This window comes from Puma concolor, chromosome B4 (genome assembly GCF_028749965.1).
Source record: "Puma concolor isolate L17-30 chromosome B4, mPumCon1.1.hap2, whole genome shotgun sequence".
In the NCBI taxonomy this organism is placed as follows: Eukaryota; Metazoa; Chordata; class Mammalia; order Carnivora; family Felidae; genus Puma; species Puma concolor.
The window spans coordinates 94,285,808-94,429,986 of record NC_141673.1 but is presented as its reverse complement, the minus strand read 5'-3'; the positions used below and the strand labels follow the sequence as shown (position 1 = coordinate 94,429,986).

Sequence of the window (144,179 nt, the reverse complement as noted above, 5' to 3'; positions counted from 1 at the left end):
TGAGTGTTTCGTATTTTGTTTTACTTTGAGCTTTAGAATTTGAAGAAGACTGTGTTTCACATCAAGAACAAAAGATTAAGGCACCAGAAGACAGATGTGGCCACAAGAACAATTTGCCTTAATCTTTGGAAAGAGCTTTCTTTAGACCTCCAAAGGCTATAGTAGTTCCAAAGCATTTTACCTGGATCTGATGGCAGAAAGGATCTCAGTTACTTACTAGATAACGGTAGCATTTACCTAGCACCACTTCCAAAGTATTGCTAAGTGCAGTTTCTTATTTTCTTGGTATATTTGAGCTCCTGAAGGATAGAATCATCCCTGAAACATTCTTTGTTTCTTCTGCCATCTCAAAAATAGACAAGAGGCTTATAGGATGAAGTTTACAGTTGGTCAGTTCGAATGAAAGAAATGAATAAATTAAACAACTTAAGCTATTTTCTCACCTTTTTTGGACACATGAATGATCAGGTTTACCTTGATTTCATAGTATTTTTTTAGAAATTAAGGACAGGGAGGAAATCTTCTAAACGTGTTGCCAATCATATAGACTCTGGTAAACAACTAGATCAGTAGTTCTCAGATTTTAGCAGGCTTCAGAATGAGCTGGAGGGTTTGTGAAAACATTTTGGGAGCTCCACCCAGTTTCTGACTCAGGAGATCTGGGGCGGGGCCCAAGACATTTGCAAATCTAACAAGTTCCCAGGAGATGCTAACGAGGCTGATCTGGAGACCTTACTTTGTGAACCACTGATGGAGATGATATATTAAAATAGAGGACTCTTCACAGATGACATTACAGGAACACTTTGTTCTTGAAATGCCTAAAATATCTTTCACTGCCCTGTAACATAACAAAGTAGAAGGTTCTAGGACTGTACATCCTCAGCTCTGCCACCCGCTCAAGGTGACCTTAGGTAAACCATTTCTATTTGTACCTAAACTTCTTATGAAGGGGTGAGTGGTAAATTTCCTATTTTTCAAGCTCTTTCCAGTTTTTTTAGAATGAAAACTCTACAGAATTGAAAGTACATAAGCCTTCTATCAAGAGCATTAACTAAGTCCTAGTGATTCAGTGACAGTTTTTCCCCAGGAGCTTTTGTTACAATATTCTATCATCAGCCAGACTCTGGAGAAGTGACACACTAAAAATAAGAATAAAACCAGAACTTGACCTTGATCGATCTGTTATACTTTTCACAGTACAAAGATATTAAATGTGCCTGATTGAGATTGGGATCTAGGCTCTCTCCTTCCACATCACACGAGGACAGGCTACACAGGAAAATGGATCAGTTGTCTTCTCTGTCTGAAACAAGGAGCACCTTAGCTCTTGGTGTCTGTGCACATCGATTTGGATGGGACAGTCACCCCAAATGAATGAAATAACTACCTCCTTCTCCAAGTTCTCAAAGCAAAAGCATTGCAAATTCAGTTATCTTTTTTTCTGTTATAAAACGAGATTCATGTTTGAAAGTCAGCCATATGAGAGAAAGATATTTTTATTTTATTCCTTTTCCAAAAAGATTCAAATTTTCTACAATCAGAATGCCTTTCTGGGGCTCTTCATATGGAGAAGTTGGTTTAAGGATGTATAACAGACACATAATTTGAAGGCATAAACAAGGCCTAAACCATTAGCTTTGAGCTTCTCCATATGATGACACGTATGCAGTTTAGTTAACCGAGAGCACTGCAAGTTTATTTTCTTGCTATTAATCGCCGTGCTTCTTCTTTTTCAATGGTTGACATTGATTGATATTGTCTAGACAGACTTGATTATATTTCTCACTCAGTTGTTTGGTATAGGATAGATAGAGCTTTGAAAGGAATGGAGTTGCAAGCTTGGCAGCCTTTATCTGTGAACTACCACGCGCCTTGCAGAAGGGACTCGTGCAGCGTCCAGGAGTCACATCTGATCTGAGCTCTAATTTTGAGTTTTCTTCTCTGCATCCCTGTAAGTTCTATAGATCGAACTGATATTTGGATTCCGGCAGGAAGAAGAAAATGATGCAGACAGCAATAGACTGCAAAATTTTAATGAAAATCATGATATTCGTAGAGCAATAATATACTTTTAGATACAAAGTACCTTTCCTTGATATTATGGCAAAAGCGTATTTACGAGTAGGATGATCATAGATGACATTTTTGCCTGGACAGTCTTGGTTTACGCCTATTTCCTTGGCACGCTTATTCATCATGCTTTTTTGATCTAAAGTGCTTCAGTTTGGATGGTAAATGTGGCCATCTTATTCACTGGCAAGTGTAAATCAGACTCAAAAAATGACTTTTTTGTGTGTCTATTAAAGAAATAAGTTGTAAACATTTTTTGATTCCTTGTATGCTTATTATTTCTACAACATTGGGCCCACAACAGGCATTACTTCAGCAAATAATTAGCCTCTGATTCAAAGAGAGTCCCCAGGGGACACACCGCAGGTATAATGGACATGAAACACAAGATGTGGCAACTTGGTTACACCAGTTCTTTCATTGGTGATGACTGGAAATTATATTGCTTATGTATCTGGAAAAACATGACTTAACATCATACCAAATATATTTTGAATTATTATTATTGCTGTCTATGGTGCATAGAAATCCTAGCAAATGTTTTTGAATTATTCAGGAAAAAGGAAGGAATTGTAATGGGTGATCTTTATAGGTAAGAGGGTCCATTATGTATGGAAGAGCAGAAAGTTTCCTCATAGGAGGAGTCTTGCTGTTCATTATCTATTTATGTTTATTATTATCTACTTATGTTCATTATCTACTTACATCATAGATACTACCTCCCAGTATCAATGAACATCATAAATTTGTCATAAAATTGTATTCTGACAAACGTGTTTCTAGTTTCAAGCAAATGAAATATTTAGCACCAACTTTGTTCTTAGCACTGCCTTAGCCCCTAGAATATATAAAAGAATGATTTAAAATTCAGTAAAGACGCACAAAGCAATTATATAAATGTAGGTCTACAATAAATAGGAAATATGGTTATGCTGTGGAATGCATGACATATAAAATTTTAAAGGCATTTAAGAGGCAGCAACTGGAATCTGCCTGCCATTCGGGCCTTCGAATGATGCACGAAAGGCCTGTGCTCGGTGCTTATGTGCCAGATGTCAACCCTTTAGCAGCACTTATGCCAAGAGCTTGAACAGACTGCTGCCAAATCTGCAGTGCAATTAAACAAATGGCACAATAAAGAACCTCCTTTTTATTTACCAAGCTGTTGTACAGGCTTAGGGGCCATTTCACTCCACATGAAATAAAGGTACTCTCTTTAGAGAAATTCTGGGCATGGCAACAAAGGGAAGAAGAGACCGAAATAACGAATTCTCTGAGAACATTAGAAGAAGTTGTGATTGATATGACTGGCTTCATTCATTCATTCATTCATTTATTTTAATGTTTATTTTTTGAGAGAGAGAGAGTGTGCATGTGAGTGGGGGAGGGGTGTAGAGTGAGGGAGAGAGAGAACTCCAAATGCAGCGTTTGATCTCACAACCATGAGATCATGACCTGAGCTGAAATCAAGAGTCTCACGTTTAACCAACTGAGACACCCAGGCGCCCCAAATGTGACTGGCTTTAAATAACGCCATTCTGGAAAATCCAAATAGCTATCAATGTTAGAATGTTTTTCTTAAAGTTAAATATTCAATTGAAGAGCGAGTAAATACATGTTGGGAATTTTTATTTTTATTTATTTTATTTATTTTTAAGAGAGAGAGAGAGACAGAGAGAGAGCAGGGGGAGAAGGGCAGCGGGAGAGAAAGAGAGAATCTTAAGCAATCTCCGAGCTCAGTGCAGAGCCCAGAGCTTGACACGGTGCTTGATTCTATGACCCTGGGATCATCACCCAAGCTGAAGTCAAGAGTCTGTCCCTCAGTCGACTGAGCCACCCAGGCACCCCTTTGCAGGGAACGTTGTAAATCCCCTTTCCCCTCAGGAAGATATTAAAACAGAGAGGGAGTGGACCTGTTGGAATCTTTGCCCTCCGTTTGCCTGGCAGGCTAAGGCAGCTAGCTAGCTAACTTTAACCATGCGAATAACTTGGCATCATCAGGATAGCGGCTTCTAGTTTTCTTATCCTCTCTCCCTAGACGGAGTAGTTTTTCTATTTCCATTTACCCAGGCCAGAACAGAAAGTAGCACTTTTCATATGTGCAACTGTCATTAAATTTACTAAAATAATGAGTTTTCTTAATGCATTTGGGATATACTGAAAAAGGGCTTCCTACATGTAGAATTTTAGGCAAGCAAGAGAAATACAACGTTTCCTTATTGAAGGAAGCAGTGTTTCTTGATGTCACAAAATAGGAAATTTAGAGGTTGTGTCCAGTGATTTAGGATAGTTGTAGAAGTCTATCACTAAAGTCCTTTTTATCAGAACTTTCAAGAAAAGGTGAAGGGTATAACATTGAAGGGAATGGAGAGCCAGAAAAGTTAGGTGGACTGAAAGCTCACGCAGATGGGAGCAGAGTCAGAACGCAAACTGTTCTCTCAACATCTCAACTAACAAAACTTCCTTATGTAAGTGCCTTCTATAGTTCAGATACAATAAAAATGCCCAGTAGAAACACTAGCATGGAAAGTAGGTAAAGCAATTTTCTGACTATTAAAAAAGCTAATTCAAATGAACATTTTATGAATACAACTGAATGATTGGAAATTATTCTCTGTCTGCTAAAATCTTATTTATCTGTAAAAGACCAGCTGTGTATTCTCCACAAACAGAAATGATCTTAATTAAAACAAACAAATAGAGAAAAACCTGGTGCATAAGCCTCACCCAGGCCAACTAAATCCATGTCTGGAGGATGGGGATGAGGCTTTGTTACTGGGAGAGCATGTATATGGGCTTGTTAGGGCTGTCATAGCAAAATACCACAGACTGGAAGCCTTAAGCAACAGAAATTTATTCTCTCACAGTTCTGGAGGTTAGAAGTCCAAGGTCAAGGTGTGTTCAGGTTCGATTTCCTCTGAGGCTTCTGTCCTTGGCTTGCAGATGATCACTTCTTGCTGTGTCCTCAGATGGTCATCTTTCTGTCTTGTTGTCCGTGTCCTAATCTCCTCTTCTTCTAGGGACACTAGTCCAATTTGAGTAGAGCCCACTCTAACGACCTCATTTTACCTTAATTACCTCTTTAAAGGGTGCACTTTAAAGGTCACATTCCGAGGTACTGAGGTTAAGACTTTAACACATGAATTTTGGAGGGGACACAATTCATCCCATAACAGCATCCATGGGTTAGAAGTCCTACTTCAGAGGATCTCTCAGCTGCTTAAGGGCACTGCACACCTGGGGATGTTTGGAACAAACTTAATATAGCTCATATTAGCTTAATACAGCTAATAACAGGCTGAGCCTTGAAGTCAGCTTGTGTTAAAGGTAAAGAGCCCTGAGCTGCAAAGGCAGTATGGGATGCTGGAAACATACAGGAATTGTTAATGGCGAAGGCAGCTCTGTTGACTGGTAATTACATAGGTGCATAATTTAGCCATTCCAAGTCTTACTTTTCTTATCTGAAAAATAGGAATGATACCTCAGAGATTATTTTATAGAATAACTGTAATAGTATTCGAAGTGATAACATAGTGACTGAAGGGCAGTAGTACTCAAATACTAGCAAAAATAGGATTCTAGTCCTCACTCTGCCACTTATTATCTGAATTTATTTTTTACCTCTTATAACAAATTCCTACAAGCTTAGTGGTTTGAAACATTAATTTATTATCTTATAGTTCTGGAGGTCAGAAGTCTGACATGGGTCTCATTGGGCTAAAATCAAGGAGTCAGCAAGGCTGTGTTCCTTTCTGGAGGCTCGAGGGGAGAATACATTTCTTTGTCTTTTCCAGTTTCTAGAGGCTGCCTGTACTTCTTGGCTCATGATTTCCTTCCTCACCCTGAAAGCCAAAATCTCTCTGATCCTGCTTCTGGTCATTGTCACATCTCTTTCTCTGACTCTAGCCAGGGAAGATTCTCTGCTCTTAAGGACACATGTGATTAGATTGGGCTCATCCAGGATGATTTTCCCATCTCAAACTCCTCTACTTAATCACATCTTCCGAGTCCCCTTGGCCAAATAAGGTGACATATTCACTGGTTCACAGTAATGGAGGCCATTATTCTACCTACTACAGTATCCCTGGACACATTTTCTCTAAGTCAGTTCTTTCACAATAAAATGAAGGTGTTATTGTCACTGACATTAACTCGAGAGGTTTGTTATAAAAACTTGATACACGATTTCCTATTTGAGAGTAACAGTACTACAATGAATAAGCTTAATCTTTATTCTGTAGCCATATGAGAAACAAAGACTGATTATCAAAATCATAAACAGAAATTCTATCAATTTTCCTTACATTGTGGTAAATTCTTACATTTTCTTTTCTTTTCTTTTCTTTTCTTTTCTTTTCTTTTCTTTTCTTTTCTTTTCTTTTCTTTCTTTTCTTTTTTCTTTCCTCCGTCCTCTATCTGACCCCTATCTCAGTGATTCCCTTTTACTTTAATGATAGCTCTCTCTTACCGTCCAGGTCCAAAGTTCTGTCCTTACTTTGGAAGTGTACCACAATTGCTACCACATCTGTTAACTAATCAAGATACCACTTTCTCTGAGAGTTCTAGAAAAAAAAAAAAATTGAAACTTGGACATGGTCCTTATCTATTAGATACTAAACTTGATACCGAGATCAATGCCATATTCTAAGATTCCTGAAAGTCAGAATTTATTGCGCTAGTCCTAAAATAAACTAATGATATAATTTGGGAGTACACATGACTAATTGTTTCATTTGTTACTCTTCTCCAATAAGCTTGTAGAAGCTGGGCCTGCTTGACACAGGTGGAATAAAGGGGTAACCCATACATATCATCCTTTGATCTGTTATAGTCACACAATAAAAAACAGTGCTTCGGAATTGGGTCTCATGGTCAAAGATATCAGCTGATAGCTGAGAGCTGATAGTTTAACCCTTGGTCTGCTATTATTCACTAGCTGAGTGACCTTGGGAAAGTTTTCCCTTATATAAAACTTCCTCATCTGTTAAATGGTGATGATATCTAACTTATAGGTTTGATTTGGATAACAAATACTGCATGGAATACATTTATCACAACATCTACAATAAAGGAAACACTCATTGTTTGACTTTTGTTATTATATTTTGTCTTCAGCTTTCCAAATGGCTGATATGAAGAAAATGGGCAAGAGGAATAATTTAGATTGATAATAATTCATAAAAATTAGTTTCTTTCCTATGTGAAGACCCACAGACACAGGAAGCAAACATGTTGAGCAAATTCAGAAATGTAAGTATTTTCCCGGTGTCTTCCTTTTCCTCCCTACCAAAGATGGTCAGCTTTCCTCTATCAGTTTCTTCTTGATTGCCCACCAAAAGAAAGGTCTTTCACTTTGAGATTTGTCCTTTGAATTTCTGTAATGCAGAATCTGAAGAAATGGGTGAATAGGAGGAGGAAGGGGGGTAGCTTTTTTTTTTTGCTTTTGGAATGTGCCAGAGGAGCTATTGTAGGAGTAAAAAGAAGAAAAGAGATTAAGAAAAAAAAATTTTTTTTAATGTTTGTTTATTTTTGAGACAGAGAGAGACAGAGCATGAGCAGGGCAGGGGCAGAGAGCGAGGGAGACAGAATCTGAAGCAGGCTCCAGGGTCCGAGCTGTCAGCACAGAGCCCCATGCGGGGCTCAAACTCCCCAACTACGAGATCATGGCCTGAGCAGAAGTCAGAGGCTCAACTGACTCAGCCACCCAGGTGCCCCCCAAAAAAGGGATTTAAAAACGTATTACTGTTTCACTTTTGAATTATTTTGGATTATGTATTTACTTTAAGATGTTAAGAAATACATTAAGAGGTTAGTTTTTTGAAATTAGGTTTTAGTGATGAAGCTATTCATTTGCTATACAGCAAATTGTGATAAGCTAGGATCGGAAAACAGCAAATACTGAGAGAGAAAGAGAGGAAGAGGGAGAGCCTGGAAGGAGTGGCCTGTGAAGAGGGAAAGAGGAGACCAGACAAACTGCTCATTTCAGAATTCTGGCTGGGGTCAGACCTGCGATAGGAGTTGGATGTATCCATATTCAGCTACTTGGAGTTCACATTTCAGGTCATATTTTAGGCAAGGCAAGCCCACAGATCAATTTGCTAACCTCAGATTTTGAAAAGCCTTAACAACTGGTTTACTTTGGGTCTCATGGAAACAAATAACTGGCTTTGCTAACGGGACATTTTTCAGCTGGTGGTTTTGGCTCCATCATCACAGACAGAATCAGGGATCAAAATCAAGCCTTGACTGTGACTGAGCGGATGCAGACATGTCAAATAAAAAGTGACATTTTCTTCTTGGACAAAGATCACAGATTATATGCTCCGGCGTTTTAAATTTTGGCTTTGTCTTTGGGCTATATTTTAATTCTGGTATATCGTCCTTTATTTCCCCCACTCTTTCCTGGAAACAATGGCAGTTTTCATCCAGAGACTGATCTTGTGTCCAGGTAGCTGATAGCTGATGTCTTTTATTTGTGGACCAGATGCTGGTTTAATTTTTTTTTAAGTCCCTAGCCACAACCTTAGAAGCTCATTAATATAGAAGGTAGAAGCTGTAGTAAAATCAGGAAAACTGCAGTTTTTATGCTTTTTGGTTTAATCCAACATACTGCAAACAAGCACCCAGGTTTTAAAAGACTTGTTCTCAGAGCTATGGAAGCCCACACCAAAACAAGGTGTGACTCCTACAATTAAATGAATGATGATCTGGTTCATGAAACTTACAAAAACATACATCACCACAATGAAAGTTAAAAAGGGATCATTATGAGGCACCTAATCTGTGAATACAGAGAAGGAAAAGGAGAAAGGTCAGTGAAAAGTTCCACTGGAAAGATATTTAAGCCGATGATATTTAAGATTAATCTTTAAGATTAAGTAGCATCTATTTTTAATACTGCCTATAACTTCTTTTTCTTATCCTAAAAGTTATACATGTGCAGGTTATTTGACAAACACCAAAACATCATAATCCAGTATAAGACAAGCACATTAGCAATTTATTTTATTCTTTCTTTTTAGGCAATTTATTTTAGTCTTTCTTTTTAGGCATAGTTTTTACATAGTTAAAGTTTATCTGTATAATTTAAATCCCATTTATCTTTTCAAAAAAATGTCAGGAGCACTTCTTCATGTTTTTTACTTTGCCAATAAATGCACTGTCCGCATAAAATGTATTTGCCCATACTGTAATTTTAATTTTTTTTACTTTTGTTTTTTTAACATTTATTTATTATTGAGAGACAGAGAGTGAGCAGGGGAGGGGCAGAGAGAGAGGGAGACATAGCATCTGAAGCAGGTTCCAGGCTCCTAGCCACCAGCACAGAGCCCAACGTGGGGCTCAAACCCACAAACCGGGAGATCGTGACCTGAGCCAAGTCAGATGCTCAACCGACTGAGCCACCCAGGCTCTCCTTCCCACACTGTAATTTTAAACAAACCTTTTATTGGATATGTAAGTGACTTCGTTTTAAAACATTTATTTGCTTGCTTGTTTGTTTTTTGTCATTATGAGGCTTAACAATGTGACTTGTACTTTTGGTATTGTTTGCTGCTTTTTAAAATTTCCTTAAAATATTTTTCTGGAAATTGCCTCTTGAGTGTGAACACCTGAAGGTATAAAGGGGCTGATACAGGAATAATGTTTCAGATACAACATCATCATAGCAGGGCTATTTCCCCAGTTGTGAAAGTAACTGTGAAAAAATAAACTTGATCTGGAAGGATGACTGTGGCTGTAGAGATGATTTTCCACATAGGTCTTATGTTAATATGTGAACATAGAACCCTATATATACAAAAACAAAAATAAAGCAGAAGTCTGCGAGCATGTTTTATTGTGAATCCTTGAATATATAGCATTTTATAGAGATAAGATGTTTCTGAATGGGAGACAGAAGAAATTTACAGTTTGCCTGGGTGGGCAGAGTGTGGTGAATTACAAGTAAAAAGTAACTTTAAGATAGAATGAGGGAAGCTGCTAATTGTGTAACTGTGCTTATAGAATCCAGATAGCTAAACACAGAGTACCTGAGGCTCTGATTCAAAAATTATATAATGGAAGAGCTAATGATGAAGCACCAGGCAAATAAAGCTCACAAAGAGAATCTAAAAAAGATCTTATTTTTCTAGGGATGAAATAGTGGCTAAAGAAGAGGCAATATGGACTGGACCAATCCAGGAATGGGACCTTAAGGCAGTTTCTTTTGGTTAGGGAGATCACAGAAGCATCTTAGGAAGATTTTCTGGACTAAACAGGGAGTTGATCTTGGCTGTTGAGTAGCATGAAACCACCTCAAATCTAACAAGGGTATCTCTTCTCAGGTAAGGAAATACCAGTGTGCCCCAACTCATCCACAGAGAATGGAGAGCTGACCGTTCTCACCTACCACCCGGTAATGGCCACAATAAGAGGAAAACACCAAGCCAGCCTATGTGCTTTAGCCAGAAATGATCCCGTTTTACCTCTGAGTGATAGAGGCAAAGAGAAATACATCCACCAGCTCTCTAGCAGTTTCACACGGAGCTCTATTTTGTTTGCTTTAATGTTTTAGAAATAAAACAAAAACAAAAACCCAGTGCTAGATCCCCATTCTCCTAGAACTAGAACTCTTTCTTACAGGGAAATCACTGCATGTTATCTAAGCGGAGTTGGTCTTTTCTCCTGCTAGAGGAGTCAGAAACAAACATGGTCTTGAGCAATTAGAGTACCCAACCTACTGACCACCATGAATGGTTTAAGGGTGGGTTTAATATATACCTCAGGACAATCAAGGTCTGTGCAGTTTTTACCAGCCCTCTTTCCTCTGGGCTGACCAATACCTGGTTTTGTTTTTCTTGACAGAGAATGAAGGGAGACAGTATCTTATTGTGTTTTAATTCCCTGGACCCATCCATGCCTAAAGCCCTTATCCATGACCTTCTTTATCATGCCTAAGCCAGATTGCAAAATTTCTGTCAGCTATGACAAAAAATGTACTGACTAATACAGGTCATGTATTCCTTACATGCCACTGAAATGACTTTGTTAAAGAAAAGGCAGTATTTATTTGGAAAACTCTGAAGTGAAGGAAGAAAGAAAATATATTGTATTTCCTTCTTGAGCCATTAGGCTCAAGTTCCTGAGGATCCTCATGACCTAACTCACCCTGGAAAAGTTCAGAGACTTTGTATAACAACAACAAGACTAGATGGTCAAATGCACTTACAAGTATTTATTAAGTTCACAGGAATAAAACAAATTTAACATTGAATAAATATAATGGAATTGATTATTATTTTTTTAAGTTTATTCATTTTGAGACAGAGAGAGAGCTTGCACATGTGCACACACACAAGCAAGTGAGGAAGGGGAATAGAGAGGCGGGTAGAGAGAATCCCAGGAAGGTTCCATGCTATCAGTGCAGAGCCTGACTCAGGGCTTGAACCATGAGATCATGACCTGGGCCAAAATCAAGAATCAGATGCTTAACCAACTGAGCCACCCAGTTGCCCCATGTTACTTATTTTTAAAGTAAGCTTTAGTATCATAGATATCAATTAATTTCTATATACTATTCTTTGATTGCTAAAAATTTTTTTTGAGTATTTTAAAGAAATTTCTCCTCCACGTTCCTAGTAAAGTCATTGTAAATTTCTTTTGCTTTATTTCATACTAAGAAGTATTAAGTATAAGCCTCCTTCCAAATGGTCAATACTTTCTAGATTTTATGACTTTGAGTCATTTGTGCCTAAATATTCAATCTTTACAATGATGCAGAATAATCTGAATGCTTGAGATAGAAAAAGCTTCATGTATCATTTGCAATTATTTCCCTATGTCTTTCCCACCACCTGGACTAAATAATTTTCACTCTTCCCTTGACAAGTTTAGACTATGGTACAAATCACCATCCTGTCTAGGCAGGATTCAGCCTGAACACCTCCTCACAAGCTCTGGAGTGCTTCTTTTCCCTCTCCACAGAGTAAATTACAGAAGCCTTTATCCTTGTTCTGACGTCACTAAGGTTGTTTAGCAGTTTAATTATTCACAGGGCTCCTGGGAGGAGCTGACCTCCTGGGATGCTCCCTTGTAGGCATCAGAAATTAATATATTTATCTTCTTATCCCCATTATTTTGATATATTCCTGCTCAATTTAAGTGAGGACTGCCCATTACAGAAAACTGATAAATTGATTTCAAGGCTATTTCAAGACAATGTCTATTCTTGGATACAAAATAAGATGATTATAGAGATTTTGGTACTCAGGTACATGATGTTGGCCTGAATTCTCTTTACCATTTTAATTAAACATTTAATTACGATTTATTATGGTAAAGTTGGAGGTGAGAAGCTTCATTAGAAACTCAGCATCATTCCATCTCCAGGAACTACACAAATTACCCACGTACTTTTGTTAAAGCTGTTATAATTCTAAGAACATTGGAAAACCTTGGCTCCTGCGCAGTAATAAGAAAATCTGACATATCCCTTTATGAGGTAGGAGAAAACTGTAACAATTTAAATACTCCCCTACCCCACAAAATTCACAGATTCTTCCTTTACTATATTTGATGTTGGTTTGTTGTACCTTGGCCCAGCGGAAGAGGTTGTCACATTTTGATGTATACAATCATTATTTAGGAAGCTTGCTAAAATGCAGATTTCTGGGCTCTACTCCCATATATTCTGGTTCAGTAGACCTAGAGAGGGTCTAAGGTATAAATTTTCAACAAGCTTCCCAGATGCCTCGATTGAAAGTGTTCCATGGGCTATATTTTGAGGAACATTGCCATAGGGGATAGAGTATTCAGCTGTTTTAAGGGTACCCCAGGGATTCCTACAGCCTCTCCAAGCTGTGTAGAAATGGGATCAAGATGCTTTACTATTAACGCTCCCAATAAGTTTTGACCAAGATGGAGAAAGATAGAGGAGAAATGGCTATTTACTTATGGGTTCAGATTTTTTTCACCATGATATTACCCTTGATTCTGACAAGGACATGATTTGCAACCCGGAAGAACATCTGGTGGGTCGGCAGTCCAGAGTGTAGCTTAGTGTTAGGCCAAGCAGAATTCAGATAGACCAGCATGTTTGTGGGCTGGTGCCCAGTAATTACAGTTGGTGAGAAGAGTTCCAATATGCTTTAACTGCTCGTGATGTTTTATGGTCATGGTCAGATCATTTATCAGCATCCTACATTTGTCCAGCATAATTTCTGTTCCCCACTCTGAGCTGTGATTTTAACAGATTGTTTCTAGCCAAGGTCATAGCTGGAGGTAGAATGTTAGTTCACGTTAACTAATTTCAGCTGGGAACAGAACCACAGCGGTGTGTCTTGTTTGTTTTTTTGTCATGGTTCCTAAGAAACTTGGATGGATACTGCTTTGCCCACTTTGTTCTCACCTATCCTTTGCACTCCTTTTCTCCCAGAAAGGGTTTCCTTTAGTACTCGGGTTGACCTGAGTGCATAACATTTACTATTAACTAGAATTCCAGGAGTAAAGTGAAGCAAGCAAGCAACCTGGAGACCCGCTTTTTGTGAGTCAATGTGGATGTGAAATGTCTCAATTTTCCATAGAAGAATAGTTTTGTAAATGTTGTGTAGATAATTAAATCTCAAATGAAATGTGTTAGTTTTTGCATATTTCTATTTTTTCCCAAGTTCCAGTAGAATGAATTGGCTAGCAAAACTAGCAAAATGACTTTTAAGATTCAAATTGTATGTGATATGATTTGGTTTAGAGACAAAAGCTGAGCAAATAAATGAGAGCTGCATGCCCCTTTTCGTCAGAGAAATGGAAAGCTAGCATATTACTAATTTGGCTATAGAAGCTGAGTTTATTATATGTTTGTACTGACTTAAGTGCTTCATACAATGAAAATGTCGCAACAGACAAGAAGAGTTGCTCTATAATCCACAAAATATGCTCTGTTTTTGGCTTGGCACTAAAAATGAGCAGGTGGCATCACTTTATGCAGTAGATAAAGCCTGGGAAATGTGTTTGCAAATTGAATTTTTATTTTAGGGAATCACATATTAAATTTTCTGGAGATGGACAACTTTATAAGGGACTTCTATAGTGATTGTTTTTTAAGGTAGGGCTAGCAATTCTTTTTATAAATTCACTCCTAATATTTCCATTTTAAAATGCTATAGCATATGAAGGGCCAGGAGAATGGCACCTAGCCATCCAGAGACCCATGGTCCAATCTCACCACTAGTCACTACTTTACTATAGACTTGAGAGGACTGTATCAGATGATTTCTAAGAACACATTCATGTCTAAAATGTCAGGATTCGAAGTGCAACTTTTTAGTGAGCCAATCTGTTCAAAATAAAGGAGGATTAAGACTTGACAGTTGGTAAAATATTTTAAAGCTGCACTATCCAGTACAGTAGCCACTAACCACATGTGGCTATTGAGCTCTTGAAATATGGTTGGTCCAAATTGAGATGCACTATAAATGTAAAGTACATATTGGACTTCAAAGACGTAGTGAAATATCTCATGAATTAATAATGTTGATTATTTTATGTTGATTATATGTTGCAGTGATAACATCTTGGAAGACTGTATTAAATACAACATACTAGAATGAATTCCACGTATTTCTTTTTTAATTTTAAACACGAACCTTCTTAAATTTTAATAGTTTAAATTTAGGCAATTAATAATGATCTAACACATTTAAAATAAAAATTTTAACTGCCATATATGGCTCACGTTATATTTTCATTGGGCAGCACCACTCTAAAGGGATAGCATATCCTACTAAAGAGCCCTCCTGAAGATCAGAGGACTTCCCCCATTCCTGATGGAAAGCCTTGGTGATATAGAAGAGATTGTTTGAAGATAAGATGAAAACATTATTTTCTAGAAGTGTAGTTCACAGAACACTAGTCCTGTGAGGTGTATCGCCGTAGCTGAGTGAGTTTAGGCAACACTGTGTCCCTCTCACTGAGCCACTGGCATAATGAAAGCCTAACTAAAGTCACGGGCAGTTAATGAAACTTGCTTCTCTCATGTTAATGCACAAATTCATTTGAAACTGGATCCTTTTATTTTTAAGTGGTAACTGGTAGCAGTCTATAGACTCAAGAAAGTTACTTTGGGACATGCTGTTGGAGTAGATAATCACCATGTCCCTTTTGGCTGCTGTTGGTTTATAGGCAGCTTATAGAAGCTCAGCTCTTACAAAATTGTACTTGCTTCTGTGTATGCATGCCTCTTTTCTAAAAAAAAATCCTCCCTCTACTCTATAAGATTCTTTCTTTCACTTTTCTACGTGGTTTGAAATATTACCAGTTAACTGTGTTTGTGTTATCAATCCTATTTTTTTAATCCTAATTTGCCCATCCCTCAAAGAAGGTATATATAGTTAAGGGTTCAAGGAGGTTGGGAGTGAGGGAGAACCACAATGTGTAAGAGAGAGGCAGGAGAGTTGGGAGATTCTGAAAAGGTATTCGTCCTTCTGGAAATATTATGTTGAATGTATTTCTCACCGAGAATCGTGCTGCTATGGATTAAACAGGCTGCTGTGGACTAGCCGGGGAACCTAAGTAAGATTTATAACTTGACTTTCCAGGGAAATTGCATTCAGCATTCCAAAAAGCCAATTTATAAGCAAATGTTAGGAATGTAAATTGCAAGTTGGACACTACCAGGGTATAGATTGACTCAAAAGCTCAGGGGATAAAAGCAATCAATATCCTGTATTTGTTTCAATGCCGTACCTTGCTTTTCATAGTAAGCCCCCGCTTTCCCAAACAGCGGGGAGATGGAGAGAATGACAGAACAAACATGTTTATGACAATGTTTATAGGCTCTCATAAATCATAAAGGAATGTCGAGAAGTAATGTCAAGCACTTACTTCCCTGGGTTACTAAATAGTGAGGTTTTTATTCTTAAAACTACTCCTTCATAGAATAAACCAAATAATTTTCTTCTCTCATAAAACATGTAAAGAGTAGACAGACACATGCACATACACACACTCCCAGACTCAGGAAATCCAGACACTCCTTCAGAGTTCCTAAGGAAAAATAAAATGCAGTGTTTGGATTCAGTAGAATAGAATGGAACATTCCCTGGTGATGAGTCTCTATTGACTGGAGGTACTCCAACCGGGGAGCCTGAAATGGTATAGGAGCATGGGGAATTTAAATGAAAGTATTATTTTAAAATAAAATACTGACAGTTTATCAAGAGTGAAAAAGATGCATATCAAAAACCTATTCTCAGATGTTGAACACTTGTTTTAAATAGATTTCAGGAAGACTTTCTTTGACTTGACCTCCTTGTTGAATTCCCAAATGAAAGATATGTTTCTTTTTCTAATCTGCATTTTTTAGATACCATTTATATTTAATAAATAAACCAATTTCACATTTATGTGTTGATGCATTTTAGAAAGTATATACAATCCTATAACTACTGCTACATTTATAATAAAGCATAATTCCATCACCCTAGAAAGTTCCCTTGAGTCCCTCAGTATGCTCTATTCCAGGTTGTTACCTTCAGATTCTGGTGACCACAGATCTGCTTTTACTGTCATTTTCCTTTTCTCGATTTTGTATAGTATAGGTGGAATCTTAATCATATGTGGTATCTTGTGTCTGGCTTCTTTTACGTAGCATAATGCTTTGAGAATCACGTAGCCGTTTGCCACTTTCAGCGTGTAGTGGTTTTTCACAGCACAGGTACACCATAATTTGTTTATTCATTGACTCATTGATAGAAAGTTGAGTTGTTGCCAAGTCTGTGGGGGGACTTTTTGGGCAATTATGAATAAAGCTGCTGTAAATGTTGGCAGACAGCTCTTTATGTGGACATAGATCTTCATTTGCCTTAGGGCATAAGAAAGGATTGCTGAATCATATGTTAAGTATATGTTGAACTTTATAATACCTGCTATCTTGTTTTCCAGGTTGGCTGTACCATCTTGCATCCCCACTGGTGACATTCCAGGAGGTAGTCACCTTTACCCATATATGTATCGTCAATCTTTCTTTGAATTTTAGCCATTCTAGCGGGTGTGTATAAGTAATGCATTATACTTTTCATTTGTATTTCCCTAATGTCTGAGGGTGTTCAGCATCTTTTCATGCAATAGTTTTCCATTTGTATATCTTCTTTGGTGAATTATCTATTCAAAACATTTGCAGAATATTTGCCTTATTATTGAGTTCTAAGAGTTTGTATGTTCTGGATATACTTTCTTGGTGAGATATGTATTTTCTGCACATTTTTCTATCTGGCTTGCTGTTGCATTTTCTGAAAGCCTTTTATAAAATAATAACCTTTTAATTTTCATTTTATTTGTGCTTTTCGTGTTCTAAGAGATCCTTGCCTAACTCAAGGTCACAGAAATTTTCTTCTGTTTTCTACTGAAAGTTTTATAGTGTTAGCTCTTTTATATAGCTCAAGATACATTTAGAATTTAAATTTTGTATATAATATGAAGTATGAGTTGATATTTATTTATTTATTTTGCTGACAGATATGCAATTGTTGTAGCGTTGTTTGTTGAAAACAGTATTTTTTTTTAACTGAATTATCTTGCTACCTTTGTCAAAAATCAATCAGTCTTACAGGGTGGTTCTACTTTTGCTTGATCTATTATTTGCTTGATAAGTTATTTTGACTATTCTAGGTCCTTTGCAGTTCAATATCAGCTTTACAATCAGCTTGTCCTCCTTAGAAAATAGACTTAAAATTTTGATTGGCATTTTGTTGAATCTATAAATCAAGTTAGAAAAAAGTTAACATCTTAACAATATTGAGTCTACCAACCCATGGACATGCATATGTCTGCAATTATTTGTAGATTCCTTAGGATTTTCTATACAAATGATCATTTCATCTGCAAATAAAAACCATTCACTTCTCCATTCCCTTATCTTATTGCACTGTCTAGAACCTACAGTATAATGTTGAATATATCTGATGAGAGCATGCTTACTTGTCTTGTTCCCTCTCTTGGGGAAAAGTTTTCAGTCTTTCAACATTGAGCATGATGTTAACTTTGAAAATTTTGAAGATAGGCTTTTTCAGAGTGAGGAAGTTTTCTTCTGGTCCTAGTTTCCTGGGAAATATCTTGGTTTTTGTTTTTTTACATCATGATTTGGTACTGGAGTTTATAAAAATACTTTTGAGATTGTGACTCCTTTGAGATTTTTATAAAATTGTATCTTAATTTGTTAAAATTGTGAATTACATTAATTGACTTTTGAATATTAAGCCAACTTCACAATTACTAAATTTTGGTAAGGATTTTTGTTTCTATGTTCCTGAGGACTATAGGTCTGTAGTTTAACAAGTTGTTCCAACATTTACAATATACTCATTCAACTCATCACTGCCTACCTTCGAATAATATAGTTACATTTTATCACTCTTCTCTCTTACCCACTGTACACATGTGTTTCCATCTTCCCACCCCACCCTTGGCTACTTGAAAATTTTTCTGTTCGTCATTGCTTTTAAGAAATTTGATTTTGATGTTCCTTAGTGCTGCTTCCTCCACTTTTTATTCCTGAGGGCCCCTTATCCCTCTCCTTTGTTTCCAGGAATCCAATTATATGGGTGTGAGATTGATTTTGGCTCACAGACCATTGGTCTTTTCTTCATTATTGACTTTTTAGTCTTTTTGCCTTCTTTGCTTCATTTTGGGTTGTTTCTAGTGTCATCAAGTTCACTGGTCATTTCTTTAGGGTCTAATCTAATGTTAATCCAACTTGGTATTTCATTATTTTAGATATTATATTTTCCACTCCAAAAATTATATTTAGGCCTTGTTTATATCTTTCATTTCTGTCCTTATTATGCTCATGTCTTTCCATACCCTGAACACATAAAGCATATTTATAATACCTGTCCTGAATTCTCTGTCATTTCTTGTTCTGTTCCTATTTATGGGTCATATTTTCCTGTTTCTTAGCATTCCTGGTACTTTTCAACTGGGTGCCAACATTGTAACTTTTGTCAGTTGGGTGCAGGACTTTATTTTAACATATCTTTTTATAGTGTATTGGGTATTTTTCTATCACAAATCAAGTTACTTTGACTCAGTTTGAAAATTTTCAGACTTGCTTTTGAGCTTTGTTGGGCAAATACTTAGCAGCCTGGTCTATGACTAGTTTAGATTCATAACTAATGTGATATCTTTTTAAGGTCTTGTGTATTATCTGATGCCCTAAGTATTACAAGGTCTTTCCACTCTGGTCAGTGGAAATACAAACTATTCTCAACTTTACGTATGCCCCCCAAGATTTGACCTATTGCTTTTTGGTATTTTTTCCCACCACCCTTGAATAAGTTTTTCTCACCATACAAAGATCTATACTCAGCTAAAGACTAAAGAGAACCCTTCTAAAGATCTCTAGAGGTTTTGCTCTATAGCTCCTTTCTTTCCAAAAATTCTATCCTGCAGATCCTTATCAGCTTGGCCTCCTCAAACTGATTTTTGTCTCCTCAACTCAGTAAGACTGCCAGGGTGTGTTTGGGAACGTGCTACTTCCTGCAACCTGCCTTTTGGCAGTAAGCTGACACGATTATAGTTACCTCATTTTTTCCCCTTCTGTCAGGGATCACTGTAATGCTTTTTCAAATCTGAAAGCCATTGCTTCATATATTTCGTCTGATTGTTTCTAGTTGTTAATACGTAAGGGTAAATTTGGTAGCTGTTACTCCATCATGGCCAGATGAATTATATACTTTTAACACTGAAAATAAAAATCCAGCCCTACTGAAGCTAAGTAAATCTTTCTTCATTCACATTCATGAAAACGAAGCTCAGCTTCCAAGTAACTAGTAGTCTCAACTTGTTTAGGATTGGCCAATCAAGATGGCTGCATAAGACCTCCCTCACACGTATCCTCCCCTCAACAACAATAATTTGGCATTTATCCATGGACAAAAGTACTTGTGGGAAATTTGAGACCTAGGTAGGAGATTCTGAAACCATAGTGCAATCCAAGGCTGAGAAGAGCCATTTTGAGAAGGCAGGCTCACAACCAGGTGGCTGAATTGCCAACTGTGGTCCCAGCTACAGATAAAGCAACAGGCTTCATACCTGTGAGAACTCAGCTACGGCCCCATTTGCATTTGGGTTTTTCACCAGCACCATGCACTAAGGGACCCAGGAGGAGTCCCACTAACTCATGTTTTGGGTATGTCTATACAGACCTCAGTTTTAGCTGTGGACACTGATAAGCCTGTGAACTAGCTCTAGCCCCTGGCAGCTGTGGTCCAGGAGTCCCTGGAGGTAAAGCCCACCACATCTGGTTAGACTAGATTCTGAAAAGGCCCTGTAACTGGTCTCCAGCCCATCCAGTTTTGCTGCCACGGGGACCCTGCAAGAGACACTCCCATCTGTACTCCTGGAGTCCTGAAAGGGCCCTATACTAGGCATCAACTCCTTCCTACTTGTATCACAAGGAGCTGTGAACAAGGCAGGATAAATTCTAATCTGGGCCCCCAGAGATCCTAAAAGGGCCCTAAATGCAGTAGTCTTTTTAATAAATAGTGTTGAAAGAAGCAGATATTCACATGTAAAAGAATGAAATTGGGGGGTGCCTGGATGGCGCAGTTGGTTAAGCATCTGACTCTTGATTTCAGCTCAGGTCATGATCTTGCGGTTTGTGATACAGCCCTGCATTGGGCTCTAGGCCAGATGCAGTGGACAGTGCAGAGCCTGGTTGGAATTCTCTCTCTCCTTCCCTCTCATACCCTCCCATTTTCTCTCTCTCTCTCTCTCTCTCTCTCAAAATAAATAAAGTTAAAAAAAAAAAAAAGAATGAAATTGGACCCCTGTTTTACACCACTTATAAAAATAGCTTCAAATGGATTAAAAACTTAAGGGCAAGACATGAAACCATTCAAGTCCTAGATGAAAACACAGAGAAAACTCCTTGACAATGATCTTGGCAATGAAATTTTGGATATGACACAAAAAGCACAAGCAACAAAAGCAAAAATAAAGTGGGTGTACATGAAACTAAAGTCTCTATACAGCAAAAGAAACAATCAACAAAAAGAAGAAGCAACCTATGGAATGGGAAAAATATTTGCAAACCATATATCAGATAAAGGGTTAACATCCAACATATATAAGAAACTCATACAGCTCAATAGCAAAAATAATTCAAATCAAAAATGGGTAAAGGGCCTGAATAGACATTTTTTCCAAAAAACCTGCAGATGGCCAACAGGCATATGAAAAGATGCTCATCATCACTCATCATCAGGGAAATGGAAATGAAAGCCACAATGAGGTATCACTTCACACTTGTTAGAATGGTATTATCCAAAAGACAAGGGACAACAAGTATTGATGAAGATGTGGAGAAGAATCCCCTAGTACACTGTTGGTGAGAATGCAAATTTGTACAATCAATATGGAAAACAGTATGGAATCTCCTTAGTAAATTTCAAATAGAGCTATCATATGATCCAGTAATCCCACTTCTGGGTACATATCAAAAGGCAATGAAATCACCATCTCAGGAAGATAGCTACACCCCCATGTTCATTGCAGCATTATTTACAATAACCAAGATGTGGCAACAACTTAAGTGTTCATCAGTGGATAAACAGATTTTTAAAAAAGTGAGATAGATACATACACACACACACTTGAATATTATTCAGTCAGGAAAAAAGAAAGAAATCCAGTCCTTTCTGACAACATGGGAAGACTTTGAGAGCATCAGGGTAAATGAAATAAATCAGTTAGAGAAAGGTATATTCCATATGATCTCACTTGTCTGTAGAAACTAAAAGAAAGTCATAGAAACAGATTATAGAATGATGGTTCCCAGGTATGGGGTTGGGGAAATGGGGAGATGTTGGTCAAAGTCTCCAACTTCCAGTTATAAGATGAGTAAGATCTGATATTCAGCATGGTGACTACAGTTAACAATACTGTATTATATACTTGAAAGTTGTTAAGAGTAAATCTTGAATACTCTCACAATGGAAAAATAAAGGCAATTTTGTGAGGTGATCAATATGTTAATGAACCTTATTGTGGTAATCATTTCACAACATGCACATATATCAAATCGCCGTGTTGTATACCTTAAACTTACACAATGTTATATGTCAATTATATCTCAATAAAGCTGAAAAAAATGGGCATTGGGTTCCAAGCTTAAACAGCAAAATTTCCTTCAAATTCCATTTTAGAACAAACAGTTGTATAGTAATATCCAAACCAAAAAATTCATTCTTAATTTTGATCACCCAATCAGAGCTACTTTAACATATTATCAGGCTCAATTTTAAAATATCATGGCTCTAGAGCATGAATAGACAGACCAGTGAAACAGAATGGACAGTCTGAAAATAGACAGGTATGTATGCTAAACATAGCATTTCAAATCTATGGGTAAAATTGATTTATGACATTTTTTTTTTTTTTTTTTGCCCTCAGAATCTCCCAATAAGTTGTTAGCTCAGGACAACTTTACTCTGATTAAATTTGGCCCAATGAACTGACCGCTTTCTTACCATCTTCAAGGTGGGCACAGGCCGGCTTTAATAAGAATTCTTGGTTGGTACTATATTTGGAACCCAAAATGTTGTGTTTGTCTATGTATAAGTATTACACATGTTATTTAAAAGGAAGATCCTGAATTATTGGTTCCTTCCCTTAGTGCTGTGAGGCATGTGACACAAACACAGTATTTAGAAATAAAGTTTTTTGAATTTTGAAAGAAAAGAAAAACAACTACAAACAGCAAATGTTGGTAGTGGTAGCGTGGTGATAACAACCCATTATTATTCAAGAACACACAGGTTTCCATCATTAAAATATCCTGTTAAAAAGCCCAACTTATTTATAACCTTCATTTGTGAAGAAGCCTGAGGCAGGAAAGGAATAACTAATTTATATTTGTGCAATCTCATGTTCTTCTAGAATTACCAGTTGGGATGTATGCCAGTGGTTCTTTGAATTTTCAACAGGTCCGGATTTGTATGTGTATGTCTAGGGAAGTTGCTGGTGTTGCTGACTATGAATTTCACTTCCTCAGCGTCTGACCCAAAATGGCACCCAGGTATTTCACTACATCTCCTTAGGAGCTTGCTCCTTATAAGAACTGACTGAGGTCCATCTACAAGCATAGGTATGAGAGAGTGAAAGAGTTGTGATCCTAGAAGATGACAACATTTAGAAAATAATTTTACTCTCCTTTCCTTTTCCATATCCTGTCTAGATGGACATTACCCCAAACGAATCACAGCTAGTCTACCTACTTGGTCCTTTCACGTGTAGTTACCTAATCTTGCAGTTTTATGAATTTTTGACATTTTTTCTTACTTCCAAATGCCTTATTTTTTTCTTTCTTTTAATTCCTTCCCTCTGCTCTCCCTTCCCTTTTGTTCCTGAAGAATGATATATGTGGGTCTCTCAACTGTTTTTAATGACTACACTCACTATCACCTTTCATATCTTCGTATTTTTGGTTCCATTCTATTCCTTCTGGCTAGAATATTTTCACCATCTCTTTCCTGGATTGCTTGTACGTATTCTTCAGTGTTCAGCTAAGACACTACCAAATGGACTAAATTGTGCCAAGTTATATGCCCAGCTTCTATATAAATATTTCCTAATGAATGAATGAAATCATAAATGAAGCAAGTCTTCCCTACATTTTCTCCTTCCTGTGTCTTAATTCCCACAGCTCCAGAATAAGAGCTATATGTCATTTTACTAATATTGCATAGTGGAGAATAGTATGGGCTCTACAGTGTCACTGCCTCTCTGGGTTCAAATCCTGACTCTACCCACTAAATAGCTGTGCCGTCATTTTTTCTCAGGGCTCAGTGTCTTCATCCCTGCAATTGTGATCATCGTAATATCTCTTGCATAAGGTATTTGAGGAGTTGATAATACATAAAGTGTGTAAAATAACACCTAAGCATTCTAAAACAATAGCTACTATTATGAACAAGAGCTTGTTTTGTATATCACATTCACTGCTGCATCGACCCTGCAATTCGATTGTCTTTTCAAGCCTTTCCTAAAATTACAAACTTTTCATGTTATCACAAGAAAGACTGCTTGGATGTGACAGAATGTGAAAATTATGCTTTTTATTATATCACATAAAATAGTTACACCAAATTGTCCAAATGCATTGGTGAATTAAAGCCTTCAACTCTTACAAATTTTTATACATATACTTATGCATTTATAAATACACACATATGTAAAAGATATATATTTTCTTCTAAAATAAAGTGCCCAAATTTTGATATATGGGGGCATAATAGGGAAAAAAGAGTCATAAAGTTTTATCAGTTATAGACCTTACCTTCACAATATAAGAATCTGTTTTATACACATTTATTCAGATATAGTGAATTTCAATCACTCATTCTTTTCTGAATTCTAAGTGAATCAACTTATCCTAAAAATTAGAAGAAGTCATGTAGCCAATTTAATGAATCAGAGGCTAATTTTTCTTACTGGCATTAGAGCATTGGCTCCCCCAATGGAAGGTTGGTTCAGCTTCATTCTTACTTTTCCTGTTTTTTGCACTGTTGTCTTTCTGCTAAGATGACAAGCAAAGAGACAAATGAATGGGACATCTCTAATCTAAATCCTTTGGTAGCATTCAATAAAGTCAGGGTTTGGTGAAAAGACTCCTAAAGTCTTCACATTGCCCTGGGCTTTGTGAGAAATGGCCCAGCAGGCTCTGAAGATCAATTCTGCCTCTCTTATGCTGAAATCTTACTGAAGCCACACAAGAAGAATCAGAGTACGATGATCAATGGCCCATTGAGAGAGCCCGCTCAAACTGAAATGGAACTCTACTATGGTGGAAAACTGTGAGAACACGTTTGGGTTTAAGGACAAAATAAGGGTTAAAGGAAAACTAGACAATTGGAGATCATTCAGAAAATCCTCTTTTCAAAAAGGAACCAGGGCTCTATTCCCTGCTCCACTACCTCAGCTACTCTTCCTGGGTTTTTACTGGATCTTCCATTACCTTAGACGTTTAAGATGATCATTTGCAGTCTTTGACAAAGAATGGAATTTAAAAATGCCTTTGAAAGCTTCCAACCTATTGAAGCAAGGTGAAGATGCCTAAAAATAGTGTAATATGAGCCCAGCCATTTCAGAATCTCTGGTGATTACAGGTTCAAACTGCAATAGAGTGTATCTTATTCAAGCAGGAAAGGGAGACATTATCAGCACTAAAATTGCATAAAACACCCTATGACTTCTCAACATCCAGGAAGCCCGGGAACAATGGGAAGCCCAGGCATTTCCCAGAGTCAGCACAAGGAATGGAGTATTTTCTTTTATTTTTTGGGAAAACGGGTTGGGGGGAAGAGGGCAAGAAAGTGTTTCCAATAACCTGACTCACCTCCGTAGGGGCTTTGCAAGAACAGTGCTGCCTTAACTACTGATTTTGGTGAGCATCTTGTTAATGGCTTGCTTGACATGCGTGGTGGAGCTGCGTCGCCTCGTCTTGCCCTGGACCATCCTCCTGCGACGCACCTCTCGACACAGCTCATAGAATATCTCGGTGATGTTCCCTTCTCCAGTGCAGGCAGAACACTCATAAAAAGCACATGCCAGTTCGGTGGCCAGCTTCTCCCCTTCTTCTGTACTAACCTGTCTGGAGTGGTCCAAGTCAGCTTTGTTTCCAACCAAGATGAGAGTCACATTCTTGGGCTTCTTGACCTCATCCAGGATGTTCTTAAGTGGCAGCACTTCCTCAAAACTTCCTCGGTCAGTAATGTCATAAACCAGCACAAAGCCTTCTCCCCAACGCATGTGTCCTTCCCTCTGAATCGTGTCTTCCTGTTAACAAGAAAACAATGGCAGTTGGGAGAATTAGAAGTAATCACCATGTATCGATGCGGCTAATGCCAATGGTGATTCCTTAATTACTACTCCATATCATTAAAATTTCTTGATAGTCTGCCTGTACAAGCTTACCTTCTACTCCAATCACTTTGGAATAGAAGCATTACTTACTCATAGCAAGATATGTTGGGGAACTAAAAACGTTCTTAACTGCATAGACCTTTAACTTTCTGCTTCTAATTTTCTTCTTGCCATATCATTAAATCCATAATTACAAGAACTATAAAGAAATTATCTTAGTTGAACACACTGCCTCTAATGCTTTTCATCACAAAGAATTGGCAAATAGGTAACAGACAAGTAGACATTACCCCACCCTATAGAGATCAGATTTAGAGGCACAGCTTAGTGAATGGTTTTGATTTTGTTTTTTGCTTTAATCTCTTTGTCTTTGGCTTATAGACAATTAGGCACCAGGGACAGAAAAACAGTGAACAAATGGATAGAAAGTCAAACTCAAAGCTAGGGGCTTTGGGCTTTTTTTTTTCTTTCTATCTTAACACCACAGAAATATTATAAAGTCCCAATAATGATAGAAATTCATTTCAAGTGGTTTTCTAAGGGGATGATCACTCCTTCTTAGGAAAGTAGCACGTATGATTTGAAAATGCATTGCCCTCATGGGCTCAAATAACCTTTGCAAACATGTAATTCCCTGTCACCTCTTTCTAGAATCAGGGCTGGGTGGAAAGGAAAAGATAAAAAGGAGGTGATGGTGAGAAAGAAAAGTGTATAGCTAGTTACAAGAACATTTCTTGGATTAAACAGTTTAATTCAAGTCTTCTTTGGGTCATAGGTCACTGATGAAGCACCATGGAATGCGTCAGCTTCCTAATTTTCATTCTTAGTGGTCATTCTTATTCTTGGGAACGAAACCTATCCTATGAACCCATTTGTAATCTCAGAACATATGGACATCAGAGCAAATTTATATTAGCTTCCTTTTTAATGGATTATTATTGTTCAATTATGTGGCTCAAATTTTCAATAGGATATGGTGAGGTCTGGAAAGAATATTACAGGAGAGATTCCCAAAATAAAGTATTCTGAAAAAATATTCGGAGGTTATATAAGTTTGGAACAGAATAGCTACCAAAACTCTTAAGGATTCATCATACGTTAAGGCATACTAAAGGCTCTGAGAACTACTCCAGTAAAAATATCTGCTTCACTCTATCAGAGCATTTCAAACACTTAACCATGAATCTATTAATATCTTGCCATCCCCCAAAAATATATGTTGGTAATTCTATTCTGGATGACGTCATGTGAATGTTATTTTCAACCTCCCCCAACCCCTGAAGTACTGGGCAATTTATATAAGGATGCATACACAAGCTGTTGCAAATATGTTAATATACAAGTAACTAGATAATTAAAGAAAAAAGTCTTTAGGCATTATTAGTTAATTGTAGGAAAATATCTTAATTTTGTTTATAGAATACACATACATGTATCATTTTTATTTAATACAGAAAACATTTTAGCTGAACCCTTTATTCACCTGACCAGCAGTATCTAGTATCTCCATGGTGACAACTTCATCATCAATGTTTGCTTGGTGTCGGTAGGTTGATTCTGAGGGAATGAGCAGAAAAAAAAAAGAAGATAAAAAAGTAAATAAGTGCATGATTTAATTCGACCTTTAGTCACAGAAGTATGTCTGTTTATTTGGCATAAGGAAATGTGCATCCTGGAAGGAGAGGATGGATGTCTAAGAATGTGACACTTCTGTACTCTTTAAGATCCTAGAAGTACAGGGTCTCATCAGGGAGCCACAAACTTTCAGGGTATAGCATGGGAAAATCTCTTTGTCTCTTCACTCACTCTATTCTCCTATCAGCTCAGCTTTCTGATGATCTCTTCCTCCTAAAATAAGGCTTCCACATCCTAGACTGAGAAGGTGATTCCCACAAAACACATTCTGTCTTGATACTCCTAAAATCCAGTTTCTGGAAATCACTTTTAATTACTGTTCCTGACAAGATGACATAAAAGCAGGAGCTGTTCATTTCTTTCAAGACCTCAACCCTGACAATGCAATAGACATTAGAGGATGTGGATAGCCATCCATGTAAAAAAATACCATTTAAAGCTATGAAAAACCCTGTTGCAGTAGAAGGAGATTGGACCCCACATTTGGGGGTTGTGAGGAAAGCAGAGGAAGGCTGGGCCACAGGGATGGAGACACAAGAAAGCAGAGTTCTCTTGCTCTTATTACCTCTTCAAGGTAGAAAAATAACAGCTCAGTACCAGCTGAAGGCTGGTAGGTTAATATCAGAGTGGTCGGTCCCCAAGCTCTACTGGGGTGAGGAGAAGTTAGAAGAAGTGAGAACTTTGGGTGGTCTGAGTGTGCCTTTCACCACATGAAATTTAAACCAGAGATTAAAATAAATATCACCTGGTGCTGCTCTGTATGAAAACTAGAACAGTTAAAATAATGAAGTCAACAAATGTTTGACCGAGCTGAAGGCCAGGTTGGGAAACTCTTCCAGAAGATATCAGTAAATGATAAGAAGAAGAAAAATGTAAAGTTAAAATATAAGAGTGGTGGATAATAGATCTAGACATGTTATTATCTCTTATAAAATGAGCCTCAAAGAGAATAAAACATATGGGGGGTGGGGGATGGGGGTAAACATATATGAGGCTGTAATATCTGAGAATTTCTAAGATAAAAGACATTGAACAATTCAGTTCAAAAGGACAAAAAAGGCACACAAGAGGAAAAGCCCCATATATAAAACAATTTTAGAAAAATTTAGGGATATCAATGATACAGAAAAATTTTAAAGGATCTAGAGAAAAAAGCCACATCACTTACAAAAGGACTTGACTCAGATTGATATTAGACTTCTCACCAGTAAAACTGAATTCAAGGTCCCAATGGAGTAAAACAAAGGAATAAAACCACATTGAAAGTAATTGAGAACTACTATTCTAGATGCCACCAATATATCAGGGTGTGAGGGCTGGGGAGAGACAAGAGGCATATTTGAATGAGCTAATGTAGTTGTCTTACTCCCGAAGATGACATCAATAAATAAGAATAGGAAAAAAGTGAGTTAAGTAGTCAACTCAACATATCAGAAGAGGAACATAGAATAAATCCAAGAAAATAGGAGGAAAGAAATAAAAGAGAAAAAAGTGCAGAAGAAAAAATTAGACAAGGTTAACAAACCAAAGCATGAGGCTTGAAAGGATTAAAAAAAGAGGGGGGGGGGGAGTAGAGATAAAAAAAAAATGTGGCAACACTGACTAGTAAATTGAAAGAGAAGGAGTAATCAAACAAAATTTGGCATAAAAGAAGAAATAACTACATATTCTGATGAAATGAAAATACAATAATATTATGAACTGTATACCAACACATTTCAAACCCTGATAAATTCTTGGATTAAAAGATGCACTGATGGGTGCACTGAGAACTACAGCACTTAAGTTGATCAATAACCAGTAAATAATTTAGACGTTAATTGTAGATCTCTTCTAATCATGAAAAGCAACTGCATCCAATTGGTTTTAAAGGAGATTTCTAGAAACATTAAACAAGTTGTTCTAGAAAATAGAAAAGGATATCTATCCAATTCCTTTTATGGGGCATATGCTGACTCTAATAAGTATTACAAGAGTAATAAGAGAAAAAATAAAATAAAATCATAGGTTCATTTCATTCTTGAACATTGATTCATAAATTTTTTTAAGTTTTTTTTTAAGTTTATTTTTTGAGAGAAAGACAGAGACAGAGATAAAGACAGAGAGCAAGAACAGGGTAGGGGCACAGAGAGAGAGAGAGAGAGAGAGAATCCCAAGCAGGCTCCATGCTATCAGCGCAGAGCCTGATGCAGGGCTCAATCCCACAAACCATGAGATCATGACCCAAGCCGAGATCAAGAGTTTGATGAGCCACCCAGACACCCTAGAGTCATGAATTCTAAATAAAATATTATCCAATGGAATCTAACAGTGTAATAAGAAAAGTATATCACTGATCAGTTAATTTCAAAAATGCAGGGTGTTTAAAATCTATCAGTGCAATTTTTTTCAGTTTTTATTTAACCAGTTAGGTATACACCTGATGCTCATCATAAGTGGACTCCTTAGTCCTCGTCACCTATTTCACCCATCCCTCCACCCACCGCCCCCCCCCACTAACCATCAGTTTGTTCTCTATAGTTAAGAGTCTATTTCTTGCTTTGCCTCTCTACCCCTCCCGCCCCCATCATCATTTGTTTTGTTGCTAAAATTCCACATATGAGTGAGATCATATGGTATCTGTCTTTCCCTGATTGACTTTTTTCGCTTAGCATGATACTCTCTAGCTCCATCCACGTTGTGGCAAATGGTAAGATTCCATTCTTTTTTATGTCTGAGTAATATTTCATTGTATATACATACAACCTCTTCTTTATCCATTCATCAGTTGATGGAAATTTGGGCTCTTTCCATAATTTGGAGAGGTTTTTTTAATTTTTTTAATGTTTATTTATTTTTGAGAGAGAGAAAGAGACAGAGCGTGAGCAGAGGAGGGGCAGAGAGAGAGGGAGACATAGAATCTGAAGTAGGATCCAGGTTCTGAGATGTCAGCACAGAGCCTGATGCGGGGCTCGAACTCACAGACTGTGAGATCATGACCTGAGCCAAAGTCGGATGCTTAACCGACTGAGCCACCCAGGTGCCCCAAAATTTGGGTATTGTTTCTATACATGCAATGTAATACATTGAAGCACTAAAGGGGAAAAAAAAAAGCACTAGAATAAAGAACCACATGATTACCATTATAGGAAGATCTATAGCACAATGAAGTTTATATAAATTTAAAGTATATGGATACACACAAAAATACCTTTTTCAAAAAATATGTAATACTTAGTACATACTGCTTGCCATTTGAACATGAATTATTCTAATGCTTTACTCATATTAATTCATTTAATCTTCACAAATATCTCTGTGGTAGGTATTACTGTTACCTCCATTTTACACAAGGATACTGAGGCACAACAACATTTAATAACTTGTCAAAGGTCACACAGGGATAAGTGGTAAGTAAGTGGTAGCATTGGCCTTGAAACTCAGGAAGACTGCCTTTGGAATTCGGCTTCTACCACTATGTAAAGTGTCAAACATATTAGATTATACACCTATGGGAAGGGAGGAGGGCAATGGTGTCAAATGGGAATGCCAGAAAAAGAAAGTGAAAGAATATAAACAATATAGATAATAATAGAAATATAATAATACCTAATATATACGATATAATTATGTAAACATAATATAAATAATATAAAGGCTTCACAAGCACATGGATACAGCAGTATGATTAAGTTAATTCTTTACACCTCAACTATCCAATTCACCAACCAATCGACCAACCAACCAAATAAACCTGCAGGTTTCTCTCTCAACAGGGTAACCAGTGAGCCATTCCTTTTATTTATTTGTTCTTATCTCATTTTTCTGACTTTCATTTCTTTATCTCATCAACTATTTTACAGTTCTTTTGGGACCACAGTTTTTTGCTACTTTGCTACAAATATATCGTCCTACCTAAAAATACAAACTGCAGAAAGGAGGCTTAACTAAGTGGCATAACCTAACCTTCTACCTGCCATCAGCCTGTGTCATGATCATTGCCATAGGCATGGCACATAACTGAAGTCTTTTCTGAACAGTAAAATGCAAATTTTTAAAAATATTTATTTATTTTTGAAAGAGAGACAGAGTGTGAGCAAGGGAAGGGCAGAGACAGAGGGAGACACAGAATCTGAAGCAGGTTCCAGGCTCTGAGCTGTCAGCACAGAGCCTTTTGCGGGGCTCAAACTCATGAACCGTGAGATCATGAGCTGAGCCGAAGTCGGATGCTTAACAGACTGAGCCACCCAGGCGCCCCTGAATAGTAAAATTTTAAAGTGAGGTTATGTTTGGGGTGCCTGGGTGTCTGTTGAGCATCAGAGTCTTGATTTCAGCTCAGGTCATAATCCCATGGTTGTGAGATCGAGCCCTGAGTGCTGAGTGTGGAGCCTGTTTAAGATTCTCTCTCTCTGCCCCTCCCCTGCTCAAGTGCGTGCGCTCTCTCCCTCTCTCTCTCAAAAAAGTGAGGTTATACTTAATATATTTTAATAAGCATATTTTGCAGCATTATTATTCTCTTGGAATAGGTAATCCATACGTGGTATGGATAATGGTTCTCAATTCTAGAACATTTCATCCCCCTACTCTTTATGTTAAATGGGAGGTTATTCTTTTGTATAATTTACTGCTCTAAAATACCATTTACAGGAGCATGTGGGTGGCTCAGTGGGTTAAGCGGCAGTCTTTGGCTCAGGTCACAATCTCGAGGTTTGCAAGTCAAGCTTCCGGTGGGCTCTGTGGTGACAGCTCAGTCTGGAGCTTGCTTTGAATTCTGTATCTCCCTCTTTCCCTGCCCCTCCCCTGCTTTCTTTGTCCGTCTCTCTCTCTCAAATAAATAAACAGTAAAAAATTTAAAAAACACCATTTACAGCAACTACTCATGTATGAATCTTCTCTCAATGATTTCCTTTTGCATCTTCAGTGCTCCAGCTTGAGGAAGAGAGGCCCAGACAGCAGCATGCATGCTAGGATCTATGTCCTTTCTGTCTCTCCTGTTACCGTTCAGTGGTGGCCTTTGTGCTACCTTCCTTTTTAAAAGGGCTGGCATCCACCCTGGGGCCTGGAAAACAGAGTTCTGGGCCCTCTTCCATCTCCTTACACCATAAGTTGCCTGACAGACAGGGACATTTTTCTCTGTTGCTTCCATGATAAATAGGATATGTGTTTCAACCACAGAAGGCCACAGTAGGGGGGAAATAAAATATAATGAAAATTGTATGGAGCTGTGCGATTCTTTGGCTGTTTGTTAGCTAAAACGAAAGTGATGAAATGCAGGAAATGAGGGAATGTCTGTCACAGACACAGCAGCGGGGAGCGACAGTGATTTCATCTAAGCTGAATACTGGTTTTATGCCATTTTGAGCCTTCTCTCTTTAAGCCTCTTCTCTCATTAGAAACACATATCTTCACGTAAACAGCGGAAGTATAGCCCACACAAGCGAAATGTACATCTGTGTGCTAACTGTAATGAAGATATAATTCTAAAAAATGTACTGAACACTTTTTGGAATTAAACTCCACTATGCATTTTAAAACGTAAGAGACAATGTGTATCTGTGTGGAGGTTGGACACACTTTTCATTTTGTTCATATTAACTTAAAATGTAATTTTGAGTCTTTTTTTCTTTTCTTCCTTTTTCTTTTTTCTTTGAGAGAGAGAGTGTGTGTGTGTGTGTGTGCACACAGAGAGCAGGGGGGCAGAGGGAAAGGGACAGAGAGAATCTTAAACAGGCCTCACACCTCGTGTGGAGTCTCACTTGGGGCTTGATCCTATGACTCTGGGAGCATGACCTGAACCTAAATCAAGAGTCAGAAGCTCAACCAACTGAGCCACCCAGGCACCCCAAGTCTTTTTTTCCCTTTTAAAGGGAAGGGGGGGGTGATTATTTTTTTTTTAATTTTTTTTTAACGTTTATTTATTTTTGAGACAGAGAGAGACAGAGCATGAACGGGGGAGGGTCAGAGAGAGAGGGAGACACAGAATCCGAAACAGGCTCCAGGCTCTGAGCAGTCAACACAGAGCCCGACGCGGGGCTCGAACTCATATACCACGAGATCGTGACCTGAGCCGAAGTCGGACGCTTAACCGACTGAGCCAACCAGGCGCCCCAAGGGGGGTGATTATTTAAGGCATATATCTAAATGAACCAAAATATCATATACTATAACACCAATTATTAGTTTCAAGATGAAATTAGGCATATTAAAAATTATATCTGAGTTTCATTGTATATGAACTGCATTCAGCAACATTTTTATAAATCGAAGTATATTTTGTATATTCTAAGAGAAATTGATGCTCAGAGGGACGTCGTATATGGTTAATCCTTTTACCAATTTAGCTTTTTGCACATTTCAACCTATTAAGATGGACATGTAGCCAGCACAGTAACAACAGCAGTTAGTAATGTTTTGATTTATGCTACAATGGAAATTGTACTGACTTGAGTTCCATTATTTGACTTGAGTTCTATTACTGGTCTAACCACAAACTAGCCACATAATCTTGGATAAATTTACTTCACTGGCCTTGTTTCCTTATTTGTCAAACGATGATCTTCAAGTTCCTTGCTGAGCCGATATTAAATAGTTCCATGAGTCGGCTAAGCACCTCTGCCTTAGTATCCAGTTGAGTAAATTTGTTCCGGGTGTGCCTCTCTCTTGGATAAGCCTTTCCAAACAGAGGGTAGTGCAGTGCAGGAAGGAAGAACCAATCACAAAATCAAAGTGCCAATGGATCTGTCTGCCAATTCCTACCCTCATTCCCGTCTGAGCCTTTACTAATGACACAGAGAGCCCTGTAATCCATTCAAATGGAGTAGGGTGCCTCCAATACAGTAGTCGTAGCGGTAAGTGCTGACGAATAGTTTCTCTTCCTCTCCAAACACCCCCAACACACACACACACACACACACACACACACACACACACACCCCTACCTATACACACCATCTCAGCCTTTACCGTATTCTCTGGCACGATCAACACTCTCAGAGGGTAATACGACTCTCAGAAGTAGGGATTCAGTTCTTGCTGGGGAATTAATCAGAACATGGACTGTGTTGTTCTACAACTAGAATATTACAGTCACCACCATCAGGGTTTTTCCTGGTCAGATGATGCAAGTCCCAAATCTCACAGGCTGCAGTGCTGGTTTTCAAATGCTATTCCTAGGCCAGCTCTGGTCTCTGACAAAGAGTTCACTGATCCCACAGTGAAATAAAAAAAAATTAAGGAAAACTAATTTCTTAGGTTATATCCTCCAAAAAAAATTGGATGTTAAAGGTATTCGCTGCTTCTATGAAATGCAAGTGCAAATAGAATCTGGGTTTAGTTCTCTCTCACCCTCTGAGCCTTGCTTACATCCCTAATTGGAGTTCCTATGAAAATCCTTCTCCTTAAAAAAACAAAAAGTGGGGTGCCTGGGTGGCTCAATCGGTTAAGCATCCGCCTTCGGCGCAGGTCATGATCTGGCGGTTCATGGGTTCAAGCCCGTGTCGGGTTCTGTGCTGCCAGCTCAGAGCTTGGAGTCTGCTTCGGATTCTGTCTCTCTCTCTTTCTCTCTCTCTCTGCCCCTCTTCCACTCACACTCTGTCTCTTTCTCCTTCAAAAATAAATAAATATTAAAAACAATTAAAAAAACAAAAAGCAAAACCTACTGAAATCTAAAAGTCTGGGACTCATTTGCTAGTGTACTAGCAAATCTATTCTTCATAGATTTACTTCAGAGCAGTAGATATTATTCCAACTGGGTTAATATGTGGAATGGTGTTCATAGTCTTCAGCTTCTCATGGGGCAATAATTCTGTTACAGGTGGAAAAAATTGCACTATTAAACATTTTTTCCCTTTCTTTCTCTTATTGAAATATAATTAACATACAGTGTTATACCCCATGGTTTTGAGGAAGGCTCTGAATTCAGAATTCAAGACTGGTTTTTACAGATATGCCACTTTGCTTTTTAATGGTAGCTTTCCCTTTTTGGTGGTGGTTTTGAAACTCTATGACAAAATGTAGTGAAGTCCAGGACGTGCTTGATTCATCTTGAATCAAATAGATGGGGGGCTCCTGTTAGCTAGAACACTGGGGACTTCTAGCACACAAATACACACACATGCACACACACACACACATCAGTTTCCAGGGTGAGTTTGTAAAACTCTCACCTGGGAGTGAGTCATATGCCTGGTACTCCCGAAGTCTGATCAACGCTTTGTTGCTTAGCAGCTGAAATCCTTTCTGAACAGTACAGTACAAGGTCACTCAATAAAGTTTCATTGTTCTTAGTGAAGGAGGTCTGCATTATAAATAACTGATACAGGCATATTTCTATTAACAGCAGTTGTTTTTCAGAATGAATAAAAGAAAAGGGAAAATGGTTCACCTAAGACTAATGTAAAATAGTAACATTAGTTACTGGAACATATTCAGAGAGGTAAAAAAATTTATGAGATCATTTTTCATAAGTTTCATCTTTTGTTGAGATACACTGGGATTGGTAAATAAGATTAGTATTTTTCTACTGAACGCCCATAGCCATTAAGAGTCTCCGAACTACAATCTTTGTAGAAATTATGTAAGTAATAAAAATGTAAGAGTAAGCATTTACTTACGTGGGACAAACAATACACAATTGTTTGATATTTTAAAACCAAGTGTGTTCTTGATCCAAATACATCCTCTTAAGATTAGATTGTGGCTATATCCAAAACATTTTTAAAATTATTGATGTTTAAAAACTATTTCATAGCAAAAACAGAGAAATAAAGATTAATAAATGTAGAGGCATACTATTAGATTAAAAAAAAAACAAAACAAAACCCTGAATCCCATAAGGATGTGACTCTTCTCAAAGTAATTTATAGTTTTAATGCAATTCTTTTTTTTTTTTAATTTTTTTTTCAACGTTTTTATTTATTTATGGGACAGACAGAGACAGAGCATGAACGGGGGAGGGGCAGAGAGAGAGAGAGACACAGAATTGGAAACAGGCTCCAGGCTCCGAGCCATCAGCCCAGAGCCTGACGCGGGGCTCGAACTCACGGACCGTGAGATCGTGACCTGGCTGAAGTTGGACGCTTAACCGACTGCGCCACCCAGGCGCCCCTTAAAGTAATTTATAGTTTTAATGCAATTCTAATCAAAATCATGTCATGTTATGACAGAGTTTTTAAAATTGTCCTGGAAGAATAAACTAGAAATACTGGCCAAGATAATTTTGTAGAAAGTTAAAGAGAGAAGATTTTCCCTCCTGTGTGTCACAATGTGCTAAAAAGCATACAGTTATCAAGAGTGCGGTACTGGGGATAGACATGAAAAGCAAATCTAGAACTGCAGCCTAGTGTAAATAATCCAGTGTATTAAAAAACAAAAACAAAAACAGCTTTGAAAGTAGTGGGGAAAGGTGGGGACCATTTAGTAAACAATAGTAGGAAAGTTTGTCAACTATTTGGAAAGATTGTTTGATCTTCAGTGTGTACTTCTCACTAAAATAAGTTCCAGATAGATTAAGAAGTTAAAAAATAAGTAAACTATAAGATCACTCTGTATTCCTTCTCAATCCAGTCTTCCTTCATAGTACTTATCACTATTCATTGCTTATTTGTTTATTGACTCTTCTGTCTTTACTAGACTGTTAGCTCAGAAAAAGCCACAGGCTTAGAAAAAGCCACAGGCTTTCTCTTTCTGCCTATTGGTTTATCTTCACCACCTAGAATAATATATATGGCATTATATATATATATATATATATATATATATATGTCGTATATAATATATATGACATAGGAGGCATTTAATACTTATTTGTTGAATGAATGAATAAAATCAATGAAAGGAGGCACAAAGGGAAGCCCAATGTGGGGCTCAAACCCACAACCCTGAGATCAAGAGTTGGATGCCCTACCAACTGAACCACCCAAGTGCCCCAAGAAGGCTGCCTTTTAACTTGAACATATGTATGTAGGGGCGCCTGGGTGGCTCAGTTGGCTACGTGGCCGACTTCCGCTCAGGTCATGATCTTAATGGTTCGTGGGTTCGAGCCCCACATCGGGCTCTGTGCTGACAACTCAGAGCCTGGAGCCTGCTTCGGATTCTGTTTCCCTCTCTCTGCCCCTCCCCCACTTGTGCTCTTTCTCTGTCTCTCATAAATAAATGAACATTAAAAAATTAAATTGAACATATGTCAGCTTGGAGTGATAACCAAAACAAAACAAAATGAAACTTTCAAAAGAGGAATATTCTTTGCCCGTTTCACTATTCTGAGTGAGGCCAGCTCAACCTGGACACCATGCCTGGTAATCAAACAATGGATGTACGTCTCTCCTGTCTCTGGATCAAAGTAACAACTTTTACAATACCAGCTGGGCTCCTTGAAGCATCAGAAACAAAACTCAAAGGATTCACGCAGAATAAAATCTGAAGCTTAAATTAGAACCCATGGATTGTCAGCATTATTTTGAAGATGGTAACTGAATAGGTATCTGATATGTTTTGGACAATTTAAAAAACACCATGAATGGTTCATACATCAATATTATGGCTACTTTCAACATCCACAGATACCAGTTTTGCTACCACTTTTTTCTTTTTTAAATAGGCTTTGATCAGATTCACTGGAGAGAAATATGGTTTATTTTTATGTTTTCCCCAAATCAGCATTCAGAAGGCTTCTTTTATTGTAATACTCTCCTCAGCATGCCATTCTCTTCCACACCAGATTAGCCTGTGCACTGTGGCATCCTTCTCCCATTAAAACGATGCTACATTTCCAACAGATGGACATCATGTTGTACCCACTCCCTTCTTGTCCCCAGTTTGACCTGATTTCTTCATGTAGGCATGAAAATCCGGCATGGTTCTAAGCACGGAGAGCAGGAGACACATGGCTAGCTTCTTTAAAGACTTCTTTGCATGATTTGATAAGGCACTTCCCAAACACCTGGTAGGTGCTTCAAAAGGTTGCAACAGAAAATGTTATTGTCTCTTTTGGGTCATAAACTTTGAGTGGAAAGGAAGAGGAAACAAAATTTGACTTACCAAGAGTGGGATCATATTCCCAGATGAAGCGCTTGGTCAGGAATCTCACTACAAGAGCTGTGGAAGAAAAGAGCAACATTTCAAACAAATTTGTTAATTTCCTTATAGTTCTTATCCTTGTATGGAAAGAGAAATCACCCAGACAGCTATATGTGCTTTATAGTTCTTGGCATATAAACCCAATCCATTCATTTATGTTTATTCAGATGCTTTTTCTATTTCATATTGTGGCCTAAAAACTGGTATAATGTTTTAATGGCGCATTAACCAACAGGCTAGATTTGTTCTCTTAGTTATAGGATAAAAACAAACAAACAAAGAAAAGACATCACAATTTGAACATGCCCATATATAAAATTTTTAGCAGAACAATGAATTTGGACGTAAAGTGTCACAATACAGGCATCTGAAGTTTTGAATATTGCTAACAATTGAGAAAGGTGAGTTGAAATCATGATTTTTAACTGCAATGAAAGATCATTAGCTGGTAACTGGTATTATTAAAAAAACAGATTTTCAAAATTAAGGATTTTATTAGTACTCATTAAAGCTCATCAAAGGTAACACTGATGAAATAACACAGTCAGAGTTAGGGTATGGAACTGGGCTAACACTTCACTTACATGATCTTCTCAACCCTTACCTCCTCCCTATGAGTCAGATACTGTGATTATTCCCATTTTTCAAATAAGGAAACTGAGGCTCTGAAAACTTAACAAATTTAACTGAGCTCACTGAGCTAGTTAGTGGCCAAGTCAGGATTTGAGTCTAAGCAGTCAACTTCCAAAGCCTGTGATTTATCTATTGTTCTAAACTAAATATGAGGCCTGGGCCATTTAGATAATACTTGACTGGAAGCCCATGACAGAAGGAGAGGTGGAATAATTGGAGGAGGCTCTATTGTCCTTAAAACCTGATGGGACACATGCTCAACATTTTCCTATAGGTGTAGCGAAAGCAGCGGCTTTTAATCTTCTTAAAAACATTTTTTTTTTTTTTTGGAAAGGGGTATCACAGACACTTTGAAAATGGAACGAAAGCTTGGAATCTTTTCCCCGGCAAAATGTATATACACACATTTTGTCAGATAATTTCAGCAGCCTCGTGAGCCCTCTGAAGACCTTTAGTGGTCTTCCTGGGAATCTCACTGATCCTAACAAAAGAATCAATGTCTATCATATTTTATAGTCAAAAAAATATCTATTATGAGGATATTTTTATTTTTACTGAAATGCCCTGTATGTAGTAACCCAAAGCTACTCCTTGAAGAAATACAACTAGTCAGCTGGTATTGCCATCAGTCTGTCCTTTGTCTGTTGCCACTGTTAGGATCAACAGAAGTCTGTCATCCCTACCATAGTGCCTTATGTGAAAGATCACAGTGCAATTTACAATGAGAACCTCAAAACAGAACACAAACATATGTGGCTTGGCTGGAGCCTGAAAGTACAATGTTTTTTCTAATTACAGAGTGTGAGTCTGAATTTAAGCCAAAATATTTGCCGTGCCTAAAGTAGCAAGGCCACTGACCCTATAATACTTCCCACAGTAAGTGTACTTGTGGGTTCATCTGCAATTTTCAGAGTCTGTCACTGTTCACTCTCTTGAGGATGCATTTTTTTGCATGTAAGAAGCAGTAAGCAGTAGCCAATTATTTTTCTGTTTTTAAATTAGCACATTAGTAAACATAACTGCCTGTACTATTGAGTTTTACCATTTGTTAGAGTTATGTAGTTTTAACTCGAAAGGTTTGGACCAGAAAAATTCATTCATCTGACATCCTGAAGCAATGAGGTATTAAAATTAATCAAGTTTCACATAGCTGAAGTTTGAACTTCCCTGATTCTGAGGCCATTTAAACTTTATTTCTCAACGAAATCTTTCTACAATGCATTAGGCTTTCCATTGCCTTTCAAAACCGAGTATATTGAACATAACTGAATCATTTGAAAATGTCTGGATCTTAGTTAACAACCTGGATTAGTGCCCTGTGCAGTTACACAGCAATACTTTGAGAAGCCGAAGAATGGTCAAGGCAGCACAGCTCAAGAGTGCTAGGGCTTAAATGGTTTTAGCTTTTGAATATATGTATTCATACACACATACACACACCTTTTTTCCTCCTTCGAAAACAATGGCTTTCTCTTTTTGCCATGGTCACTGAGACCACCTCCCATAACCAACCCATCTGTATGTCTCCTTTGTGACTTTTATCATTCCAAAGACTGATGAGCCACATGAATTAGCCTGTTAGAATTTTTTCTCATATTAGAATAAATTAGCTCTGGGGTTGGATCCTAAGGAAGCTGTTCTATGAATACAAAGAGGATTCTGGTGACCTTTGAGATGTCATGTTTGTTTTTGAGAAGCTGCTCCTGCTGGCTGCTGGGTTATTGGCTCCGTTTCAGGAAGGTACTTTCCAATGGGGCAGTGTTGCTAGGCTTAATCACTGATATCAATCTAAATATTTCTAATATTCTTTTTAAGAGATGAACATTATTATTTGATGGCTATTTTGACAATAGGATCATATGTTTTTTTAAACAAAATTTAGTCTATTTCAAATACAGCAAAAAACCCCAGCAAAACCATACTGAAAAACTGACGTGCCTTATGTTTATTGTTGGAAGACGTGTTTTTATCTCTCTTACACAGATTATTCATGGAAAAGACAAATGCACTGTCTGTATTTTTAAGTTTTAAAAAATATTTTAATTTCAAATTGTCAGTCTAAAGAATGAAAATAATGTTGTATACGTGGAAGTGATAGCTGTTAAAGTCTTGATTACTTACTTTGTTGTTTGAGGTGCTTAAATAACATTCACCACCTACTGATGTAACCATCAATCTTCAGTATTATTTACCCACAAATTTGATTAGAATTTTATTAGGGAATATAACTTTTACGTGGGACATACTTTGCAGGTCTCACCTCCTCCATCACTACCACTCTCTCATCACATGCTTTCACCTGTTAACGATAATGCAATTGTTTCCTTGGGGTGTCCCTCCTTCAGCCATATCCCTAGAATTCCTTTAAACTACTCTCTATGCAGCAGCCAATGTTTCTGCTAAAACTTAAGCCATCTCACGCCACATTTTTTCCTCAAATTCTTCTTGACCTCATCTCACTGAATAAATACTTACTGAGGGCCTACTCTGTATCAGGTTCTGTTTCAGGTGTTTGGAATAATCCAATAAGCAATTCAAAGATCTCTGACTTTACAGAGCTTATACTCTACCAGGAGGAGACAGATAAAAAATAAAAATAATAAATACGTTACATAATACATTAGAGGTAGTAAGTGCTATGGGAAAGGAAGTAGAACAAGGTAAGGGTATTGGCATTGGGGTAGGAAGATGTAAGAGTTATTATTTAAGATAGGGTGACCAAGATAATCCTCATTGAGGAGGTGGTGTAAGAAACAGATGAGAGAAGATTTCTGGGGGTAGAGTGTTTGAAGGAGAGGGAGAAGCCAGTGCAAAGGCCCTAAAGCAGGAAGGCATGCTTGATATGGTCAGGGAACAACAAGCTGACCCACTGGTGTGGCTAAATCAGAATGGCAACAGTGAGTGGAATAGGAGATGAGGTCATTTCTTGCCACTGTCCCAGTCAGACATTCCATAAATCTACTATTACTATTGTTAATATCCCCACCACTACTACTAATAATAGTGATGATAAAAACAACTGAAATGCTATTTTACTATTATCATTATTTTATTATTATTATCATTATTATTATTATTTTACTTGATTCCTTCTTTAGAATGTATATTCATAAGGGCATTACATTTGTTTGATTTATCACTGTTCTCTAGTATCTGGAACAGTGTCTGGCACACAGTAGACTATAAAATACTTCTTAAATAGATGAGAAAGATTGATCACTTCAGGTCACAGCTCACTCTTCTTAACAGTTAAACAATAACCAGGCATTGAGAGAATAAGCAGAAAAAACAATCCAAGAGAATTCACAACAGAACCATGCCATCTTTCTACGACTTTTTCTTGAAAGGTGATATTAACATATAATCTGAATGCCTTCTAATGGCTATTCCATGATCCTTCTACAAATTATACTTCTGGAGTTTACTCAAATGGTTAATACAAAATTTATTTACTTTTCTTTTGAATACCTGGTCCTCTTTATCCCAAGTATCCTGAGCAAAGGTTTTCTTTTGATGCAAAAGGGTGGTTTTGCTAAACTTTATTTCCACTGGCAATCTGATATAAGATCTTGTTTTCCCTGAAGTTTTAAGATTGGTTGCAGTTAAGTTTCTGCATTCTGAAATATTTGATTTTCTTCCCATTGCCTTGAAAACCTACCTTTCCACTGAATAGGTGAACATGTCTCAAAGTCGATCTAGAGAAGAACATTTTGCCTAATTTATAACCAACATGAATAATTCTTCATTTTATGTGGTTTATTTTTTATATTACTGGAATTGCATTTCATGATTACCTATGAAAGCTGGTTTTAACAAAATGGAAAATTCACGAAGTAGAATTTAATCCAACGATAATATTTCATTTATAAGCAAATGCTAAAAGGCATTATTTCTACATTAAAATAGTTATGTCATTTCAAAATAGATTAACAACTCTGGGCTAGTTATTCAAAATAATTTCTGATGTCATCATCAAGATGAGGAGGACATTGAAAGTACCAACTTTCGTGATCAGAATAATATTTTAAAATGAAAATTCAATGGATATGATCCATACAGTAGATCAACTTTTGGAAATGAACTTTTTTTTTTAGCATTTATTTATTTATTTTTGACAGAGCGTGAGCAGGGGAGGGGCAAAGAGAGAGGGAGACACAGAATCAGCAGCAGGCTCCAGGCTCTGACCTGTTAGCACAGAGCCCTATGTGGGGCTCCAACCCACGAACTGTAATGGTGAACAGTGTGATCATGAGATCATGACCTGAGCCAAAGTCGGATACTTATCAGACTAAGCCATGTAGGCGTCCCAGAAATGAACTTTTGAGGTAAATGAAAACTAACACACACGATATTCTTTTGCTCTTAAAGACATTTAAAAATATACTCTAGAGATTCCAATAGAGCTTTCAATTGTTACTTTTTACTTACATTTACTTTTTTTAATGTTTATTTTCATTTTTGAGAGAGAGAGAAAGAGCATGAGCCAGGGAGGGGAAGAGAGACATGGGGACAGAGGATCTAAAGTGGGCTCTGTGCTGACAGCAGAGAACCTCAGGCGGGGCTTGAACTCACAAACTGAGAGATCATGACCTGAGCTGAAGTTGGACATTCAACCCACTGAGCCACCTAGGTGCCCCTAGGCCCAAATTCTTAAACAAAATTCTTGTTACATCATTATTTTTCACTTATATCGTTTATGAAATAACCTGAAATAACCTGATTAACAATGTATATAATACAATTGTTCCGTGGCTACTTAAGCATATATGACCGCCTAAATATTTGTGATTATTGTTCTTCTCTATAGGTCCTTTAAAGAAGCATCCTTACTGTAAAAATCTAGTCCTTTTGTCTGAAGGGAACATCCATGTCTTTTCACTGATGTGTACTGAATGCTCTATCAGTTAAAGTAGTTTCCAGTTACCTGTCCTCTCCAAACTTCGGCTTTCTCATCTGTAACAGATGGCTAGCCACCTTGTGGGTCAGAGTTGATTCCTTTCCTTCCTCTGATCCCCACAGACCTGTGCAACCTGAATTTCAATTACTTTCAGTAGCACTCCTTATGCTTACGTCAGCCCGGCAGACTGACTGTACTACTTAATATCATGCACATTCAACTCCTAACGCATCTATTCATGTTGTTACCTCTGCCTCGAAGGTCCCTATCCAACTAATAAAATCCTAATCATTCTTCAAAATCTAATTCAAATATAACCTCCTTTGTGAAACCTTTCCTTTCTTTCTATTAGTTATTGCTGCTGAACAAATCTATCTCAAAACTCAGCAGCACGCAACAATAAGCATTTATCATGGGAAAATTATAATAGGCTTATGGAATTGTGGTCGACTGATTGTTCTGGAAAAAGCCTGCTACACATGTTTCAAATGGCCAGTTCAGATATTTTTTTAAGACAGGTAAAGAATCTGTGGTTCAATTAAGTACTTCAAAGAACTTCATCACCTGAATTCCTTTTGGATTTTATCTATAATCCTGATAACACACCCAGTGAAAACCATTGATTTAATGCAGATTCAAAGATTGTGCTTGTTATCTACTACATTCATATCATAATGAAAAGTTATTCTGAATATATATTAAGTGATGTGTATGGTTTTCATTCTGTAACCTGCAGAACCTTCATAAAAAATACACAGTTACTTTTTTTTAAGTTTATTTATTTTCAGAAAGAGAGAGAGAGAGAGACAGAGAGAGAAAGAGAGAGAGAGAGAGAGAGAGAGAGAGAGAGAGAGAGAGAGAGAATAAGTGGGGAAGGGGCAGAGAGAGGCAGAGGGAGAGAGAAAATCCCAAGCAGGCTGCAGCTTTCAGCACAGAGCCTGATGTGGGGCTTGATCCCACGACCCTGGGATCATGACCTGAGCCAAAATCAAGAGTCTGATGGATGCTTAACTGACTGAGCCACCCGGGTACCCCATATATAGTTATTTTTAAGTTGTAAGGTAATGAACTAGTCTTTAATGACCTTCCATAAGAGTATGCTAAATTCAGAACAATTATGTCGCAGTGTCAATTATTCTGTGAAAATATTTTTGTTACAGGAAAAGAAGGCAAATGTGGACAATACAGTCATAGTCCACTATCGGTTGTAAGTATGTTCACAACTTGTTTTTCAAATTTTTTCTCTTTTTTTACAACAAAATTTTTCAATGTTTCATAGAATTCTTAAAGCTTGAAAACTACATAGAAACATTATAATAAACTTACACAGCATCCTAAACGTGAAACTTCTCAAAATTATGCTGCAGCTGGGAGATAGAGTAGCTCTCTCCCCGTCTTCTCCCCCTTTCTACTTCAGTACAGAATTTACAGAATCTTTACTTGGCCAGCAGAAAACAAGAGGCAATGGTGTGTATTCCTAAGCCAACACGGGTGGCCAAATCAACAGTAAATTGCTTTCAGTTTGAATTTTATGAATGTCACAATCAATAATGTATTTGAAAAATAATGAACAATACAAGGGTGAGAGAGTTTAATACAACTTGGGAATTGTTTTTCTCACTTCATTAAACACTGATGTGCTTAAGCAATATCATAAACATTATGATGGGAAAGCATTTAAAAATAATGCAGTATTGTTAGTATCACTATCCACGTTCATCTATTGAGAATGCACTATTAGGTCGGGTGTTATGCCATATCTTTACATACATAGTTGACCCTTGAACAACACAGGTTTGAACTGTGTGGGTCCACTTACGTGCACAGTTTTTCAATAAATACAGTACAGTACCATACATTTATTTTCTTTGCCTCATGATTTTTCCAATAACATTTTTTCTTTAGTTACTTTATTGTAAGAATACAATACATGATATATAACATACAAAATATGTGTTAATTGACTATTAATGGTATTGGTAAGGCTTCTGCTCAACAGTAGACTATTAGTAGTTAAGTTTTGGGGGAGTCAAAAGTGATATACAGACTCTCAACTGCACGGGGGGGGGTTAATGTCACTAACCCCTGCGTTATTCAAGGGACAAATGTGTGTCTTTACCCTTCATTGTCCTATAGCACCGAATATATGTATATGTATATACTTAGGCCTATGTATATGTATCTGTGTGCAATAACAAAGAAAATGAAGCTCAGATTATTTACATTTCTTCCTCAAATATGTGTGCACCCTGGTCTGATCCCAGGAACCACATTCTTTCCTTTTTTTTTTTTTAATGTCTATTTATTTCTGAGACAGAGAGAGACAGAGCATGAGTCGGGGAGGGGCAGAGAGAGAGGGAGACACAGAATCCGAAGCAGGTTCCAGGCTCCGAGCTGTCAGCACAGAGCCAGACGTGGGGCTCGAACTCACAAACTGTGAGATCGTGACCTGAGCTGAAGTCGGTCGCTCAACCGACTGAGCCACCTAGGCGCCCCATCCACATTCTTTCAGTGACTCACCCTGACTCATTTAATAGAATCTTCTTTTTTTACAGGTGAGAAATTTGTCATCAAACGGCCTACAATTCCTGGTTATATAATCCTCTCCTGTTATTAAGCTCTTAATTTGAAAAATTTGGGAGTGAAAATTGCATATACTTTACATATAGGGTACTTCTTAAAAATGCTTATTTAGAGAGAGAGAGAGGGCATGTGAGCTGGGAAGGGGCAGTGACAGAGAGGGAGAGGGAGAGAGAGAAAATCCCAAGCAGGCTCCACACTGCCAGCTCAGAGCCGGAGGCAGGGCTCAATCCCACCACCTGTAAGATCATGGCTAGAGCTGAAATCAAGAGTCCGGATGCTTAGCCAACTGAGGCACCCAGGAGCCTCGATATAGGGTCCTTTGATTACGCTACTTCATTACAAAAGATTAAAATCAAATCTCTGGCAAAAATAAAGCCTGAAGTGTCTCTAGGAAAAAAATGACTTTCTAGACATAAGCTTCTGAACATTCATGAGCTTCTTTTATTGCCTCCATGTGGAGCACTAAACACTATTCATTCTGTAATCCATGGTGGATAAAACCGTACATAAGACATTGTAATCATCCTCATGATGCAGTTTTGCTTCATCATTTCAATGTAGTTGACTTTATGTTTCTTTAAGGTGTCTTTTAGGATCTATTGCTACTATTTTAAATACAAGGCAAGACCATAGCTTCTTTTGGGTGCTCCATAAATACTGTCAGGATCATTTCCTTTTTAACTTGGCACCCCTGAAAGTCCAAATATGCTAAAAACGAGTCAGCATATTAAGTAGGAGATAGAACTACTTTGGTAGATCAAAGAAAGGGGCAAAGACAGATGAATTTAGAAAGCTGCAGACACACAGATAGTGTTACTATTCACCGCATTTCGGTCTGTGGTAACTAGTGAAGGACCACCTCCTTTAAAGTCTTCTCTGGCCTTCCCCAACCATTAATCACTCCTTGTATGACATGAAATTGTCATTTGTTTCTTCTCTATTATAGGACAACTATAGAACAACTTAGGCAGCGTGCAACTGCCTTATAAATATGAAGTTATATTCCTGTATGTCTTACAGATTCTGAGATTATAGCCTTATTCATCTTCATCTCTGGTGGCTGGCACACTGCCTGATATGTGACATGTGCTCAATAAATATTTGAGATATAAACGAGAAAACAATTAAAACCTGGATAAATTATTTGACTCCCATATTACCATTGTACTTAGGTCTGTACTCTAGGGTGTCTTTATTATTTATTTATTTTTTTTTAATTTTTTTTTTCCAACGTTTATTTATTTTTAGGACAGAGAGAGACAGAGCATGAACGGGGGAGGGGCAGAGAGAGGGAGACACAGAATCGGAAACAGGCTCCAGGCTCTGAGCCATCAGCCCAGGGCCTGACGCGGGGCTCGAACTCCCGGACCACGAGATCGTGACCTGGCTGAAGTCGGACGCTTAACCGACTGCGCCACCCAGGCGCCCCAAGGGTGTCTTTATTATTTAAAAACCATGTCCCTTGAAGGAACTTCCATTGACTATCTACCACCATTTCACTGGTCCAATGTCTAGTTCAGGTGTCCACTGCAAACTTGATGGACTGAAAAGGGCAAGATCCACCAAATTTGTGGAACCAAGAATCCATATACAGTAAAACCTTGGTTTGCAAACACAATTTGCTCCAGAAACATGCTTGTAATCCAAAGCGCTTGCATATCAAAGCGAATTTCCCCATAAGAAGTAATGGAAACTCAGGTGATTTGTTCCACAACCCAAAAGTATTCATATAAAAATGATTACAGGGGCGCCTGGGTGGCGCAGTCGGTTAAGCGTCCGACTTCAGCCAGGTCACGATCTCGCGGTCCGTGAGTTCGAGCCCCGCATCGGGCTCTGGGCTGATGGCTCAGAGCCTGGAGCCTGTTTCCGATTCTGTGTCTCCCTCTCTCTCTGCCCCTCCCCCGTTCATGCTCTGTCTCTCTCTGTCCCAAAAATAAATAAACGTTGAAAAAAAAAAATTTAAAAAAAAAAAAAAAAAATGATTACAATACTATGCTATAATACAAAATAATAAAGAAAATACAAAATATAAAGTAAGCAAATTAACCTACACTTACCTTTGAAAACCTTCGTGGCTGGTATGAGGGAGACCAGAGAGAGGAGGGTTATTGTGTAGGATTACCTTCACTATCACTAACAGATGTTGACTACAGTACAGTATGAATGAACTCTTGTCATATACTGTATTTAATGTAACTGGCAATAAGGCCACAGAGGAAAAGGTCTATATCTGTAGGCAGCCCGGCCTACAATGAAGCGAAGCATTCCTAAGGTTACTCTTGCATGGAAAAGTAACGGACTGTCCAAAGGTGTTTTTTTTTTTTTTTTTTCCAACGTTTACTTATTTTTGGGACAGACAGAGACAGAGCATGAACGGGGGAGGGGCAGAGAGAGAGGGAGACACAGAATCGGAAACAGGCTCCAGGCTCTGAGCCATCAGCCCAGAGCCTGACGCGGGGCTCGAACTCACGGACCGTGAGATCGTGACCTGGCTGAAGTCGGACGCTTAACCGACTGCGCCACCCAGGCGCCCCCATAGGCGCTTTGAAGTGACAAAAAATACACTAGTGCCAGTTGTGGGTACCTTCCAATGTTCTGAAAAATTACTGATTTCTGCCAAACACCGCGGCCTGAGACAGAGCGTCCAAACATGGGAGATGATCACCCACCATCCCATAGCGAAAGACAGAGAAAAGAACCATGGCTCACTTGTGATCATGTGATGTTTGGTGTCACATACGACTCAAGGCATCGCTCCTTTATCAAGTTGAAACTTAACAGAAATGCTTGCTCATCTTTCATAACACTCGCAAAACAAGTTACTCTCAATCCAAGGTTCTACTGTATTAGTAATATTAGCTCTTGGATTAAAAATGTATATACTCTTCAAAAATAACTTTAGGCTTGGGGTGCCTGGGTGGCTCAGTTGGTTAAGCATCCAACTTCAGCTCAGGTCATGATCTCACAGGTTGTGGGTTCGAGCCCCATGTCGGGCTCTGTGCTGACAGCCCAGAGCCTCGGAGCCTACTTCAGATTCTGTGTCTCCCTCACTCTGCCCCTCCCCCACTCATGTTCTGTCTCTCCTGTCTCTCCCTCTCTCTCTCAAAAATAAATAAACATGAAAACAGTTTAAAAAATATCTTTAGGCTTTAGTTATGTTCTAAAATCAAACATGAATGGGAATTCTGGAATGCTAAATATCAGAAGGGGAGTTTGTACTGAAGTTTGTATTGAATACTGACTACGAGCTTATTTATTTCTCAAAACACTCTTAAAAGTAGGAATTAATAGTCATATTTTACATATAAGAAATCTGAACTGAAAAGTAAATAAACTTGTCTATTTTACAAAGCAGTGAATTGACAGATCTGAGGTTGAGCCCAGGTTTGTATACTTTAAAACTAATTTTCCCCCAATATTCAATACACACCACTATATTTTAATATTTCAATGGATATGATATAATTCTGAATGGCTGATAATATTTTCCAGACGAGCATACTTTTTATGAAGAGGCATGCTTTGAAAAGCACATTTTTTGCTCATGACTAGATTTCTTCATCCTTAGTGGAGGGAACATCCATGACCAGAAACCATGGCAACACAGAAAGAGAATATGAATTTCAAGAAGGAAACTCTTATATAAATAAGATTTTTGTTTTTCTCTTGAGAAGGTCTTTAAGGATGCAGCAAAGGAGGAAAACAAGTAGATAATGATATAGACATAAAGTGGAATGTGATAAGCAACTGTTTCCTCACTAGTTTCCTCAGTCATTAGCAAGTTCATTCTTTCAGCAACAAAAAACAGAATGTCAGGAACCATTTTAGGCAAAACGGCAAAAAAAAAAGATACAGTTTCTATTCTTTAGGAGATGAGAGTTTGGGTCTTTGCATCTTTCAGGAAAAATAAAAAAGATCTGGGGGGGGCGGGAAACACTTGTGTTTTGTGGAAGAGAAAATGTAATAGACAACATCAGGGTGGTATGTATAAAGCATCAATCCTATAACTACATCTGTTCCATCTTAGAGACAGCCAACCAGAAGGTTTACCTAAAATATAAGAGGAAGTTCAGTTTCACTTTCTTTGCTCTGTCACCTAGACCTCTATTAGCCTCCTGTCAATCAAAACTCTGAATCAAATTTCCCTATTCCCCCACCTCCTGGGTCCAACACTTCTGTTCCTTCATACTTTATTCCTGGGTCTTTCCTAAACCACCAACCCCCAAGTTCATGTTCTTACTTTTAACAGTCCTCTCTTTTCTGTGATTATTCTAACCTCTTCTAAGAAACATGGGCCATTTTGCCTGAAATCAAAGTGAACTATGGAGATCTTGGCACTGAGGCCTGGTCTAGTAGGTCACGGCAGGTGAGGGACTAACAACTGTCAGTGGCAGCTGAGACCAAGAATGTGCCAGTTTTGAATCTCTGGGCCTGTCGTGGGAAGGCATACTTTGAAACTGAGGAGCTTGGGGTGCTTGGGTGGCTTGGTCGGTTAAGCATCCAACTTTGGCTCAGGTCATTGTCTCACAGTTCGTGGGTCCGAGCCCCACGTTGGGCTCTGTGCTTATAACTCAGAGCTTGGAGCCTTCTTCAGATTCTGTGTCTCCTTCTCTCTCTACCCCTCCCTTGCTCATGCTCTGTCTCTCTAAATAAATAAATAAATAAATAAATAAATAAATAAATAAATATTTAAAAAAAATTTTTAAATGAAACTGAGGAGCTGAACTAGAAAGGAGTTATCAATAAACTCCAGCAAACTGTGACTTAAAATGTCAGATCTTAAGGAGAGGGGCTCAGAGCAAAGTTGTACACACAGCATTCGGAACAGAAATATTGATACCTAAATTTAATAATTTTCAAGTGCTCTCTCATTGGCTCTCTCATTAAATGTTTCTGTTCTCCCTACTCCCCTATGGGTTCTACACACATCCATTTGATCAATATTCATTGAGCGCTGTGCTAGCCACCAAAGAAAGCAAGACAAAGAAGATTCCCTAAGCAAGATATTAGAAATGACTCTATACTAGAGCTAAATTTTGAGCTGGGTCTTGGATGAGTTGAAGCTCACTAATTTAGGCAGAGCATTCCAAGCAAAGAGCATCATCTTCACAGGCTTGTTTCATGGGACAGCCTGGTTTAGTTAGGAATCACATGTGGTTCAGGGTAGGTTGAGTGGTGTTGAGGGTGGAGCTATGTGGAAGGTACTTGTGAGCTTTTGCAGAAACCAGACTAGGAAGATGCTTATATGTCAGCTTGAGGAGTTTAGATTTCACTCTGAAGTCTATGAACACACAGCAATTTGAATAGGGGTATGGCTCAGTATGAACTGGTTACCTATAGAAATTGTTCATTGATTAGCTATAGAGAGTGAGGTAGAGAAGTCAGTCCATATGAGATAAAAGTCTGGGGTAGCATTATTCTTTGAGACAGAAGATAATGAGGAAATGATGTAAGAGCAAGTGAGGTTAGGCTTAAACATGTTGAACATGAGACACAATGAGAACTTCCAGATAGAAATGTTCCATCCATCCATCCATCCATCCATGCATCCATCCATCTATCCTCTATCCTTCCATTCATCTATCATACATTCAACATATGTTTGTCAAATATCTATCACGTCCCAAGTACTGCCTGACGCTATCACACAGAAAATCGTCTTCATACTCCTGAAGCTGGAGGGAGTGATCATTGCCATAGTGACACTTTCTAGTGATTAGTAAATGCAATGGGCATGGTTAAGATGTCCCATATAGGTAGTTTAAAGTAGGAAAAGAGGACTTAGCACAAAACTCTATGTTTAGCTTAATCTCATGATGTCCTTTTTTGCTTCCTATGTTCTCCCCACTTCAACTCCTCAACATTTCTAGCTAACCTATAAAATAGTTAACAGATTAAGCCAAGGGACAAAAATTTGTCCATATAGCTGTAGTTTCTGAAGCAGTCTGTCTCCTACCCCATCCCCTCCCCGCCCTGCCCCCACCTGCCTTGCTCTACTCCCTGTGAAGGTCAAAATCATTGGACATAAAAAACCCTTAAGCCACATAAAAACATAGGAATTGAGTAATTTAATGGAAATTTAAAATTAACGCAATATAAAAGTGAATGCTTTATAATACCACAAATTAAAATGAGACATAAATTAGTTCCAGATGGGGGTCTAGAAATTGCTTTTAAATTATTATGGTTAAGCCTGAAATTTTGACCTGTCCTGCATTCTGACAAAATTATCACTCTGAGAAAGAGTTAGAGAATAGATGTCAGTTCTTCTAATGAGGAATTTCTTAAGGATAAATGGTATAGTCTCTAAGAATTATGAGGCAAACACTCGTCTCTGAAAACCTAGCCTGGGAGTCTGGCTTCAGTGCATCCCAAGTCCTAAAAAGTAAGAAGGTAAAGGTTAATTTGATACTGATAACTGGGTTTAGGATGACAAATGAGAATGGGAAAATGGCAGAATCATGACTTATAATTCCTAGCATGTTTGATAGGGAGTAGAGTTTAGGGAATGCTTATAAAGGATGTAAAACAACAACAAAAAAGATGTTCGAAATTAAAAAAATAACTTGTATGATTCAATAACAATAAACTCTTCCTGAATTTAAACTGAAAACAGAAATAAGAGGAATTAAGTTTGGAATATATAATCAGCTTATTTGGCTTTGTCTTTTGGCTTGTATCTTGAGGGTTAATAAACCGAAAGCTATGGATTCTGTGCCCAAGAATTGAAACCAGTTTTGTTTAAGTTGAAAATTATTATTCATTTTAATTATGAGTGATTCTTAGGCATTAAATTACTAAATTTTCCAAACTAGAATTTTTAACTTAATAATTTATAATTTATTATGTTTTTTATTAAAAATAATATTTTATCTCAAAGCATTACATTTAAATAGAATTATCTGTACTATATTGAGTATTTTTCTAAGTTTTCAAGGAATTTGGATATAAAGGGATTTGGGTATAAAATTTGTATTTTTTTTATTTTAAAAAGACAGAATGTACACGTATGCAATAATAGAAAGGACAGAGGCAGAGAGAGAGAGAGAGAGAGAGAGAGAGAATCTTAAGCAGGCTCCATGCTCAGCATGGAGCCCAATGTGGGGCTCAATCCCATGACCCTGAGATCATGAGTTGAGTTGAAATCAAGAGTTAGATGCTCAACTGACTGAGCCACCTAGGCTCCCTAAAATTTGTATTTTTAACTTACATTTTTTATGAAAGAGGACATACATATGGTGTTAATGTCTTAATTTTTTCTATGCTTCGTTTTTACTAAAGCACATGAGAAACTGGCAACTGAAAACATTTGGACTTTGTTGGGACATAAAAGTGATTCAGAATGACTAAGTATCCCAGAGAAGCAAAGGAATATCTCATATAATCTCCCTCTTTTGTAAAGAAACAGGGAGCTTACAAGTTACTCTGTTCATGTATGCCCTGTACCCCAGACTCCATTTGCTTCACACAGAGATTTAATAGGCTGTTGCTATGACTGTAGCCCAGACATCTACCTATAGATGTCTCATTTGCAGCACGAACCACCAATCCTACTCCTATCTTTTTAGCTTCATTAAACAAAAACAAAAACAAAAAAATGGAAACTTAAAAATTCATAGTATGTATGGAGAACTAGAGTCCGGCAAAATAAGAGTGGAAGTGAGAGGAATTGGGAGAGATGGGCCGGAAAAGTACTCACATTCTCAAAAGCTGATAACCCAAACTAAGAAATTTCAAATTAGGCTTAACATGATGAGAAGCCATTAAAGTACTATAAACACAAAGATGTCATGATCATCTTTTTTGTTTCATAAAGGTCACTGCTGTTTCAGTACCAAGATGAACAAGGGGGAATGTAGGTAAGACTGGAGACAGGAGGACCGACAAGGGAACAATTCCAGTACTACAGAAAGGAAAAAACGTGAAGCCAGATGGCTTCTCCTTCACGCCTATCCACTAGTCAATATGCCAAGTCATAATTAGAATTATACAGTTCAGTCTGACTTCTTCTACTTAGCACTATGCATTTAAGGTTTTTCTGTGTCATGTCCTGGCTCAAGAGTTTATTTCTGTTTATGGTTGAGTAGTCCGTTGTATGGATATACCACAGTTAGTTTATCCAGTCACCAGCAGAAGAACATCTTGGATGCTTCCAATTTGGAGCAATAATGTTTTGGCTATAAACATTCGCATGAGGGTATTTATGTAGCCAGAAGTTATCAGATAGTTGGGTAAATATGTAGGAGCACGATTCCTGGATTATGGTAAGATTATGTTTAGCTTTGTAAGAAACTGCAAAACTGTTTTCCAAAGTGGCTGTACCATTCTGCATTCCCACGAGTAATGAATGACAGTTTCTGTTGCTATTTTTGTCAGCATTTGGTATTGTCACTTGTCAAGCACGTAGCCTGCTTAAGATTCTGTCTCTCCGCCTCCTCATACCCCTCCCCTGCTTGCATGCACACACTCTCTAAGTAAAATAAAGTACTAACATAAAATAGAATAAAATAAAACTATACTGTTTCGCAAGTAATGCAAGTTACTTTATAACAGGATATTCCCAATACCTCTCTTTCATCTCTTATGGCATCACTGTGACTCATTTCACTTGCCCATATGCTATAATTATTCAGTACATTATTACCACTATTACTTTGAACAATAGTTATCTATGAAGTCAATTAAGAATAAGAAACATACAAGATTTTATTTTGTTTGCGTTTATTCTTTCTACAATGCTTTTCTTTTTTTCTGTAAACCTGAGCTTCTGACCTGCATCATTTTCTTCTTCATGAAGAACTTCTGTGTACATTTCTTGCACAGTAGCTCTGCTAGTGATGAATTCTGTCAGTTTCTGTTTGAGGAAATCTTTACATCTTCACTTATAAAGGATAATTTCTATGTTTACATCCTTTCTAATATAAAATTCTAGGTTGTTGGGGTTTCTTTTTTCTTTCAACACTTTAAAATATGTTATTACACTCTCTTCTTACTTGGTTCCTGATGAAAAGTTGACTGTAGAATTCTTACACTTATTCTTCTATAGGTAAGATGACCCCACTCAATTCCAGTTTCTTTCAAGGTATTTTCTTTGTCTTTGGTTTTTTGCGGTTTGAGTATGATGTGCTTTCATGTAGATTTTTTGGTATTCACCCTTCTTGGTGTTCTCTGAGACTTTTGGAACTATAGTTTTGGTGTCTATTACTCGTTTTGGAACATTTTTAGTCATCATTATCTCAAATATATCTTCTGCCCCATTCTCTTTATTTTCCTTATGGAATTCCAACTGTGTGCATTTTATACTTTTTGGGGGGATTATCCTATGGTTCTTAGATAGTCTGTATTTGTCTCTTTACGTTTTAGCTTTGGAAATTTCTATTGACATATGTTAAAGCTTACTGAATCTCTCCTCAGCTGCGTCCAGCCTACTGGTGAATCCATCAAAGGCATTCTTCATTTCTTTTACAAAGTTCTTCCTTTTCAGCATAACCTCCTGATTCTTTCATAAAGTTTCTATCTTTCTGCTTACATTACCCATCCATTCTTGCATGTTGTCTACAATCCACAGAGAACGGTTCACAGTTCCATTAGTTTCTGCCCAGATAAGCTAATCTTGGCTATGATTTTCAATATTTGCTCCTCTCCAGATTTCAGGATATGGTAGATTGCTCAGCAACTTCATTTTTTTGACTGTTCCAAGAAAAGTAATTGATTTTGTTTGTTCAGCTCTTCTCTTGCTGTAAAGATAGAAGTGATGATTTAGAAGCTCTTTACATTTCAGGGCTGAAATTGACAGGTTGTCCAACTTTTTTACATGGTAAGTAGGCTTCAGAGCTTCTTCACCCTGTTGTTCTTTTCTGCCTCTTTAATATTCTCACTCTTCTTCTAGCTCAGCCATGAGTTACCTTTATTCCAGAATTTTTTTTTTTTTCAACGTTTTTTTTATTTTTATTTTTGGGACAGAGAGAGACAGAGCATGAACGGGGGAGGGGCAGAGAGAGAGGGAGACACAGAATCGGAAACAGGCTCCAGGCTCTGAGCCATCAGCCCAGAGCCCGACGCGGGGCTCGAACCCACGGACCGCGAGATCGTGACCTGGCTGAAGTCGGACGCTTAACCGACTGCGCCACCCAGGCGCCCCTATTCCAGAATTTTTAAATAATGCATTATTCACATATTTTTGCGTATGCAATGTAAAGATGAATTTCGCTGATCTACATCAACACCGTATGGTTGGAAACAGAATTCAGTTGATAATATTTACTATTCTACCATTAGTCTTATTTAGTTTATTTTTAACTTTTTCAAATTACTCATATTACTTCACTTTACATATTTTACAAGAATATCTAGTTGATGTATTATATATATGTGTTATATATGTACATACATAATCACAAACTGTTGATTATCCTCTATTAATAAAGTGTGTTCACATTTTTTTCATAGAGTCATAACCTTACATGTGTTATATTTTACCCATCGATTTATTCAAATTGAGAAGTTATACTCCAGATTCACTTTCCTAATCTTATTTTCTTTTCAACACAAATTACACAAACATATTCTCTTGCTAGCAATTTCTCTAAGAGTAAGTTGTCAAGAAAAACCAAATTGTAACAGCTAGAAATTTATGGACATGACATGAAGTTTCTATGTCACTCACTAGAGTATTTTATGAAAAGATTCCACTTTATTCTTTATCTGTTTTGTTCCTTTTGTTCTGAAATAAATTCATCTTAAAAGCTCACCAAATCATTGTCATGTTCATTTATTATATACATGATCCTAAGATGAATATACGGTTGATAAGACTCACATGGTGTGATTTAAGTGTCAATTATGGACTATTTGGTGGTGATTTATCAATTAGTCTTTTTTTGTTTTGATTTTTCAAGCAGTTTTTCTGGATAACAATAATATTTTGGATCCCAGGAGAATATTTTGGATGGGATAAAAGAAAAAAAAATGTAATACTAGCTCTTCTAATTAGATAAGTTAAGCCATCTAAAAAATTCACTGGCATGTCTTTATATACACTTTCTAAAACTATATTGTCATCTGTTATGTTTTCATTTTGAAATAATTGGCCCAAATTTGATGCATATATTGGCAGAAGCACACAACTTAACCAACTCTTTTCTAGCTGTTCCAAACCCATTTTTCATAGTGTGGGATAGAAAAGCAATCTGTACCATAGCAGGGAATACATTTGGATGCAGAATAGAGTGACAGAACCCTAATTTCAAATCCAAAGGATTTGGCTCAATGATCTCCTTTAGTACATGTTTTCTAAAACTCTGCTGGGCACTAATGGTCAGAATAGTATATTAAAGTGGTAGCTCATGTTAGTAGCTATTAACAAAGGCCTTTATCCAGTATATGTTACCAGGCTTGTACTTAAGCTCACTAAAGGATAATTCAATAATAATTAATGGTTCCTTCCACAGAAAATCTCAGAACAAAGACACAAGCTATAGAAAAAATAAAGTGTATATTTTTTCTGTGTTTCAGAGTTCAAGACAAATTCTCATAGGTTTAACCCATTTCATTACATCAATGCAACATATTTTTAGTAATAACTGTTATGTGTTGTCACTGAGCTGGTTGCTGAGTAACAGTACTGGCCCAAGGTTGTTTGTTCATTAATTCACTCAATATTTATTGAGCAACTACAATGTGCCAAGCTCCTTTAAGATCTAGAGATGTAAACAGACAGAGCATAGTCTCATCCCACAAGATTTATGGTCCTTAGATTCCAGTACAGGAGGGCAGATAAATAAAATAAAAATATAAATAATAAAATAAAATAAAACAAAATAAAATAAAATAAAACAAGTGAATAAATAGTGTGTTATATGGTGATATGCTATGCAGAAAAGTAAAGCAGAGAAGAGGGGAGTGGAGGAGCTGGAACGGGGTACTATTTTCAAAAGTGTGATCAAGGAAGGCTTTACTGGAAAGATGTTATCCTGGAAGAGATGCAAAGTGGGTAATGGAGTCACCCGTCTAAATATCTGGGGGGAAATGTTTCAGACAGAAGAAAGAACAAATGTAAAGGCCCTGAGGAATAAAGGCACTCGGTATGTTTAAATAATAGGAGGCAGCCATTGTGACTGGAGTAGAGAGAACAAAGGGAGAAGTGGAAAGGAAGAAGAAAATGAACAGCGGTGGGGTCCTGCAGAGTCATGTAGTTGAGTGTACAGATGTTGACTGGAGACAGAGAAACATCAGACCATGGTGAGGAAAGAGGGGATGTGATTTGATCCCTATAAAGGCTAAGAAAGGAAAGGAGAAGGAGAGTAATTAAGAGGTTATTGTGATAACCGAGATCATGGCAGTAGGACCAGGGCAGAGCAGCAGAGTTGGTGAGGAAAATCAAATTTGCTTTTGAACTCGCTAAAGAGTGTGAGAGGAAAAGAGTGGAGAATGATTCCAAGGTTTATGGACTAAGAAACGGGAAAGATAAAGTGCCATTTGCGCAGATGAGGAAAGACTATACAGGTAGAGAAGACTGTAGAGGGAAGATCAGGAGCCAATTTCAAACATGGCAAGTGTGTGATATCCTTTAGACGTGCAATGGGGATGTTAGGAGGCAGTGGGATGGAAGAGTCTGGAGCTGAGGGCAGAGATCCAATCTAGGGAGGCAAATCTGCAAATATGTCAGTATAAAGATGGTATTTAAAGACACAAGACTGGATGAAGTCACCTGACGGCAGTAGAGATAGAGGAGCTCCCTGAATTTGGGGGTACCTCTTTTAGCAGTGAAGTTGATGAGGTAAAAACCCGTGAAGGTGACTAGGAAGGTATGTAGGAGGAAGACTTGGAGGTTCCAAGTCCTGGGAGCTATACAAAGAAAGGTTTTTTTGTGTTTGGTTTGTGTGTGTGTGTGTGTGTGTGTGTGTGTGTGTGTGTGTGTGTGTGAAGAAGGGATTGATGAACCATTTCAAATGCTGCAAGTAAGAGAGGGATGGAGAATTGGATTTAGCTGTGTGAAATCATTGGCGATGGAGTGGTGTGAATGACAGCTCAATGCAAGTGGGCTCAAGAGAATACAGACGGGAGGAAATGGAGAAGTAAATCTAGGCTTTGAGGCTGTTATCAAATGGTTCTGAATCACATAACAATTCACAGTGATGTGCCCATTTTAAACATTTGTCAGTCATCGTTGTGTTTGAAGATGACATTGTGAATCACACAAACTTAATGATACATTCAGCTACTATTTAGCAGTATGCTAAATATAGTTTGAATGTGTAATGCTATAGTGACAAGACCAGAATGAAATGACAGAAAGTTGTAAGATAAGAGTGAGAGATAATGTGGTGAAGCATTTACTTAAGTGCATGTGTGGCTTTTTTTAGTAGAAAATATCTTGATTTTTTTCCCCCACTCTCTTTCCCCCTTTAAATTAGACCTTGACTTCCACTCACCCAAGGAAAGGTAAACCAGAGCAAGAATACAAAGAGAAATGAGATATTAATTCCCGGATTGGAGCATCCAGAAGCCAGGATTTTGGCATTAATAATTAGATTCTAGCCAGAACCCTGTCTACCCCCAACTCCCAAACACCCCTATTCTCAGATGCCTGAGAAAAATGCTGTTTTTATAACAGGAAGAGAAAAACACAGAGAGAAAAGCAGGTGAAATTTTGATATGAGCCTATACCTCCCTCCCTCTTAGGCTGAGCCAGAAATGTGGGGCTGGAGAAAAGGTCAGAGGAATCTCTAGTTAGCCTTAGTGGATTTAGAACAAGGGGGAAGAACCTCTCCTCCACAGCCTGTCCTGGCCCTCAGAGCCCTTGCCAAATCCCCTGCGGCTAAGGAGGAACAGCAGGGGCACCTCATGGGATGACCAAGCTTATGGATTTCCAACAGGTTCTCGGAACCACTGTCCAAATAGGACCCACGGCATCTCTAAAAGCTTGCTCCATGGCTCAGAAAGCGCCCAGGGTATGCCTTCAAGAGCCAGTGGGCCTGAGCATATTCTATAGTCTGACAAGGGGATTTCAACAGAAAATGTGCTCAAGTTCATCACTGGTGTGGCTACACAGAGGGAGGGCTGTGCCTGAATGCCAATGCCAGCAGACACCTGCCAGGAAGTGGTAACGAGCTTCCAATGCTTGGTATAAGCTTGTGTATTTTATATCTCACACCAGGGAGTGGAGAGGGGGCACAGCAAAAGCCGACCGTGGACCATAAATCCACTAAAAGTTTCAGATGAAACGCACATAAAATTGACTATTTTAAATTCATGTCAGAATGCAGAATAAGACATAAGATTGACATTAGGTTGTTTTAGAGAAATTTATACCAGCTACAGGAGCCTACAATCACACAGAAAATGTGTTTACAAGCTCTTTGGGTGAAGCCCTGGTATAGGGAAGGACAATACCCGGTCCTTGGAACGGTAAGACTTGGGTATGAACCTCAGCTCTGTTCTTTCTCGAGAATTTCAAGCAAGGTCATTATGCTTTCTGAGCTCCGGGGCCCTTATTTGTAAAACGAGGACAAGTAAATACACCTTGCAAGGCTGTTGTGATTATAAAATGCCATACCGTATGTAAACATGTTTTATAAACTTTAAATGTTCCAAAACAAAGGATAAAGAAACCGCCACCAGGTGTTGCAATGTACCAAGCTCCTTGTATTATAGTAAATATTATGTGTATTTTATACTATATTTTTATATTTAATGTATAGTATACTATAATATATATATATCCTAGCTATGTTGCTTTATCGGAAATCAAATCTAGGTCCACCACCTTGAAACGTCAGGCTGTTTTTATCTATTGTACCCTCGTGTAAGGTAAGATATTACTCTCTTTTTCCCTTTTTTTATTTTTTAAAATTTTTTTTTTCAACGTTTATTTATTTTTGGGACAGAGAGAGACAGAGCATGAACGGGGGAGGGGCAGAGAGAGAGGGAGACACAGAATCGGAAACAGGCTCCAGGCTCTGAGCCATCAGCCCAGAGCCTGACGCGGGGCTCGAACTCACGCACCGCGAGATCGTGACCTGGCTGAAGTCGGACGCTTAACCGACTGCGCCACCCAGGCGCCCCTTTCCCTTTTTTTATTGAAGCATAATCAACATACAGTGTTATTTTAGTGTCAGACCTCCAACATAACGATTCAACAATTCTACATATCACTCAGTGCCTGTCATGAGAGGTATATTTTAATCCCTTCACCTATTTTATCCATCCCCCCCACCCAGTTTGCTCTCTGTATTTAAGTCCGTTTTTTTGTTTGCTCACTTGTTTTGTGTCTTAAATTCCACACGTGAGTGAAATCATATGGTATTTGTCTCTCTCTGACTGACAGCATTACTCTTGATTTGCATTAGAACTATGTGATGTGTAAATTGAAGTAATTTCTCTGAGGCCCAGGGGAGGGGACCCATTTGGACTGACAGCAGCTCACGTCAAGGGCAGGATAAAGGCTAATCCTTGAATCCCAGAGCAGGCAGCCTCCCAAATCCTGTTTACCTTTAGCGATTTGGCCTTTGCATTGTATTGGCAAACAGTACAAAAGCATGCAGATCTGCTTTCAGCAAACCAGCTTAGAAATATTACACTAACAACCCCTCTTCAGTTTTCTTTTATTTTTATTTGGGTTTTAGTCTAATAGTCTTAAAAGGGAAATCTACATCTCTCTCAAATCTGCCTTTTCCTTGCTATTCTAAAGCTTTTAATTGCGTCCAGCTTGTAAATGTAATTTAGTGAAACCTGAAAAAAAAAAAAAAAAAGCTATGTTTGCTTCAGCTCAGACTGGATAAGGTTCATGCCAGATCTCATTTTAACAAAGTGAATTCACTATTCCCTGGTAAACATTGGATGAAAGTTATAATTATACTGGTAACCAGAAAGACTCTCTGGCTTTAGTTTACAGAATTATGTGGGCTTAAATTAATATTATAAATCAAAAAGATTAAAATCTGGATCTGAAAGTGAACATTATTTCTATTGTAAAATTTGCTTTAAGCAAAAAAAAACGTTTTATAACATTCTCTAAGTAAAAATGCATCTTTACAAGCCAAATACAATGGATATTTGGGGGAATGATCGTTAGTTAATTCAGGCTGAAAGAACCTAAATGAAAATGGAGACAAAGTGGAATCATTTTTATTTTTATTTTGGGGGGGGGTTATTTATTTTTGAGAGAGAGAGAGACAGAGTGTGAGTTGGGGAGAGACGGAGAGAGAGAGGGAGACATAGAATCTGAAGCAGGCTCCAGGCTCTGAGCTGTCAGCACAGAGCCTGACTAGGGGCTCAAACTCAGGAATGGCAAGATCATGACCGAGGCTGAAGTCGGATGCTTTACCGACTGAGCCACCCAGGCACCCCAAAAGTGGAATCAGTTTATAACTGTAATTATGCAGGTATATTTATTTTTCAGAATTGTGAGGGCATAAATTAGCATATTCTTATACTGATAAAAGATGAGGGAAACTAAAACTTTTTAAAATATATATGTATAAATATATATATTTAAAACTTTTTAAAATATAGAACCTGTATCTGAAATGAGGCCCCCTGACCCAGATACCTGTATCAAAATGTGCTTAACTATTTAAAAATATTAAACATCAAACCAATTGATATCCCAGAATAATTCACTGAAGATTAGATCTGAATGCAGTAGAAAGTAGATTATGAGAAATTCATGTATTAAGGTGCTGAACAAGAAAAGAGAGACCAATGAGCTTTTTTCTACCTGGGAAAATATATGTTTATAAATTGGGGCTAATCCTACCATTTCTATAGAATCAAAAATGCGATCTCAGGAATCAGACAGCACATCTGTGAATCTTGATGGATAATACTAATCTGTGCACATGAAGCATCAAACACATATGTGAAGTGTATCACATTTCCTCAGAATAACATGCGGGAGTGTCCAGATCTGGGATCTCCACTCACAGATAGTGTGGTCAGTAGATCCTAGAAAACACTTCAAAAGTTGAAAGCAGTCTCACAGTCTAGGGACTGATTGCAATACATTCTAAGATAATGTGAACTGAGAGGGGGAACAAAAGCCATATGGAGACGTTCTCCAGAAGACAAGGCTATAGAGGCATGCAAAATAAATTACAAGTGAGTTGTAGGTAACAAAGTCAAAGGACACCCAGAAAGCTAGGCAGACATCATGGGGACTTTTGGGATGTTGAAAAGATCAGTAGAAATGCTAACTGGAATAAAGCTAGAAGCGGTAAATAAAGAATGTAGAAAGAAAGAAGGAAAGAAAGAAAGAAAGAAAGAAAGAAAGAGCAAGAAAGAGAAAGAAAGGGAGAAAGAAAGAAAAACAGAAACAAAAACAAAGACAGCAAAGGAAGAAGAATGCCAGTAATGGTATGCTTTAGTGAGCCTAATGTTTCTGGAAGAACGGGGACTGAGTACTGTAAGAATTAAACTTAAAGACACTAGAAAAAGATCTCTATCCATGTCAGCCCAAGAAACTTTGTAATAATCCAAGCACATTAGTTATTAATGAATAAGCTGTATGTGAGATGAGTTGATACATCAGCCATAGATGCCAAGTGCAAAGGCACTGAGGGGACATGAAGTGAATTAGAGAAGGTCACTTTTTATTAAAACTACCTGTTCCATAGGCATTTAGAGATTTTTTAATACTCCTATATTCCAGTTCCAATATTAATGTGCCCATTTATCATCGATATTTTGGTCTGCACACTAACACCACAATCACTGGGACAATGGTTCCATTAAATGCATTAGCGACCTTTAACTGTTAATGTTGTCCTTACAGCAACTGAGAAAAACAGGGCTGAAAAATAGTAAAAAGTATCCTTATATTTAAAGCAAAACATGTGTATCCACATCTACTATGGAAAAAGGCAATGCTGTCAGTGTCATCGGGGTGGGAATGAAACACAGAAGCCAAAGACAGAACTTCTACTTCAGGGCTCGGCTCTTCTGATGGGAGGACAGTTGTTCACTAATAATAGTACGTGGCAGAATGTGACCTGTGTCATCTATTGGAAGGGCAGAGTGCATTCTATAAAAGACTGGAGATTTAACTCCATGGTGACAAGTCCACTTGCAGGAATTTATCTCAAAAGATGTGCTGGACAAATGCAAAAAGATGTCTGTACCAAGATGACTCCTATGTCAGTATTTTGCCTACGTATACTGAACAACTAGCCATCTGCTTGATTGTGCCAACATGCCAGTCCCTGTTACACTGGATTTGGAGTCAACAGGAAATTAAATACTTAAAAGAAAGAGTGGACATATGTAAATGCTATCTGGGGCCAGCCTACAGACGTTCACTATCCCTTTCTGTGCCTGTGACAGACATGACTAATTGATCATGGCGTGCTTTCGTCCGTGTTCTCACCACGTCCTTAGAATCCTTCCTTCTTGATATATTATTCTTGAGAGTTGCTACCAAGTGAATAAGGTGGCAGGAATGCATTTTATTATCCAGGATCTAGGCACTCGTTCTCATGCCATGCTCTCCGGGTCAGGGAAAGTTCTTGGGAGCTGCTAGAAGCAGTGAGTAGAAGGGAGAGAGTGTGTGGAGATCCGAGGTTTCTCACTGTTGCTTCTGTCATAGCAGCTCCTCTGGCCAACAGTTTGCACTTCAGAATAAGAGTTCTTTGGGGCAAATGGATTTGCTGCTAATAATGTGAAAACTAATGGGGTACCTGGGTGGCTCAGTCAGTTGAGCAGCCGACTTCTGCTCAGGTCATGATCTCATGGTTTGTGAGTTTGAGCCCCGCGTCGGGCTCACTGCTGTCAGTGCAGAGCCCGCTTCAGATCTTCTGTCTCCCTCTCTCTGTGCCCTTTTCCTGATTGCACTTTCTCTCAAAAATAAGTAAGTCTTTAGAATCTGAAAACTTAAGACTTATAATTTCCCTAATTGATAAGGACAAGATCCTTGATCTTGAACAACTTGTTCTATGACCCAGTTTATGGATGACTATATGATAATGACTATATAAAAAAACTTGCAAGAACACAAGCAATCAGACTATTCTGTTCTTTGGCATAAATACCACACCATAAATGCCATACCATACTTTGATATAAATACCACATCCTTGCTCACTCTTAATTTTATCCTTTTAAATTTAGATTTCTTGATATCTCATTCATATTATAGAATTTAATTGTTACAAATGAGTCATTTCTATTGTGTAAGTAAATTTAAACTCAAGTGCTTTTCAGAAGCTAATAATTATTAATGGATTTCATTTTTTAATGAAAATATCACTTAAACTATGTCTTTTGTTCTACTGTTTTAAAAATAAAAAATGGCCTCTGATTCTCTTATGTTGGTTGAAAGTTAAATCTCCACAGAGTGTAAACTGATATAACTATTTTGGAAAATTAAATGGCAATACAATTCTAAAGCCAAAAGTATGCTTACCTCATGACCCAGCAATTGGGCTCCTAGGTGTTTATCCAATGGAAAGGCATACATATGTTCACCCAAAGTCATGTGCAAGCATTATCACTGCATCAATATTTGTAATAGTCCCAACTTGGAAATCTCCCAAATGTCCCAGAGTGGAATGTATACGTTGTGATGGGCCACTTAATAGAATGTCATGTATAGAGTAATGAAAATGAATGAACAACTGGGATAAGTCTCACAAACATAAAACTAAATGAAAGAAGTCAGACACAAAAAAGGGTTATAATGTCTACTTCGGTGTATATAAGGTTCAAAAATAGGCAAACCATCTAGGTGTTGGACATGAGCTCAGTGGTAACCATTGAGCTCATGTCCAACACCTAGATGGTTTGCCTATTTTTGAACCTTATATACATGTGACTGGGACAAGTCACTGAGCCCTCCGTTTCATTTTCCTTATCTGAAACAGGGATAAGAATATCTAACTCATAGATTGTTATGAGGGTTAAATGACATAATAAATGGTAAGAACTTGGTATAATGTCTAATATGTCATCTAAAATATTAATAATAACAGCTAACATTTATAGACTACTCCCCATGTATCCAGTTATGTTCTGGGCACTTAGTTTTCTCCTAAAAATCCTGTGGGGCAGGACCTTTATTTGACAAAGGGAGACACTGTAGCACTGACTTTAAATTACTCGTCCAAGATCACACAGCTATTAGGGGGAAAAGCCAGAATTACAATCCAATCAGGCTACCTACTTAACCAGTAAATTATCTTGTGTAATAAGGTCCTAATAAATGGCAGTTATTAGTACTGCGAAAACAAATACTGGGAGAGATGTGGGAGAGGTTATAGGAAAGAATTGAGTGTGAGCAAAATTGCTGTTTTCCGGGAGGCGAATGGCAACTCCAGTGTTAGGCTCTGAAAATCTGTGCTAAATAAATGGCTGCTATTATTATTATGCAATTGCCGTACCTAATTTGAGAGAGAAAATGAAAGTACATAAATGCAATATTATCATTGCCCTTTATAAATTGAAAAAACAGCTGTGTGGAAAGTTAATGACATGCTCACCCTCAGTCCATCAGGGCCCGCTCCTTTAGGATATATCTCAGGGAAGCAGTCTACCTTGGTAAGCTGTATCTAAAACCAGTCTCGGCTTTGGCGGAACTGTGGGCGATATTTTTGCTCTCTGGATTTTCACTATTGTCTACCATGCACACACTTTATTTCACAGTGGAAAACTCACTTTAAAAATAAAATGAAGTGAAAACAAAAACCAATTTCTGTAAGGCAATAAGAACCACATGTCTTTTAAATGGAAAACATGCTCATTTCTCCTTTGTTTCTTGGAAGCAGCTTTCCAGACACACAGTCCACAGCTTTGAACCATTTACATAAACAGACTCGAGCCAAGGGCTTGCACGCAACAGTTAAATTGCACCCACATTGGCAACTGAATAACTTTGAAGGGCAGTGGTAAAAATTGATACTCACTTCAGTTGAATTCACCTTAAAAATTTCTCACAAAGCACACACCAGTGACATTTGTGGTAGACTGGAGCATCCCAAGTCACTCTGAGAGAAAGCCCTATTGATGTTGAGATGGGGGAGAAAGGACAAAGTGGTTGCAAAAGGTATAGATCCTTCCAGTGAAATGGAATGTCCAGGAATCGAGTGGTGCAAGAGCATTTTTATCATCCACTAGAGGGCGCTACCAGTATGTATGTACACAACTTCCTCAGGAAAAGTTGAACATCGCACTCCCCTCCCCAGTTCTAAGCAGACAAAACCAATGTGATTAAGTCAACAGAATTCCACTTTTATTCTGCTTGCTTTCCCTTCATAAATCAGGTAAGGTATTTCCTCCTTATGAAGGGATTCATGGACTATGGGTTACCCTTCGTATTTGGACTCCCTTAAATTGCTGTAACCATTTGTAAAAACGCAATTTTACAATAAATGTTGTGTATTCCAACGTGCTAAATACCAAGCTTGTCACTACGATGGTACAAATTAACTACAAGACCACCTCCTTGCCTTCAAGTTGGAGATAAATAAAAAGCATCTGAGATAGCCATGGGGCACATGGTTTGTAACCATGGGAAACAAACTGGGAACTATAAACCATAGAAGATTTACACTATTTTTCTTTACACTGCTAAATACTATCGCTCAGTGATGAGAATATTGGCCATAGTCATTTTGGAAAGCCGTTAGAGGAAGACACAGAAGGTGGTGCAACCAGAACAAGCAGAGAGGAAAGGAGAAATCAGCATTAGCAATGTCACACAAGTAGAAATTTCACTAAGAAAAACAAATGCCTTCCTTAAAAGTTTATTTATTTATTTATTTATTTGGGGAGTAGGGGCAGAGAGAGAGAAGGAGAGAGAGAGAATCCCAAGCAAGCTCTGCACCGTCAGCAGTGTGGAGCACGATTCCGGGCTCGAACTTGCAAAACCATGAGATTATGACCTCAGCAGAAATCAAGAGTCAGATGCTTAACCGACTGAGTCACCCAGGCACCCCTAATGCCTTTTACTTAATATTGCTGGCTGTGTGAACACTGATTTGGAAAACTTTTAAAAATTCACCTGCTTTAGAGACTAAGTGATAGTTCTGTCTCTCCTACTGTAATAGGTGGGCTTTTCGTATTTTCTGAAGCTGTTATCTATAGTGGGTTGTGTTTTGTCTATTGGTTCCTTTGTTTTTTCCCTAACGGAGTAGACTCTGAAGCAAGCCATCTCTTAGGAACTCAGATCCTCACCTTGTCCTGCCTGATCCTGGACGTAGTAGGGGTTTGCTCTAAGAACAGGAAACACATGGCACTGTCCCACTTGTGTGGGTCATGTATCAATGCCCAAGGAGTGAAGTTTGACACTGACCACTTGAACTGAGGGAACCAATCTGGCTGTAACATCTCCCAGTGTTTTCCCATGGACTACGAGTGGAAATTTGCTATGAACAATTATATTTTATTAAAAGTCAGGGGTGCCTGGGTGGCTCAGTCAGTTAAGTTTCGACTCTTGGTTTTGGCTCAGGTCATGATCTCACAGTTTGTGAGTTTGAGCCCCATATCAGGATCCACGCTGCTAATAGTGTAGAGCCTGCTTGTGATTCTCTCTCCCCCTCTCTCTCTGCTGCTCCCCCTGCTCATGATCTCTCTCTCAAAATAAATAAATAAAAATAAATAAAAGTTAATTTTCAAGTAGTATTTGAAATTTAACAGAATTTTTTTTTTGGAACAAGATCTAGTATACATGTTTTCAAGTATTAAAGCGTAACATAATTTCATTATTATTATTTGGAAAAAAAGGATTATTTTATCATAATAACTTTTCTTTAAAAATATCACTGGGGCACCTGGGTGGCTCGGTCAGTTAAGCATCCGACTTTGGCTCAGGTCATGATCTCATGGTTCGTAGGTTCAAGCCCCGCATCGGGCTCTGGGCTGACAAGCTAGCTCAGAGCCTGCAGCTGGCTTCTGATTGTGTGTCTCCCTCTTTCTCTGACCCTCAACTGCTTGCACGCTGTCTCTCTCAAAAATAAATAGAAACATTAAAAAAAATCACCACTTTTTACTTATATTGAACAATTGTTTCTTCTGTCATACTACTTAGGAAAATGCTACTTTCTTGTTAAATTAATATGTGCAGACAAGCATTTACTCATTACACATCAACATGACCTCCTTATAAGTCATCACTCCTAATATTTATGGCCTAAGGATGAAGTAGTCGGGGTGAGTCACATATTTACACTTAGCCCAGAGTTTAAGAAAAAAATTAATACCATAATTTCCCTTGAGTAATGGAAAAGATTGTTGCACATCTATTTTCTGGGTCAGTATTTTTCCAGCCATTCCACAGAGCTCAAGTGTCAATCAAGGCTTCTTCAGATTTTCTTGAAAGGAAGAAGAATAGGGGAAGATATGATGGATCCTTAATTTTAGATTACAATTGTCTGCTACTTTAAGAGAACACAGCCAGGAGTGCCTGGCTGGCTCAGTCTGTTAAGAATCTGACTCTTGATTTCCGTTCAGGTCATGATCTCACGGTTCGTGAGTTCAAGTCCCATGTAAGGCTCCACACTGACAGTGTGAGATTCTCTCTCTCCCACTCTTTCTGCCCCTCCCCTGCTCATGTGCAAGCTCTCCCTCTCTCTCTCAAAATAAAGAAATAAATTTTAAAAAGAGAGTTCTCTGGGAAGGTTACTCTTCTGGACAGTGGAAAATAGAAACCAGTGGTATAGACTTTGAATGTTTGAAATAAATGAAAGTGAACTAAATTTCCCAAGCAACAGGGCTCCAGACATGTTACCCAGCAAAAAAAAAAAAAAAAAAAAAAAGAGAGAGAGTCTGGTGTTTATAAATGAAGAGAAAGCAATGAAGTTCAGGAAAATGCCAACAGGGTCTATGAGGAAATAACAGAGAGTCAGTCTCTGGAAAATGTAGGAATAATTGAATAGTATTTATAATTTATATTAAAAAAACATTCATGGTACATTACTTTTGGCATCCTATCATCTAAATAAGACATCTGGAATAAATAAATTCACTGAAGGCAAATGATATGGTTCACATAAATTTTATTAGTTATAAATTTTATTAGTTATAGTAGTTATAATGATCCTCTCTGGCGATTTTTCGAGATAAATACTGCTATGGAGTGAATTGATTTTGAATTAATATTGATATTGAAGTCCTAACCCCCAGTGCCTTTGAATATGACTATATTTGGAGATAAGGTCTTTGCAGATGGTCAAGTTAAGATGAAGTCATTAGGATGGGCCCTAATCCAATACGACTGCATCCTTATAAGAAGAGAAATTTGAATGCAGGGACAGACACGTAGAGAGGGAAGATGATGTGAAGACATGGAAGACCACTATCCATAAGCCAAGGAATGCCTGAACCACCAGAAGCAGGAGAGAGGCCCAGAACAGATGCTGCCTCACAGCCTCAGAAAGAATCAACCTTGCTGTTGACACCTTGATCTTAGACCTCCAGCCTCCAGAGTGGACCGATGATCTATCTCTGTTGTTTGAGCCACCCCGTTTGTGGTGCCTGGTTATGGTAGCCCCAGAAAACAAATACAGATATGTTTTCCTAATCCCAGTCTGTTGGCTTGCCATTTAGTTGCTGAGTCTTCCTGGCAATCAACAGAGCACAGAAGTTGTGTCCAGATTGCCTTTATAGTCAACCACCTGATCTGGGTCTAAACCATCTCACACTGCCACCCATCTAAGGCAAGTTCCTTTTAAAATGTGCCAGAACGATACAATTAGAAGGGCAAATCTGTTGTAAAAACTCACATACTGCGTGACGAAGTGAAACAAATGCTACTTTGATTACCGCTCCTCATAAAGGAGGCAGTGGCCTCAATAAGCAGAAAAGAATCAAGGGTGGACTGTATTTCATTTTCTTCCAGGAAAATCTGGCCAATAGCTAGAGTAGCCTGATTTATAAGAATTTAGCAGAATGTAAAAATAAAACAAAAACAAAAACAGAAACAAAAACCACTGGAATTAACCAGAAGCTACTCTGGATATCCACTGACGGTCAAGGAACACAGCAAGTCTTCTGGTGCTTCTATTTACATGACGGGTCATTCATCTCCTACTCAACAGGAAATCAATGTAGGTTAAAACTTGCCTCAGTCATGCTCAACAGTCATGTTTATAAACATTATTTCTGTGTATTACTTAGGAAAGATGATGACTTAAACACTCTCATGCAAACAGAATTTTTACTATTATAATTTTTAAAATTATATTAAGCTTCAAGAATGGGTCTGTCCTGATATTTCATGGCAAAGCTTTAGAGAAACTAATTTAACTGAAATTACAGTATCATATATTTTTGTTTTTTGAAATGTAAGTTACACATGCTTAGGCTCAATCCTTGCTCCACAAAGAGACTTGGAAAAGAAACTGAATAGCATATGTATAAAATGGTAAGTTGTGATGAGAAGCTCAGCTAAGAGATATTCAGGGGGAAAAAAAAAGAAAGAAAGAAAGACCAAACAAGGAAACTTAGGTGAAGGAAGGAAAAAAAAAAGCAATCATACTAATAGACTATCTAAAGTAATCTAACACCAACCACTAAGTTTTTTCATCTTTCATTTTTCCCGTAAGGGTCTGTGATGCATTGTAACTATCAGAAAGATATGCACACACCTGGTACCACCTTGTGTAGGTGTGAACAGAATCCGCCTGTTGGAAAATAAAGGATTTAAAAAAATGAAATTAGAGAAAATGACACATAAAAGGACAACTTGAGTTTCCAGCAATGCAAATATACTGCTAAGATCATCAACCCTCCAGCATAGTCCTTCCGGGCTGTGTTTTCACAGGAAAATGAGGGTGGAGAGAATCACAAAAGTCTTGGCTCCCATCCATCCCTGTGGCCTGCTAACACAGGCCCAGCTCCCTAGAGCACTGGAGTCTACTGGAGTTGCTGCCAGGAGATCTGTTGTCATGAAAATGGAGCAGGAAGGAGAACCAGCAGTGTGGCTGGGCAGAATAACTGCCCAGCCTTCTGGTCCTGGAAGGGGTTGGGGTTACAGAGGGGAGGGTTTCTTTCTCACTGGGAAGCACTGGGTTGGACGTGCATGGTAGTACCTACCAATTATTTTGTCTGGCATTTACAGCTTTCCCCATTCCTGGGGTCACTGCAGTGCCCCAGGGACTCCAAAAGCAGCCAGTTGTTATTCTCATTAAGGTTATGATGGGGTTTATGCTATAGAGCGGAATTCTTAACCATTCTTGTGTCACGTACTATTTTGGCATAGACTATAAACCAACTCTCAGAATAATAATAATATACGGGGGCACCTACGTGGCTTAGTTGGTTAAGCATCAGACTCTTGATTTTGGCTCAGTCATGATCTCACGGTTCGTGAGATCAAGCCCTGCACTGGGCTGTGTGCTGTCAGCACAGAGCCTGCTTGGGATTCTCTCTCTCCCTCTCTCTCTGCCCCTCCCCCACTTGCATTCTTTTACTCTCTCTCTCAAAATAGATAAATAAACATTTAAAAAACATAAAAGACATTTAATTACAAATAACACCAACTAGGTTGAGAAAGTACTATTAAAATATTTAAAAATACTAACATCCTATTATAAAAATATTATTAAAAACAAATTTGTGATATAGCAATTACACACTTCTTTGTTAACATTTTAAATAAGAACTAGTCACAAGTTTGATAATTACCTAAAAATTATCATAATCTCAGTTTTTTTTTAAAGATTTTAAGTCATCTCTACACCCAACGTGGGTCTCGAATTTACAACCCCCGAGATCAAGAGTTGGACGCTTTACCGACTGAGCCAGTCAGGCGCCCCATAATCTCAGATTAATTGTGAATATAAATGACATTTGAAACATCAGCAACAATTGACAGGACTGAAAATATCTGTGATTTCTGTTGGTGACAAAGTCTGACAACAATACTGTGATATGTTTCTACATTCACAACGGAAGGCGGTGCTAGATTTCACTTAAATAAAATTTAAACGTTAGTGGAAATTAAGACGAAATGTATTCCCATCCAAGTTCACAGACCCTCTGAAATCTATCCGCTGGCTGCTTGGTGGGTCTGGCCCTCAGGTTAAAAATTATACTATAGAGGTATACCTACCCTGATACAGAAGTTTACCACAAATAATGACAATATCACAACAGTTTTTAAGCAATTGTATTATGATTACCCACTTTTAAGAAGTGCTAATTTAATCTCTGTCTCTCTGATGATTCAGAAGTCACTTCAAAATCTCATAGTGTGCCCAGAAGTAACACTGTGAGAACCAAATACTGTTGGCCTGAAAAGGAATGCTTGTTAATGAAATTGCTGGGGTCAGAAAACCTGTAATGGATGTTGGTGCTTTCTTTTTAAACCAGGATAGGCAACAAATTAAGCAAGAGTGGATGATGTTCTCAATGTGTTATGAGCCTTCAGGAAAAAAAAGTAGAGTGTGTTGGTCAATATAGTTCATAGGACAGCATAGTTAAAGCTTAGTGAGATTCTGAAGTTATTCAGAAGTTCCTTCAAACCTCAACCCTGCCACTCACGTTTGGCAAGTCATTTTACTTCTCTAAATTTTAGTTATCCAAGCTGCCGAAGGGAGATAAAAATAGTGCCCATCTCAGAAATACTAAGGGACCAAATGAGATAAAGTCATAGAGTACCCCTGTTGTGAAATGAGCAAATGAGTGTCGGCCACAGATCTAACATCTCAACCTGTCTTCCCTTTCAGCTTCTTTTCTTGGATCCGCTCTAGATTCTCCCCTTTAGTGGATATGCTCTGCTTTTCATTCTGGACTCAGGTCTCCTCAGCTTAAAAAAGCAGGAAGAGATGGAAGAGGCCGCTTAGATTACATAAGGCAGATGCTCAGGGCATACCAGAATAGCGTAAAATTATTTGTAGTCAGCAGATAAGAGTGTAGGTCTGGTATCAGCTCTAAAATATTTTGTGATTTGGGGAAATATTTTACAATCCAGCCACCCCCAGTTTTGCTTTGCCAAAATGTCACAAGGGACGTGCAAGAAGCTTGAGAACTAGCAAGTAATTTTTCATGCAAATTCCCACCCGTTGGGGCTGACTTGAAGAATGTAATTTATCGCCCTTCTTGCGAAACCATATTCCTGTTTCATGAAAATATGGTACTATAACTGATCAACTGCATTCTGTTCCTAAAATAGTAGGCCTGAACGTACCAGGAGTGTCTCTTTTTTACCCCTTTTGGTTCTTACCTTACACTTAAAGATACAGAAATTTAAAATAAAGCAGAGCAGAACTCTAACTCCAAAACACATGAGCTAGGGAATGAGAGTTTGGGCTGCTTATCCTTTCTTATCCTGGTGAGATGCAGATGATTGCATCTGCTGATGGGGAAATTTTGCTTTCCCATATTTTTTTGTCATTTTTTGAGAACGTGTTGTCAAACCTAGAGAAAAGCTATGAAAATAGAATAAATAGCTCTCATATACTCTTTATTAAAATCCACTCATTGTTTACCCTTTGTCTCATTTATTTTATCATTAACTCTCTTCTCTCTATACCTAGATGGACGATAGAGAAATAGATAGATATAGATATATAGATTGCTCTCTCTCTCTCTCTCTCTATATATATATATAGCTACACACAGAATATATATACATATATTCACATTTTCCAGTACCATTAGAGAGTAAGTTGGAGATATGCATTCTTACCTCTAAATATGTCAATATTTATACTTAATAATAAAGATATTTTGTAACATGCCAATACAATTATCAATATCAGAATTTTTTTTTAATTTTTTAATGTTTACTTATTTTTGAGAGGGGGTAGGAAGGGCAGAGAGAGAGGGAGACACAGAATCCGAAACAGGCTCCAGGGTCCGAACTATCAGCACAGAGCCCAATGTGGGGCTCGAACTCACCAACCGGGAGATCATGACCTGAGCGGAAGTCGGACGCTTAACCGACAGAATCACCCAAGGTGCCCCTCAATATCAAAAAATTTAACATTGATACAATATTATCTAATCCACAGTTCATATTCAGATTTCTTCAGTTGTCCCCATGGTCCAGAGTCTGATCCAAGAGCAAACATTCCATTTAGTTGTTACATATCTTAACTCTCTTTTATTTTTTATTATTTTTTAATTTTTTAAAATGTTATTTATTTTTGAGAGAAAGAGAGACAGAGTGTGAGTGGGGGAGGGGCAGAGAGAAAAGGAGACACAGAATCTGAAGCAGGCTCCAGGCTCTGAGATGTTAGCACAGAGCCCACGGTGGGGCTTGAACTCAAAAACCGCAATATCATGACCTGAGCCGAAGTAGGACGCTTAACAGATTGAGCCACCCAGGTGCCCCATCTTTTCTCTCTTTTAAATTGTAATACTTCCTCAGTCTTCAAAAAAAAATATTTCAAGCCTTTGACATTTTGGGTTTTTTTGTTTGTTTGCTTATTTTGTTTTTTGTATTATTTATTTATTTTGAGAGAGGGAGTGCTTTTGCACACCAGTGGGGGAGGGGGAGAGAGAGGGAAAGAGAGAGAATCTCAAGCGGGCTCCATGCACTGTCAGTGCAGAGCTCAACACAGGGCTCAAACTCATGAACTGTGAGATCATGACCAGAGCCGAAGTCAGGAGTCAGACGCTTAACCAACTGAGCCACCCACGTGCCCCAAGTCTTTGACATTTTTGAAGAGCACAAAACATCTTAAAGAGTATACAGTTTTCAAAGAGGGACAGACTAACATGTCCCTCGATGGGATTTGTCTAATATTTCCTCATGGTTAGACTTAGCTTATGCACTTGGGGCAGAAATGCCACAGAAATGCTATTGTGTCTTTCTCAGTAAATCACCTCAGAAGACACAGTTGTTGGTTTGTCTCATCATTGGTGATGCTAACTTTATTCATTTCATTAAGAGGGCAATTTTCAGGTTTCTCCAATGTAAAGCTGTTATTTTTCCATTTGTAATTAATAAATAATTGGGGGAAGATGCCTCCAAACTATGTAAATATCCTGATTCTCATCAAGCTTTGACCCATCAGTTTCAGCATCCACGGATGAGTTGCCCGAATCAATTAGTACTGTAAAGCTGCCCAAATGGTAGTTTTCTAAACCTGCCACTCTTTTTGCACTTAGTAGTTGACATTCTGTTGTAAATTTTGGTTTATATTGTCATGCACACATATATTCTTATTTTATTCAGTGGGTTTTAATCCATTACTATCAATATTTATTTTGTCTCAGAATTGGCCAGTGTGAGCCCTCTCAACTGCTTCCTGTGGTCTTTGACAGGCCCCTGTCATCTGTTGAGCATGACCATGAAAGTACTTCACTCTTTTGCATAATATGTGGCCCTGCTAATACAAAAATATCTTTAGTTCTTACATAAAGATGATTCATTTTACTTTTACAGGAAGGAGAATAATGATTAATGACTGATTTCACCATATATACATAATATATTATACTAATATATTATATATATATATTATATATCTTCTTTTTAAAATTATATTTAGGGGCACCTGGGTGGCTCAGTCAGTTGAGTATCTGAATTTGGCTCAGGTCATGACCTCGAGGTTTGTGAGTTCAAGCACCGTGTCGGGCTCTGTGCTGATAGCTCAGAGCCTGGAGAGCCTGTTTCAGGTTCTGTGTCTCCCTTTCTCTCTGCGTCTACCCCCACTCACACTCTCTCTAAAAAATAAACATTAAAAAAAAATTTTAGTAAAAAAATAAATTAAATTATATTTAGCTTTTTAGGATTTTCAGTTTTCTTTATGTTATTGATTTCAGATATTTCTTTATATTTATTGATATAAGAACAGATCGAACCCCCTTCCTAAAAAGAAAGAAAGAAAGAAAGAAAGAAAGAAAGAAAGAAAGAAAGAAAGAAAGAAAGAACAAAGAATTCTAGCCAAGATTATCTTCCTGAGTATGAAAAAAGAAAGACTTTGGATCTTGGCCTGAGACAAGGCAGGAAAATTGTGATAATTCCACTGTTTGTATAAGAATGAAGAGAACATTAGAGATTTCCTTAAATTTTGGAAAATGGACACAGAGAAAAATGACCATAGGTCCTTCACATCTTTGACAAAGTTTTCTCTGTATAGAACTGTGAACATGCTTCATTATAATGGCTGAGAATACTTTCTCTGTAGTTGAGCAGGTTTTATTTGTAGGGTTCTATACATACAGTAGCACATTTATTTCATTTTCGTTTTAAATCATTTTCTTGATAGAGTACTGAAAAAAGTAGTGTGAGAGTGTTGATTTCACAGAAGCTCGGGACAAAGTACTACGACCCTTGTTGGGCAGCACAGTAGCACTGTCTGGCCGAGGCCACTTCGAGGCCAGCTAGAATGCAGGACACAAGAGAAGTGGGTATGCCACTGACACGTGGCTCTTTTAAGCCCACATTTTGGGAAACTTCTGTAAAGGCTCCATCCATAAAGGAAACTGAAAGAATTATACAGTGGAAGATTTGCAGTATTTGGAGTGTCACATCAGATATGTTATTTAACCTTTTAATCAAAATTTCATCATCTCTAAAACAGGGATGATGATACTTACCTTACCTATCCCACAGGGTATTATAATAATCAAAAGAAAATCTGCACAATAAAATACTTTGCATGAGACAGAGAGTCATATTACGATCACACTTTGTCCAAAGATGTTTGAATTTGAATTTGTCCAAAGACAATATATTAAGTGCTGGAAATTAAGAATCCATTTCCCCCCATCACATGGATGGTAGCATAGTAGAAACAGAAATTTAAGAACTGAGTTGGAAGAATCCTGGGATGCTCAACAAGCATTAAGGCTATAGGAAATAATGCTTCTTTTTTTATTAATTTTTTTAATGTTTATTTATTATTGAGAGACAGAGAGAGACAGAGCATGAGCATGAGCATGGGAGGGGCAGAGAGAGCAGTAGACACAGAATCTGAAGAAGGTCCAGGATCCAAGCTGTCAGCACAGAGCCTGATGCGGGGCTCAAACTCACAAACTGCGAGATCATGACCTGAACCAAAGTTAGATGCTTAACTGACTCAGCCATCCAGGTGCCCCGACAGGGAATAATGCTTCTTACAAGCAGAGCCATCACTGACTATTTATCTGGTATAAATAAAGTACGTCACCACATCACACAGCAAAACTTCCATGTATGGACCATCCTAAGGAAAACCCCAGAATCCACGAAAGTGTGTTCTTTGGAGCCCATTTATCTCTCCATGTGCTCTGGACATCCTTTCTACCTTCTCATTTATATTTTGCCTGTTTAGGAACCAGTCAGATTCTCTTCACTTGGTGTGAATGACTGGTGTACTCAATTAATTCTCCTAGAAGTACATGCATTTTAGCAAGAGATTTTGGAGATTCATTCACTTGATATTTCTCGAGCACCTATTCTATATCAGGCCCTATGTTAGGAGTTTAGACTCTGATTACGCACAAGAGAAAACAGTCTCTGCTCTCATATAGTTACAGCCCAGTAGTAGAAAAAAATAATTTAGGGGTGCCTGGATGGCTCCATAGATTAAATGTCTGACTCTTGCTTTTGGCTCAGGTCATGATCTCACCGTTCATGAGTTCTAGCCCCACACCAGGCTCTCTGCTGTCAGCACAGAGCTCGCTTTGGATCCTCTGCCCCCACCCTCTCTGCCCCTCCTCTGCTTGGTCTCTCTTTGTCTCTCTCAAAATAAATAAGTAAACTTAAAAAAAAAAGAAAAAGAATCAATAATATCAGTAACAATCTAATAATAACGACAAACCATTGAGCACTTACTAATTACAGGTTTGTTCTGTTTACATGAAAAATTTTCCCCTAAAACATGGATATCTATATCTATATCTATATCTATATCTATATCTATATCTATCTATATCTATATCTATATCTATATATCATCTATATCTATATATCATCTATATCTATATATCATCTATATCTATATAGATTTCTATATATCTATACCTATATTTATATCTACTGTTGTTATTATCATTTCACAATTTTTTTTTAACGTTTATTTATTTTTGGGACAGAGAGAGACAGAGCATGAACGGGGGAGGGGCAGAGAGAGAGGGGGAGACACAGAATCGGAAACAGGCTCCAGGCTCTGAGCCATCAGCCCAGAGCCTGACGCGGGGCTCGAACTCACAGACCGCGAGATCGTGACCTGGCTGAAGTCGGACGCTTAACCGACTGCGCCACCCAGGCGCCCCATATCATTTCACAATTTTTAAAAATAAGTCTTGAGAAGCTTAAGTAACTACCTGCCAGAGGCAGAATTTAAGCCCAGTCTGTCTTCAGTATCTGTATTCTTGGTAAGGAAAGTAGAGAACGCTGGAAATATACTCTAGCCCACACTAGGGGTAGAAATGAAAGACTTTCCTGAGGAAGTGTTATCTGAACTAAGACATGAAAGATGAGATACTGCCTTCATCAAAATGAGTCTCTTATGAAGCTCTCAAGGTCCTTACATAGGACAATGGTAGGGCGATGGGAAGAGAAACGTTTGGAGGCAGAGGAACTAAAATGTCACCGTGGAAATGACCACCCACTTTGGTTATGCACCAAGTAGACACAGGGGCACACACAGCCCGGACAGGGCACTGCCACCAGGAGAAAGAATGGGGTGTGCCAATCAGAATAAGGGGAAAAATCAGGAGATCTAGTCTTCCAAAACACCGATATAATCCTCCAGCTAAGAAGTCTGAAAACAGAGACTCCAAGGCCCCATTAGTCTTTCCTCCCACTTTTAGAGCCAACTGCCACAGCACTGTTTCCCGGACAAAAGGATAATGAGGCATGCTTCACACATCAAAGTGTTAGGGGCTAATATGGATGGAAGTATCAAAGCGGGGAAAGGAAGCAAAAAAAGGTTTTGCTTTCCATGCTCAAGAAGATCTCGATCTCAAGGAGGGAAAATAAAGTATGAAGAATATGAAAAAGCACAACTGAATTTACCGTACAGTTATAACTATATTTCTGGGCTCTGAGAGATTATCTAGTCAAAATCGCTTAGTTGGCAAATGTGAAAAGAGACCCATAAAGAAAACTCTTGCTTCTGGTCACATAGCTACTGACTGGCACAGGTCCCTTTACAATGTAGTGCCGGGCCTTGAAATCCTATAATATACATTTGTATTGTGAACAATTTAAATTCTTACTGTTATCAGTAGCTCTATAGAGAGATATTCAGGTAAGCCTAGATTTTTGCTAAGAATTTCGACAAATTTTGCTGAAGCAAATAATGAGGATCCCCAGCTTCACAGAGGCATGGCATTTCTGCCTTCTGTTTGAAATATGACAGATGTGGGTGGACATCACAAGCACTTTCCTTTCGCTGTGAGCCAACAATGCCAGAAGCACTACACGAACCTGAGCAGAAACCACCCCTGCCAGGTGGCCTGATATTCAAAAACGAGAAAGGAATAGCATAATAGGAAAAGTCGGTGACTCAGGCTGAAGGGAAGGAGGGATGCGGATTAACATTTATAATTTCATTTTGTGACTCATAGGACCATCTTTCCTAGATTGTATTGCAAATGGTGCCAGCTAATTTTTTAAATGGATATATTGATTTGACACAAAAAGGACAGATGACCCAAAAGAACTAAAATTCAACATGGATATGAAGAACCAGCCTAGAAAGAAGAACTATTGTCAGTAGAGAATAGGAAATAAATCTGGACTAGGAAAGGAAGAAATTTAATAGTCAGATGGTCTCTGATGCAATTTCAGATCTTCTCAGTGGGAGTGCATCATAGGGTCTAGATAGAAAAATATAATATCATTCTAGGTCTTTCAAATAGAGGGCATTTAATAGAAGGAAATTGTTATTCAAAGTGATAGAAGAACTGGAAAACCAATTAGGAGATGGAGAGGCAACAGCAGAAAGCTATAACGCGAACTAGAGCTGAAAGGACAATGGGAGGAAACAAGGAAGGCCTAGCATCTGGAACCTTCCAAAAGGAGCCGGGGTCAGTGGAGACTGCCTCTGGGAGATGGGATCATGGAAGGAGGGGCTTTTTTTTTTTTTTTTTTTTTTTGAGGTAATTAGAACTCTAGAGGAAATGTAGCTACCACAGGAGACATAAAAAGAAGCAGAGAGAGAGAAAGAGGGAGAAATATTGTGGTTTTCCTCTTTCCTACCCTTCAATCTTCCACCACTGCCTCTCACTGGCCAAATATACTAGTAAAGCAAAGGACAAAGGAGCCTAGAAAATGTAATTCCATTTGAAACAGAGAAGAATTTGAATTTGAAACAGAAAAGGATTTGAATTTGAAATTTGAATTTGAAACAGAAAAAGGTAGAAATAAATCTAAAATTACACAGGTAGTTGACCAGAACTCAGCACATTTAACACAGTCTGACCCTAACAGATGCTGTTCCATTGATCTCTGAGCAAGTCCTGACTGAAGCCAGTTTTCCATTAGGACCTTGATTACTGTGGGGTCTAGATTTGCCCATTCTCCCCTCTGGTGCTTCTGAAGTAAGCTCCAAATTCACCATGTATTTGCCAAACTTTAAAGTGTTTGGACCATCATAAAGTTCAGCTCCAGCTCACCACAAGAGTCTACTCTGAACCTGCTACATTTTTCTAGGACCCTGACAGCCTAAGTAGGTCTTACTAATTCCCTCTTTCAAGATACATGAGCAATCCTGAACTCTCAAATTTGGACCACAATACTGATCCAAAATGAACTGATCACCTGGCATCTCAGTGCAGCCATCAATAGGATGTCCTTCGTGGCCACCAGTGAGTGTCCCTGACTCAGTTTCCCCAACCACCAGATTGGACTTCCTTCTTTCCTTCTTTCCTTCATTAATTTGCCACCCAGGAAAGATGTTAATTAGCACAAAACATTCAATAGGTGTATGAGAATAAGATAGAAATAAAACTAAATTTGCTTTAGAAGCTCTACCCTTGGTCCCTGGAGAGACTCCAAAATAACGTTTTTGAAGTTTTCCACTGAAGTGCTCTCTCCATTAAGCCAGAGTGCCGCCCCAAAAATTTAAATGTAAGAGCACATTGTAAATAATCTTCTTGGCACTAAGGACTGTGATCTTTCCTCAAGGCTTCACACTGCTCCTCTAGAGCAGACTCTGTGCTAAATGAAAGTGAAGAACAAAGTGTACTGAAACCCCAATGGATTCTGAGGACACGGTCAGCTGCTTGACCGTTTTTCCTTTCCCTACAGCACTTCAAAGCTCAAGGTGAAAGGAAGTCTCCTGGCTTCCCTGCTGAGGCTTGGTGGCATTAGTCATAGCAGGACAGCAGCCACTCAAAAACTGCAAATTACTGACTTCTGGCTCTGTATGTAAACCGTTACGGTACAACGGAAGAGACTAGATTGGAACCCCATATACCAACTGCTTCTTCTAGCCAACAATCTTTTAACTTCTGCCAAGGATTTTTTTCACTAAAATAAAGTTGCCCAGTCTCCAAAAATAACATCTGTTGCTCAGAGTAACATTTTCAAACAACACAATAAACTGTACTTCCAGAAAATATACACTCTACGTTTTCCTGAGGGACCTTGTAGAATGGATGATGGAGGGGTTCCTGGCTCCCTCATTTCCTGCTCTGCCTGCTCCTGGGCAAACGATTTTGTTGTCAAGAGTGGCGGTAAGAGTTACCATGCACAAGTTACATCCAATTGCAGCAGGCAGTGACTGGGGAGGCTTTAAATGACAGCTGTACCCAGATGTCTGGGGCGGGTTTTCACAAGCAGGATGTTTTTAAACTGGGGTATGGTGCCCCGGAGTTGGTTCCAGGGAGATCCAAGAAAGTTAAAAAATAAAAACGACAACGGTAACACTTTCAGCATAGCACATTGATAGATTCCCTGAAAGTCAGCTCTGCTTTCAGGGATACCTAACCCCTTCATTTCCAATTCCTCAGGAGTAATGGGCAATTTGCTAATCTTAGCGCTTTATCCTCTCCATCCCTCCCACTCAATCTTTTAGAGATAGGGCAAAAGCAAGGAGGTATTCGGATCACAGTCTGCTCCAGGACTACAGTGAGCTCCCCTGATCACTCGTTACAGGAGGATTGGGATAGATAGGCTATGTTGGTGGTGTAGAATCACTACCACTACTGGAGAGAATTCAAGACGTTCATTTCTGTATGCACACGGTGAAGGACTTAGCTCTATGACCCATCATTTCTCATTTGAGCAAAAGCCCCAAAGACATTTCTATTGTTACTGACCTCTTAAAAGCCTGAGAGATTGCTCTGCTGTCTGCCTGGGAAATGATGCGTGGTACACACGATGAAGGAAAGTGGCTACCAAGAGCAGATGAGCAAAGAGGCATAGCTAGTGACCCCAGGGTTTCTTAGAGCCTAAAAAATATTGAAAAGGCATATCCACCCTCATGGGCTTGCAAGGAGAATTTTTACAAAGAAACCCTCATATTCATACAATTCTTCCAATTTAATCTAATTGCTTGATCCTATGGAAGTGTAATGCAAAGAGGATGGGAAATGTGAATTTCAGTCGGAATTCTCCCATTTAATTATGGGACGCTGGAAAAGTCACTCAGCCTTTCGGAGCTTCAGTTTCCTCATGATGATGATGATACCCACATTCCCTAATATACGGGTTATTTAAAAATTGCATTAAATTAGCATATACTAACCTATAAAGATGTACCAAATTATAAAAGATATTGCACTTTGCTATTATCATGACTATCACCATCATGATTATTATTGAGAATGTTGTAAATAACCACCATACTGCCTGACAAAGAGCTGGACTACGTGGCTTTCAAGAACCTCCTGACCCTAAGATTCTACTATCTCATGCACTCATACTCTCTCTTACTATCTAAGGTCAAAACACCAATGAAAATACACTGTCTTGCAAGTAAGGCAAATCATACCAGGGAGACAATGCAGAAGCAAGACTTGCATATCCTCTCTGCCAGATGCAGAAGAGGAATTTTCTTACCTAGTGTAGGGCATGTCTAAAGATTCCTCTGGGTTAGCAGGACTTGGCTTTCCCAATTGGCACTGCCTGGAGGACCAAGCATACCAGGATTTCTCTGAGACTGTATTTCCTAGCCCAGGTTGAATGCAGCCCCCTGCTGGGTTGCCCTGAGAGGAATTCAGTCTCTAGACTGGCCCTCCCAGTTTGTTCCATAGTAAAATCAGAGGGGATTTAGGTTTTGCCCTGAAAGAACCCTACGCCCACGTCAATGCCTGACTCTCTGGAGAAGATATTTTCAAAGTTTAAAATCATCAGAATCACTTGGAGGGCTTCATAGAGATTCCTGGACCCTACCTCTAGAGTTTCTGGTGTGGTAGTTCTGGGGTGGAGCCTGAGAACTTGCATTCCCAAGGTAATGCTCATGCTCATGGTCTGAGGACCACACACTGAGAGTCACTATTCTGGAGGAGCCAACATATGTGCTGGTATCTAAAATAACTGTTTATTTATTTTTAATGTTTATTTATGTATCTTGAGAGAGACTGAGAGAGTGTGCATTAGCGGGAGAGGGACGGAGAGAGAATCCCAAGCAGGCACCATGTTGTCAGCGCAGAGACCAGTGTGGGGCTCAATCTCATGAACCATGAGATCATGACCTGAGCTGAAATCAACAGTCAGTGGCACTTAATCAGCTGTGCCACACACGCACCCCTAAAATAACTGTTTTAATGTGCCTCAGAAACAAGCGGTCTTCTGAGTTGGTTCTGATGGAAGCTAGAATAGAAAAAGTTGTTTTAAAGAAGGGTATGAACTTTAAAAATAGGTTATCCAAATAGATTCATCCAAATAGATACTCCTTTATGGTAGACTTTTCTTTTTAACATTTTTTATGAAGACAAAATCATCGGGTATCTTTTTTGTTTGTTTTATCTCCCCCTGCCCCCAACCCCTGGCTAGGAAAGCGAATAAAGTTTTAATTGGTTCTTTGCCCAAATCAAGGCAAAAGGCTTTCAGATTGGCAACACAGATACACAATTTGTCCTCGGGAAGTTGAATAATAATTAGAAATTATGGCCCGAGAGAAGGTAAGGTCAATTTTAGACCTCAGTTTTTTCCTTCATTATATCTCCAAGTTTGGCTTATGATTGCTTCCTACTTAATTAACCAATTAAGCTCCTAGCCTTTTGTTGTCACCCTCAGGGCTTCAAGGCTCCACTTTAATAGTGTATTCCATCATAACAAAATGTGGACAAGTTCCCTAATTTCCTAAACTGTTACACTTCCTGAGATTTATGTGCTTTTTTCAGGTTCAATACGAGTGATGGGAATGCGTCCTCTGTAGTTTCAATCAGGCATCACAAACAAGAAGTGAAGTCTGAACACGGTCCAGCCTCTACCCACCCTCACTCTGCTCGCCTTGTTGGCTCCTGAGATGCTGTTCTAAGCCTGAAGACTCAGCCTCTGTCCAGCTGTAACTCATACTGGTTGCAGAACCTCAAGGAAGCCCGTGACTCCCCACACCTTTCCCATGGTAAAATGGGGCCAATATGCACCTAGACTACTTTGAAGGGTTGTTTTGATGATCAAATAAAAAATGAGACAACATGAGTAACACTTTGGAAACTGTTAAGCCTTAAAATCAGCAAGGTTTCAGAGTGCCTGGGTGGCTCAGTTGGTTAAGTGTCTGACTTTGGCTCAGGTCATGATCTCGTGGTCTATGAGTTTGAGCCTTGCGTCAGGCTCTGTGCTGACAGCTTGGAGTCTGTGTTGGATTCTGTCTCACTTTCTCTCTGCCCCTCTCCCACTCACACTCTCTTTCTCTCAAAAATGAATAAACATGAAAAAAAAATTTTTTTTTTAAATCGGCAAGGTTTCTTTCTTTTTGGTATCAAGTTATGGGCACAGTGTATTCCCAGTGATTGGATTGTTAGTTCACCCTGGTCTGCATTCGCAGCTGCTCCCTGTGAGCTGTTTCTCAAATGTGTGCTGCTGGTTCCTACTTGCAGACTGACAAGATAGGTGATGGTTCCATGCCACTCACCACCACCATAATGCTAAAAATTTCTCTGCTATGGAATAGATAATAAAGTCGCTTCTAAATACATGACCTCTCTTAACCTTTAAAATCCTGTAAAGTTATTGTTATTTTCATTTACAGATGAGGAAGCAAAGATGCAGATTATCAGTCTTCCCAAGTAGAGAGGCAGAACAGAGCCCTCTCAAAAAGTCCAAGGTCTCCCCATATCTAAGATGGCTCTCTTCTAGCAAACCAAATTTAAATGAAAAACAGATAGATAGGTAGGTAAGTAGATAGATAATAGATGGATGGTTGATGGATGGACAGACAGATAAATAGCCAACTAAAGGATGTGTTCTGCTGATACACTAAAGCCTTCTTCTTTATACAATAACATTATTTTAATGATTTGGGGGCGGTGTGCAGTGGGGGTGGGAAGAGGTTTGATTTAATTTTCAACAGAGATCCCAAGGCAGGAAAATAAAACAAAAGAATAGGAGTTCTGACTTGCCAGTGAAATGAGCCATAAACTCTAACTTAAACCTGTAAGGGTTAAAGTAGTGAGGTGAAGGGGCACCTGGGTGGCTTAGTCAGTTAAGCTTCTGACTCTTGGTTTTGACTGAGGTCATGATCTCATGGTTTGTGGGTTAGAGCCTGACATGGGGCTCTGCACTGACAATGTGGAGCCTGCTTGGGATTCTCTCTCCCTCTCTCTTTGCCCTTTCCCTGCCTGCTCGCTCTCTCTCTCTCTCTCTCTCTCTCTCTCTCTCTCTCAAAATAAATAAACAAAATAAATAAAGTAGTGAGGTTTAAATTGTTTCAGCTCATGAAGGGTTCTATAAGAGGTAACCTATAAAGACATCTGTAGTATTCCTTCTAGATAAAAGGGCTCCCTCTCAAATGTGTACAGAATCTTATTTTTCTGTGTTTCTAGCCAGACATTCATGTGACACCAATTCCTGGGCTATACTAAACTTCCCCCTTTTAATAATTAACCAACACTTCTTAGGGAAAGCAGGAGGTGGAAACTTTCACAGAAGCCAGATGTAACATAATGAAACCAGGGGAACACACATCAACACATCATTCACTTTGAAGTGTGTTTGTGTGTGTGTGTGTGTGTGTGTGTGTGTGTGTGTGTGTGTGCATATTGTGTGTATCAGGGATCTAAAATGAAGGAATTCTGGGGAAAACAGATGTTATGACCCAGCTTACAAAGTGTTTTGTATTGTTAATTATTGTCAAGCCCACCACATTTAAAAGTGACATACGCAGACATGGAACCAACACTCAACTGAATTCAACTACTTTAATAATAATAAGACCTAGAACCACTTTAACTTAAAGATACAATTTTATTTAAATAAAATCAGCACTCTAAATCATTTTACAATAAATATTGAGAGTAAGCCCTAATGGACTATGGACATGGATGACAATGATTTGTTACTGTGGGTTCATTCATAGTAACAAATGTGCCACTCGGTGTGGGATAGGGATGAATTTCATTGGAAACTCCATACTTTCAATTTAGCTGTGAACATAAAACCACTCTAAGAACTAAAGTTGAGGGGTGCCTGGGTGGCTCAGTCGGTTGAGCGTCCGACTTCGGCTCAGGTCATGATCTCACGGTTCGTGAGTTCGAGCCCCATGTCGGGCTCTGTGTTGACAGCTCAGAGCCAGCAGCCTGCTTCGGATTCTGTGTCTCCCTCTCTCTCTGCCCCTCCTCCGCTTGTGCTCTGTCTCTCTCTCTCTCTCTCAAAAGTAAGTAAACGTTAAAAACAATAAAAAAAAAAAAAACCTAAAGTCGATTTTAAAAAAGAAACATCCATAATCTTTTTAAAGCCATACTTTCTGGAGTAGTGTGGTCTTCAGGATCATTGCTGTCAAGTGCTTCTTACAAACAAGCAGGGGCCAGTGGGCTTCCAATCTCTGAGTACAATATACTGGTCTGGAGGCTAGACTCTAGTTTAACTTTTGGTGATAGACTTTTGCTCTGAATAAACATATTTTGTAGAACATACAACGGGAAGCCACATTGTAAGGAAGGCTGCAGAATTCTGCAGTATTAAGGCACTCTGGATCAAGATGACATTTCCAGCTCTCACTGAAGACGCCAGTTTCCCATATACTTGGTGTCCTAACTACCTTAGGTCCCTAAAGAGAAAAGGCCCCAAACAACCACTTTTTAAAAATCTAAACACTTAGGGAGCCTGGGTGGCTTACTTGGTTGAGCATCTGACTATTGATTTCAGTTCAGGTCACAATCTCATGGTTTGTGAGATCGAGCCCTACATAAGGCTCTGTGCGGACAGCACAAAGCCTGCTTCGGATATTCTCTCTCTCTCTCTTCCTCTCTCTCTGCCCCTCCTCTGCTCTCTCTCTCTCTCTCTCTCTCTCTCTCCATCTGTCTCTCAAAATAAATAAATAAACATTTTTTTAAAAATCTAAATCACTTCCCTAACAACCAGGGAAGTAGAAATTACCTTTTTCTTTTACTACCTGAATGTGAGCATAAAGCTCTTGTAGACATTTAAGGAAACCTTAGAAAACCTCAGCTACACATACAGGTGATTCTCTTTGATTTCACAACACAGAGATTTTCACTGCAGTGACATGAAGGATGATTTTCAGGACTCGCGGCTTAGAAAGATCACTGCGGTGTGATGCTCCTGTCTTGTTTTGGGATGTGTGCGTCCACCTAGTTAGGAAGGTGTAGTCAAAGCTGGTAGCTGGAGCTGGCATTTGACCTTCTTGCTGTGTTATGTTTGAGTTCAGTAATACCACTCATTTCTTCTCTGCCCTGTGGCCTTCTGATTTTTCCCTACATGCCACGACCTCTAGTTTACTGTACATACAATACATAGTAGACATTGAACAAATATTTTCATTTAAAGATTACCGAAATAAATGAATGAATGAGTGAATGAATGAATGCCAAGTGAGTTCAGAGACCAAATCATTTGAATGATTTACAGAGTCCGTGTAAGAGCCGCAGATAAGGCTGGCCTGTAGATTGCAATTAAACTGTGGGAGACCCTGAGTGGCTGGCAGAAAAGCCTGGAAGAGAAGAGCACTAAAAGTTTCTGAGTGAGACAGGAACACAATCAAACTCACTTTAGTAAGAATGCATCAGGAGTGTTGAGCCAAAGTAAATATCTAACAGACATACTTACAAGGCAATTATTCTTTCTTTTTATTTTATATCATTACTGAATTATTTTGCAGTGTATTTTAGGTTAACCCGAAGAGATCTTAGAATTTCAATAAAATTAAATTATTCGGTTTCCTTGAGAGTATTTTGTAAGTGATATATTTCCACAGGGGGGAAAAATGAACAAACTCTAAGAGTGCAATCTACCTAAAATAATATGGGTCATTGTTTAAACACCCCAGTAATAAAAACTATGTTAGCAATTTTTTAAGTTCATTTACTTATTTTAAGAGAGAGAGAGAGAGAGAGAGAGAGAGTGCGTGTGTGTGTGTGTGTGTGTGTGTGTGTGTGTGTGTGTGAGAGAGACGGGGGGGGGAGGGAGAGAGAGAGAGACAGAGAGAGAGCAAGCGAACAGGGGGCAAAGAGAGAGAGGGAGAGAGAGAGAATCCCAAACAGGTTCCACACTGTCAGTGTAAGAGCCAAATGCAGGGCTCGAACCCACGAACTGTGAGATCATGACCTGAGCCGAAGTCAACAGTCAGACACTTAACCAACTGAGTCACCCAGGCGCCCCCTATGCTAACAATTAATAGAATTATGATATGTAGTCCTCTAATTTTCATGAAATAAAGCATCTAACATGAAATAATTTTTGTTTATTCTTTTTAAGCTATGTAATAGCCTTTTTAAAAATGGATTTATTAAATAGAGGTAATTGACATAAAACAAATTCACCAGTTTAAAGGGTACAATTCAATGTTTGTAGTGTAGGCAATCTTTCTGTATCTATAGATTCACCTATTGTGCAAATCTCACATTAATGGTATCATACAATATGTGATCTCTTGTGATTGGCTTCTTTCACTTAACATAATATTTTCAAGGATTATCCATGTTATAGCATGTATGGCTACTCATTCCTTTTTATTACTGAACATATCCCATTATATGAACATACCATTTTGTTTATCCATTCATTGGTTTATGAACATTTGGGTTGTTTTAATTTGGGGGCTATTGTACATAATGCTGTTATAAACATCCATAAACAAAATTTTGCACCTGTATATACCCTTTCTTTCTATTGGCTATCTATCTAGAAGGAGAACTGCTTGGTCGTAGAGCAACTTGATGTTTAACATTTGAGGAGGTGCCATTTTTTTTCCAAAATGACTACACCATTGTACTTTCCTATCAGCTTTGTTTGAGAGTCCCAATTTGTCCACATCCTTGCCAACATTCATCGTTATTTGTGTTTTTGATCACAGCCATCCTTATGGGTGAAAAATAATATCTCATTGTGGTTTTCATTTGCATTTTCTGAATGGCTAGTGATGTTGAGCATCTCTTCACGTGCTTATTGTTCATTATATATCTTCTATGGAGTTATGTCCATTTCAATCTTTTGTCCATTTTAAAATTGATTTATAATTGACATACAATATTACATTATTATCAGGTGTACAATATAGTGATTGGGTATTTTTATATGTTGTGAAATGATCACTTCGACAGGCCTAGTTACCATCTGTCACTATATAAAGTTATGATAATATTATTGACTATATTCCCTGTGCTGTACATTACATCCCTGTGACTTAGTTATTTCATAACTGGAAGTTTGTTACTCTTAACCCCTTTCACCTATTTTGCCTAGCCTCCCATGTCCCTCCCCTCTGGCAACCACCAGTTTGTTCTCTGTATCTATGAATCTGTTTCTGTTCTCTTTTGTTTGTTTGTTTGTTTTGCTTTTTAGATTTCACATATAAATGAAACCATATGGTATCTGTCTTCCTCTTACTGATTTATTTCACTTAACATAAGAAGCTCCAGGTCCATCTCCATCCATATTATTACAAATGGCAAGATTTCATTATTTTTATGGCTGAGTAATATTGTTTTATATAATTTATAATGTATATATAGCCACATGTTCTTTATCCATTCACCAGTTGATGGACACTTACGTTGCTTCCACACCTTGGCTATTGTAAATAATGCTTCAGTGAACATAATGGTGCATATATCATTTTGAATTAGTGTTTTCATTTTCTTTAGATAAATACCCACAAGCATAATTGCTAATAGTTCTATTTCTGAGTTTTCAAGGAACCTCCATACTGTTTTCCATAGTGGCTGTACCACATTGCTACCAACAATGCACAAGAGTTTTTCTCTGCTTTTTAAATTGGATTATTCACTTTTTAAACATTTAACATAAAGGTGTTTTTTTTTTTATAAATTCTTTTACATTTATTTATTTTTGAAAGACAGAGCGTGAGCAGGGGAGGGGCAGAGAGAGAGGGAGACCCAGAATCAGTAGCAGGCTCCAGGCTCTGAGCTGTCAGCACAGAGCCCAGTGCAGGGCTTAAACCCACGAACCATGAGATCATCACCTGAAGTCGGACGTTTAACCAACTAAGCCACCCAGGCGCCCTATAAATTCTGGATACGAGTTCCTTATAAGATATTTGATTTGAATGTACTTTCTCCCATTCTGTGAGTTGTTCTTTCACTTTCTTGACAATGTCCTTTGAGGCACAAGTTTTTAATTTTGATGAAGTCCAATTTATCTACTTTTTCTTTTGTCACATGTTTTCATGTCATAGCTAAGAAACTATTGCTTAACCTAAATTCAGAAATATCTACTCCTAGTTTTTCTTCTAAGAGTTTATAGTTTTAGCTTTCACACTTAGCTCAATGATCTATTCTGAGTTAGACTTTATATTTGGTGTGAGGTACAAGTCCAACTTCATCCTTTTTACATGTGGATATTCCGTTGTCCCAGAACAATTTGTTGGAAAAATCTATTTGTTTTTCATTGAATTATCTTGGTACCTCTGTAAAAATCAATTAGTCATAAACATAGGTTTATTTTTGAGCTCTCAGTTCTATTCTACTAATTTATATCTCTATCCTTATGCCAAGTAGCATACTGTTTTTATTATTGTAGCTTTGTAGTAAGTTTTTAAATCAGGAATTATGGGTTTCCAACTCTGGTCTTCTTTATCAAGATTCTTTAGCTATTCTAGATCCATTGCATTTCCATATAAGTTTTAGGATCAAATATGAATGTCAGTAGAAACTCCAGATGAAATTTTAATGGGTATTGCACTGAATCACTAGAACAATTTGTGGAATACTGCCATCTTGCCATCTTAGCAATGGTAATTCTTCCAATACATGGACATAAGTTGTCTGTTTTTTCACTTACTTAAGTGTTCTTTAATTTCTATCAGCAATGTTTTGCACTTTTCAGTGTACAAGTATGGCACTTCTTCTGTGAAATTTACACCTAAGCATTTTATTCTTTTTATGCTATTGTAAATGGAATTGTTTTCTTCATTTAATTTTAGAATTGATTGTTGGTATACAGAAACATAATAGATTTTTATAAATTTATTTTTTATCTTGAAACCTTGATGACCTTGTTTATTATTTCTAAAGTTCTGTGTGTGTGTGTGTGTGTGTGTGTGTGTGTGATTTTCTTATACATGGATTTTCTATATACATGAGCATGCTATCTGCCAATAAAGATTGTTTTATTTCTTCCTTTCTAATCTGGACGCCTTGTATTTTAAAAATACTTTTATACTACCCTTCATATTTACCTATGCAGTCACCTTTACTGATGTTCTTTATACCCTCATGTAGAGTCAAGTACTCCCTTGTGTTTTTTCAATTCTGCCTGCAGGATTTCCTTTAGTGTGTTTTGTAAGACAGCTATATTAGAGACAAATTCTTTCATGCTTTGTTTTTTGAGGAATTTCTGTTTTCTGTTTTAATTTCTCCTTTTTTGAAGCATAATTTTTCCAGATACTGAATTCTCAGTTGGCAGACTTTTTCTTTCAGTACTTTGGACATGTCTTCTTACTGCCTTCTGGTCTCTATAGTTTCTGAGGAGAAGTCAGTTGTCACTCTTTTTGAGGATTCATTAGATATGATGGATAATTTTTCTCTTGCTGCTTTCAAGTTTCTCTCTTGGTCTTTTGTAAGTTTGACTATGATAATGTGTAGGTGTGGATCTTCTTGAGTTTATCCAACTAGAGTTTTTGAGCTTTGGGGATATAAAGATTAATAGATTTTTTAACATCAAATTTGGTCATTATTTCTTTAAATAATCTTCCTGATTTTTTTCTCTTCTACTCTGGGATTCCCATTAAACATATGTTGATATTCTTCATGGCTTAAGCAGGTCTATGAGGCTGTTGTTTTCCTTCTTTCTTTTTTCTCTCTGTTACTCATACTGGATAATCTCAATTGACCTATATTCAAGTTCACTGATTTTTTTTTCTTTTTTGTTTTGCCAGATAAAATCTGCTATTTGGCCTTTCTAGTGAATTTTTCATTTTAGTTCTTGTAACTTCAAAGCCAGAATTTCTATTTGGTTCTTGACTTATAATCCCTGTCTCTTTATTGACATTCTCTATTTGTTGACTTTCATTGTCATACTTTAATTCTTTTGACATGTTTTCCTTTAGTTCTTTGAACATATTTTTTAAAGCTAATTTAAAATCTTTGTCTAGTTAAGTCCAAGATTTGGGATCTCTCAATGACAGTTTCTATTAACTGTTTCCTTTCGGGTGTATGAATGTTACTTTATGATTCTTTTGTGTGCCTCATAATTTTTTCTTAAAAATTGGACATTCTTAAGTAATATAATGTGGAAACTGGAAATTAGACCATCTCCTCCCAACCAAGTTCTCATTGTTGCTATTAGTTTCTTATTGTTGTTGCTGCTGCTATCTATTTTGTAAATTTCCTGGACCAATCTTGTAAGGTTTGTATTCTCTGTAGTGTGTAACTCTTAAAGTCTCTGTTTGATCATCTTATTAATCAGCTAATGCTTGGTCAGATATTTATTTAAATACCTTGAATAGGTAAGTCTTCCGACCTCTGCTATCAGACTGTGTATGTGTGATGGGGCAGGGTTCCAATGCCTGGGAAGTCAGTTTACAACTCTGCCTTAGACTATTTTTTGCTTGCACAGAAATTCAAGTTTAGACAGAAGTAAGAGACTGGGAACCTCTCAGGTCTCTCCTGGGCATGTGTACAGCCTTGTGTATGAGTACAGCCTTCTAGTTCCCCAGGAATATGCTAGGGCTTTCAAAACCCTATGGACATCCCATTCCCCTTATCTTCCTTTTAATTTTCTGGCCAGTCTCTTATTTATCTGCAATGTTAAATAATCACCACTGATGTTTTTTGACACGTGCCCTAAAGATAAGGTGTTTTCTTCCAGCAGGTGTTCTGAGTCAGATCAAGTAACAACAGCACCCTGAATGGGTTTTTCCAGAGGCTGTGAGAGAAGTCAAATAGTGACAATGTTCAGCAGATGGAACTTTTTGTGGAGCTGCAAATACAGTTTGCCTGCCCTTCCCCCCAAGTGACTGCAAGTCTGCCATTTTCCACAGCTATCATGGTTGTGAGGCTGCTGGTTTTCAAGGTTGCTGCAGAGCTGGGGAAAGAGTGGTAACAGCAGGTCAAGTTAAAATGCCATAAATCCTATAGTTCTTAATGAAGTTCAGCAGTTTTCCCTGAATAAACTTTTTTAGATTGTTACAGAACTGTGGTTAATTGCCAACCACAATTGCTTTCATGGAAAGGGAAATTTACAGAGGTCCTCATTCTGCCATTCCAGAAGTCTGCTGCCATTATTTATTCTTAAAGGGAAATGAAATTTGATTAAAACTTTTCACATATTATAGGGGTACCTGGGTGGCTCAGTCAGTTAAAAGTGTTTGACTTCAGCTCAGATCATGACCTCACCGCTCATGAGTTTGAGCCCTGCGTCTGGCTCTGTGCGGACAGCTCAGAGCCTGGAACCTGCTTCCAATTCTGTGCCTTCCTCTCTCTCTACCTCTCTCCTGCTCCCGCTCTGTCTCTTTCTCTCAAAAATAAATAAATGTTAATAAAAAACTTTTCACATATTATAAATGATTCTTCACATCTATTTTCATCAATTTTATTTGGGTGGCTACATATTTAGTTCAAAATTCATGTATTTATGACATGGCAGAAATCTAAATTTTCTCATTCTTTCCATTTCTTCCTCATATACATAGTTCCTCGTATTATATCAAAGATTCAATTTCCTAAGTGGCCCTCCTTTCTGTTCCCTCTAGTCATGCCTTTCTTTACCATTAGTACCCAGAACAAAGCACAATATTCTTATGCAGTTAGACCTTTGCAGAACATAGAAGGACTTTTCCATTTCCCCTAATATAGTATTATGTTTATATTGCTGTTATCAGTGTGTACACTAGCTTGAGTATGTGAATCTTCACAGATTCATATCAGTTTAAAATAGGACTGGGTAATAACAAGTGATACTGATAGGTTAGTTTTCTGTATTAGAGATCAGGAACTTTGATACATGGGAATTGGAAAATGGCTAGAAGGCTAGTCTGCCAAAACAGATTTTTCCAACTGCCTGCCATGATGCCTATTAATTCCTTAAGAAACAATGAAGAGAAAAAAAGATTCCATCCATCTTTCATGACTATAAGGATAATCATGATTTTAAAATACCGGAGCACACAGATTTTTACTTGGCATTTTATTTGTTATTCTTTGAAGATATTTTAATATATATATTTTAAAAAATTGACTAATGTAGGATTTCTTCTACTAAGAAATGCATTGCCTTACAGTACCTTTCTAATGTTTGATCTTTCAATAAAAGAACTTAACTATCACTAGCTAACCACATACACACTTAAAAAAAAAAAAGAATACAAAAAGGGTAAACAAATTTACTTGGCCACCAAACCTTTATGACGTCTTATTAAAATGTTATCATATGTATGAAAAAAATTGATTTTATTGAAAATGTCCTTACTGAATTTTTCTGTGTCTAAATTATATATAGATATATATATATAGGTATGCATAAATCTTTTTGTTTCTAAGTAAGTTCAAGAATATATTTTGGCATTATAACTTCTAATTTCTTAAGAACTTTAAAACTCATATGGAAAAGTTGTCCCTCTTATTAGCAGACTTATTTATGAGTTTTCCTTGAAATTCATTCCATTATTTAGTGGAACACCTCAAGGTATATTTCTTTCTATGTTTGAACATAAAAAGCAGCAAAAATAAGCACAGTATATTTTAAAATTGAAGACACCTAAGCTGTCAGCTTAAAGTAACATTTGCTATCAACCTTCTATCTTATAAACACCTAGCCTACACCTAAAAGTCTAGGACAAAGACAGAAAAAAACCTTCTGAGAGATAGAGCCTATGAAGGACACGAGGAGTAAAGACACAAAAGACAAAATGAGAGACTAAAATTGTGATCTCTCTGTTTAAATCTCTTTAATTTCAACACGTATATCATCCATTAAATTTTTGTTGTTTTTTATAACCATGATATTACAGTCTTATTACTTGTGGCATAAACCAGAAGCACGGAACAAATGGAGTTGGAAGCATATTTAAGTGTTTTTAAGCACATTTAAGTGTTATAGCCCCAAATGTCTCCTTAGCTTTTTTCCCAAACAGGTTGAACTCTTCCCTAAATGACTGAAGGAACAGCTTTCATACTTTTATTGCTGAAATGGAGCAGGAAAGGAGAAAGAGAAGTGCTATAATGGAGGAATATTCTGTGATTCTCTCATTTTGGCTCTGTATTAAGAACATGATTCTATAATGAAATGATTTCAAGAGTATCTCCAAGCTGTCTAGAAATGACAATTATATTCTTGTTATTCATTTCAGTCTTTCTTCTGATGGAAGCATGCTACCTTCCCAGCCCACTTGAAATGACATCATTGGGCTTTCTGTGATATTTACTATTATATATTTCTTTGGGTCCCTAGTAAAGCTGTGGATACTGGGATGTTGGCCCTGATGAATGAACTTCATCTAAACTCTGCAGAATTAAAGTATCAGAAATAATCAATACACTATCATGGAAGGCACACAGACACTATATATCAATTGTTTGGTTGTGTGTTTTTTTTTCTATTAATTTTATAGAATGTTGTTTTATTTGGGGAGAGACTATGCTTTGGATTCATAGAGGTCTAGATTTGAGTTCCAGGTTCATCTCTTACTAACTGTGTGGCCTTATAGAAGTTATTTATTATATTTGAGCCCCAATCTCCTCATCTGTAAAACATAGAGAATGAACCCTATTGAGAAAACCAAATCATAAACATGAATTCAATGACTGCATTGAAAGGAAAGTTTGACTTCCAAAAACTTCTAAGACACTCATCCAGGACAAGTTTCCCAATTTACATGAAGATCCCATCAAAGGACCATCCACTAGAGATGTGAAAAATATGTTTCTCAGAAGAGATTCCCCCTTATCAGAATATAACTATTTTCTTTTCTGGAGCGGTAACTGTGTTAAAATTCAGCTATAACTCTTTCCTCTCAGTTATGAGAAGTGAGTGCCTATAGCAAATTTTTTCTAATTAATTACTAAGCGTTCATGTTGAAATTGTAACCTATTACTTTGCCTAAATCGCAATTATTCGCCATACTCCAGTTAAATGAACATTTTTGGACATGAGAAATGTAGAAGTCAAAGAGATAAAGGGAGGGAAGGAAAGGGAAGGAAGTCAAGAGTGGGGAGAGCAAGAGAATGTGTGTTTATGTGGGGTGTGAGAAAGACCGGGTGGTAGGAATGTGTGTGTGTAGAGGGAGTGAGGGCGGCTACTTCTTAGCTCTCCTGGGACCAACTTAAACCCCTCTATTGTCCTTTAATGAATACGACTGCTTCTAAAGACAGCTGTGATTTTCTCCTTACGTGATTGGCCATAACTTTTGCCATCTCAAAGGCAGTTTGGCATAAAAGGGTCTCAAAAACCAATGCAGTTTGGAGAAAGGCTGAAAGCCAGGGCTCTGCACTGCTTTTATCTACCTCAGTGGAACTCTGGAACTGCATTAAGGTCTGTGCCGTCAGTCACCGTTCAAGTCCAAGATGAGAGTTCCACTCCAGCTCAAAAGCAACCTCCTCGTCCTACATTGCTACGATTAAAAAATATAGGTTTTCTGAATTTCCACCAAAATTTTCTGAAGTATCTGGCTAATTCCCCTGAATGCATTATCATCCATATTTAGATTGCATTTTATCCAAAAAAAAAAAAAAAATTGTTAGGAAACATTTGCTTGCTGCCGTGTAACATCCAAAAATATCAAGGCATTAAGAGACGTGTGAGAAAATGTGTATGGGTTTCTTATTCCAGTTGCCATTCCTGAAAGCCACAACACAGTGATTCACTGCTTTTCATGGAGAAAATTACCAATTAACAGAGAAAGCAAAACGAGACACTGAGGGATACAGTGTGGGCAGCTCCCGTTATAGTCACGCATTATGGCAGCTTATCCGCCGCACAGCGGGAGCTTCAAAAGATGGTGTCTGGACTTTGCATGAAGCACATGGAACAGTACTTCCCAAGCTTGGACACAGATCATCAGGGCCAGTGGCCAGGCCAAAGCTGTAATGAAAAGCAGGTGGTTGAGTTTAGTAGTTTTGAGAAGGAGGAGGAAGAGACATGAAATTCATGCATTTGATCCTATTTTAGGAGGCTTCCAGTGGAAGAAAATGAAAGAATGATAGGTTAACAGTATTCTTCACCTAGGAATTTTAACTTTTTCTAACTGGAAAGTCAAGGAACATTATAATGTAACACTGTCTTTTCAAACAGAGAGGAATATTATCACAGAAGCAATTGAGACCTTGAAATTTTACCGCAAAGGGCTGACATAGGAAGTTAATACAGTTTTGAATTGGAAAGTCAAAAATAAAGATGCAGCCCTATATCTAGTGTGAAATGAACCCATAAAATACATATGGGGGTCCTGGGGATCCCTGCCTTCGACCATTCATCCCCCAGAAGCCTTCTTCAAACCCCTCTTTCTTGTCCTGGAGCCTTGGGGGGAAAGGCCTGAGCTACTGGGTATGACTCTGGCATATAGGAGGATCCCTGCCTCTCTCTGCACAGCCCTGACAGCCAAGCTTCCTGTAAGCAGAAGCTCTGAAAACTGTGGCCAAGAACATTCAAATGTAAAACCCCACGCCCTTGAGGCAAAGCCAATAAGTCATCCAGAGCACCCTCTAACTAGAGCCACAAGCTTGCAGACTGGAGTTACACTGGCTGAAGTCAATAGAGATGACGTGGAGCCCTCGTATCTGCTGGAAACTAGATGATTCTAAACCCCTATCCGTCCCTGGCACTACTGATAAAGAAATCTCTGAGGTGGATCTCTCAGCTTCACTTACAGGATAGATGCCTCGCTCCTGACTCCATGGGGATATATCTTCCCCTTCTAAAGCGGTAAGGGGTGGAAGGAGGGCCTCCAACTTTGTGAGTGGAGGGCAGAATTTTCTAGTATTCTTAATTCGAACTGGGGAATAAGACCACACAGTCAGGTTGCTTCTAGTTGTTAGGCAGACCATGAGTTGTAAAGATACTTTACATGTTCCAGTCTCAGTTCTTCTCATATATACAAATGATTAACAATGACAACTCTATGGCATCCAGATAATTTGTTTTTTTCCACTTATTTTTTGTTTCCTTGGAAAACATCCCTTAGCCAGGAAGAAACTGAACATAGACACCAACAGCTTTAAAAATCTGGTTTGGGTTCAGCTTCTGCATCTGAGACTGGCTTCATTCAGAACCAGCACATACATAGCAGTCCAGATAAAGCCCTCCACCCTCCCAGTGGAGGCCCTGAGTGAGTCCCAACAGCCAGCAAGCTAGTCGTCTTCATCCTGAAAAATGTTAATAATCCAAACAGTATGTGAAATATTAAGCTAGAGCACTTTTATGAAATTCCACATCCAATTCAAAAGCTGAATGGGGTTTGTTTCCTTGTTTGTGTTCCCAGACACCCCATTTGTCAAGGCTGCTAATAGCTGGGCTTTGCAGACTTAAACGAGTGAGCAATCAGCTGTTGTCAGGGCACAGTATAGGGTGCTGGCAGCCAGGGCTACTAAGTTTCAAACCCTGGTTGTGCCACTCAAAGTCTTCCCCTCAATTTCCTCATCTGTAAGCAGAGATAATGGGAGCTATTTCATAGGGTTGTTAAGAAATCAACTAATACAAAAAGAAATTAATTAATATATGTAAAACGTTCAGAACGATTCCTGAAACATCAGAAGAGCTCAGTAAATGTTAGATTCTGTTATTATGTCTGGGTGAACATACTCTCCATCCCCTACGGGAAAAAAGGAAATGACTAGAATCTGGCAGGGTAAACCTCATAAGTTTATATCAATGAGGAGAGGGTGGAGAACAGAGAGAAGAAGGTAAGAAGTGAGGTGACAAATACAGCCAGGTGTCCACAGCCAGGTGGAAAATGCCCCGAGAGGTCATTGCAAAGGTGTGGCTGAATGGTTTTGTTATCCCGAGTAAATTCTGGAAGAAGGTCATTATGATGATGGGCGGGAATCATCTTGAAATATAGTCATTTCCTCTTTTATACTCTCAAAATTAAATTACAGTTGGTGAGACAATTTTATCTCAGAGTATACTTGAAGAGGGTTTCCTGGCTTCTTACTAAATGAACTATCCATCTACACCAAGTAATTCCTCCCCAGTCTTCAACATAATGGGACCATAATGGCTAATAAGAGTTTCAGAGGTAAAAAATAATCAAATATTGACTCAAAGATATAAGACCACATAAAATACATGTCATACTGCTTTTCATCCAAAGGCATTAAACATAGGTAAATTCTAAGAAAGATGAGCCAATCACTAAATTGCAAAACACGTGCTTTCTTCATACATGTTGATTCCAGAATGACCCCAACATCAAGTGATATAAACTGTTCATCTCTATATTCTGACTTAACAGCAATGATCTTTCACTTCCTGATGACTCAGAATAGATTCTTATCCAACCATTATGAAAAAGTGATGGAAGACATGGGATGGCAGACCTAAATTTTGATAAATGTAATGATAAAACTTGAAATGTAATAATATAATATTATGTAATAATACATAATATAATAATAACTCATTATCATATCATCTTTAATGGTTTCAAAAATGTCTTTCCAGTCAAGATATCATTTAAATTTTAACAAACTGTGAGATAGGAAGGAGTATATCTGTGATCAAGTAAGTGCTAGAGTATTAAAATTGACTCATCAACTCATCAACTCATCAGTGGAGAAGTTTAAAAAAGTAAATGCTGAATGAAAATAATTTTGTTTGCAAATTTAAGTTGTAACAGTCCACTCATTCTACAACATTTTTGCAACTCAAAAATTTGTGTCAGCTTCCTGAAATATATACTAATAAATAAAAGTCTTTCTTTTTGGCAGCCAAAAAATATAGGCATCTATTTCAATTTTTGGTGATAGAAAACCAATGAAGGCATAAAATACGGTATTCTGAACTTCTAGTTCAGATACACAATTTCTAACCCAGGGAGAGTATTTTCCCTGATGCTACATAAAGTTTTATGCTTACAGCATATTTATTTCACAAACTGTCATTCTGAGATGTCAAAAAATTAGAAAGCTATTAGGATATTTTCTTTTCTTTAAATAACTAGGCTTCCTGTATTATTTGAAAAAAAATTTTAATGTTTATTTTTGAGAGAGAGAGAGAGAGAAAGAAAGTGAAGGGCGGGGAGGGGCAGAGAGAGAGGGAGACGTAGAATCGGAAGCAGGCTCCAGGCTCTGAACTGTCAACACAGAGCCTGACACAGGGCTCAAACTGAACATGAGATCATGATCTGAGCCGAAGTTGGATGCTTAACTGACTGAGACACCCAGGCGCCCCACGGCCTTCCTATATTATTTTAGAAAAAATCATTTTATTATATTTTATCTTAAATCCATAAAAAGCATAGCTCTTACATAAGCCCTTGAATAGTGTGGAAAGCAAAGGCTCATCCTGATTAACCCTAAACTCACACATTTCAGGGTGAGCCTGCCACGGACCCAGCTGGGAATAATGCCCAGTTTTATCAGAACTGTGTATTTCTTCAGCTTCTCGAAATAGTGTAACGAGGAGCCTGTAAGCTAACACTTAATATCTCTGTTTTCCTATCAAATTTTTGTAGGAAGCCAAGTAACTTTTCCAAAAGTAAAATGTGTGATGTGAATTTATGGAAACCCACCATACCCTGCTATCATTCTCCAGCTTCTGCAACCAGCAGACACACATGTCAAACCCAATGACACTCGGGAGTCAGAACATGGTGGTGAGTACAAATTGGAGAAGGAAAAATATGGGTGAAGCACGTAACACATCTTAGTCCATTTTTCATCCACACCCGTAGTCTCTAAAGGGATGCAAGAAGCAAATATTCAGACTTCTGTTTCTATTCATTTTAACCTCTCTTTTAAAAATTTCTACATTTTCTATTTTTTATAATGTGAATGATACATGAGTGTAGTAGCGACATGTAGTTAATTCAAATGGGCCTAGTCCAAACAAACGGAAAAGATGTTCCTTTGTTTGTAAGGGCAGTTTTGCAGAAAGAAGATCTTATTTTTATTCTCAAATTAATGCCATTTGCTTTTCTTAAACTTGTGGCTTTCTTCTTAAAAAAATTTTTTTTAATGTTGATTTATTCTTGAGAGAGAGAGACAGAGACAGAGCATGGGGCGGGGGGGGGGGGCAGACAGAGAGGGGGACACAGAATCTGAAGCAGGCTCCAGGTTCTGAGCTTTCAGCACAGAGCCCGATGCGGAGCTCGAACTCACGAGCTGTGAGATCATGACCTGAGCCAAAGTTGGACACTTTAACTGACTAAGCCACCCAGGCGGCTCTGTGGCTTTCTTCTTAAAAAAAAAAAAAAAAAAAAAAAAAGGAATATAAACTATATATATATATATATATATATATATATATATATATATTTTAGTGAAGATTTAATAAACCAGAGGGTCTGAAATCTTTCAATCCAGCAAACCTTCTTCCCCATGCGTATTACATGACCATTCAGACCTAATTTATCAGGAATTCACAGAGACCCAGATCATTATGACAAGCTGTAAACCTGGGAACACAGTGTGTTTGAACTGATGAATTTAATGGCATCCCATGACAGCAAATCATAATGACAGACTGTGTGTCATAAAAGCAGTCTGAAAAGAATTATTTAAAATGCATATCACCAAGTCAGTTTGGGGGCGACTATGTGATTTTCCGGTAATTCTTCCTTCTTAAGAGGGCCAGCCTTCAGGAGTTCTTTCAGAATATGAAGTGAAGTGCTTAGCAAGTCTTAGATGACATGATTTAAAATATCACAAGAAAGAGTGGAGGTAGGTGTAAGGAAGGACATTCTGTTTTATGTGTAATTTTATTTTCCCTTAACCTTACACAACATGCTGATGGAAAGTGACAGAAACGCAGCTACAGTCACTTGTCAAACACAAACTAAGCACAAGTAGCCTCCATGCGATTCCCCTGACATCCATCTCATTCTTAGCAGACAAGGTCTCGGGGAAGTAAGCGTGTGCCCACAATTTTTTTCTGACCCCTATGTTCATGTAATACTCATTCCCCTGAAAACATTTAGGTCTCATGTGGGTTTCCATAATTGCCAGAATACACACAAATTGAACCTAAATTCTGAAGTGTTTCAACAACTAGAATATAGAACACAATGGGGGATGGGTACCAAGGAGGGCACCTGTTGTGATGAGCACTGGATGTCATACGTAAGGGATGAATCACCAAATTCTACACCTGAAACTAATTTTACCATATATGTTAAGTAACTACAACTTAAATACAAACTTGAAAAAAACATACTTAGCTTCTTTGCTCCTGACATAGGGTCTATATTCCTAAAATTGTGTCCTTTAACAATCCAAACCTCAAATACATTCCCTAAAAAGGGAGAGTATGGGCTGGGATGAAATTCTGTGACCTAAAGCTTGATATTCTAGAACCTTCATTGTCACTCTAGGTTGAGAAAATGTGCCTCTTTCATCTTTTTCATAGGGAGGGGAAAAGCCTAAGGTTATTAAGACACTTCTATTCATCTGATTATTTTTCCCTCTATATAATCTGGTCCTGGAGGATTCAATTAGAGCCTGGCCCTGCTATAGTAGTTCATACCTGCTAGAGAAAATAAGTTCTAAAGTACTGTTTCCACATTCCTTGCTAAAATTCCAGAAGTTGCGTTAAATGAAGAGACATTTAATGTCAGTGACTTGATCCTGGGTTTAAAGGACACAGACATCCTAAAATAATCTCTGACCACTGTTCTTAATGGAAACTAAGATTTATTGAACAACTTTCAAGCACATGTGTAACTTTACATTTACAACTCATATAGGAGAAGTTAGATGTTCCCATTTTACTGGAAGTAAAACTCCGTCTCAAAATTTAAGCAACTAGTCTAAGGCCATGGAGCCATGCAGTTGCCGAGCACATTGATCCCAGTGTTCTTTCTTTTACTCTGTGTGATGCCATTTTTACCGAGTTCATTCTAGTAAGTTAACCACTTCAGTAAAGTGCCGGTTTAGAATATTGTGATGAATATACATACCAGGGTCACGGGAAGAAGTCACTACTTTGTGCAAACCCCTGCCCTCACACCTCTTCTTGAGCATGGAAGCTGTGACTTATTTATAACCAATAGAATATAGCAGAAGTGATGGCATGTCACTCCCATAACTGTGTGGCGTTACACAGACTAGAATGAGAGAGATTTACTTGCTAGTTTTGAAGAAGTAAGCTGCCATGTTGTGAGGAGGTCATGTGACAAGGAATGGTGGGCACTTCTAGAGCTGAGGGGGGTCACTGGCTGACAATCAGCAAGCAGACTAATTCTGTCCAAATGTTAAATGAGCTTGGACATAGATATTCCCCTGGTCAAGCCCCTCAATGAGAAGGCACCTAGGTCACACCATAATTGGGACCCTTAGCAGAGAACCCACCTCCGATAAGTCTGGCCTCCTGGCCCATGAAAACTGTGAGATAATAAATGAGTGTTGTGTTAAGTCACTAAATTTGTGGCCATTTGTCATGCAGCAATAGAAAACTAATACAAATCCATCTATCTCTGCGATATATGGGTTTTATGCACACAAGGGACAAACTATTACATTAAACAGCTGTGCAGATGAAAGAACAAAGCTGCCTTTTCTATGGCAATGAATTCTGTACAAGGTGGAGGCAATCTGCTTAATGATATTCATCTGTGCCAATCTATAAGGAACATCCTTTACACACCCTCAAGAAACGTTGATGAAAGATGAGCTTTTAAAAGTTTCTCTCTGTGGCATGCCATAAAGAGTGTTCCAGAAGCAACCAGCAACATACTGGCATTGCGTGTTTCAACATGAATCCATAGGCTCTGAAGTTTGCTTAGAAGTCAATACTCCTTGACTTCCAAGATGGGAAGGAAAGTCAGTTTAAAATGGTCCGCCTCCTCCTCTCTTCTTTTTCACCTTCAGATGTGCAATAAACATTTCTGTTTGTTTCTAGGTGTGAAAGAAATCTTGATCATCATGGATCCTCCCCTTTACCATACAATGTTGGGCAATTCTACACTCACGCCAGCAATTAAGTTCAGAGCAACAGTTCTGGGGAATGCCTAGCAGCTGTTATGTGCTGAACAGCCGCTGTCTACAGGGAGAATTTTCTATTTGCTTTGGTAAGGGTTAAAGGACACCTGATTGGTCAACTGACAGAGGTGCAGGCACTCTCTTTCCCTCCCTGAAACCCTGTTTTCTTGCCACAATAGTTTTAGAGCTGTCTTACCACTCTAAGAATGTAATATATTAGTTTGACAGCAAAGATGAGCCTACATACAAAAAAAATATGGTAGTATCAGAGATTCACTCCCTGAAGCTACAAATTAGTTGTTCTTGTCTGTTTTGAAAACTTGTAGGGCTGATGAATTCAGTATTTGGAAAACACTGAAATTTGCTCTCATTCTCAGCTATGATGAGGGAGCTGGGTAATGAGTGAAAGGTCAGTTATGCAATTAGAGAACAGATTTTGAGCCTCCATGATGAGCAAGGAGCTGACCTAAGTTACGTCCTGGGCAATGGCTCTCAAACTTGGCTTCTCAATGAAATCACTAGGGAAACTTTTTAAAAAAATGCTAATGTCTGGGTATAGGATAACTAAGATTTTTTTAAGAGCTCCCAGATAATTCCGATACGCACTCACAGGTTGAAAGCCAGTGGAACAAGGGAGGCTCCTCAGGAAGTTTGCAATTCAATTCTGTTTAACGAATTAAATTTTGAACCCTCACTACATAACCAAAACACTTTTCCTCGAGAGGATAATGGTATTTGAAGATCCTCTTTTCCTCTTCCATGCTTTTCTCTGCTTACCACATAATCTCCTTCTTTACAGGAGGTTCTCAGTGTCTTCCTCTCTTTCTGACTCCTAACAATGTTCTGGGCAACTCCAACCTTTTTGTGTGTGTGAAAAAGACATTAAAGGAACTCATTTGTTTATTCATTCCAACAATATTTATAAACACCTACTCTATTCCATGTACTGTTCCATACACTGGGATACAAAAGATAAAAGGTTTTGTTCTTGCCCTTAGAAACTTAAGAATTTCATGGGAAGACAGATGGGGCTTCAAGCCATTAACACACTCTACCCTTGTCAGGGTAGTTACAAAGTGCAGGAGGACAGTCCCTAACGGAGTTCTTAAGTCTGATATGTAAGGTGAAGAATGTTTCGCAGGTAGAAACCGAGCTAATCCTTGAAGGATAAATATTCCTTTGCTGAGTAAACCAAGAGGATAACTTCTTGTAGTTAAAATGAGAAACTTGTATAAAACTATGGAGGTCTGAAAGAGAACTGTGAATCCTGAACCATATGCAGTAAGTTTGTGGGACTAGAAGAAGCATGGAAACAGAAGTGAGGTGTGGAAAAGGGTCATCACACTAAACACCTTGATGATTTATTAGATTCTTAGCAAGTGCCCCAAGTTGTCTGCACGTCCTATAAATATTTTCTTTTTTTTTTTAATTGTTTAAGTTTATTTATTTATTTTGAGAGAGAAAGGAAGCACAAGCAGGGGAGGGGCAGAGAGAAGAAGAGACAGAATCCCTAGCGGGCTCCACGCCATGAGTGCAGAACCCAATGTGGGGCTCAAACTCACTAACTGGGAGATCATGACCTGAGCTGAGACAGAGTCAGATGCTTAACCGACTGCACCACCCAGGCACCCCATTAAGTATTTCCTTTTTCTTCTTTTTAATTTTTTAATGTTTATTTATTTTTGAGAGAGACACAGAGTGTGAGCAGGGGAGGGGCAGAGAGAGGGAGACACAGAATCAGAAGCAGGCTCCAGCCTCTGAGCTGTCAGCACAGAGCCTGATGTGGGGCCTGAACTCACGAACTGTGAGATCATGACCTGAGCTGAAGTCAGATGCCGAACCGGCTGAGCCACCCAGGTGCCCCCATAAAGTATTTTAACTTCATGGCACACATACGCACTATGTATAATTATTCTCCTTTATAAATGAGAGAACTGAAGTCAAGAGAGGTCAAGAGTGTTGTTCCAGGTCTGTAACCAGCAGTGCACATTCTTATTTGGTCAGACTCCAAAGTCTAAGCACGATCTGCCCCTTTAAAGAGAAAGTGAGACAGCTAAGCAGGTGTCAAACTTATAACGGTAAGAATGGCCTCCAATGGGAACTCTTAGCCACTTCTCATTGTCTATGTCTTCTTTGGAATTATTAAATTAATTCTCTCTCTCCTGAAAACTATTCCCTCTCGCATTGGTCTTGGGTGTGACCAACACATCAAGATTTCTATAAGCTCCCCCACATAATTCTAATGTGTACCCAAAAGCTGAATATCAATGGACAGAAGGTGCAAGTGTGGGTAAAGGAGGTCCTTACAGAGCTTACAATTCAATTCTGTGACCTCTGCTCTTAGAACTCCTGAGTCTCCTAGACCTCCTTGGATACCACTACCTTCCACTAGGGCAAGACAACTCATTTACTCTCAAGAACCTCTCTATCTGTGCAAAAGCAATGACATCCATTTTAAGCAATAATAGGACACCAAGGGAAAATTCTGACATTGGAATCTCTGGAGAAAAACAATGATTTTAATTTTTTAACTGTATTTATTTATTTTGAGAGAGAGAGGGAGAACGCAAGTCAGGGAGGGGCAGAAAGAGAGGGAGACAAAGAATCTGAAGCAGGCTCCAGGCTCTGAGCTGTCAGCATAGACCCTGATACAGGGCTCAAACCCACGAACTATGAGATCATAACCTGAGCCAAAGTCAGACGCTTAACTGACTGAGCCCCCCAGGGACCCCCAAAGATAATGATTTTTAAATACCTTCCTGTACTGTCAAGGTGTGGCCCTTGCGACCACGATGAAGAAATTATTTAGCAGGATGACAAAATCAAGAAGTGTAATTCTTTATTTTTTACCTGTTCAGTTTTTATAGCAACCCATATTGTCTGGACATGTGCTGGACCATGTGCTCAAGCCAAAGATTAATCTTTGTGGGGAAAAACATGAACATTTAATTCTAAAATTTGAAATTTTCTTCTAAGAAGAAACTAGAAGGAAAATTTAAAAAATAGTTGATATCAATATGATACATGAGAGAATCTGGTTTTGTCGGAGAGATAAACCAACCAGAGAGGAGAAGGAGAAAGAGGAGAAAGAGGAGGAAGGTGCTTGATTCAGAAAAAGAAGAAATATTAAAAAAAAAAAAAAAAAAAAAAAAAAAGGAAAGATCTGGAGCCTACTTCTTCACAGCCATATGAGATTAGTGACAAAGAACAGGCCCTGGTATTAATGAAAATAAGCTGCCAAAGTACAGGACCATGCAGAAAATAACAAAGCATTTAATTATACAGTGACAGTTGCAGCACTGGGGATTTCCCGGAGATTAATGGAGCAGCTGGGAAGAGTCAATGGCCCTGGGGACAGCCAAAATGATCCCAGTGAATGAATAATACCCAGGAAAAGCCTCTTGTTAACTTCACTATTAAGCAGAAAATGGAGGAGGACTTGGGTGCTTGCTTTGCTGTCTCCTTTTTCTTCCCATTAAAAAAAAAAAATTAACACAAGGGATAGTTTGGTTTCAATTAAGATTCCTACAGAGATAATTAGACCGTCTAGTTTATCTCTCGTGATTCAATTCTCTTAACCATGGACAAAACTTTTCCACAACCCCAGGCTAAACTGGGGGTTAGGATCAAGATAATTTTTGAAAAGGCGGGAAGGGCAAAAGTATAGATGTTATAAAAATAAGGCTTACAGTATGCCAAGAGTAAATGTAATATTCAGCACAACCAGATGCTAAATATTAATATATTGATATAAAATTTAAACATGAGTTGGCTGGCAGCCAGAAAGTTCCATAGGTCTGGGGTCTTAGTGCTATCAGTAGTTTGCTCATACTTCAGTGACCAGTCACACTACTGTTAGCTCTTAAGTCTGACAGTGCCCAGTATAAATGTGAATTAAGGCTATATATATTTACTACCTTTTCTTCATCATTCGACTATTTTTAATAGCAAAACTAAGTACTCTGAGACCTTTTCTTTTTAGTTGTCCTCGTTAAAAGAATTACATTGCAGTAAGCCTTTATTACAATTTTCTAAGGTTACATACTGCTTTCCTTTGCATTATCAGGAAGTAAATAGACACTAAAGACACAAGGACCTAGAAAATTTCTTCCCACCAGAGTAAATAAGAATAGAGAATGCCAAGCTGAGTTATAAAGCTCCAGAGCTAGACTGGGCTGTTATACAGACAGGAGTCTTAAGGATGAGAAATAGATATGCAGAGAGATGGATTACTTGCTTACCCAAGGTCACAAGGCTAATGAGTGGCAAAGTCAAGACCATGACTCCTGTCCCCCACCCCCACCCAATCCAAAGTTCATGTACTTCCACCTGTATTTTCTTTTTCTCACATGGCCAACTTTAATGTCTCCTTGGTGAAGAGATGTTTATCTTTCATTCTTTAATAGAATAAGCTTTTAACAAAGGACAAAAAACGCATACTCTGCTCAAAGATCAAGCTTGGGTAAGCACTGTCACTTGCAGAAGGTCACAATGTTTCTACAGATATAATAAGGAAGTTACACAAACACATGTACAAAGATGTCTAATCTACTGACATTCTTCTTTGATCATCATGCATGAAGAAATGCCCAGAAAGGAGGCAGTATAAAGTATATCAGTGAAAAGCAAATGGTCTTTGGGATCAGTTCTTGCTCCAACACTAATTCCTACACTAATTTATCTTCTCCAAAATTTGGCTTTAACAAGTAATGGAGATACATTTTGCATACTTAGTGTGAAGATAAAATGAGATTGTTGTATTTGGTACATTATGGGTGCACATAATGTGTGCTTATACCAATATCATATTAAAATTGTACTTAGCATGTGATGTGTACTCAATTAGTAACATTTTATTTTGTCTCCCTTAACAGAGCTTTTCCAGCTGAAATGATCATTCTTAGAGAAAAATAAATGTTCTACTTGAGAGAAGGAGGAACCTATTATCCCTTCCACAGGGTTTTGCTCTCCATTGACAGGAGTTAAGAGGAATACCTGAGCCCGCCATGTCCTCTCAGGGTAAAGGGAGAGAGATCCCTTGGTCATATGACAGCAGTCAGCAAAAGAAGCCAAGTTTTCCCATATTCTCCCTCTTCCCAATAGGTCAAACAGAACTTTCTGCAATGATGGAAATGCTCTCTATTTGCACTGTCCTACCCCGATTATTTAAATAGTCAACTAACTGTAAGTCCCACCCTTGTTTTCAATCTCTCTGCCCTAAATACACACTCTATCATATTCTTAGCATAGAAATTAGAGTAGTATTAGTAAAATGTAAACCATATCATATCACTGCTCTGCTTAAAATATTCCAGTGGCTTTCCATCTCATTCCAGTAAGAGTCAAAGTCTTTACACCTACCTATATGGTTTCACTACCTTCAAGAATCTCTCTGCTCCTTCCCTTCCTCCACTCCAGTCCTCCCCAACTAAATTGGCCTCCCTCCTTGGTGTCCTTGCATACACACAGCCTTTGCACTTGCTGTTTCCTTTGCCTAGAATATTTTTTATTCAGATAACCAACCACAAGACTCACTCCCTTACTTTCTTCAGACCTTTGCTTAACTGACATCTCATTGAAATTTTCTCTGACCAGTCTTTAAAATTGCAACCCTCAACACTGTTTCTATTCCCTGCTTTATTGTTTTCCATTTCAGCTATCATTATTTGACACAATTTGCATTGTAAATATTTATTTGTTTTCTTATAGTATCTTTTCCCTTTAGAATGCAAATTCAATTTCATTTTTTTACGTTTACTTATTTTGAGAGAGAGCGAGCATGAGGGAGGGACAGAGAGACAGAATCCCAAGCAAGCTCCATGCTGTCAGCGCAGAGCCTAAGTAGGGGCTCGAACTCACAAACCATGAGATCATGACCTGAGCCAAAATCAAGAGTCAGATGCTCATCCAACTGAGACAGGCAGGTTCCCCTTCAAATTCCATTGTTTTGAACTACTTTTTTCATTATTATATTCCCAGAGCTTGGGCAGTGGCTAGCATAGAGTAGTGGTAAATACTGGTTGAACAAATGGTTCTATAGCTAAAATATTAGGGAGAAGAATTTGCATGACCTTCACCAACAGTGAGGGCTAAGAAGTGGATAGCTTGGTGAATCCCATCCTCAAAAGTTCATGGAAAAGTCAGAAAGCCATAACTTTCTAGTTATCACCAATTTCAGTAAGGATATAAACCAGAGAGCCTGACATTCAGAAATTTATATGATTTCTTAGACTCTGTATATCCCCAAATATATTATTTTCATAAAAACCTATCCATTTCTTAGCATTAACTTAAAATGTTACTTTTCTTAGCAATAGTTAAGATAAGGGGAAATTGAGGGTAGGCTATATAGGGTCCAGGTTAGGGACGAGATTAGGGTGGTTCAAAGAACTTTAAGAGTTAAAGCAGATGATGATAGCTTAAATAAAAGCCAGATGTCCCTTAGGTCCATAGTGCCTGTGGTAAGTGACACAGGAGAACATGGGAAGCCAGTGTGGGTCTACAGTGGGTCTTTAGGGTTTAAACAGAGATTAGACCTTTGGGATGCTCAGACCCCTGAAAGCAAATATCATTGGTAATGCGTCATATACACATCAACGTTCTAGAGAGATCCAAACGTGGTAAGATATTTTTTAGTCTGCAAATTAACCCAGTTATAATACTAGAACCAAAGAGAGTTTTTGATATTTGGAACGTCTGGCTTAAGTACCTGGAAACATAAGGATAGATTAAAAACAAGAAGAAAGACCCTTGGTTTAAGGGTCCTGACTCTGGTCAGGAGTCTCACCAGATTTCAGTGTCAGTTGGGACTGTGGTATCATCAAAGGCTTGACTTGGGAAAGATCCACTTCCAAACCTTTTCAGGTTGCTGGGAGAATTCAGTTCATGGAAGTTGTAGGACTAATGTTTTGTTTTGTTTTTGTTTTTGTTTTCTGGTTTTTAGTTTTTGTTTTGTTTTGGGTTTTCTTGCGGGCTGTCAGCCAGGGGCACTGTTAGCTCCTAGAGGTTACCCATAATTCTTTGCCATGCAGCCCTCTCACAACATGGTGCTTTACTTTTTCAGAATCAGCAAAGGGATCTCTTGCTTCGGTCAGCTGAGATGGGGTTGTACATAATGTAACTTATCACAAAAATGACATTCCATCACTCTTGCCATTTTTTGTTTTTTGTTTTTTGTTTTTTTTTTTGAAAGAGAGAGAGAGCATGAGTGTTAGAGGGAGAAAAAGACAGAATCCCAAGCAGGCTCCATTCTCAGTGCAGAGCCCAACATAGGGCTCAATCCCATAAACCATGAGATCATGACCTGAGCCAAAATCAAGAGTTAGATGTTTAACTGACTAAGCTGCCCAGGTGCCCCTATTCTTGTCATTTTCTATTGGTCAGAAAAAAGATAGTTTTTCTGCCCAAACTCAAGGGAAGGGGACATGACTCATTAGAGGTGCTCTCATAGTGTGTGTGTCACAGCCACACAAGCATTATCATAGATCTCCAGACGGCTATATTTGAGTCACAGGCCACCACTGTCACACATGATAGTGTGGATCTATGCATAAACTAAGAAACGACTGACAGATTCTAGACGCAGAACTGAACATTCTCAACAGAAAATGCTCCCTCTCCCTCACCACCATCACACAAAGAAGCATTTAACTTCTGTTCATGAGACCTTCCTGAAATCTCTCAAATCTGTCCATTTTCTCTATAAAGCTTGCCATGTGTCAAGGTTATTATCACCCCTTGCTGGGACTGCTAGAACAGCTTCCTCATTGGTCTCCCTGCATCTCTGCCTCTGCCCCATCCCTCTTTATAATCTATTCTTCACAGGGAAGACAGAGTGATTTTTTCTCAAATGTAAATACAATGAGGGGCGCCTGGGTGGCGCAGTCGGTTAAGCGGCCGACTTCAGCCAGGTCACGATCTTGCACTCCGTGAGTTCGAGCCCCGCGTCGGGCTCTGGGCTGATGGCTCAGAGCCTGGAGCCTGTTTCAGATTCTGTGTCTCCCTCTCTCTCTGCCCCTCCCCCGTTCATGCTCTGTCTCTCTCTGTCCCAAAAATAAATAAACGTTGAAAAAAAAATTAAAAAAAATAAATAAATAAATACAATGAAATCACTCCTCAATTTAAAGCTGTTTATTAGCTGCCCCTCATATTTTAGTTACAGACTTCTTAACATAATCTGGTTTCTGCTTAACCTTTCTAGCTCCCCTTGAACTCCATGATCTGTCCATTCAAGTTAACTATGCTTGTTGTTTTTTCAAAAGTTCCATGTTTTTTCTTGCCTCCACTCTTGCTTTGTTATTGCTTTGTTACCTCCTCTCTCCCCAGAGGAAGACTTGGCTAATTTGTATCCATCGTTAGCTCAGTGATCTCTGATGCCCCAAGCCTGAGTTAGGTGCAGCTTCTGTGTTTCCCCACAGAGCCATATACTTCCCTTATCCTGGCACTTGTTGCTTTATCAGGATCTACCTGTCTTGTCATCTGCTAAATCCCTAAGACGAACACAGTGAATCGACGTGGTGGCTGCTGGGTAGCTGCTGAATGAACAAATGACAAGTTTTATGATAAAAAGCAATCTTGCCACTGTCCCAAATGCCTTACATTTATTTTCTAGTGTTGAAAAGTATAGAGAGATAACTAAATATCAAGTACGCAGGACTTTTTATGTTGAGATAATTTTAGACTTACAAGAGTTGTAAAAATAGTACAGAGAGTTCCCTATTGCCTCCACCCACATTCATGTAATGTCAGTGTCTTACATAACCATAGTGCAATGTAAGAAATTAACATTGGTACAATACCGTTAAGTAAACTACAGATTTTATTTGGATTTCACCAGTTTTTTCAATAATGTCCCCTTTTCCTCCTTTCCAGGATACAGTTGAGGATCCCATGCCACATTTGGTTGTCACGTGTCCTTTGTCTCTTCCAATCTGTGACAGTTTCTCAGTCTTTGTCTTTCTCCACCTTGACACCTTTAAAGAGTAATCATCAGCTATTTTGTAGAATGTCCTTCAATTTCGGTTTGTCTGAGGTTAATCCATGATTAGATATGAGGTTATTGAGGTTAATGGAAAGAATGCCACTGAGATGATGTGCCCTACCTAGTGCAGCTTCTGACCATGTCATTATACCTTATGCCTAGTGATGCTAACCTTTAGGACTTGGTTAAGGTGATCTCTGCCAGGTTTCTGCACTGTAGAGTTATCATTGTTCCCTTTTTAATTAATAAATGTTTATTTTAGGGACAGCTGGGTGACTCAGCTGGTTGAGCATCTGAGTCTTGATTTTGGCTCAGGTCATGATCCCAGAGTCATGGGATCAAGCCCCGTGTGGAGCTCTCCACTGAGTGAAGTCTGCTTAAGATTCTTTCTCTTTCTCCCTCTGCCCCTCTCCCTTGCTTGTACTCTCTCTCTCTCTCAAAACTAAATAAATGTTTATTTTAGGGGTGAATAATCTGCAAAAAGTTGTTTCTGCTTCAACTTTTACCCACTAAATCCATCAATGGTTGCCTGCAGCAATTATTACCACGGTGTTCTTACATTCTGTTTCCTTTGTTCATTCTTCATTTATTAATTGGAATTGTTTTATAAGGAAGACTTGTCATTTCTTCCCCTTTTATTTCTTTAGTCACCTATTCTTGGATTTATGTTCATATTTATTTCGTTCAAATGGTTCCAACTCTCGCCACTTGGAGCCCTTTCAGGTTGGTAGACCTGTCTCTGTGTCTCCTATTTTTCAGCACTTCCTTACTTTCTGATAACACCAGATAGCCCATGCTTATCTTTCATTTGCCTGTCCTAGCCCTAGCACCAACCACTTCTCCAAGGAATCCTGGTTCTTTTTATTAGAGAATTATACCTGCCTATCTGAACTCTACACCCATTCCCACAATCTCCACACTGGAGTCCTCTCTTCTGTTTCCCTGCATGAGACAGTTTTAGAAACCTACAAGGGACCATGACATAGTAATGGACACATGGCAATGCAATATAGTAGAAAGTGTGCTGAATTTAGAGCTGGGAGAAATGCCTGATAATCTGGAATTTTGACTCTGAGTCTGGTTTGGATATTGTAAGAAAAGAAATTATAAATATCGTCGCAAATGAGAGGAATCTGCCTAAGAACATTTGGGATATTATTTTCCCTGCATGCATTCTCATGTTCCTAAATTTCAATGGCAGGCAAAGGATTCAGGTTATTATTATACTATAAAAAGGAGTGAATCAGTGAAAAAAGCCTTGTTTCTTTTTACTTTCTACTTTCCCACCCCTCCCCCCCCCAAAAGGATTTGAATCTGAGATTTCATTTTGCCAGCAGGAAAAAAAGTAAGTACCTTTACAAGAACAATCAAAACAATGACTCACAAACTCTGTGCAAGGATTTAAGATTATGTGCCTGTTTTGAGAACTTTGGGGGGATTATGCTAAATAATATGCTGATGGGAAAAAAAGAGTGTGTGCAGCTGTAGGACATCTATGCTTGCATGACACACATTCACAGGATCCGGGCTGTACTCTAAATAACAAACACTGACTTCCTTCAACAGCACATTCCAGGCCTGCTATGAAGGGCACAAAGGCAAAAGACACTGAAGTATGATCATAAGTGAGCATTCACAAGTCACTGGAAACTGATCTTTTGAAGCATTCTTTTTTGTACTCCTCATTCATTGTCTGCTGCTCCTCAGGTCCTGAAATATATATGTTCTCGTCTCAGAATCTACGCTTTTGAAAATAGCTTTTATTAGGCTGAATGTTTTTAATTAAGAAAAAAAAAAAAAGAAGCCTGATCTCTTGAAAAAAAGGTTGGTGTTCAGTAAAATCTGTACTAGGAATGCTTCGCTCTTTTACTAGCATTCCATTATCTCAGATTCGTGTACTATATATACAGTCTTGGTGTTGTTTAAAAGCCTGGAGCCCATCTCTTCCAAGAATGCTTAACATGATGTCCAGTTCACAGCTGCCAAGAAAGGAGTTCTATTTTGCTTTATTGGTTAAAAGCAATTTTGTTGACAACAGCAGGACCTCTTGCTGTGTCCATGCTTCACCCTCTGGTTGCTGCAGGATACTGGGTTAATTGTCTGACCACTGAGAACTTGATGAAACCCACAAAGAAAATCTTACGGGTGGTGTCAGGTTCTCCGCACACAATTTCCGCAACCATCTCAATATCCACTATCTCTGCAAGACCAGTTTCCGGGTTGTCACATGGCATGTGGTAACTTATGTCAAGGATTCGCCCCTTTCACATGCATCAGAAATCGCGAGCTTTTTTGTTTTTTTTCTTAAATATCTTCCTGTATTATCTTACAATGTGCAAAGGTTTAAGGTACCACCCAGAAAGTTACAGCTTATCAAATTGATGCTTGCAAACTGACTTGAGTTAAGCCCTTTTGACCATCATTATAGTCATTGCTAAGGAACAGACAACGGCTGAAATGGAAAGATTCTAATTAGCCACTGGGAGGTGGTGGCAAAACTGAAGAGATTCCCACACTACCTTCAGGAGTGTTGGTATGGGTCAGGTCCAATATGGCTGGGGATTAGCCTAACGCGGCAGGTATGGAATGAGAGGCAAACTCTGTAAGACCACCTCACCTCTCTTTCCCACCTTACACACAAGTGGCACTGCCCCAAATGCCAGGGTGCCTAATTAGGAAAGGAAGAGATGGATCATCAGAGACAGGTCATTATTACCCTTGCAGTCTTTTCTGCCCACTCATTTTCTTCCTGCTAAGTAGGTGGCCTTCACCCTGCTCCAAAGATGATTGTGTCTCCTGGTTCTGAAACCATTCCTGGAAAATCTTCACTTACTTTCTTAATGCACAACAAGGTTGACTGTTTTTTGTTTTTTGTTTTTCAACCAGTTGGTTTAGTTCATTACTCAAGTCCATCAGCATTAATCTGTCTCAAATTGAACTGAGGTCAAAAGAAAATCAGTTCAGGAAGGTGGGAGGAAATCGGTGTTGGCTGCCATATGGCACCAAACTGAGGCAAGCAGATACATAGAGAAGTTGCATCATAGATGATAAATACATTATTAACATGCCATTCTCCTCCCCAGAAGGCTTGTAGCTTTGGTTACCATCCTGTGCTCCTGTCCCCAAATCATACTTAAATTGGATTTATGAACAACCGAAGGTGGAGAGCCACTCCAGCAGATGGATTTGTGTTTTATGTATCTTGAGATACTTACAAGCTGAATGGACAGGCATGTGGAAGGGACATAGCTGTCTACCCAGAATGCTCAATGGGCTACATGAACGCTTCACCCAGAGCAATACTCTCAAAGCTGAGTGTGTGACCTGTGACTACCTGAGGAATATGAGCCAATGACGTCTCCTCCTTTCAGGACATTTAAAATCTGGGCAAAAAATGGCTCCATAATTTACATGAGTGAGCCCTCTCTAGTCAACAATTTGTTGAAAAGGTTTCATCCTAAGTCCAGTTAGAAAGCAGCCCAGGTAGAGATCTGTGGGATGGGCACACCGGCCATCCCGGTCAAATGATGTGGACACAGAGCTTTTGTTTCTTTATGGGAAAGAGAAAAACATATTGTTTTACCCAGGCACAACTTTCCTGACTGAAGAGGTGATCCTGGCTTCCTGGATGAAGATAATTAACATTATCAGCTTCCTACCAGGCTGGCAGAGTCGTGCTAGAAAATGATACCTTGTCTTAATTGTTCTTTTCCCCTGAGGAAGTATTTCTCAAACACCTGAAACCTCCAAGCTTGGGCTTCATATGAGTGACTGTACTCGGGTTTCAAGCCCTGGTGTAAAGGTCAATCAGGTCTCCTCTTTTTCCAGACTGTGGACCTCGCACCCAAAATGTGCTGAGCCAACTCGAGGAAACACATGAGCACAGGGAACGTTTTGGTGATTGGTGAATATTTGGTTTACACTGAAATCATTTTTAAAGACCTTCAGAAGTCGCGATTCTCCAATACTGAAAGGTATTTTCTACACCTTTGTGCTAGACAGGAAAGGCTATTCTTCAGCACTCATAGCACAATTTGTAAATACCGTGTAAGCCTTAATTGCTGCCACTGAAACAAAATAGTCATAAGAGAGAATGAGAAGTGACAGAAAGGCCAGGGACAAGGGAGAAAGGTTCCAGTCATAAAATAGCCAAACCTCTTCATCAGTGGCACCTTAAGGGACCACCAGCCTGTCCAATCACAGATCAAGGGTTTCAGCCTCATGTACAATAACAGCTGCTAACACTGACTGAGCATTTAATAGTTGTCAGGCACCGTTCTAAGAATGTTCACAGATTATTCCCCTTAATACATGCAATGGACAGCAAGTCCGCAGTGTAGCAGTTATCACGTTCACCTAATACGTGCAATGGCAACTAAGCAGTCTTTCATTCTGCAAATATTTACTGAATACCTTCAGTGTATGAAACTGGGTGCTGGGGCTGTTGCGCTGATCACAACATGCCAAAATGCCTGCATTCTGTAGCTCACCTTCCAGTGCAGCCAGGAAGCTGTGCAGCCAGGGTTTGCATCCAAGAAGTCTGGCTACTGAGCTGTAAAATTATTACAGTTATTAGCAAGGTATCATAAAATGCAACCTCTTTTGGAGACCCATGAGAAGTTCATAAATCACCAAGAGTTAAATGTGAACCGATGGGGAGATATTTGCATTCTATGACCGATACTACTAGATTGCTGAAACGGAACTATTCTTGACGAGCACAGTCTGAGCAGGCCCAGAACAGAAAACAGTTAGCATTTGAGGTTAGCACACCTGGGTTTCAGTCCTGCCTCTGAGATTCACTACATCTACACCTTGGGCAAGTTGTTAAACCTCTCAGAGCCTCGATTTCCTCATCAGGAAGGCAGGGCTTAGAACAAGACTTAAATCGTGTTATGGTGAGTTATTAAATGAGATATAAATAAAGTACTTTGTAAAATGCCTGGTGTTGTATGAAGTAAGCTAATTTTATTATTTACCGTTTATGGGCCCTCAAAGCTAGACAACAGAATGTTCTCATAAAGCTAATTTAAGTCATCTGAGGAATGTGAGCCCTGCACCTTATAAATTCCTGACTATACAGACTGAGGCACACTGCAGTCCATCTGTCTTCAGCATGTGTGCATGTGGGGGTGGGCAGTGCAGAAAGCCCTGTTACCCAGGGCATGATCCAGCCCAACTCAAGTGCTGAGCAACCTTTATCAAGGAGACTGGTTTTTATCCTGTGTTCCCAGCTTTCCTTCCTTTAGGTGTCTGCCCTCAGAATGACCAGGCCATCTAGGGCCCCTAGAAAACAAAGATGCCTAAAGATCCCAAACTGCCTTGTCTAAGAGGATATCACTTGGCCTGGGTCTCCATATGTGGTGTCCCAGTTCTCTTTAGTTCACAGCCTCTGGCTCTGTTTTCTTTGCTCTACATTATACTATCTTCTCCCTTTGTAAGGATGCTTCCATTGACAGATCCACATGGATTCAATGATTGAACTACATGTAGTTCCTCTCCTACATGTATAGTTCTCAAAGGCACCCCCATTCTTTACAAAGAGGGGTGCAAGACTCAAGCCCACTCAGGCCATGCCTCGCTCAAATGATCATTCAACATGATCCCCTGAACCTGGAAATTGACTAGCTTTGGTTCTTCAGGATTTTGGTCATCTCCACCCATTTGGTCTCCCCCAAGTCTTATTTGGACTCCATTCTTGAGTTTTCACAGGCTATTTTGAATTTCAGGGTAAGGGGGCAAATGTAGACACAGACTCAGACAACTTATTCTGTGTAGAAGAGTGGTTTCTCACTGTATGCAGCCATAGCTTCTAGGAGCCTCAATTTTCATGCTTAAGAATCCAAATTATCACACATTTAGTGCTCAACAACACAAATTTACTGTCTTGCACTTTTGTAGGTTAGAAGTTTGACACCATCATCAGGGTGTCTCTGGAGGCTCTAAGAGAGAATCCATTTCCCCACCTTTCCAGTTTCCAGAGTTGACCCACATGTTTTAGCCAATGGTCCCCTTTCTCTGTTCTCAAAGACAGCACCATTACATCTCTGTGACCATTCCTTCTTAGTCACATCTCCACCGGCCTCAGCCTCTGACCTCAGCCTGGAAAGGTTCTTCAATTTTTACGAATCATGTGATTCGGCTGGGCTCACTTGGACAATCTAGAACAATCTCCTCATGTCAAGGTTCATAATCTCAATCATATCTGCAATGTCCCCTCTGCCATGTAAAGTAATATATTCACAGGTTCTTGAGATTGGGGCATGGGCATCTTTGGGGGTCATTATTCTGCCACTGCATTCCTCTCTCAGCCCCCCTAGGGGAGTCCCATATGCAAATATATCCACTCCATCCTAAGGTCCTCAATATTCTCAGTCCATTACAGTATCTCTTCATGGTCCCAAATCTCATGTTAATCTCACCAGTTCCAAAGTCCCAAATCTCATTAACTACCTCATACAAACCAGCTACGGGTGAGGCTCTGGGTGGCAATATGTGGTAGTCTTTTTCCAATGCAAATAAATGTTTTAAAATAACAGAGTTGTTACTGTTTGTATAGTTAATATATTTGATCTAATGTTTCCATTTGGTGATGGCATTCTGATGAATTTTTACTGAAAGGACCATGAGTGGGTTCTTTGTTTGGTTTTGTTTCTGTATGCCCCAATATGTCTACTGTGTTCCATTTCTATCTTTCTATTCTGTCTGCAGCTCTGTTTCCTAGAGTAGAGAGAGTCCATGTTTTTCTCATATTGCCATATTCTAGACTAGCGTTTGCCACATATGGAGGAAAAGCTACACGAGACTAAGTAGAAACTAAATATTAAGCACATTAGCATCTCAACATTTTCCATACGTTTCAAACCTAGAAAACACTACTGTTCATAGAGGGTTTAGGTTTTGAGTTTTTTGGAGTAATACTCTTAGCGAACACACACACGTACACATATACATACATGCTCATATGCACATTCATCAAATAACAGTGGAGATTTGAAAATTATCTAATTTAACTGAATGGCTAGTCCAGTATCTTTAAAGTTCAGATTGACAAATTCAAGTTTGTTTGACAAATTCAGTTTTGTTTCCACCTCTATCAATACATCTTTATAGAAACAGCACTCTGAGATTAAAATAAACTTGATAGTTCTTGGAAATTTATTTCTTTATTTTTGTATTTGTTCCTCAGTAAAACACAACCCTGTCACTGTCATAAAATCACAGTAAATTTTGGGTCATTCAAACCATCACATGTTATATATAAACATATTAATACTGTGAATTGTATCAGAACTCTACACAACATGCATAGGACTTACAATAAACTTGACTGAGCAGACAGAGTAAGGAATTTGGGAGTCTATATTGAATATTCTGTAGGGAATCAAACAAGATAGAAGTGTTTACTTACTAACTATGGCAATGCAATATTGCATAAATAAAAGATAATTTTAAAAACTCTTGCTTCATGATACCTTAAATAAAACATATTTACAAAAGCTCATGTTTTCTCATGATGGCTAGTTTGAGAATTTCTTAATTTGTACTGAACAAAACCTCCTTTTTACTGAATCTGAAACAATTACCTGAAAAAACTATATGTAAAATTTCCATTTTGACATCACAGCTGTTTATGCCAATTATTCATCCAAAATAGCACCACCATAATGTAGTTTTGAATAATTAATTATGGGATCAAAAATAATGGCAACAATAAATGATAGTGGTTCCTTGAATTTATAAGCAGTGTCACAGACTTGAACAATATTTATTAACTTAGACATCTCAGCAATAATTAATCATGAATTATTCACAATCTAGATAAAGGATCTCGAGTTATCTGATGGGATCCAATCCTACCCGATCTGCCCTCATAAAATGTTTGAAGCCTCTTGGCATTTTGCCCTGTGTAGGAGCCTGATTCTTCCAGCTATTTGGTTCACAAGAACATCTTGTATTTCAGTGAAGAAGAAAAAAAAACCACTCTCCTATTGTGATAAATAATGAAGAAAATCTCTGCAATCCAGTATTTTTAACACATAACATCATTTAAAAACTTTGAGTTGACTATATATTTTCCTTAATTTTGACACGCTAGGACTTTCACGTTTTTAAATAGCTTCTGAGTTTTGCTTCTGGGGCTCTTCCAGGTCAAATTATTAATGTATCCTCCCTTCCCACTGAGGATATTTAACACACTTCACATTTTTCACATATTCAATGTTAGGCTCGTCTGTCTTTCTTTATACTTTCCATCTTCCTCCCTTAACACCTCCTTCACATACTGTGGGGCCTTAAAAGCCAAATAAGAGGTTTTAGCATGAAATCATAAGCAGAGTTTGGGATAGAAATATTATTTTTAAAGTTCAACTGAATAAAAATATAATATAAGGCTATAAGATCTCTTAGTTAATCACCATCTTCTCTCTCCTGGTTCCTCATTTTTCTCTAGTAATGGATCTAGTGAAGTAAAGTACTTTTCATAGATACTGATTAAACCAAATGAGTATTCCTAAGTAATGAGGAAGAGAAGACAAGGGGAGAGAGAGGAAGATAACACTTGTGGAGTATTTCTAGCCTTGTGCCTGGTGTTTTGTTAAAATTTTCAGAGTACTGTGGATAGAAGGACAGACAGTGGAGGCCAACTGCTGGGTTTGAATCCTAGCTCTGCCGGAATCCAGTCACTAACTGTAGGACCCTGTGCAAGTTACTTCCTCTTTGGGAACTCAAACTCCCTGTCTGTAAAGAAGGGATAATAATTGGGCCAAATTTATCGAGGTGCTGTGATAATTATTTGGGTTCGAGTGTGTTGTGTCCTGTAACAGTGGTTGGCCTATAATCAATGCTAGAAGCATTAGCTAGTTACTAGGATTGCTGACTATTATTACTGAAAGGGCAGGGCTATGCCCGCCTCCATCTTGTTCTGTGTCCTTCACCTTGACCACACCTCCTTCCCTTGAGTAACCACCCCCCCCCCAACAGGACTCGGACCCTTCCCCAGCCAATCTGCTGAGGCCACAGCCATTACCTCACCAACTGCCCCTAGGCCCCAATAAAACCTTTGTCCTTTTGAAACTCGCTCTCTCTCCCTGGTATCTCACCCCTACGTTGGTGCAGGTAGGGGATTGAGCTCCAGCTAGCTCGAATAAAGGCTTTTTTGCTTTTGCGTCGGACTTGGCTCCCTGGTGGTCTTTGGGGATCACGAATTCTGGACATAACAATTACATCTCATTTGGTTTTGGTGCACAACAGCTTTCAGATAAGATGGTTATTATCATTTGCATTTCACTGAAGAGGAAACTGGGGCTCCCCAAAGTTAAGAAGCCAACCATACATACAGTTAGTAAATGATCTTTTGGGCTCCAAGCCTGTGTTCCTGGCGCTAAAGGGAAATGAGGACTGCTGAGCTAGTTCCAGGCACCTTTGAAAGGACCTTTCCTGGGACGGAATCAGCAAGATTTCGAAAGCTCTTCTCCCTTCCCAGCTTTCATTCAGTTCCTATCTCTCTTTTTTCACTTTGTTGTCCTTTCTCCGCTTCTACTTCCAACATTGATGACATATGTGAATTGGTATGAGGAAAACATCATAATTTTGAAAGATAAGAAACAAGAGGGAAGTTGTTCCGTTCCTCACCATAAAAATCCCACTGAACTGACAGGATTTTAGTGTCACTGCCTCCCTCAAGTTCTCCCCAAGTATTTCCCACTGGTTTCTCTTACTCTCCTCAATTCCTACAGCATTTATGGCCTAAACTAAACTGCTAGAACATCTTATGTATGACCTACTTGCTAAATTGTACATATTTCAATGTATACATTTCTGATAATAAGTAATTTATCAGATTTCACCTTTTGAAAACTCATGAAGAGCTCTGTCCTTTCTCAAAGGCTCTCCTTCGGTATCCTTCCCAATTGCCTTTCCAAATGGGTCCTGAGCCTGAATTGAGTCAAAAATCAATCATTTTAAGATCTATAACCTAGTTGTATCCATGCCACACAACTGATACGGTGTCTATGTTAATTTCTTGGTTTTGACAATGTATTATGGTTATGTAAAATGTTATCACTGGGAAAAGCTAGGTGATGGGTACACAAGGACTCTCTGTACTGTTTGGTAACTCTGGCAATTTTTTAAAAAATATTTCGAAAAAAAAATTAAAAAAAAAATATTTCAAGATACAAATTTGTAAAAATCAGTCATCCCGCTGGAACATAAACTATCACTAGGTGATTTCTAATTGTAAGTCGTAAATGTCCAACAAAACACCAACGTCCCTGAAGACAAGGCCAATGATGTAGTTCTCTGGACTTCCCCCACAAATATTGACATTATTGATGGGAGAATAGAGACAGTAGAAGAGTTGGGAACATAACAGTAATGTCACAAACATTTGTAAATTGGTAAATGGGAGACATAAAAAATCATGGGTTAAATTGGAAGACTCAAGGATATTCAGACTCATGGTTGCTATGCTCCTGATTTCACCTCTTTTGGGACACTGTAGAAAAATAAATTCAAGATATAAAATATCTTGAATGGAAAAATGTCCCAGACATTGGAACAGATAACCATTACTCATACTACCATGCGTGGTTGAGTCTTTCTTTAAAACCTCTAAGTCAACAAGTGTTGCCAAATGACTAGGAAGCTGGCTCAGTTGTTAGATTTAGTCGTAATTTATGGGATTCTTAATGCACAAAAAAGTCAAATACTTTTCAGACAAATAAATATTCACAATTTTTTATTCTTGCTTTTTAAATTTTTGGCCTCGCCTCTTAAATTACTGCCCAGTCACATAAAACAAAAGAGACCTTTTTCATGTATTTTTAAAACCAGGAAATGCATCATTGAGAAAAAGATACCTTTTTACCCCCGACAGTGGAAACTTATGAATTTTTCTCAATACTACAGTTCTGTCTACACACCACTGCATAAGTTTTATATATGACAACACCAAAGAGCAATTTAAAATCATTTTTCCAAATCATTGTTCCAAAAGAACAACTTCCTTTCTTTAATTTGGTTCTATATTAGCCTTAACTTGATAAAGTGGAGCTTGGTGTTACTTAAAAGTTCAAGGTTATGGGTTCAATTCCTATGTGGTCTGCTTAGTTTCTCTCAGTAGAAAATTTGGTACCAGGGTCTTAGATTAAACGTTTAATTCTCAGACACTTGACACTGCAGTTTATTTAGCTCAACCCACACCTACCATTGCCAAACATCTCATCTTAAAACCAAAGCCCAGCATGTCGCAGTTGTTAAGACATATATATTTTTTTTAACAAAAGTTACCAGACCATGGGAGTGAAAAATTTGAATTGTAAGGAACCTCAGAAAAACCTCACATTTGCTCTGCCCCATAGAGTATTTTTGGCTCACTTAATCCACTCCAATATAGATGTTAGCCTCGTGAGGGCAGACAGCCCATCTGTCTTATTTACCATTGTATCACCAGTACTCATCACAGTGCCTGACACTCAGTGTTTCTTACAAGCTGTTGGAGAAGAGCTATGTGCATTTGCAAAGCTGAAAGCACCTATTTCAAATGGAAATTAAGTACTTAGCAAACTTAATACAATGGTTCCCAAAATGTGGTCCCCAGACCAGCATCATTAGCATCATATGGGAACGTGTTAGAAATCAGAAATACAAATTCTCTGGCTCTACTACAGACCTACCGAACCAGAACCTGTGAGGATGGGGTCCTGAAACATGTGTGTTAACAAGCTCTCCCTGTGATTCTGGGGTAGGCTAAAGTTTGATATCTACTGGTATAATCCAGTGAAGAAAATCTCTTCCCAAACTCAGTTGTGATTTGCAGCAGCAGTCCCGAAGCACATAAATTCAGCCACTTCAGTACAGAAATGTACATACAGATCCTGGATGAGTCTCTGAAAAACAACTTTCTGTATCGAATAGATATCTGGACCAATAAAAATTGATCACTGGTATGCACTTTATAGAGCTATGTACCTTGAATCTTAAGATAAGAATGTGAGACAGAAACAAGAAATGCTAAACAAAATACTAAATGAGGGATCATCACTGTAAGACTTCCTCCCAGATCACCCTTTTTAAGGCAAATCTTAACAGAATTTATTTAATGAACCTGGAAATAATGTGATATGCTGGTAATGTCCCCATATCTTTGTTTTTCTTTACTGGCTGTAAATTATCCAAAGAACTCCCTGGGATTCTCAATCATTTCAATGAGCTAAATAATACCAAAGTGGAAAATTCTATGATTCAAGCAGAGCATCAAGGGCCCATAATGTTCCAAGACCAACATATTTCTAGATGACAGAAAATAGAGAAGAATGATACATATACTAGACACAAATTCTCCCGACAGGCCAGAATAGATTAAATCTAACAAAACCATATTTAAGAGGATGAAAATAAACTTCTACACCTGGGTTAACCATATGCAAACTATAGGTTTGGGAAGATTTCACTCAGCAACAGCACATATTTTTTAAAAAGACAACTTCATTTGCAGTAATGTCCCCATGAGCCAACACTACATCCACTGTAACGCGGAAAGCAACAAATGACCTAGGATGTCTTAGCAAAAGCAGGGGAGGCAGTCACAGATTCACAGTCCTGCTCTGATCTGGCCTGGAGGTCCCACATCTGACATGTCTGCATTCGCTTCCAGCCCCCACACTTTCTGGAGTGCACAGATCAAGTGGAACCGCCGCCCGTATGGTGCTGGGATTAGAAACCACACTCTGTAGGGCAAATGAAGTAACTAAGAGTAACCAGACTGTGGAAGAGAAAAGCCAGCATGGGTCCAGGCACGCTAGTTATCTGCAAATGTGTTAAGGGCTGTCAGATGGAAGAGGGATTTAAAATGTCTCCTGTCACTCTGAGAGTAAGCTTAAAGTCAACAAGTAGAAGCTAATGAACCCCTTTTGGCTCCAAAGGTAAAGTAACAAACAGGAAGAGCTGTTGTGATAGTTTCATGTGCCAATTTGGCTGGCCCAAAGCAGTGCCCAGTTATTTAATCAAACATTACCTTAGGAGTAACTGTGAAGGTATTTCGTAGATGTGGTTAACATCTACAGTCAGTTGACCTTAAGGAGATTAGCTTTAATAACGTGGGTGGGCCTCATTCAATTACTGGAAGGCCATTAGTGCAAAAACCAAGGCTTCCAGGGTGAAAGAAATTCTGCCACAAGACTGCAACATTAACTCCTGCCTGAGTTTCCAGCCTGCTAGCTTGCTCTACAGATTTCAGTCTTGCCAGCATACATACATACATACATACATACATACATACATACATAAATTGTATATGGGTGTATGTGTATGCTCTTGTCCTATTGGTTCTGTTTCTCTGGAACACTGACTGACAGCTGTCCAAGGGAAAAATAGTCTACGTCCAATCATACTGAGTTCCTATCACTGGAGATTTTCAAGTGCAGGTGAAGAAACTACTTTGGTTATAACAAGGAGACCATTAAAATATATGCCTTTCAGTAAAATTATAAACCATGTATAGAACACGTAGTCTAACTCAATTTGTTCATTTTGTTGAGGATCCAGTCTGTGTCAAATACTGTGTGAGGGTCTAGGGATATAATGATGAGCAGATATATCTACTGTTCTCCCTTTTGGGAATGTAGATGTATCCTATACCATGTACAAATACGCTAGAACACAAAGTTGACTCAACAGATGTTTGTTGGATGAATGACTGAATGAATGAGTAAAAATATACTTTAAGATTAAAAGGAAATATTGAGATACATATATTTATATATTATTTGAGAAACCTTTCTACCAAAATATTTAAACTTTTATCCTTTAATAAGGACAAGATTCGATCATCAAAAAAATTCTATAACTTGTCATGCTTCCTTTTCCAATAAGGCATAAGTCTGAATTATTTTCTTAAGCTCTCCTCCCATCTTGACTTCTTACATACCGATCTTTAAAAAAATCTCAACTCAGTACTTACTCATTTCACATATTTCAAAGGGCAAGTTACTTAAGGCATAGAAACTGCTACATCTGAATAGTCTGTAATGTTATGTAGTTGGTGGAGAAACATTAACAGTCAACTGCTGAATGGAGCATGTTCGTGTGGCCTCCAGCAATGGACAGTTAGAGAATTCACCATACTGCTTGTCCAAACAGAAATGTTAAGGATCATAGAGGAAGAACTGCATGGACTTTGATAACAAGAGCATCATTGGATTAAGACCAAATTCAGATCACACTTGTGATTTTTCAAAGTACCTTCAAAGCCTATCCTACCTGCCTTGTTATATCAATCAATCAATAAGCAAGCAAATGTATTTCATTTGACAGATGAATAATAAAAGACATGAGCAGGATGAAGCTGAAGTTTAAACCCAATCCTTTCAGTCAGTAGAGTTGAGTGCCTTTTTAAATATAATTAGATCAGGGGCGCCTGGGTGGCTCAGTCCGTTAAGCGTCCGACTTCGGCTCAGGTCATGATATCACGGTCTGTGAGTTCGAGCCCCGCGTTGGGCTCTGTGCTGACAGCTCAGAGCCTGGTGCCAATTTCAGATTCTGTGTCTCCCTCTCTCTCTGCCCCTCCCCTGTTCATGCTCTGTCTCTCTCTGTCTCAAAAATAAATAAATGTTAAAAAAAAATTAAAAAAAATAAAAATAATTAGATCATATTGACAGGACATAGTGTAAAATATTCTTTTGATAACAATGAGAAATTTATTCTTTAGCAGAGGATGACTCATCAGTTTTCTTACACTTGATCCAATGCTATAAGAAACGAAATACTATATTACAGAAGAACTTTCTTACATATATGATTGTTAAGAATCTTACAGGTGGCCATACTGATTGGTAACACACCCAGGAGTCCCAGAAGGCTTTGCTATGCACTGGTTATTTATTGATAACTGAAAGTTTCTTATAAACACAAAATTCACCAGGTTTTAACAAGGTTCATTTTATAAAATCCTAACGATCATCTCATTTCCTAACACAACGTGTTCCAAAGAATGTGGAAAAGAATGGTGTGATACCAAATGAACACATTTATTTGCAAACTTGCAAGAGTCATAAACTAGGGACTCTAGACTTGGCTGTGCACCAAGAAGTTGGGTGATCTATGTAACAACCTCTCTCTCATATGTATATACAGGAGCTTTACGTATTTGCTTACTCCATGCTGAAATTACCTTTTCAGACTGCTCTGTCTCTATAATGTAACTGCTTTCATTTTTAATGGGATGGAAGAAATTATGGCTGTTTTTCTGAAACCACATCAATTTTCAAAGGCAGCTGTAGCAACAGAGATGCGTTTGCACTGGAATTTTGGCTTCAAGGACAGTACCACTTTGAAAATTTGGCTGATTTCCCTAAACCCATAAGTTGGAGAAATACCAGGAATAAAAAGGGGAATTACATGGATGATTTACAATTTTCTTCACTCCCTTTCCTTAAAGTTAGTCCTTGTCAGTTGCCAAGAAAACAAAAATGGAACCAAACAACAACTGACAATTAACTACAGGAAACTATTTTGATGAATAAATTACCTGTCAGTTAAAAATAAAGGATACCCAAATTTTAATAATATATTCCAATAGAAAAAAGAAAGGACAGAGATATGTCCTTTTGGCTTTGAAAACCAGGTCTTGATTTTTTATTTTGTTTTGTTTTGCCAGTATTGTTTCTTGCCTAATTATATTTTCCTTAGGAAAAGTCTAAGAATTGGTCATTGCCAACCTACAACATGTTTAACCACCCACCCGTTAACAACCGATTTTGCTTTTAATTTTTTTCTTTCCTTTTCATGTTTTCTTTTCTTTTCTTTTTCTAAGCCCTCACCACTCCTCATCCTTGCTTTTTCTTTCTGGGTGTACAATAAAGGTCATCGTGACTTACAGCTTGCACAGAGGTATGACTTTTACACATATCCAACAGGTGTGCACCTGGGATTTGAAAATACCCTTTTGTTCCTCTTGGGGTGGAAGAAACAAATGAAAATCAACTCATCTAGGCTGATTGTCTCTTCTCGCTTTTCTCTCTTTGCAAGTAAAGGAAGTATAAATGCTTGAAAGCCAAGGTAACCATATGATTACATTCATGGCAGGAAAACAGCTAGTTTTCTAGCCTCATCCAAACTTGTCTCAATGCCAACTTCCTCCCGTGGGCCCGGTCCTTTAAAAAACCCTTATTTCAGGGGTGGGAAGGAGGGGAGGGTGGGTGATGGGCATTGAGGAGGGCACCTGTTGGGATGAGCACTGGGCGTTGCATGGAAACCAATTTGACAATACATTTCATGTTAAAAAAATCATAAGATAAAATAAAAAACAATTATTTCTCTAACCACCAACTAAACAAGGAACCAATGGACCTCATTTCTGGCAATGTTTCAAATTCAAGAACCACCTAGGAAAGGCTTTTTGGTATGCACATGCACACACACACATATATACCCTTGTGTCTAGTGTTCATGTACATACACTTGTGTTTGCACCAACCCGAAACATAATCTGTCCCTCTTCTTGTTCAGACAAATTTTTAAAGAAAATTTACCATCAAGATTATACAATTTTAAAAGAAGAGTGACCAAGAACTTGAAGAGCTGGTTGAGAACTTAAATAAGTAAAAAGTGTGGGACGGGACCATTCTCAGTGGTCACTCACTTTCATGTGACGTGCACAGCCGAGGTCATTTCCTAGACTTGTGGTTTTCATATTGGACCTGGAGCTTACAGGTTATTGAAGCCACAGGTCAACTTGCTCTATCCTCCCAGGGAGTCCACTTTGGTCACTGTTTGGTGGGGGGTATCATTTTTATATTCAAACAAACATGGATATATTATGGAGCAACATTGAATTTTGCATATATTTTGGTAATTTATAAAGCACGCAAAATAATTACATGATTGTCATGAGATGCTTACATACTCCAAATCGCCCAGATCTTTCTCTTCCTCTTTTATTTATTTTTTATTTTTTTTAATGTTTATTCATTTTTGAGAGACGGAGAGAGAGCATGAGCAGGGGAAGGGCAGAGAGAGAGGGAGACACAAAATCCAAAGCAGGCTCCAGGCTCTGAGCTGTCAGCACAGAGCCTGATACGAGGCTTGAACCCACGAACTGTAAGATAATGACCTGAGCCCAAGTCAGATGCTTAACTGACAGCCACCCAGGCACTCTTTCTTCTTTTAAAAGTACTTTGAACACAACGTTCAAAAAGCATCATACTACACCATTAAGTCTGAATGAAGGGAACGAACTGGCATTATAGCTACATACAGAGAAAAGGTTCTAAAATGCAAAAGGTAGGTTCTATAGCATAAGGAAACTGACCTAGCCAGGATGCTATTGATATTGCTGTTTTCATTTAACGTATGTGAAATCTCATGAACATACCCCAGCCGTAAGCATACATATTATGTTAAAGCGGTATTTAGTACTTTCTGGAAGAGTCATATTTAAAATCAGAATTGTCCTTGCCCCACTGAAAAATAAAATGAAAAAAGTTTTTCAAAAAATTTTTTTTAATTGAGAGACAGAGAGGAGCAAACAAGAACAAGGAAACAAGGAAAAAGAAGGAAAAATAGATCACTTCTCTTTGTGCCAAGGAAAAATATATCACAAGCTCGTTTGTGTTTAGCACTCAATTTATAGCCCAGCAATCTGAATCTCCGAACTTAAGCCTTCACGGATGAGTGCCCCAAGTGGCTTTTGAATTAGAGGATAGCATTACTCAATTTGAGGCTAGCCCTTTCAGGAAATATATTTAGCTACGGCACACAATATTTCAATTCTAAAATGAGAATGTCAACTGTGAAACTAAATTTAAAATTTTTGTTGTTTTTCTCTCAGCTCCTCCCACACTTACTATGAATTTGAATAATATGAATCCAGGAAGCATTTAAGTAAATATGGTGTGCATTCTAGGTTTTATGGCAGGCATTACTGCTTTGATCACTCGGAGCCTATCAAATTATAGGCTGACACACACAAGTGAAGAAATCTACGTCCCACATGCCATGTTATTAGAGCTCTACCCTCAGCCAGTGAAGGGGCATGTCTACCCTGCTGGGGTAAGAGAAGATACAATGGGCTGGGAAAAGGACCCTCTGCCATCTGCATCATCCCCCACAGTGCTCACCATGCTGAACCAGCAAGCAAGCTCTCAGAACTGCGAGGTAAAATCAGACGGAAGAGAAAAGAATCCTCCCAATACAAGACCATGTATATACTCTGTATATAAAAATACACACACACACACACACACACATTCCTCACGTTTTATCAGTTCTCCTTAGTAATTAACAAATTACTAAATTTTGCCTGTGCTAATACTTCTATGGTCAACCTGTCAACCAAAAAGTTTTGGTTAAGGTCAAATTCTGTTTTAAACATAGAGGGCCTATCCATTACCTGGGCTTAGGAAGCTGCCTACCACATACCAGAAGTACTTTCAAATTTAAGGTGTAAATTTATTGATGACACAAACATATTTTTGGCTGTTCTTCCAAGATATAAGACACAAGAAGTAGAGTTATGATCACCAGTAGTCAAACTGTAACTGACATTAGCCAGACTTTGAATTCAAGAGAAAGAGACACCGGCATCCGGGTGGCTCAGTGGGTTAAGCATCCAACTTCAGCTCAGGTCATGATCTCATGGCTCCTGAGTCCAGCCCCACATCACGCTTGCCGTTGTTAGTGACAGAGTCACTTCTGGATCCTCTGTCTCTCTCTGCCCCTCCCCCACTTGCACGCTTTCTCCCTCTCTTTCAAGAATAAATAAACATTAAAAAAAGAGAAAGAGACAGAGAAGGGGTGTGTGTGTGTGTGTGTGTGTGTGTGTGTGTGTGTGTGTGTAGGGTGTGCAGAGTAGCAATATAGAGTTCCTGTCTTATACGCTTTCCGACTTTTACTGAAAACCAAAATACCCACTTGAATGTAAATGCATCTCCGACAGTTATGTTTTCTCTAGAAAACTTAACAAATTAAAATCAGTATGCCTTGAAAAGCTATAATATTATAAGCTAATACTGGAGCACTTACTATGTGCCAGGTGCTGTTCTAAAAGATTTGCATGTAATGACTCATTCAATCCTAACAATGACTCTTTGAGATTGGCACTATTATATCCTTTTTATAGTTGAGGGACTTAACTTGCCAAAGTTGCCATGTTCACCCCGATGATAAAGTATAGAATTGGAAGTCAAACCTGACTTGTCGATTAGCAAGTAGACAACATGTCTTGCTTATCCCAAATTCTAACTTGGTAGTGAGTATGGGGAGAAGTAGATGGTACAGGTAAGACTTGAAGCCTCTGATGCGATGAACACAGACCCAAGTCAAATCAGAGATGCTCTATTTCTACCCTTCCAAGATCGCAAGCTGGCTCCCCTAAGAATCCTTCCCCTGCTGGGTGTCTGGAGAGAAACAGATCATTGAGCCCATGGGAAGATCATGACCATTTGTGGGGAGGCATCTGAGAAAATGAGAAGCTGCTGTGACATTCTAGCAGGCATAACGTCTTACAGACTTAAAAAACAACTTATAAGAATGATACAGACTATAGGATAGAAAAGTGACCATGTGGTACAACAACTAGGCAGAGACATCAGACATTCACATTAACAAAAAATTAAAATAAACGTGAGTTTAACATTGCTACAGTCAGATTCCAGAGTTGATGGATACAAAGCACTCTGTAACTGTTTTCACTGAACTGTGAGAAAAAGTCTCAGTACTGTCTCCCAAGCACAAGTCAAATTAGTACCACCTTTTAAATGTGACGTGTGGTTACCAGGTCTCAGGAAAAACAGTCTAAATGTTGAAATAGGGAAACACTATGTATAGATGACAGACAAAAGGGCAATTGTTTAAGGCATGTAAGTCTATCACTCTCATTTTCACCTACATGAAAATAAATACAAATGGCAGAATGTATACAAGGTGGATGGAGAAACCAGTACAAAGAACATGCATTAAGAATCACAGGACTTTAGAGTTAGAAAGGAACTTAGTGAACAAGTCCAGCTTCTGCACTTGACATAAAATAAAACCAAGGTCAGCAGAATTTGGATTGTGTGTGCAGGTGTTATCTTCAACTATGCGGGTGAGGAATTGCCTCTAGGGAGAATGTATGGAGCAAGAAGATAAGAGGTGGGGATGCAGGACCTTGAGGTTTCTGAGAGGCGGGCTGATGAAGAGCAGCCGAGGAAGGCAGTTGGTTAGGGACAATGAAGAGGTAGAACGAAACCCAAGAAGTGTGAGGTCACGACAGCCTGAGACAGAAGGAGTTTTAGGAAAGAATACGTGGTTGTGTTGAATGGCAGGAAGAGTTCTAAGAAGACCAGAACCGGGAAATGTTCATTAGATTTGGTGGCTATTGATTAGTGGTGACCTTAGCAAAAGCAGTTTCGGAAGCATGATTGCAGTGGAAGATTGCCACGTTTTAAGCAATGAATGAGAGGTGAAAGAAAGAAGAAAGAAAGATGTCCAGTGCTTGCCCTCAGACAGTATAGATGAGAAGGGGACGGCTACACATACAGCAAGCTAGTTTCTCAACCAAATTTTAATTTTTCCTTAACTTTTCCAACCATGTGGAGTTTATTTTGATAAATAAAAGGAGTTCTAAAACTTTCCTTCTTTTACTGCCTCTAGTAAGTTTTGAATGAATAGGTAATAAATAGGCAGCCCCAGGCCTAGACCCTTCACTCACGAAGGACTTAGGCAAGCTATTGTTGGCAGCTCTCGCCTTCCCAGACTCCCTTCCTTCATCCTCCACTCACTGGAACAGCTTCCTCATTCTCCAGAGCTTTCTACCAGCTACGGAAATTAGGTTCTCACGCCATCGGAAAACACTGAGGAGATTAATGGGGAGGAGTTCAACTATCTTCAATCTTGTGAAGGCTGGCAGTTTTTAAGCCTTGCCAACTATCTATTTTCTTTGCTTGGTTTCTGCCAGAGGCAAAAGTCAGCAGCAAGAAGAAAGGGGGATGTCAAAAAAGAGCACTCTTAAAAAATTAAAAGAAAAAGAAAGAGAGAGAAAGACTTAGAATAGGGAAGATTTACTGCTGAAATTAAACCAGAGAGCCAGTTAGGAAAGGGAGACTGGTCACAGAATTAAAAGCTATTTATGTTTGTTTATTTAAGATTATGTGCATTACCTATTGTATTGGACAACCCAAATGGCTCTCCCTCTACAAATACGCTCCTACTAGATATCTGTTGGAGTCATTTCCTGAAAACCAAGAGCTCCGTGTGCAAAGTCAATTATGGTTCTTTCCTCCAGTAAGAGATCAAGACAGCATGATCTGAAAAGCCATGTTGCCTTTACATTTTAGCAACATCTACTTTAGCATTGTTCTTTAATTATGAAATCTGAGATACATTTTCAAAGTGGATTAGGTGCATTTTCACATCCACCATTTCACCCTGAATCTTAAAGGTCTGTCAGTCTTTTCTCATGTAAGGAATTAAAAAAAAAAGTCTCTGAATTACTAGTGTCAGCCACAATACGATCATTTAAATTCACTCCAGAGGCACTGGTGGCGATAGCTGTCTTGCTTGAGGTCATGCATTCTAAATTTTCTTCCCCATTTTAAAAGTGTCGGGTAGTAATGCAGTTCTGTTTCTTGAAAAGATATATATTCATTCAACAAGCATGTGTTTAGCATCCAACACATGCTTGACATTGGGGTGGTTGCTGCAAATATCAAGATGAATGAGATATAAAAGTGGCCCCTCTGGATCTTGTACAGAGAAAGAAGAGAAAAGTGGCCCCTCCGGATCTTGTACAGAGAAAGAAGAGAAAATACGTATTTTTTCACTTCCACAATCTGATTTCTTTGGAGGTTTGTTTTATACCTTTCCTCAGAATACCACGACCTATGATACCTCCCTTGCCTCGTGTATTATCAGCCGAGCTACTTCATCATAAATAAGCAAAAAAGTACATAAAACTTGTTACGTGAAATGAAAGTTCTAGATAAAGAGAAAGAGACTTCACCTAAAAGAGCAACACATGAGACTATGAGAAATGCCGACCACCCTCCTGTCCAATCTCAGGAGGCAGTATCATAGACACACGCGTTCGTGCGCGCGCATAGACACTTCAACAACCACATCAAAAAACTTACCTGACTTGCCCACACCTGCTCTCCCAAATATTGCCAGTTTGACCTCTGCACTTTTAGCCATGCTGGGTGTTGGTAGATAATTCACTGTCGTTCCAACTAAAGAGCTGAGAAAATCTTTTCGGTTCCCGCCTTTGGATTCACCATATCATTGTAAATCTGCAATCCTTGAAAAAAAGAGATTTGGGAATTCATAAGCGACTGCAGAGAGGGCTTAGTGTTTATTAAGCATTTCCTACATGCCAGCTACCGTTCACTTTATCAGCATTTTCCATTGTGATCTCCATCGCAATCCTGTGTAGGGCTAAAGCAACTGACTGCAAACTAGTCAACTAATAAACGATAGATTCAAGACCTGAATTTAGATCTCTTTGGTTCTAAAACATATACATTTTCAGACACAATAGCATAACCTGAGACATTTTTAATGAAGGCATTGTTTTTTGGTCAATAACTGATAACAAATACTTGATGTGTGTGAATACGTGTATTTACCATGTGTCTATAAATACCCAAGACACAATACACATAATGGAGGAATCACATTTGGAACTCTTTTATTTTCCTTAGGGCTGAATAATATACATTCATATTAGTCAATCCTGTTGTAATTATTGAATTTGCACTTCAAGGTTAAATTTTAGCTCAGTTCACACGAGATCACATGATTGAGTCATGTGACAGATACACATGTTCCAGGAATTGATATATAATATCTAGTTAATATTTTTATATATTTCTGGGCACAATACCATTGGCACACAAAAGAGAAATGCCATTCCTCAACTTCTGATTCCTTTTCTAAGACAATCTTAAGTAAATTAGTTTATGGTACCATCCTAACCCTTAGGAAATGATATTATATACAATGTAAGTACATTTTATATAGATGGGTGCTTTCGGAATGACACCTAGGTTCTTAGTACCATGGAAATGTAAAGTTGGAAAGAGCCTTGGGGTCAACCAAAGTAATCCTCTAGCCATGTCAGGAATCCTTCCTTGAGATCAGACAACCATCTTGTGTCCGACTGAACACTTTCAAATACCTGGGGTCAGAGATGGTCAACGGACAGAAAGTCAACTTTTTGTTTACATTTACTCAGAACCTTTCAAGCAGCCCAGCAACTATTAGGACCCTCTGCCCCATCCTAGGCGACTACTTTCTAGGAAAATGAGACCTGGCATCTTCCCTTGTTCTTCATAAGATGCATGGTCTTGTTTGTTTTTTTCTTTGACTCTTGCCTTCTCTCTTCACCACATGCACTTTGCTGGCACTTGCCATTTCATCACTAAAAACATGGCCTTCCATCCATCCACTACTTGCGACATGACTTGACAAGCTGACCTCGCAAAAGTTCAGTGAGATTCTCCCAATTCTGTATCCGGCACTGTGGTTGTACAGCCACTGTCAGCAAGATTCACATCTTTCACAAGAACTGCAGACTCCTTCATTCGGAACTCCTGCAATCAGTGTCTTAAACTTAAACATGACTTAACTTTCATCCTTGTTAAACTTAATCACGTTAGTGATTCATTCATTTCATCCACTCTGTCAGTCTGCAAAGATATTTTTGCAACACAAATCGGTTATCTAAACGTGTAAACTGCTCCTGGCAGCATTTTGTCATCTACAACTTTTCAAAAGAGCTTCTCAAGAGAAAGAAAGAAGTGAAACTCCTTCTGGAAAAGTATTTCTACGACGGCATGAGAGTGTAATTGCCTTCTTCATCATGCATCCTAGCCTTGCACCCAACAAAGTTTGTATTTGCTGATTTCCAAAGGACCAGAGCTTCCTCTGAGGGATAAAAAGGTCAACATTAACATTAGCTATTGTTTACTTCATCCCCAATAACAAACAAAATTTCTCTGTAATCATTAATAACAGCACAAAAAAACCAGAAGCTTTAACATCTGCAATGTGTCTAAGCCCATACTTTTGGCTAAAGATAAAAGAATTTCCTTATTTGTCATTTTATATGCATTCATTAAGGAAAAGCCTTATGTTTAAAGTTCAGTGCTTCATCACAGAAGCATCACAAAAGCATAATATCTGCAGATATATAACTGTATAAATTCTACATAAGAATGGCAAGCATTTCTTTGAAACACAGACCAAGCAAGGGTCTGTATAAACAATGATTTGTTATTTCATGCAAAACTGCTCATTTCCATGCACATAAATTCTAAGTAATTATCTATCTTATTTATACATCATGAAAGTAGTCATCAAATGTGATTTCTAAAAAATATATAAGCCAAATACTTCATTAACTCCCAAATGACCTCAGAGATATAGGAATTGCACACAAGAAAAAAATTGTGTAGGTTAATTTTTTTCACTTATAAGGATACAGCTGCTGACTATCAACCTATTATTTAGGAAGATCACTTAAAGAAGATGCAAACTGACATGTACGTTTCAACATTTTGGTTTTCACATAAAAATGTGAAAAGTTACATTTGACAAAAATATAAAACAAAGACAAATGTGTAAATTGGTGTATTAAGTGATCTTTTGCCAACTTCTGATGTTCAAAATAATTTATAATTCCAGACCTTCCATGACATGGACCTAAAAATGTTTGTCTTAATGTTGTTGTTTAGAAATATACTGGCAGGGTCTAGAAGTTGCCATTTCCTTTTTATGTGGACAGTGCTTTACTAGGACAAAAGAACTTCTGAGTTTCTATCACTCCTAAAGCTAAAATGACACCTAGATATTTAGGAGACTAAAGGTAGAGTGATTTTCCCCCTAAACACAAAGGAACTAAAAGAAGGCTTAGAAAGAAGAAAAAGAAGCTAGCCTCCAAATCCTATGCTATTATTAATACATTTGTTGATCATTCCACAATTATGCTAAGCACATACAAACAAAAGTGGCCACCTTCCAGGAGCTTCCAGTCTGTCAAACCTGTGACATTTAGGTCACCAATAACCTGGTTTTATTTATTTCAAGAAAGGTTTCATTAATAATAAATCATTCCCAAGACTATTATTATCAAGGTCCTTGCCTTCTACTTCCTCTTTGGGGATGGGGTGGGGTAGGGGGAACCAAGCATCTTTATAAGGTAATAGTTTTTCTAACTTCTGTATCTATCATCAAAATAAAGCACAGCTGTTTAGGCAAGCGGACTCTGGTCTTAGGAATGAGATCCTCTTCTTTAGCTCTGAAATCAAGTTTTCCTTCTCCCGCTACCAGGAATTCTCCCTCATCTTGCAACGCAGCACCCACAGCGACGAGGATAATTGTGCAAGATCCCCCCCCTCCCCCCCCAACCTCGGGTATAGCTTTGCTCCAGAGCAACAGGTATCCGAGAACAATCAACAAGCCCATGGGGACGGCAGGTCACTTGCTCTCAACCTGGAGAGCAAATGCAGCCTAAATGAAAAGGGCATTCTCAGTCTCAGCTCGGAGGGCGCTGTCAAGCTCTGGGCGCCGGCGCTCACATCTCCCCTCTCAGCGAACCCCAAAGCCGCCCCGGGAAGACCCGGCGACCAGGACGACGGATCCAGAGGCCACGCGTCCTTGGGGGGCGGGGGCGGGAGTCCCAGGGGTGTGCAGGAAGTCGTTCCGTAAGAGCCACCTGGGCACGTGCGTGACACTCACCTGTTCACACTCTCCAGGCCCGGGAGAGCCGCGGTCCCCTGCAAGTTCGGAATCGGTCCCCGCGAAGCCCTCCCACGCTGCGCAGCCCAGCCTGGGGCTCGCGTTTCCGCGGCTGCGATCGCCAGTGGGAGCCGCGGCGGCGGCGGCGACTGCAAGTGCTGACGGGCCGGTGGGGGTCTCTGCGCTCGCGCTCGCCCAGACTAGCGGCCGAGGGACTGCGGCAGGACGCGAGCTCAGACCGGCCGGGGCCGCCGCTCTGCCGCCAGGATGCTGCAGTGCGGCGCGTCGGCGCCCCCTACTGGGGCCCTGGGCAGGTACCTCCCGCGACACCGCCTCCCAGCCCAGAGGAGACACATCCGCCTTCTGCGTGCTGCATCCCAGGCTGGCTTCCCTTTCCCGGGGTCCTTCCCGGCCTCTAGGTTCTCGAAGAAGGACCTCTCCTGTAGGTTACAACTTTGCGTGTGAAAGCATCGCTACGTGGTGTTTTCCATTCCTTACTTCAAATGGTGCTCACAACATCCCTCTGAGGTATGTTTAATTATCCCCATGTTACCCAACAGGAAATTGAAAGAGGATAAATAACTTGTCCAAGGCTAATAAATGGCTGGAATGAAAACCAGGCCGGATTGGAAGCTACGAGATGCTAGGAGCGATATAAATACCGAATCCAATTGAAATTTATAGTTATATATTTGACAAAGTGCCAAAAGCTTTACATTCTCCTTACATGATCAGCATTTACAGGCGTTGAATAGAAGTCATACTTCATCTTCCTCAAAACCTAACAAAGATGATTAATATTGGTGCTGTGCTAGGCCCGCTTTTCTCTCGTCTCATTTGATATTTATACCCTCCCTTGAGGTAAGCACTAGTATTATAATTGTTAGCCTTTCACAGATGAGTAGGTGGGTTTCAGAGAGGTTAAATGATTGCCCAAAGGCTATGAATCTTCTGATCAAAGGAGCAGGAAACACCTAGGCTAGTATTTCTTTCCTTCAAGTTCTGGGTGTTCTTACTAAAAGACCAGGTGGCCTCCAGAAAACCACTGCGATATAGAGCAGACAGGGACCTACCACTAAGTGAACAATCTTCAGTGTGTCCTTGATGGAAGAGGTGTAACCATGGAGGCAGTTTCTGGGGCCAGTGCTGACCTGGAAAGCCACTGCACAGAGAGTCAGGGGCCAGACTGAATGAAGAAGCTAGATCCGTGGCGGAGGGAGGAATTGCCAAGCTGCTCAGGTGCTCTCCTGATTTTTCTTTGAGGAAGCTCACGTGTTGTATCCTCTGTGACTTTCCTGACCACCAATCTATTTCCTCCTCACAACACACACCTGGATAGGATGAGCCTTGTAGCCTTATCTGTCATCATGTTTGCATTGTACTCATTTGCATTTCTCAGTCTTCTCCATCAAACCTGAACTTCTGGATGGTGGGATATATTGTACGTATGTGTTCATTTCCAGCCTCTACTACTGTGCCTGGCACATCGTGAATATTCAAAAGACAAGTTGTTGAATGAATGAGAAGAAAGAACAAGTTGTGACCAGATACATTTGATTTTTTTTCTTACATACTGAATTTGGAACAGTACAGGCAGTAAGAAGTTGAATATATATGGGTGTGAAGTTTAGGAAAGAGGCCTGGGAAAGAGATTTCATTATCTCAGCATACAGGGAGTCTGATGGGCAAAGAATTGTCCAGGTAGATTATATGGAATGTTACAGAAAACCAATTACGTGGGATTTCATGGCATTTGTGTTCAGGTCCAACATGTTACCTTCTTCCCCTCTCAAATCCTGTATTCCTGAATATTCTGTATATATATGATATCTCCTATTTATACAGACTTAAGTGGACATTTCCACTTTGCCAATCTTACCTGATTGGAGTTATGGAAAAGACCCCAAGCCAGACCTTTTTTGAAGCAGTTCCTTGGGATCTTGTTTATGGAACCTGTTTCCCTCCATTTTCCCACTTAGGCCAGCACACCTCTATCAACTAGGGAAGCATCTGTATCCATATTTTCAGTTCTTAATGTAATATATATACCAAGAGAGATGAAGTAGGTATACTGGAGCGTGACCCCATTGTGCTGTATCTTCTGTAAGTATCCTGTATTGACTGGGAGTGTTTCCTTTGTCTCAAAAACAGCAGAAAGGAACCACTCCCCACCATGCTGCCTGCTTTATGGATGGGTAAAGACAGAGGGGACATGTCACATGTACAGCTTCACCATATTTGTTTGCTGGGCAGAAATTCCCCTGGGGAGAGGTCTTCTCATATTTAAGTCCCTTAGCCTGGCTTGGGCTTGAGCTAAAACTCGTAAATGAATTGTCAGTATAACCTCAAAACACACCGAATACTGGAACTGTACGTATGTATGTGTGTGTAGATGCTAATCGTGCTCATTGTAAATTAATTAAGTAGTAGAAAAAATACAAAGGAATAGAAAATCACCCCCAAAATCACACCATCCAGAAATAACTGCTGTTTTCATGAGAGGACCATCATTGTTACCATAATAGAACATAGATGAAGCAAGAGATATGTTAAATGGCCTTATAGTTACGCTAAGTTCTTTTATACTATTTTAACAAATAAGTAAATGCTATTTTTAATGTTAAAATACACTTAATTAAGCAGGAGATAAAGAACTGAAAATGAATGATAAAAGATGGCTGAACTTTACATGCTTACTCACCTCACAAGATATTTTTTTTATCTTAAAGATTCCTCTGAAGTTAAAATTACTACATAAAATGATATCTGAATGCATTGTGTTCAACCATAACTTCATTTATATTTTTTGTTATATGGTTATATATTTATATGATTTATATTTAGCCTCTTATTTGTTTTACTCAATATCATTTGGCTTCTTACCATTTCAAAGGAGGAAATTAGCTGTCCTATTATGTCTCTCTCTTCTCCTTTTTTCCTCCTATAATTTTACTTCTGTATTATTTTTTTATTGTCAAGATTTATAATATGTACATTGTTCTGTAATTCTAATTCCCAGAGCGGTCTAAACTTAGTTCTATATTTAAATGAGATAGGTTTATTTAATTATTTTACCATAGTTTTTCTATTACATACTTTTTATTTTGATTAATCCCTTCATATCTTCATTAAGTGATGTTTCCAAGAAGGTCTTACAGATGCTGTTCCATATAACTGAGGATA

At 38.6% G+C, this 144,179-nt stretch overlaps 1 protein-coding gene across 1 annotated transcript; it reads right to left on the bottom strand.

The window, feature by feature from the left end:
* Positions 1-24,146: 24,146 nt before the first annotated feature.
* Positions 24,147-141,135, bottom strand: RERG (RAS like estrogen regulated growth inhibitor). The gene is made up of 5 exons (XM_025930636.2): positions 140,997-141,135; positions 137,393-137,556; positions 38,620-38,676; positions 27,452-27,525; positions 24,147-25,881 (listed from the first exon to the last, which is right to left on the bottom strand). The coding sequence occupies exons 2-5, from the start codon at positions 137,451-137,453 to the stop codon at positions 25,474-25,476; spliced, it is 600 nt and encodes a 199-aa protein (XP_025786421.1). The 5' UTR covers positions 137,454-137,556; positions 140,997-141,135; the 3' UTR covers positions 24,147-25,473.
* Positions 141,136-144,179: the final 3,044 nt, after the last annotated feature.

Excerpts from the sequence above, each read along its gene's own strand:
- RERG (XM_025930636.2), bottom strand. The coding sequence starts at position 137,453 with ATGGCTAAAAGTGCAGAGGTCAAACTGGCAATATTTGGGAGAGCAGGT. Across the intron at positions 38,677-137,392 it reads AGCAGGTGTGGGCAAGTCAG|CTCTTGTAGTGAGATTCCTG; the intron begins GTAAGTTTTTTG and ends TTTCTTCCACAG. Across the intron at positions 25,882-27,451 it reads TACTAGATACTGCTGGTCAG|GAAGACACGATTCAGAGGGA; the intron begins GTGAATAAAGGG and ends TCTTGTTAACAG.